Genomic DNA, 117683 nt, shown 5'->3' on the forward strand with positions numbered 1-117683 from the left:
CAAAGAAGTAAAAAGCTAACCTTTTCAAACAATAAGGCTTCTCTCTCACTTACCAACTTCACATTTCCCTGTATGGCCCCGGAAGATGACTGGTTAGCCAGAGACGGGTAAGACTCCTCAAGGGAGGAACAACCTAAGACAGGCACAGTCGCAGGGGGGTCATCAGGTGAGAAATTGGGGATCAACAGAGGTGAGGCTTAGAACGTCACCCCCCGTTTTGAGAGAAATCTTCTGCATCCGTGGATGTTTTATTGCCCTTGTCTAGCTTGGATTAACACATAGTCTACAGGCACACACCTGATCAACTACATTTGCTCTCTTACAACACTAAAACGATGTTTTCTACCTTTATCTTGTATCTACCTACCACTTCAGCATTTTATTAAAAATAATAATAATAAAGAGAGAAATGTGGTATCCACATATAAATCAAGTATAAAAATCAAACGAATATTCATATTTGAACTGATTGTTTATAGTTCATAATGCATGAGCAAAACAGAGTTTCTGTGATGACTGCCCTTGTACTGTTCACCATGTAACTTACTATGTAAGAATTTGTTCTCCATGTAAGAACTTGTTCGTTATGCTTCGGAAGATTGGAGACTGATGAAAATTAGGCTTGGGGTGGATTAATGATTGTGCATTGAGCATTGACTCCCCTATACAGAATTTTATTGTTGTTAACAACCATTTGATCAATAAATATGAGAGATGCCCTCACAAAAAAAAAAATACACACTTCCAATTGTAAAATAAATAAGTAACCGGGATGTAATGTATAGCATAAGGAATATAGTCAAAATATTGTTAACAACTTTGTATGGTGATAGCTGGTAGCTAGAATTATCATGTATATAAATGTTGAATCACTGTTGTACACCTGAAACTAATGTAATACTGTGTCAACTACCCTTCAATAAAAAATAATTATCTACAAAAAAAAAAAAAAAGACTAGTCTCCCATTCAGAACGGGTTTAACAGTACAGTAATAAAGTGTCTGACCTAGATATTTCATACTATCAAATTAATTTTGGTGGAGTTACCAGGCCCCAACTAGATATGGGCTACAGAACAGGGATTTGTTTCTGCGATTTCCTAACTGAAGTCATATACCACACAAGTTTTATGTGTAGAGTTGGACCCACAAGTTTTCCTGAGGTAACAGTTACTAATTTTTAATTTGGTAAATTTTAATGAGTTCTACCAGAATATGATTTTTCAAGTGACTCCCCATCACATCTGCCTTCTCAGAATCCTTATTTAGCATTAGGCACACAAAGCTCATGTTTACCCAAGAATGGTATAACAAGCAACCATCTGTTAAGAACCTGTTCGGAAGTGGCAGCATTTTCGGGAACAGTTTGGGAATAATATACTGAACATAGCCCAATGTAGTTTCAAAACCTGGTTTTGTTTCTTCAACTCCTTTTTTTTGAAGAAATACACAAGAAGGTTTAAGACTTCAAAGTTAGCTCAAGTTGAAATTGTTACATAAGGGACTCCTTTGGACAACTTACTGTTTAACTGTATTTTATCTTGTGACTTGCCAAAAATCAGTATTTATATATGATAGACTATAAATTAGTGTGTATAATTGGTATAATTTATACCAATGAATTGGTATAATAATTTGATAGTTTCATATGTTTTGCAGTTGTGTCATTGCTTTCTGGGGAGTAATTTTGGTCTGTACATCTCCTGAACTACTCAGATTAAGCAGCTGCAAAAATACACACAAATTTTACTTGGTGATCCCAGGCCAGGCTTGACAGAAAGCCTCCAGGGATAAATCTGGTTCCTGCCTTTTGCTTGTAGTTATCACACAGATGCTGCATCTACAGCCTCAGGCAGTTCTCACACATGCACGCCCCGCACACACACTTGTACTCTTCCACCCTACCGGTACCCAGAACAATGTCTGCTACAGGTAAGATTTTATAACCACATCAGCTGGCAAAGATCCTAAGAGGAAAGAAGCAAACTTACAGCCACTTTAAAAAAAGATTTCATTAAACACTGGTGATCTGAATGAGAAAGGAAGTAAATTTCAGTGAGAATTTAAACAAGTATGTAAGTCAACCAATATAGAATGTGGTGTCTGAATCAAGTTTTGACTTGCAAAATTTTCTAACCGTGGGATTTGTTCAGAAATTCTGGCATTCAGACACACAGGTAAAGTCAAATTTTAACAGATCAACATCATTACATGGCATCTAAATTTCACTTTTGTTAAACATTATATAAAGAATAAGGACAATACAACTTTATGTGTGTGCTTAAATGGAATGTTTGTGTTATTTAACTATTGCTTATTTTGCATGAATATTGTCATTTTAAAATCCTTTAACCACCACTTAGCTGTTCAAGGGAATTATGAACACTGAATCTATTAGCAAAAAGGGGACTAGTATTTCTAAGAGAATGCCATTGGCATATTAAGGCTGTTGAGTGTCTTCTCAAGAGTAGCTTTGATTCTGGGGTGGACTCATAGGCAGAAAGGAAGGAGGTGGATTAGGTCAGGGTAGCAAGAACAGAGTAAGCCTTACCACTTTTCTTCTCTAGAACACATTTTTAGTATAAAGATGAGGGAAAAAAAGTCCTTTTGGTTCAAAAGTTACAGTTGCCAAGTAGACAGAGGAATATACCAAAACTTACAAACAAAGATTATTTTCAGTTTCTTGGCTCAATACAATGCAATTTTATATTCATAAGGTATACATCTCTGGCTTTCCCGTAGATGAATTTTTTGAAAGGCACATATATCCTCTGAATAACTCTCATTTCCAATTAGCCACCTTTTAAGCTTTAAAATGTCCCCAAGCAAAATTAAAACAATGAATATTAAAGTTTCAAAATGCAGGGTGGGGGGTGGGAGAGCCATTGAAGTCAATTCTTTCAAGCTAACAGAAATTTAACCAGAATATCCATGTGATACATCACATTTTACTAGTTATCTAGTGTGTTTAATAATTTTAAATGTCATGATATTTGGGTTCAAGATCAATTTGAGTATGGAAAATCATTAAAAATCAGAAGGGAAGAATGATACAAATTAGTGACATGGAAGACCAATATGTATTAGCGACACTAGAATTATAGGATAGTTATCTCTTAAAAAATGAAGTTTTATTTATATCCAGTAGCAGTGTTACCAAGTAAATATTATTTGTCATGAACACATTATATTAACAAGCTTTGTTAAGGGGTTTTTAAGAAAGTAATTTTTTAAACATGATTTTATTCTTTATATTTAGTGACCAATATTAATTTCCTTAATTAGTGAGTTTTTTCATATTCAGTATTGACCTGGATGAATCATTACAAAAACCCAGTAATTAGGATCCAAATTAATGTGTTCTAACATTCAGATTAGTAAGACTGCCCTGTCTTGTCAAAGCCTCATTTTTCTAGACCCGTTTTACTGTTAACTAAGAGTACATCCAAAATTCTTAGAAGTCGCTCAACTTACACTCCAATTAGGATATTTAAATCACATTACAGAAAAGCCTGTTTGACCTAATGTATCATATACAGTATAAACAGCTGCAGAGAAGACTTAAATGTATGTTCAAAGACACTGAAATGTATTTGTGTAAGATGTGTATTTAAATTTCTCATTGTAAAGGAAAAAAAAGAGAAAATAACCAGTCAGGCTTCTTATCAATTAGACAACTTTTACTAAATGAGAAAACTACATTTAAAATGTGCTTTAAAACAAAATGGAATTAGAAAAAAAGACATATGCAAAGAACTCTGCACTGTGCTGAAAAATCAAATCTCTTGCAGGAATACAATATGCCAATTCAGAAAATGTAAGTTAACAGAATTCTCAATTTAACATTTTCAAAGACGATATTAAGGTCAAGAATTTCACATCTATGATAGCACATACAGAAGGGCATTATAAATATGATGTCCATCTCTATGAAGCTTACAAATTTGACAATACTCAATAAAAGCTTTTAGAATCACATCCAAAAATGTCACATCCAAAGAATCACGTATCTGTGTGCTGTTAAGTTCTCCTTCTAAAATCTTTATCTTGACTTTCTACTCCTTGTCATTTATTAATACTAACTCTTTAAAAAAAGACAGGAAAAGAAATGCTGCAATAAACCCTTGATCGTGTACAGAAATTATTGCTACTATAGTTCACTACAAAGCATGTCTATACAATATCATATGAACTTTGATCATGAAAAATCAGAATAAACATCTTTTGTGACATAAGCCTTACAGTCGTATACAACATTCACATGGCAATAGACAGGTAAGCACCCAATAACCATAGTTGACAAAACGTCCCACTGACCAGCATTCATTTAAATACATCCTTCGTACAGAGTGAGGAAAAAAGAAACAGTGTCAGCTTTCCAAGGCTTGTCAAAAATGGATTCTCATGTTCTGTGGACCTAAAAACAAAATACAAGAACAAAAAACCCAAAAAACAAAACCAATGCAGGTGAGGGTGTTACCAGAAAGTTAAGCATGCCAAAACGTGCGAATTAAAACCTAAAGCCAAGGTACCACATAATCACATTACCAACTAGTTGGGTAATACTATATGAGCCTTATCTTAAAGTTAAATGAAATGCTACTGCACAATAGAGCATCAATAAGTTAAAAATTAGAGTGCACAAATCCAAAACAGTGGCAATTTCTGTATAATGCAAAATATTCACTATCAGCTGTAAAGTCTGCCCAAACTGTTTGATTAAATTACTGGATTGGATAGTTTGCGTATTTTAAAAATTAATGAATTTCTAAAATTCCTTTTTACTGTAATGAGGCTTAAGTTTTCTTATTAAGATCAAACAGGTACATATGTATAAATAAGCAAGGGAAAATAAGTTGGTGATGTCTTTAAAGCTCTTCCCACATTTCACTTTAAAAAAATGTTTGGGGAAAAAACTTAAAAATATTTGCCATTATTCTAGCAAAAACAAACAAACAAAACAAGCCCCAAATAATTAAAGAATCAAGCAACACTAAAACCACATTACACAGATGGATCATCATGCTTTCATCTGGTATAACTATCACATCTAATTTAACTGGGATGCTTTTCAACTTTAAAAACTGTGATGTGTGAAGATGTAACTTTAATGGGTAATTTTGAATTTGGATTTAACTTTTTGAGTATTTAACAGAGTATACTTATTACAATACAGTGTAGCACATATTTCTATTAGAAAAAAATTTAAGATCCTTTACCCCGTCTCCTTAAGTTAAAGGTATGACATCATAAAGGGTGTCAAATGGTTGGATGGTTTTACAGTGCACACTTATATATCATGAAGTATGTCCTTAACAAATCTGATGGTTTCTTTTACAGAGTTCCTTTCTTCACCTTTTCTTCGGTGGATTAGCTGTTCGAGGTGGAGTGACAGGACGTCCTGAATTCAGTCCACCATACTGGTACTTAGCTTTCTTTTCAGATGGTTTCAGTATCTTAAAGTAAACAATTTATTAACAATATTATTCTTTCAAATGCAGTAAGTTTAAGAAAGTTATTATAATAGGGAGTTTTTCAATAAATGACATAAATGGTAAAAGTGCAATAAAAATGTAGGGAAAAACAGCAAAGTTCCACAAATATTTCTCATATTTAAAGAGTATGCAAGTGTCTAAATATCTCAATATTGCTCTTATTTTTTCATTCCACTGATAATTTAGTTATAAAAGCTCAAGTATAGGAATCCTGTCAACTACCCAGTCTTAGATTTAAGTAAAATTTTTTTCAAATTAGCTTCTTCACCATGAGGAAGGAACACTAGTTTGTGAGTCAAAAAACTTTAGGTTCTCATCATAATGTTGTCACTGTTTACTTAAAGGGTAATTAGCCACATGACAGAACTTAGTTTTTTATGTCTTTAAGGAAATAACAGATTTTCATATTTTACATTTCATAAAGTTCACCTATTTAAAATATTGAAAGTGGGTGATTTTTAATATATTTATGAGTTGTACAACCACTGCTATAACCTAATTAAAAAATTCTGTCATCCCAAAAAGAAACCCACAGGCAGTCATTTATCATTTCTACTCTCTACTATCCTAAAGCTCTTTCAAGTAAATGAAACCATAAATACATGGTCTTTTGTAACTGGCTTCTTTTACTGAAATAATGTTTTTGAGGTTCATTCATGTTATAGCATGTATCAGTACTTCCTTACTTTAAATTGCCAAACAATATGCCATTTTATGGATATTCCACATTTTGTTTATTCATCACTCTAGTTGGACATCTGCATTGTTTCCACCTTTTGGCTATTACAAATAATGATCCTAGAATATGCACACACATGTATTTGAGTACCTGTTTTCAATTCTTTTGGATATACTTAGGAGGGAACTGCTGGGTGATTTAAAAACTCTATGTTTAACTTTTTGAGGTACTGCCAAACTATTTTCCAAAGTGGCTGCACCATTTCACATTCCACCATCAACATATATTCCCACCAACAGTGTATGAAGATTCCAACTTCACCACATCCTTATCCCTACTTGTTAATGTCTGACTTGCCAATACTTGTCTGACTTTTATTGTATTTATTTTGGTGGGTGTAAATAGAGCTTAGCCTACAGTATAGGTAGAAAATAATTACACAAAAAATGTGTAGAAAAGACTTACGAAGCATTCCTTACAACTATTCAGAGCATCACAGTGCCTCAGTGAAAAGAAATATTCATCTAACTCCACTATGGCAACTGTTGAGGATAAGGCCTGGGTTACTATCCTAGAATTGTAAATGAGAAGTCAAACATTTACCATTTAATTATACTAGTCGATAGAAACAGTGTAATACAAAAGGGAAAAAGGAATAGGAAAGCTCTTCTACATTTAAAAAGAGAACTATATATAGAGTGTGAATATTAGAGATGTAAAGTAACTTTTGCAAAAACAAATGACTGAAATTGCTTTTAATTTTAAATAGCACACTAAACCTAGAGTTGGTCTTTTTAAAACGTAAATGTTTCTCAATTTATAAATTGGTACTTTAAGATTGCTTGGGAAGTTTTTTCTTAAGCATTCTACCTTATTTTCATCTTTATAATTCATTCTCAACATCTTTCACCTTGCAAAAGAAAATCTAAATTACTCACTGAATTCACATACTTTTAGTAGGTAGGCCAGGTAAGCCACTATCTAAGGAGTCACACAGGAATTTAACAATTTAAACACATGCATCAACAATGAACAATATAACTTAAGTTCCCTAAAAGTCTAGTATTTGATAATACCAAAAAGGCTGAAATATTTGTGAATGAAAATAGAAACGTCAAATCCATGAGTGATAATCATTTCTGAATAAAACAATTTTTTATACCTCTTCAAGAATGCAAATCTAAAAGAAAAATCCTTGTTAACAATGGCTTTAGTTAGTTCTAGTTATATATTTACATCATACCTGAAATGAACACATCAAAGTTTCATCCACACTCATCATTCCACCAGCATTATCAAATTCACCACAGTAATTTGGAGCTGAAAATAGGGTTACCAATTGTCGTTTAGCAAAAAATTCATATCCATCTTCCACTACCTGTCAAAAGAAAAAAACACTTATTTACAGATAATTCTTAACTGAGATTAATGTGACAAAAAAAATGAAAACACAAAAGCTTGATTTTTATTCTTAAATTTGCCTTAGAACATTAAAACTGGTGTGCCTTTTCTATAATGCAAAGATTTAACTTAAATAATTTATGATAGCTAAAAAGTTTAAAATATCATACCATTTCCAAGGTTCTCCATATGCAGTTATAGTGTCTACAGGAAGCTGAGACAGGTAGTAGTACTTCTTAGATGATGACATTATTAATCCAACTACAGAATCCTTAATTCAATGAATAACCAGTGGAGGATAGCTTATGCCAAGAATGTTTTTCTTGCTCCACTTTCTATTAGTATAATGTAGCTACAATATTGAAAGCTTTACTAAACTGAGTTTAATTATATTATACAGATCAAGCTCTGAAAAACTAGCTGCCTAAAAATATAATTTGTATGATTCTTTTCCTTAATGATTTAACATTTCTAGAATCTGTTGTCAATTCCTGATTTAAACAATTTGTATTTCTCAGCTCTCCAAACCTGAGAAACATGTAAGTTTTATATTTATTTACAGTAGGCAACAATATTTTTCAGTTTTTTAGGTAAAGCAATATTCTACAATACTTGATAATGTATGAAAGCACCTCCCAAATCAATTTCTTTAATTTTTTATTTCCTATCTTAGTATTAGGTTCATGCTCCTATTATAACTACCTTAAGGCAGAATTTAGAGATTAACCTTTTCTGTTAAGTCACTGGCCACTTTATCTATGCTAGCTCAGGATAGTGTTCGGCATTATGTACTTTCAGTTCTTAGTTTTTCCCATCTTAAGTCCCTTAATTTCAGAGATAACATATTTGAAAATAAGCATAATAGGATTTTGGAGTATCTGGAAAAAGATCGTGCAAACTAAGGTAGTTCAGTACTTTGACTTTAAAACCACCATCAATTTTTTAAATAATGTATCATTGATATACAATTTTATGGTTTCACATGAGCAACATTGTGGTTACTACATTCACTAGTATTATCAAGTCCTCCCCGGCACCCCATTGCAGTCACTGTCCATCAGCATAGTAATACGCTGTAGAGTCAGCACTTGTCTTCTCCATGCTATACTGCCTCCCCGACCTATATTGTGAGTGCTAATTATAATGACTCTTGATCCTTCTCCCTCTCTCCCTCCCCATCCTCCCCATCCTCTTCCCTTTGGTAACCACTAGTCTCTTCTTGGAGTCTGCTGCTGTGTTGTTCCTTCAGTTTTGCTTTGTTGTTATACTCCACAAATGAGGGAAATCATTTGGTACTTGTCTTCCTCCGCCTGGCTTATTTCACTGAACATAATACCCTCTAGCTCCATCCATGTTGTTGCAAATGGTAGGATTTGTTTTCTTCATATGGCTGAGTAATAGTCCATTGTGTAAATGTACCACATCTTCTTTATCTGATGGACATGTAGGTTGCTTCCATATCTTGGCTATTGAAAATAGTGCTTCAATAAACATAGGGGTGCACATGTCTTTTTGAATCTGGGATCTTGCTTTTTTGGGTAAATCCCTAGGAGTGGAATTCCCGGGTCAAATGGTATTTCTATTTTTAGTGTTTTGAGGAACCTCCATATGGCTTTCCACAATGGTTGAACTAATTTACAGTCCCACCAGCAGCATAGGAGGGTTCCCCTTCTCCCCATCCTCACCAGCATTTGTTGTTCCTTGTCTTTTGGATGTGGGCCATCCTAACTGGTGTGAGGTGGTATCTCATTGTGAAAACCACCATCTATTTTTGAAAGTATTTGTGAATGGAAATCTATAGCTGAAAAAAATCATCAGTGGGTATTTTATTAGGAAATTTAGCAACTCTATCCTGTCATCTAGTGGAAGGTTTATTTTAATTATCTAACATAAACAATGTTTAACTGATTAGAAAGGCAAATATTGTGGAATGGCATATACTTAATAAATTTTGCTTTTAACAAAGAAGTAACAAGGAATCTTTAAAAATATATTTAAAACTTTGAATACTTAGTACTTTCAAAAGATCTTAAAAAATGCCTTTCATTCAATGTATTTCATACCAGTTACATTTTAGAGAACATGAGGACTCTAACTGTTAAAATAAGCTTTTGTTAATTCATTTATTTAACAAACACTAAATGCATGCTATGTTGAGTAAATTTACAAGGCAATGGATATTCAAAGGTTAACAAGTCCCAATTCCCTTTTTAAAGAGTATACAATCTAGTGGTGGAGGAAGACAAACAAACAAACCTAAATTGTGTATATGTTTTTATAATGAAAATTCAAATAGACACAAAAGTAGAGAAGAGAGTTCAATTAACTCACACTCACCACCCTGACTTATAATTACCAGGATTTTGCTGCATTTATTTCATTTATTCCTTTTTCCTCTATTTTAAAGCAAAGCCCAGACATGTCATCTTACCTACATATTGGAGTACACATTTCTGAAAAATACGGACATCTTTCTTATGTAATAGTATCATCCCAGCTAAAACCATTAGCAATGACTCCTTAATATGTAATACCCAGTCTATAATAAAAATTTCTCCAACTGTCTCAAAAACCTGTATAGTTTTTTATTAGGATCCATGCAATTCATTTGTTATCTATAATACACAAATGTTATTTAAATAAGATTTGTTATAAGCACTGAAAAATCCTAGTATTGCAGTACACTGCAAAAATATATTCATTTGAAATATGCTTGATAAGCACTGAAAAATCTTTTAGTATTGCAGTACACTACAAAAATATATGCATTTGAAACATTTCCTGTTAGTGAGGAAGGGTTAACAAATCTTTAGATTGTTAATTTCGAGATCAGCGTATAGTCTTCACCTCTCTTACTGCTTTTCTTATGTAAGTAGCTTTCTGGGATCTGTTTCCTCAAAATAAAAGGAGTGGACTTTTGTGAAGTTAATAAATATTAAAATATCAAAGTTTTGTATTTTATACCTGATGAGCTCGACAAATCAAGTCTAAATCATGACGGTTCAGAAATTTACTGACTACATCAGCTCCAAAAGTGAAGGAAACACCACGATCATTTTCTCCCCAGCCTTGCACATCCTTATCTGGGTCAGACCACAGCAAATCACAAAGCAAACCTTTAAAGAATAAAAACATAGCAATGAAAAACTGAAATATTTGTAAAATAAAGTATAAATCACATTTCTTCTTCTGCCCTCTTACTCTTTTAATCAATAGGAAGAACCACTTGCCCCCTATAAAATCCCAGCCTAGTGAACTCAGCCACTTTGTTAAAGCAACAACACAAATATAATCTTCCCTGGCTTCTTAAGGCAGTACTTTCAGAACATTACCATATAGGAAATATGTGTATGGCATATTCTAAGCACTTGATATATAGAAAAGGCTGTTCAGTTTATTTAGGTAATCAATTGACCCAGTAGCCATTTCCTGAATAGTTCATCCTTTCCTTACAAAATTGTAGTCTATTCAGGTAATTTATTTGTATTTATCCCTAAATCCCTAAACCAGTAACACACTACAGCTTTTACATAAATCTTTATTTTTCATAGGGGTGGTATCCTCATTTAATATTTTTCTTCAAGATTGTCTTGGTTCCTTTCAATCCTTTGTTCTTCTACATAAAAGCTCTGTATCAGTTTGTCTAATTCCATGGACCCAACTAAGATTTCACTGGAATTGCATTCGATCTGTAAGTCAAGTTAAGGGAAAAGTATTCCCTACAAAGGCTTGGAAGATTTAAATAAAGTATGGAGGAACAAAATCAGATCAGATCCTTGGCTTTATTGTATTTTGGCCTTAAGAGGTCAGAAGTAAAAATATTTATTTGGGTATTTTCATCATAGTAATAGTGTAAATCTTAGGAGGGATTCAGGGCACCTTGGGAATGTAAAGTGAGAAGACCTTAAAGTCTCACGAATCAAACATTTAATAAGCAGGTAAGAAAAGGGGAATAAACAAAAATATTGAGAAGGAATGGTTGAAACAATAGGAAGAGATTACAACAGTTGACTTCTCCTGTAATGGTTAAGAATTACCAAGAAGTAGGAAATGGTTAAGATTTGAATGCAACAAGAGAAGTAGGACAAAAACCAAAAAATTTGTCACTTACAATTAGGTCATCAGACCTTAATGTAAGCAATTTCTTGATGGTTGAGGGAAAGAGAGTGGATAAAAGTCAAATTGTAGCGAAATTAAGAGGGAGTGGATGTTGAGATGGTGATACTGCTTTGCTTAAGAACTATGATGCTAAGGGAGGAGAAATCAAATGCTAATGAAAGATTTTTCAGAATGAGTCAGTTTTAAGATTTTTTTTGAGAATCCATCAACTTCGTAATATGGCTTATCAAAAAAAGGAGAGAACTTCATTGTGAGTCATAGTACAACTTGCCTTGCTAAGTAATTATCTAAAACACCTTGCAGAACTGGTGGCAATGTACTCTTAATTTATATAATTTCCTAAGCTGCTGCTATGATGTTTTAAGAAATCCACCAGCATACAAAATCTACTGGGATAGTTAGCCTCAATTTATAAGCTTTTCCTGATTTCTAAAGAATCACATGCTAATTCTTTTAAAAAAATACATGCATATACCTAGTGTTCCATAATGCTTATACTTTCCAGTTTGTTTTCAGGGATGAAGCATGGAGTCGAAGACCAAGATAGTAGTCTATAATTTTAATATAACAGTAGAACTAGAATGTATTGGTTGCCTTTAGAATTATTTGGGAAATATGAAAGTCTGGATGCATACAAAATCAAATAATGACAGCAATAGCACCCTGACATTTTTCAACTTTAATGGAATCAAGGTAAGAATCTCAGTTAAAGTTCAATGTTTTATAATTCAATTCCTAATGAACAATTATCACAATCATTAGGCTGTTTCTTTAAAAAAAGTGTTAATTTATGTATTAAATTTCTAAAGATTATAGAAAATATCAAAGCTTAAAATGACCTTTTTAGCATCTCAGAAATGTCCCATTAGAATATGCTGAAAAGAGAAACCTAATGTCACCCTTGAAATTCATTTGTCTGAACTACACTATTAACAGAATCTCTAAGTATGTAATGACTTGAAATATGTTTTAATACTGTCCCTTATTTAGAAATTAGCATTTTAAATGCCCTATTATTTAAATACTGGTTTCTGTTGAGTTTTTTAGATAATTACAGTAAAAATCTGGTAAAACGCATGATTTTCCTTTCATAATTAAAACAAACGAGCCATGTTACACAGTAAATTATGAGGCAACTTCTTATAATACACAGTATGTCATAGGCTTACCAGCAGAAAGATCTATGTAACTGAAATGGTTGATGTTTAGTCATAAATTGCATTCTGAGTGATATTATCAGGCTTTCAGTATGAGCAAAACAATCCAATCACACTTGAAAACAAGCAATCAAACGTATGTTCTTAACAGCCCAATTTACAGGTTTAACTATGTCTTACTCAGGCTCTGGACTGTGAATATTTTTTAATGCTCATCTTTCAAAGAATCTTGGATCTTAAAGAGTGGGAAATGAACTTTGCAACCATCTAGCTAAACCCTGCTTGATGAATTATCAAATTCCCATTACAAAATCACCAATAAACAATACTCTTATTAATCAGTAAGCTAAAAGACTTTGTCTTTATCATATATGTTTATAATATATGACAGGGTTTCTAGACACTGACACTCTAGACTATCCTCATTTTCAAGATAGTAAGCTTGTTGAAAACTGATGAACACACAAAGGGTGGGTCTAATTACACAAATAACAGTGGGACAATTAATCCAATAATGTAAGTTTGTTTAGACAAAGTAGTCTGGTAGGAACTGAAGGAGAGCAGTTTTATGTAAATGTTTTTAATAGTGTGATAAAACTAAAAATATATTTGGGTTTTGTTCATATTCCTGGCACAGAGTTACAATCCTTGGAATTTCCTAAGTGATAGGAGTGTCTTTTGTTATTCCTAAGGAGCCCCTTTACATCATTATGCTAAGGAGGTGACCCAGGGGCCCCTACATAGCTTCAGGATGGGGCCTAAGTCAACAGATCAAACATGTGATTAGAGGGTTAGAACTGTCAGCCCTCCCACCTTGTCCTCCTTAACCTCTGGGGGCTGAAAACTGAATTCTATGCAAACTATTGAACAACCAAATTTGGGAACTTCTGGCTGGTGAACACATTTGATGCCAAAGGGTATGGAAGCTGTTCACCAACCAACATCCCTCTCCCTATTGCTTGTCCTATGCACCTCTTCCATTTGGCTGCTCCTGAATTTTAATCTTTGTAATAAACTGGTGAATGTTAAGTAAAGCATCTGAAGAGGTAGTTGTGAGGAATCTGTGAATTTGTAGTTGCCCAGGTAATAGTGTGGGTGTCTGAGGAACCCCACTTAATGCTGGAAACCTAACTGTGGGCAGTCTTGTGGAATAGAGCCCTTAACCTGTGAGGTCTTGGCTAACTCTGGGAGTTAGTGTCACAATTGAATGGAGTTGCTGGACACCCACTAGGTGCTGGAGAATTAGTTGTCTTATGCAAAAACATTTGGTATCAAAAGTGGTTATCAGAAAATGACACACAGAAAGACATTCATATTTTAAGCAAAAGTTGAACTAAGAAAACAGAACGTAACTGCATTCAATTCATAGGTCTTTGTGGCATTTTATGATATGAATGCTGTGATTAGTACAGGCATATCTTTTTATTGTGCTTCACAGATACTGTTTTTAACAAATTGAAGGTTTATGGCAACTCTGTGTTTAGCAAGTCTATTAGCAATATTTTTCCAGTAATAGCATTTGCTTACTTCATGTCTCTGTGTCATGTTTCGGTAGTTCTAGAAATATGTCCAAGTTTTTCATTACTATTATATTTTGTATGGTTATCTGTGACCTCTGATGTTACAACACAATACTAATTACAGATACTGACAAATATATAATCATATTACAAGTTATTTTGGGGTGTCATAAAAGGTGTCTATATAAGATGGCAAATTTAACTAGAAAATGTTGTGTGTTCTGACTGCTCCATGGACAGGCTATTATCCTATGAGCACTAATCCCCCAATAGCTCTTGGCTATTTACCCAAGAAGGCTCTCCTTGGGTCTCCCTATTCCCCAAGACACAGCAATACTGAAATTAGGCCAATTAATAACCCTATAATGGCCTCTGTTCAAGTAAAAGAAGAGTTGCACATCTCTCACTTAAAATAAAAAGCTAGAAAAGATTCTTAGTGAGAAAGTCGTGTTGAAAGCTGAAGAAAGGCTGAAAGCTAGGCCTCTTGTGCCAAGCAGTCAGCCAAGCTGTGAATGCAAAGGAAAAGTTCTTAAAGGAAATTAAGTGTTGTTCCAGTGAACAGATGATTGAGAGGAAAGTGAAACAGCCTTATTGATGATATGAATAAAGTTTGAGTGGTCTGGTTACAAACCAGCCACAACATTCCCTTAATCCAAAACCTAATTCACAGCAAGGCCCTAACTCTTTTCAATTCTATGAAGGCTAAAAGAGGTGAGGACTGCAAAAGAAAAGATGGAATCTAGCAGAGGGTAGGTAGTTCATGGGGTTTAAGGAAAGATGCCATCTCTAACATAAAAATGTAAGGTGAAGCAGCAAGTGCTGGTGTAGAAACTGCAAAAAATTATCCAGAAGATCTGGCTAAGATAATTCATGAAGGTGGCTACACTAAACAGTAGATTTTTAATGTAGACAAAACAGCCTTCTATTGAAACAAGATGCCATGTAGGACTTTCATAGCTACAGAGAAGTCAGTTCCTGGCTTCAAAGCTTCAAAGGACAGGCTGTCTTTCTTAGGAGCTAATGCAGTTGGTTACTTTAAGATGAAGCCAATGCTCATATACCATTCTGAAAATCCGAGGACCCTTATGAATTATGCTGAATCTACTACTCTGCCTATGCTCTATAAATGGAAAACAAAGCCTGGATGACAGCACATCTGTTAACAGCATGATTTACTGAGTATTTTAAGCCCACTATTCAGACCTACTACTCAGAAAAAAGAATCTTTTCAAAATACTAAATGCTCATTGATAATGTACCCAGTCACCCAAGTGCTGATGGAGATGTACAAAGAGATTATTGTTTTTCTTCATGCCTGCTGCCACATCCATTCTGTAGCCCATGGATCTACTCATCACTTTGACTTTCAAGTCTTATTATTTAAGTATTAACATTTCATAAGGCATAGTGATTCCTCTGATGGATGCAGACAAAGTAAACTGAAAATCTTCTGGAAAGGATTCACCATTCTAGATGCCATTAAGAACATTTATGATTTATGGGATGAGGACAAAATATCAACATTAACTGGTGTTTGGAAGAAAATGATTCCAACTGTCACAGATGACTTTGAGTGGCTCAAGAGTTTAGTGGAGGAAGTAATAGCAGATATCATGGAAACAACAAGAGAACCAGAATTAGAAGTGGAGTCCAAAGATGTGACTGAAATGTTGTAATCTCATGAAAGAATTTCAACAGATGAGGTGTGGTTTCTTATGGATGAGCAAAGAATGTGGTTTCTGGAAATGCAATCTACTGGTGAAGATGCTGTGAAGACTGCTGAAATGACAACAAAGGATTACATAAATTTAGTTGATAAAGCAGCAGCAGGGTTTCAAAGGACTGACTCCAATTTTGAAAGAAATTCTACTGTAGGTAAAATACTACCAAACAGCATCACAGACTATAGAGAAATTGTTCCTGAAGGGCAGAGTCCACTGATGGAGAAAATGTCATTGTCTCATTTTAAGAAATTGCCAGTCACCCCAACTTTCAGCAACCATTACCCTGATGAGTTAGCAACCATCAATATCAGGGCAAAACCCTACAGCACCAAAAAAGTTACTTGCTGAAACTCAGGTGATGGTCACCATTTTTTAGCAATAAAATATTTTTATATTAAGGCATGCACATTGTTTTAAGACACACTGCCACTGTGCACTTAATAACTACATAACTTTTATATATCCACTGTAAAACCAAAAACTCATCTGAGACTCACTTTGTGATGTTCGCTTTAATGCGGTGGTCTGGAATGGAATTCATACTAACTCTAAGATATGGCTGTATAACACTTAGTACATACACTGGTACCCAAATACAAATAATTACCATTTAAAAGCCAGTAGAAAAGTTGGGTAAGTGACAACTGTGCCTAGCATTGATTTATAAAATTACATTCAGCTCATTTGTTAACCAACAGAGTAATTTATCCTCAGCTAGAACTTTATTTGCTTTTGTTTTGATTTGCTTCACTTGCCTGAAAGTTATTCTGAATGTCTGAATTGTCTTCATTTTTTCATACAAAATTTCATACAATTTTTATAGAATTCACATCTCTAGTATATTTCTGGAATATTACCAGAATATACACAGAAAATAACTACTAGGTAATTTTTAAAAAGGTAACTGCATCCTCAGCTAAGAAAGATTATTTTAATTAAAACACTTTTGACTAATTTTAACAGGTCTTTGAAGGATGTATTCAGTATTGATGAGAACGAGGGAATTTACAAAGATAGGAAGGTAAGTGGAATCAACAGCAAGATGTTTTGTTACAACGAAGTTTGACAAAAACAATTATGGTTATAAAGTTTAAAAGTTTTGCATGTTGGGGAATAATTAGTGGAAAGTGTAACATTTTATATTACTGCTGGTAATGTGTAGTTAGCTTATTGAGTATTAAGAAGCTCTTTTATTTACTACATAAACCAATCCTACGATTCCACTAATACAGTGGAATATGCCAATATTTTATGTAAAACAATTAATTAAACCTGTGTATATACTTAACCTGTGTCAGGGACATCAGTGGGTCTCATAATTCTCCGAATCTGCTCCATAGACTGCAGATCTGGTGACAATCCTATAAGTAAAAAGATGAGGCACAGTACTAACATATAAAAAATTTTCACTCAAATAAAAAGCATTTAAAGTAGATTTAAGATGTGAAATTAAAGACACTTAGAGTGTTCCTTTTAATATTAGCTTCAATACATTGCTTTTAAAACAGAATCCCATTTGACACAATAGAACATTATGTTTTTCTCCACTCTTCCTTACCAGGGAAAGGAAGTTCCCTTTTATTTCAAAAGATTTTTCAAGGAAAGAAATCCCACCACTCTTGTTTCTTTCCAACCATTCCCTGCCCTTCATAGGAACATACTCAATTCCAATCCTTCCTACCACTTTTGCCACTTCTTACCACCTAACCCTAAATACGTTTACTTCCAAGTTAGTGTCTCACTCTGTCCCATGAAACTGTCCTATATCCCACTCCAGCAGGCTCATTGTCTTCAAAAAGCGTAACTATTGGTCAGAAGTTAAACAAGAAATATATGAAACCAATATTCATATTTCATTCTGCTCCATTTCTAATTTTAGCTATACTACTCTCCAAGATCTACAATTTCTTAAATGTTTAGTATCTATTGTAAAATATATTTCAATTAATTATGTTCTATCAGATAATAAAACATTTAGTACCTCAGGCCTAGACAAGTACACCTATTTTAGAGTTTTTACACTTTAATTCTTTTCACATACTGTTGAAAAACTGATTTTATTACAGTATTTTCATTAAATTATTTCCCTGTACAAAAAACCAATATGGTTATTAAACCACTCAAACACCTTTGCTCAGTATTCAAATCTCTGTAATCTGAACCCATTATTCTCCAACATGTACTTGACATTCTAGTTGTGCCAGTCCTTACATATTACTTAACAAGACAACAAACAAGACTCTCTCAAGTCCCTTTGACTTCTTCAGTCTATTTATCTTCTAAAAGCCATAAATATTCACACAATTCTTCCTTTCCTAACTTCTCTTAATAATTACTGTTGCTACAAGTCCTTCAACATAATTAAATCCCTTTTATTACTCAATACGTTTTGAAAATAAACATTTTACCCTCAAGATAGCCATATCATACATTATCTATTATTTCTGTGGCATACAGCCAAGTGCTAGATACATGTTAGTTTTTCAAATGAACTTTCATATATTCAAGCTATTTAACAAGGCACAGAACAGACTGACCATTCTACCAAAAAAATTATGTTTAGGACTAAAGCAGACATATTATCTAAATCCTTGGCATGTGGGAGAATATTAAATTCAATTATATCTGAATTCTGACAAAAGGTATTTAATACAGGCAGGAAAATAATCAAGGTTCTCTCATTTTTACTGACAGGGTAATCTTTCTATCACAACTGAGGCAAAGGGAAGACATTTTTTCAAACAAAACTCTGGTTATCCTCATATATTAAATTCTTTAAAGACAAGTACCAGATTTTCATTTTCATTATGTATAAACACAAATTTATTGTAAGTAAAAGAGATACTAGCCATATTTAAAAGTTTTAATCACTTGAGTTTTCACACAAGCACTGATTTGTTTTCCCACAGCACTGTAATTATAGGTTTTTTCTACATAATGAACAATAAGAAAATCCCATAGGCAAATTTACTCGCCTACCTCCATGACAACAGAAGATCTTCTCATCCACAATGGCAGCTATAGGCAGACAGTTAAAACAATCAGTGAAGGTCTTCCACAATTTAATATTAAACCTTCGTTTACCTATTAAAAAAAAAAAAGCAATAAAATAAAAAAAATCTAAAACTGTCATTAGTTTTCTCACAGTCTCAGGACTATAAATGATTTCAATTTTCTTCTTTACGTTTAACACTTCATTTTTTTCTGTAATAAATATGTTACTTGTATACTTTTAAAAAGATAATAAATATAACAAACATCCAGCACCTTCAGTTACAATTATTTCAAAGATAGTGGTGTTTGAAACAAACAGATTAAACATTTTGTCTTTTAAGATCACTGTAACATTTTGAAGTAGTCTAATAGACTATTAGTTAATTTTTTCCATTCAAAATCTACACTAGTTAAATACCTAGCCAAATAAGTAAGCAGAAGTAAAAGGGGTGCCTGGAGACTGTCCATATTAACTCTAATGCATTGAGTAACAGAGCATAAACTTACTGCCAAGAAAGGAGAATTTGCAAGTGCTTAACTGGTATTCAGTTTTGAGTGAATTACAATTTGGCACTATAGCAGTATAAACAGAGACACAAACACTGTAATTTTCCTGCAGTCTAGCTTAAAGAGCTATAACAAAGACAATCTCAAGTGTATATTCACCGTTTTAGAGTTATTTGATTTTTCTGAATTTGGCAGTGAGTCGCCAACAACTAACCCAGGGGAGGGATGAAGACACAAGCACTAATTTCCTATGTTTTTATGTGTAAATAACTCAAACTAGTGTTTAGAGATGCTCTCATACATTACTTCATTTGATGTCATTTCTATCCTTATGGATATTCGGGCCCATATTTTACCCTTGAAGAATATACCTCTATTTCTGATGTAGCTTTAGAAAAGTGGTTAGTCTAACGTACTACAATCCACTTCCTGTCAACTGGTCTGATTTAAATAACTGAAACCATACACTGCACCTCAGAAAAGAAAAATGCAATACACATCAAATATAGAATCATTCCTATTAGAATGTAAGGCCCATGAAAAAAGAGATCATCTGTCTTGTGTATCACTGCATTCTTAATGCCTGGCATTTAAAACCTCCTCAAACATTTGCCAAGTAAGTGATTATATGAATCAAGGAAACTGGAGTTTGAATAGGACTCTATCGTACCTAAGGATGGAAAAAATAAAAAATTGATTTTAATGGGGAATTTAGAACTAAAAAACAGTAAAACCAACTTGAAAATCATCGCAAAATTGTAAACTGTACATTAACCAAACCTGTGTTCACTCCTATACTCTAACAAAAGCAAAAGACCAATTTCAAATGTAGTTAATAATTTAGTAGTAGAGCAGCACTTGGAAAAACTACTACACAACAGCAAACTCATGATTCCTTACTGATGAAAAAGAGTACAGTAAAATACGGACACCCTATTTAGTATCCTTCTCTCACTAGGTTTATAGGCATAGATTAGAATTTTTGTAATAAACTTTAAAATAATTTCATAGAACTTCCCAGTATTTCTTGTAACACAAGGCCAATGAGAGTCTCTGTCACATCATAAGAATGCTGAACTAAAACCTTAACGGACACAAGAAAACCAGAGGCTACTGTCCATAGTGACCTCTATTGCACTTGGATATTTTACTACATAAACTAATTAATTAAAAGAGGGCCTTTCAGCTGAATAAGTTGCAGTCAACCTGAAAAAGCATGACCAAAGAAATGCCAAGGAACCAATTTAATTAGTACATGTTTCCCAGTTTCAGGTTCCTCTTCCATGAGAGGCTCTCTTCTTGGGCCTATGCTTGATAGATCATACTTTAAGAAAAACTGAATCAAAGGAACTCTCTTGAAATGGAAAATTATTAGGGAATTTTTCCATTAATAAGTTTTATTTATTACTTACATTCATCATAGAATCCATAAATGCGATTGATGCTAGCACACTCATGGTTTCCTCTTAAGAGAAAGAAGTTCTCTGGATACTTGATTTTATAAGCCAGTAGCAAACAAATGGTTTCCAAAGACTGTTTTCCTCTGTCTACATAATCTCCTAAGAAAAGATAGTTGGCTTCTGGTGGGAAACCTCCATATTCAAATAATCGCAGTAAATCTGTATACTGTCCATGAATATCTCCTAAAAATAGAAAAAGCCAGTTTTAGAAAATTTGGTTACTATGGTAAAGAGCTTCTATGAAATTATGCCCAGTGTTTACACCCTTGTGGAATCCTCCCCCCTTGAATGTGGGCTCTAGCTAGTGACTTGCTTCTACAGCAAAAGTGAGATGTGATGTCTCTCCTGAGACTAGGTTACAGAAGACAGTGACTTCCATCTTGCTTTTTCTCTCATGCTCAATGATGAAGGCAGCCCTATGGAGCACATAAAGCAAAGAACTGAAGGAAGCCTATGGCCAACAGCTCATTAGGAATGGAGGCCCTCAGCCCATCAGACCATAAGGAACTATAAAATCCTTTTACAGTTGAGCTTTGAGATGACTGTAGCCCCAGAGAACACCCTGATTGCAGCCAGAACCAGAGGACTCAGCTAAGCTGGGTCGGAATTCCTGACCCACAGAAACTGTGAGATGAGAAATTCATGTTGTTTTAAGCCACAAAGTTTGAGGATAATTTGTTATGTGACAATAGATAACTAAAAAAGTAATTCTTACTACCTGGTAATTTAAAAGGTCACTTTGATATACCAGAGAATGAGACAAACAGCAGGAACTTAGAAATATTTAGTATAAATTACTGCTATTATCTTCAAATTATTTCTGTATTAAAACATTTTAAAGAGTACCTTGCTAAGATTTTGAATCATTTTAAGATGACTTGTCAGTAAATACATTTGCTTCACTTAGGTTCATAGAAGGATTGATCATTTCCTACAAAATTCCCAATGACGACTACCTCTTACTTAAAGGTGATACTCCAAGTTAATTAATTTATTCAACATTTACTGAGCTAACATCTTTTATTTGCTAGGCACTGTAAAAAGTAGCACCAAGCACATGACTCAATAAATCACATGAAGAATGAGAAAGTATTAAGAGAACACACAAAGGCACCTGGAGGTTACATGGTGTGAATGTTGATCACTAAGAAACACGCAAGAGAATGAAAACTTTTGCACATAGCAAATAATTCTTAATGGTTAAGTCCATAAAAGTTATAAACATTAATAGCCACTATAAAGAAAAACTATGCTATGAAACCAAAAGCCAGTATAATACGTTACTTATATCACTTCCTGTTGTTATGTGAACTATAGAAAAATATCTTTTCTGCAATGATTTTTTTGGCTATAACAATGCAATCACTCAAAATTTGAAGTCTTAAGTTTTTGCTTTTGGCTAGAAGCTACTATAACACTTAAAAGAATAAATACAAACTGCAAAGTATATAACCTCCAAAATAAATTAAAATGATCACAATAAAATAGGAAGTCCATGGATATTGTCATATTGACCTCCAAAATTCTACACATGTTTTTTCTAACCAGTGTACTGGAATGTCCATTTCTGTACATCCTTGACAATACTGGATGCCAGTTTTTGACATTCTCCCCCAATCTGATTAGTTTAAGATTGTTTTTAAATTGCATTTCACTGATTACTAGTTACATGAGGATCTTATGTTTATTGGTCATTTGAATTTCTAACACCTACCTTTTCATTGTAGTTGCTATTTTTCTATTGCATTGTCATTTTCTTATTTATTTCTAAGAACTCTTTATAGTGTGAATAGCAATACTTTTAACTGTTGCATATAAGTATTTTATTGTCAGTAATTTGTCATTTAATGAAAGTTTCCACTTTTATAAAATTTTATGTGATAAAATCTATCTTCTTTTATACAGAAATTTCAAATATTTTCTCTCAATTATCTTCAATGTAGATAGGAGAGGATAACTAGGATTCAAAAGGGATTATTTCCAACTTTACCCACATTTACATACCACAAATTTTCAGTGGTGCTTCCAATTCCAAAAGAATAGGCTGGCTGAGAAAGATCTCCCGAGACTTGATGCATAGGCCTCGAACTTCTGCTTCAGTCATCTGCACAATCTTTCCTGGACGGCATCCTCGTACTGATAAACAATGAGTAAAATGGTCAGTTTTCTAGAATTTATACAAAAAATAGTAATTCTTAAAAAAAAAGTCATGTCTGTATTATGAAGATCAGAAAAGTCACACAGGCAGCAAACATCACACTGTTCTCTCCTATGGCTAACAGTAAGGTTATTCTATGCTCTTTGGCTTCTATCTCCACTGCTGCTGGTTCCTGACCACACTCCTCAAGGCTACAGCCACAGAAATGCAGTCCTCTTCTTTGCTCTCCAGTGGCCAACTGGAGACCTTGAAGCCCCAGATATCTAAAAGATTTCAGGGACAGCACCTTTGAGTGTCCAGCCTACTCTCTCAGCAAAGTCTTGCATTTAGAAGAAAGCCATAATAGCATCACTAAGAACCAGGCTATGAAGAAAGGGAGATTAAATAAAAAGTAGCTGTCAGTAGGTGATGGAGCTTCACACACTCCCTTGGAATACTATGAGCAGTCCCAACAATTTTAGCAACCACAACCTCAATTTTCTGATCACAGCAAAACAAGTAAAAAAGGTGCCAGATATTTATTACATTATTATGTATTATCATGTTCACAATACAGCATTATATTAAAAACTCTAAGTTATTTAGGTAGAGGAAAACATATTTTACATGAGTAAGTCATAAAATCCATGAACTAATATGGTTCCTAGTAACTCCTCAGATAGAGGGAAGGAATGGTACATGGGGAGTTCCCTATCTGCCCTACTGAATTGAACTTGTAATCACTTCCTCTCAGCATTACTTTCTCTACTGGCTCTTTCTCTTTACTCTTAAAATATACTACTATATTCCATTTAATCTTAACTGAAAAAGGCATTTAAAAAAAAAGAAAACACGATATATATTTCTATATACTTCTACTATTTCCCATTTATAATTAACTCCACACATTTCTGGGTAAAATTATTTCAATTCCTTTGTCAGGTTGAGAGGCTTTAAAAAATAAAGCCCCCGACATGCAAAAAGTCAATCCATGTATACATTCCATTAATATCGTAATATATAAGTAACAAAGAAGAGACAGGAACAATGCTGAAATGTGCTTTAGCAAATTTGACAATTAGTAAGACCATCCATTACGAGAACTTAGCATAGCTTCTACATTAGCAGTAGCTTTTAAACATCAATTACCTACTTCTCATGGACATTTGGATTTTTCCAAGACCAAAACAGACATCTAACTTTGAAATATCTAGAATACTAACTTCAATTCAATTCCCTCTAACAGGAACAGTTCTTAATCTTACCATTAAAAGTTTTAAATGTGAGAAGTGATGGTTACAAAATACAATTCTACCATCAGTACATCAAAAACCTGTTTCAGTTTAAGGAAAAAAAAAAAATTTTCCTTGAAGGTTTAAAGATCTTTGGTTGCTGTCATGTGACACATCTGAAAGTAATTTTAGAGATAATTCCAGTGGACAAAACAGGCAAAATACTTTTGGTTCTTCAAATGAGTCCAATAATTAAGCACTTCTTAAGTTATCAAAATTTAGTTCTAATTTGACAGCAGTTTTAACTTCTTTTTCAATCTTTGTATCCACTATTTTTTAATTCCTTGTTTAATTGCCTAGGACCTCCAGGACAGTGTTGAACATAAGTGGTACTAATGGTCTTCCCTTATCTTGTCCCAAACTCACGGGAAGAAGTACTCGGTATTTCACTGTTAAGTATAATAGCTGTGGTTTTGTACACACTCAGTTTGCTAGAAATTATTACGAAGGATGTTAAAATTTATCAAATACTGTATCTCAACCACTGAGATAATCATATACTCCTCCCCTTATTCTGTTAATTCAACTTACACTGATTGATAAGCCAGCCCTGGATTCCTAGAATAAACCCCATCATATTATGACATGATCTTTCTTAAATGCTGCATGATTCAGTATGCTAATATTCTGTGGCTATATTCATGAGATACTGGCCAGTAATTTCCTTTCCTTGTTACTTGTCATGACTTTCATATCATATCAGGGTTGTGCTGGCTTTAAATTGGTAAGTGTTACCTCTTTTTCTAATTTCTGTAAGAGAGTGTGTAAAATCAGTGTACATTTTTTCTTTAAATGTTTAAGTAACCAGTGAAATCATCTGGGCCTGGAATTTTCTTCTTGAGAAGTGTTTCAAGTACAAATTCATGTTCTTTAACACATAAGACTATTCAGATTTTCCATTTTTTGTGTCAGTTTTGCCAAGATGAGGTTTTCACCTAAATTATAAAATTAGCATTGTTTATAATATCTTACTATCATTAAAAATACATACATAATAAAAACTTTTCTCTGAACCATTTGAGAATAGATTGCATACATCATGCTTCTTTAACTCTTATTACTATATATTCCCTAAGAATATTCTCTTATATAGCCATAGTACAAGCTGTCAGATTCAGATATTTAACATCGATACAAATTTTTAACCTAAAGAATGTATAATTTTATTAACTATCTCAATCACGTCCTTTACAGCACTTTCTTCTACTCTAGTACAGAATTCAATTCAGGATTATATTACTGCACTTACTTGTTCCATATTTCATCTCCCTTAACAGAGGTATCAACTGTATCTTCCCTCGATATTGGCAATTTGTTTTCTATTTTCTACCTTATCAGTCTTTCTAGGGGTTTAATACTTTTACCAGTCTTGAAAATGATTTCATTTAAAAAAAATACCACACGTCTGCTTTTTATTTTTATTGTGTCTTTCCTATCTCTTTTTGGTTGTAATTTGCTTACTCTTCTATTGTGTTGAAATATAGGCTTAAATGATCAGCCTTTCCCACCCCCAAATTATACATTTACAGTTATACATATCCTTCTAAGCACTGCCTTTAGCTGCAGTGCACAAGTTTTGACACATATTTTCATTACTGTTCAGGACAAACTACTTTATAATTTTCATTGCTGTTTCTTCTTTAGCCAGCAAGATATATAAAAGTACAGTGCTTAATTTCTAAATATTGGAGGGTTTTTCACTTACTCGGTATTGATTTCTAGTTTATCATCATTGAAGTCAGAGAACATATCTGAGATCTCATTTCTTTCAATTTTACTGAGATGTGCTGTATGGTACAGCATATGGTGTATTTTAGTAAATGTTCCATACATATTTGAAAAGCAAACATATCCTGTAGTTGAGTAAAGTGTTCTGTGTGTCTCAATTAGGTCAACTTGACTGTATTATTTAAATCTTCTAGATCCTTCCTAATTTTTTGTTTTATTAGTAACTGATAAAGGTATTTATCCTCTCTGGTTCTGATTTCTATTTTAACCTTTTGGTTCTGTCAACTCCTTTTTGTACTTTGGACCTATATTTATTAAATACCTCAAAGATTTAAGATAATTATTACTCCTGCTGAATTTATTCTTTTAACATTATGCAATGTCTTTTACTTTTAGTGATGCTTCTTACCTCACAGGCTACTTTTTCTCACATAAATATATAGTCAACTCAGGTTTCTTTTGTCTAATGTTTACATGATATATTATCTCATTCTTTTACTTACTTTTCTGTACTTAAACTGAAAATATATTCCTTGTAAGCAGTATACAGTTAGGTCTGAGCTTTGAGTGTTTGCCCTTTCTAAAAATTCACTGTAATTACTGACAAAATATAGTTAAGTCTGCCATCCTGATTTGTCTCATCTGTTTATTCCATTATTTCTCTTTCCTTGCACTTACTGGAATAATCAACTACCTTTTATTATTTCATTTTCTCCTCTATTATATTTTCAGTTATATATTCTTTTTATTTTGGGAGTTACTTTAGAGATAAACATACTTCTGACTGACCACTCTCCAGCTTTCTGCTCTACAGTTGTCAATGCTTTTACATATTTTAAACCCCACAAGCCATAATTATTAAACAGTACTAATTTATGTTTACAGACTTTATTCTTATTGTTAATTTCTTTCTGCAGTTCTGTACTTTTATCTGAGATCATTTTCTTTCAACATGGAATTCCTTTAGTATTTTCTAGTTCTGGTCTATTATCAATACATTTTCTCAGCTTTAGTTCTCTTTATTTTGCCTATAATTTTGAAGCATACACTCACTGCACTTAGAATTCTACATTAGAATTCTTTTTTTTTTTTTCTTTCAGCACTTTTAAGAGGTCTCATTCTATTGTTTTCTAGCTTCTGTAGTTTCAGGTGATATACTAATCATAATTATTACTCTTATGAAGGCAATGACTTCTTTCCTCTCGCAGCTTTTTAAGATTTTCTCTTTCTTTGATTTTTAGCAATTAAGTCTCTGATGGGTCTCAGGGTGCTTTTATTTGTATTTTTCCTGCTTGGAATTCAGAGCTTCTTTTGGTTTGGTGTCTCAGTTCTGGAAAATTCTTGGTCAGTACTTCTTCTCTCCCCCTCTCTCTCCTCTCCCAGAACTCCATTATACATGTTAAACCTTTCCACTGTTTTATGCTTTATTTCTCCTCCATTTTTTCTCTCAGCACTACATAATTTCTACTCAACTCTCTTTTGCTTGTTTACTACTCCTTTGTTCTGCTGTTTCTATTTGCTAGTAAACCCAACTGCCAAATTCTTTTTAGTTAATGCCAATTTTTAGTTGTACAGTTTCTAGGTCTCTGCTATAATTTTCCATCTTTTCCTATCTTGAGCATATTAAATCAATTATTTTGAAGTCTGTGTGTGATAACTCTAATACCTGATTGCCTGTGGATTTGTTCCTTCTTTTCCCTTTTGATTTTTGGTCAGTTAATCCTTTTAGCATAATCTGTAGTATTTCACTGGAATGTGGGATTATGGATGAAAAACTGTAGAAGTTCAAGATGACATCTTTGTTTTTTCCATACAGGGTTGTTTCCTTTTAGCAGCAGAGAATCAAGGACTCACCTACATCTTCTAAGGACTGGTCTATTTCAGTTTTGCCCTCAGTCTTAGTCAGTGGCCATGATGAGGTCTCAATGGAAAACTCATATGTAATATGGTCCCTCTAACTTGGCCAAGTTTGAACTTCAACTTTTGCTTCTTTGGCACTAGGGGGTTTGCTGGAATCTCCTCTTGTACATGTTTACATTCTGAAGTCAATCAGTGATACTGAGGGCACCTGATTACAGATTCTAAAGTTAAGAGTCTATGGAGGTTCTCTCCACTTTTGGACTTAAGTCTCAATTACTTCAGGCCCCAAAGTGCTACCTATGCAGAGTGACTGGTAAGCTCACTGTTCTTCCCCTCTCTCAAAGATCAAAACCCTAAGAAATTTCCCATATTGGGTGTTAAAGTAAAAACAGAGAGATACACAAGTGATTTTTATTATTGGGTACATACTAGAACTTCAGATGATCACACAAAGAATTCTGAGGAATACTTGCAAGGCCTAGACTCTACGGGCCCTAACCCCATACTTCACCTGACTGAATCAGTCACACAGCTTTGGAGGGAGCACCAAGGTCTCCTGACTCCTGATAAGGTAATCTTTCTGTACATCTGCACAATTATGTCAACACCAGAAAAGGGGAAACCACTAAGGCCCAAGGGTCAGAATTGGTCCAATGCCTGTTTTAATTTTTACATTTTTTTAAGTGGTTGTGTGGGGGAAGAATAGTACTTTGTGACATGTAAGAATTATATGAAATTCAAATTTCAGTATCCATAGTTTTACTGGAACATAACCACTCTTACTCATTTATGTATCATCTATGGGTGCTTTTTCCATGCAGGCACAGTAGGGTAGCTGCGACAGAGACCACATGGGGCACTCTGATCACTTTGCACTGCTTCTCAGGATACTACAAATTACAGAGATGCAATTGTAACTCAACAGTGTCTTGAGTGTCATGCGTACTGCTGTACTGCAACATTTTATTTTACACTTATTACCAGTGCATACTCATGTTGTCAAAGCAAGAAAAGTGAATGTGATTATTTAAGGCACAATGGCGTGTAGATTATTTTGTTCTCAAATTAGCTGCCTAGGCATTGTACTTACGACATTACAAAATACAATGTATGTTCACATTACCAGTTAAAATACATGTTCACATCACCAGACTAAGCATTCTTCACAGAATTCTCAACTCACAGGAAAGTGACAGAAAAAAATCTAAAATTTTAAGTGAAATCCCATCATAGCAGGATTTTTCACAAAAATAAAAGAGGCTGCAACCAAACTAAGTTTCCAACTGGCTCATGTGTTAGCAAGTGAGAAAAGCCATTTTCTAATGGTGAGTTAATTGAATCATGTTTGATTAATATATCCCAAGACAACAAACCTTTTTAAGATTAGCAGCCTTTCTGTAAGAACAGTTCTTGAAGAGTTGAGGACATTGGGAGCAATATCAATGATCAGTTTAAGAACATAACAAGACTGAGTAGTTTTCCTTGGCTCATGAGTTCAGACACTACCAATACTTAGATGTTGCTTATTTGAGGAGCCAATACTGAATTTGAAGTGACTAAAGAGTTACCTTCTATGAATAGTCTGTGTGGAACAACTTTAGGCAATATTATTTTCAGAGGCTGAGGAAAAAAAAATGTGGGAAAGATATACATGACGCAGAAAAAGACTCAGTTGGACAATTTTACAAAGCTTGGGAAAATTTAAGGTGTTTAATGTCTATGGTGCAATTACTCAGCAGAAAAAGATTCTTTCATGTATGACTGGACCAGTGGTATCAATAAAGAGTTTCATTAGCTCTCATGAACTTAACCATTTTGAGTTTCATGAGTATTTCTTGGAAATAAAAGCTGAGTATCTTGATCTGCCCTACCAAGCAGTAGTTCAATGACTTAGTGGTGATAGTTTATTTTTTTGAGCTCAGGGCCAGTACTGAAATTTTTCTGAATTGGTAGGATTACTCTCAATCGTTATTATCAAACACTTGGTAGTTTTATAAATTAGACTTTGCTGCAAACCTGATGTTTCTTAACGATTCAACCTAAAATTATAAGGCAAAAAAAAAAAAACCCCTTATATATAAAACATATACTGGGGTAAATAATTCTGATGACTAATGCTGCTTGAATCATAAGTAAATGTCAAGTTGCTTTCAGTGCTGTCAAAATAAGTGAGATTTTCATCAGATAAATTTTCTAAGCCCAAACCACGGTTCCAACAGCATTCTTTAGATAAAGCACTAATGCAAAATATATCAAAACCCATTTGTGCAGTTAAGGAGCTTCTACCTATCCCTCTACTGGAACTGAATAATCTGCAATGTAATTACATGTACCAGCCAAATACTGAGAGACTAGTAGAACTATAAATACCTTCCAAATAATGACTAAAATCACTTAACTAAAATCATATGCTTATGGACTGGTATCAGTATTTGGCAGTACCTATATTTGTTAAAAGATATCTTCCAAGATGAAATAGTAAGACATCATTACAGTTCAGTATTAATAAACACTTCTAATCGATATAGAACACTAACTCTGAACCTCAATTACGCAAAATGTTATATGCCCCCAAAGAATTCCCCTCTTCTGACTACAAAAAATTATACTCAATCAGTGTATTTCAAATTTCCTGTTTATATAAAAATTCTTTCAATGCAGGTTTGTCTTTTAAATTATAAATGGTGTGTGATATATGTCTGTATGTGAGTTGTGTGTATATTAAATTTTATCTTTCAATAGACATGTTATTTTCTTGAACAAGTTCTTACTAATAACAGCTTTTTCTAAAAAGGAAAGGATGCCAAGAAAAAGCTAATTTCACTATAACATGTGCCCTGTGAAATCGTAATCTTCATTAACCTGTAATATTTTAATTCTAACTTACTCTACCCTGCCCCCACCTCCAAGAAAGATTCACTTAAGGTTATATACTAACCAATAGCAAAGTTAACTTAAATACAGACTTCCTAAATTTCCTAAATATTTTCTGTATGATGAAATGGCAATTTCTCCATTAATAGCACATAAAAAGGAAAAAAGGAAAATTTTTACAGTTGATTAAAATAAGGAATTCTGGTTTCAAGTGAAAGGATTTGGCAACTGCCATAATTTCAATTTATCTTAGGTTTGCCTGAGGAATATTTAATGTGGTTTCAGGGTCTACAGAAGACCTTCAGGAGCTCTGTATAATACCCCAAACTGTCTGTTAATACTGTGTAGGTACATGAATACTTACGTTTTCTGAGAAGGCCCATGGCTCAAAGGGGGTCTTGTGAATTGTTATTAAGTTAAAAATCATTCCAGATAGACTGGTAAACAAATAATGAGAAAAGAGTAAAGGAAAGTAACAGATACTGGTGCAGCCTAAGGAAAGAGTGCCCTAGCCCTACAGTTCTCAAAATATGATCGCCTTTTCACTGTGTTAACATGTGCATGGTGCAAAAGCAATGGTAGGTAAAACTGCTGGCACCTTAGCACAAACCAAGTCAGTAGAGTCAAACTGTACTAGTAGACACTGGTGTTCACTGCCATGCATTTACAGTGAGCCACACAAAGTCCAGTTTCACTGAAGAACATCCTTGATTAAGCAGTAAAAACAATGACTTTTATTAAATCTTGACCACTATACATCTTGTAAAGCACTCATGTAACTCTTTTAGTTCCAAGCTAATCTAACCAGTTTTTTCACAGAACATCTTTATTATTGGAACACACAAATGGCAAACAATGGTTATTAACACTCATATATTTAAGAGATACTCTTGAAAATGAACAAAGCGAGTCTGTCATTTCAAAGAAAACAACTGACAGCATTTGTTTCTAATGATAAAATTCAAGCCTTCAAATGAAAATGAAAAATTTTGGAAATCTTACATTCAGCATCATGAATTTGACAGCTTCTCCATACTTAAGGACTCTCCTTCTATCTTGTTCTAATATTAACAAATGTGATTTTAAAAAAACACCGTATAAAATGTGTCAACAATTGAACATCTGCATAACTCAGCTTTTACGGTATTTTTCCCAATGACCAATGCATGTTACAAAGTCATGTGTAAGACTCATTTAAAGTGCAAGACAGACAAATGGGTTTTAATGTAAGAAAACAAAAAATTCATTTATTTTTTAGATCCCACATTATAATTAACCTTAAAGAAATTAACAGTTGTTGGGTTTTGGTAATATATATTAAAAATACCCATAATGATCTAAAAAGGCTATTGAAATACTCCTTCCTTTTCCAACTACATGTCTATGTTTTTTCTTCATATACTTTAACAAAACAAACGTATCAAACAGATTGAAGCAAAGCAATGAAGCAAAGCAAAAGAGACTTCTGTCTTCTACAAAACTCGACATTAAAGAGATTTGCTGTTATCACTATTTTTCTTTTGAAAACATTATGCTAAAATGTAATGGGTTATTATTTTAAGTAAATTAAAAACAGGTATTTTAAAATTCTCCGTTTTAATTTCTAACACAGTAATGATAAATAACTCACATAAAAGCTCTTAAAGTGGTCCCAAGACTCAAAAAAAGTTTAAGGTCCATTGCCTCTAGTCCCTAGCCAAAAGAAAGCATACAACAGATTTCCTTACTTAAATTGCCTTTCAACATTTTAGAAACAAAAATGTCTCCCTCCTTCAACACCAACACTGGTATATCAAATCGGATTATAAATCCTAGATAATGGGAATAGTAAAGAAATGTTTTACACACATGTATGACAAGAGTGATTGTATGCAATTAGAACAATGTGGAGGAAACAGTAACTGTTAGATACTCCCAAGAACAGCCTCAAAAATTACTATGGGTAGGGCCCAGGACTCAGTAGCATAAAAAGCTTTTCTTTTACCCATTTCTTAGCTTAGCTTTACCTTAAGCAATAACAAGAGCTAACATTGTCTGAGCTTTTATTAGGTGCCAAGAGTTGGTGGAAGTATTTTACCTGTTTAATCTTTACAAACACATTATGAAAAACAAACTATCATCCCCATCCCCTAGAACAAACTGGAGCAGAGCTGAAATTAATGTACATGCAGAACCTGTATCCTTAACCAGTAAAATAAGCATGGCCTCCCAATACATCAATACTTACTGACGTATCTTGAGTGAACACTTGAAAACTGAGTGAACATCTGATTATCATTAAGGATTCACATTAACTACTGCATTTAAGGTCTGACAGTCACAAAATATATTTCTTTCTGTCATTTAATTTAGATCTTTCATTTTCACTCAGACCAGTCATTTTCTCTCACTACTTTGGTTCAATTATTTGGTAAATACTCAAATAACTTATATTAAGCCTACAATTACCTATGAGGTTTCCTTCTCAACTTACTATTTAAAATAAAGAGCTACTACAACTGCATTTATGTAACATTAGAGAAAACTACGTAATTGTTGTCCTTGAAATTCTTTTTTCATGAAAAGTAAACTTTGATTTCTCTAAATCTTGAAAATATGAGATGGGATTATTGAAAAGTTAAAATGGTATTAGGTACTCAAAACAAGAAAATGTTTTGGTCAACCCTCACTGACTAGATGGGCACTCTGGGATATTAAGAACATTTTAAGGATAAAATCCTTTACAGTGAAATAAACTGAGTTAAAATTTCCAAATTACACAGTGTTGGCACATATTAAGAACCAAAGGCAATAATTCCACTAGATAATGCATATAATGTAAATCCCTCTATCTGTTCTTGCACAGTAGCAGGTAAATTTGAGAAGGGAGAGCACAGAGGCCAGTGATTTTCAGAAAGGTCTGTCGTACACCCTCATAAATCACTTTGCTACACATGTGAACAGTGCACAGGCAGAATGAAGGACAACTTCCACTGTCCTTTTACTACTTTCCTACCTTCTGACAAGTACCCACCTAGACCAGGGACTGAATTCCTTCATTAAACTAGGAAAAGACTGCCTGATGATTACTTACACTTAACTTCAGAATTAGTTTCTGCATCTTTAGTCTTTTACCTCTAATTGTGGGCTAAAGACTTAATTTCCATTAAAGCATTTTCATTTTATATAACAGATGGAAAGTCCCTGTTGTACAGTGTATTTCAGAAAATGAAGTGTAAAAAACAACTACTAATAGCCAAGACTTGGAAGGTAATGCAATTCAATTTTGAGGGAAGGTGGAGGGTATACAAGAAGAGTTACATCTTGATCTCTTTCTTCTTCCCATCACTGATCCTCTTATTTTTCCAGTTAGAATAAGCCATGAAATGGATATGCACAGCTTCAAGAGCAGCACTGATCACTGCCTGAGGGCATAAATTTGTATCCACTCAAAATTAAATCCTAGAAGATTCAACTAGGAATCCCTATCCTCTACCACGAGGACATTGCTAAGCCTACTGATATTTACTAACCATTTCTCTTCTTGCATCCCTATATTCCAAGACTTCCAGGACAATCTTTGTTTCAGAAACAGCTAATGAGATTTTAGTTTTTATTTCTAAATTTCTTTTCTTAAAATTTTGGTATCATTAATGTACAATTACATGAGCCATATTATGGTTACTAGACTCCCTCCATTATCAAGTCCCTACTACATACTCCATTACAGTCACTATCCATCAGCTAGGTAAGATGCTATAGAATCACTACTTGTCTTCTGTGTTACACTGCCTTTCCCGTGCTAATTGTAATGCCCCTTTCCCCTCTTATCCCTCTCTTCCCATCCATCTGTACCCAGTCCCTTTCCCTTTGGTAACTGTTAGTTCATTCTTGGGTTCTGTTGAGTCTGCTGCTGTTTTGTTCCTTCAGTTCTTCTTTGTTCTTATACTCCACAGATGAGTGAAATCACTTGATACTTGTCTTTCTCCGCCTGGCTTATTTCACTGAGCATAATACCCTCTAGTTTCATCCATGTTGTTGCAAACAGTATGATTTGTTTTCCTCTTATGGCTGAATAATATTCCATTGTGTTTATGTACCACATCTTCTTTATCCATTCATCTACTCATCTACTGATGGACACTTAGGTGACTTCCATTTCTTGGCTATTGTAAATAGTACTGCAATAAACATAGGGGTGCATATGTCTTTTCCAAACTGGGCTGCTGCATTCTTAGGGTAAATTCCTAGGAGTGGAATTCCTGGGTCAAATGGTATTTCTATTTTGAATTTTTTGAGGAACCTCCATATTGCTTTCCACAATAGTTGAACTAATTTACATTCCCAACAGCAGTGTAGGAGGGTTCCCCTTTCTCCACACCCTTACCAACATTTGTTGTTGTTTTTACCTAACTGGTGGGAGGTGATATCTCAATGTGGTTTTAATTTGCATTTCCCTGATGATTAGCGATGTGGACTATCTTTTCATGTGCCTGTTGGCCATCTGAATTTCTTCCTTGGAGTTCTGTTCAGATCCTCTGCCCATTTTAATTGATTATTTGCTTTTTGTTTTTTGAGGTGCGTGAGCTCCTCTTTATATAGTTTGGATGTCAAACCTTTATCGGATATGTCATTTATGAATATATTCTCCCATACTGTTGGGTGCCTTTTTGTTCTACTGATGGTGTCCTTTGCTGTACAGAAGCTTTTTAGTTTGATATAGTCCCACTTGTTCATTTTTGCTTTTGTTTCCCTTGCCCAGAGAGATCTGTTCATGAAAAAGTTGCTCATGTTTATGTCCAAGAGATTTTTGCCTATTTTTTTCCTAAGAGTTTTATGGTTTCATGGCTTACATTCAGGTCTTTGAACCATTTTGAGTTTATTTTTCTGTATGGGGTTAGACAATAATCCAGTTTCATTCTCTTACATGTAGCTGTCCAGTTTTGCCAACACCAGTTGTTGAAGAGGCTGTCATTTCCCCATTGTATATCCATGGCTCCTTTATCATATATTAATTGACCATATATGCTTGGGTTAATATCTGGACTCTCTATTCTGTTCCACTGGTCTATGGGTCTGTTCTTGGGCCAGTACCAAACTGTCTTGATTACTGTAGCTTTGTAGTAAGAGCTTGAAGTTGGGAAGTGAGATCCCCCGTTTTATTCTTCCTTCTCAGAATTGCTTTGGCTACTCAGGGTCTTTTGTTGTTCTATATGAATTTTAGAACTATTTGTTACAGTTCGTTGAAGAATGCTGTTGGTATTTTGATAGGGATTGCACTGAATCTGTAGATTGCCTTAGGCAGGATGGCCATTTTGACAATATTAATTCTTTCTACCCAAGAGTATGGGATGAATTTCCATTTAGTAGTGTCCTCTTTAATTTCTCTTGAGTATCTTGTAGTTTTCAGGGTATAGTCTTTCACTTCCTTGGTTAGGTTTATTCCTAGGCATTTTATTCTTTTTGATGCAATTGTGAATGGAATTTTTTCCTGACTTCTCTTTCTGCTAGTTCATCATTAGTGTATAGGAATGCAACAGATTTCTGTGTATTAATTTTGTATCCTGCAACTTTGCTGAATTCAGATATTAGTTCTAATAGTTTCAGAGTGGATTTGTTAGGTTTTTTTATGTACAATATCATGTCATCTGCAAACAGTGACAGTTTGACTTCTTCCTTACCAATCTGGATGCCTTTTATTTCTTTGTGTTGTCTGATTGCTGTGGCTAGGACCTCCAGTACTATGTTGAATAAAAGTGGGGAGAGTCTGCATCCTTGTCTTGTTCTGGATCTTAGGGGAAAAGCTTTCAGCATCTCGCTGTTAAGTATGATGTTGGCTGTGGGTTTGTCATATATAGCCTTTTTGTGTTGAGGTTCTAGCCCTCTATACCCATTTTGTTGAGAGTTTTTATCATGAATGTATGTTGAATTTTGTCGGATGCTTTTTCAGCATCTATGGAGATGATCATGTGGTTTTTGTCTTTCTTTTTGTTGATGTGGTGGATAATGTGATGGATTTTCGAATGTTGCTCTATCCTTGCATCCCTGAGATGAATCCCCCTTGATCATGGTGTATGATCCTCTTGATGTATTTTTGAATTCAGTATGCAAATATTTTGTTGAGTATTTTTGCATCTATGTTCATCATGGATATTGGTCTGTAGTTTTCTTTTTTTAGGTGTCTTTGCCTGGTTTTGGTATTGTAGTGATGCTGGCTTCATAGAATGAGTTTGGAAGTATTTCATCCTCTTCTATTTTTTGGAAGACTTTAAGGAGAATGAGTATTATGTCTTCTCTAAATGTCTGATAAAATTCAGCAGTGAATCCATCTGGTCCAGAGGTTTGGTTCTTGGGTATTTTTTTGATTACGAATTCAATTTCATTGCTCATAATTGGTCTGTTTAGATTTTCTGTTTCTTCCTTGGTCAGTTTTGGAATGTTTTATTTTTCTAGAAAGTTGTCCATTTCTTCTAGGTTATCCAGTTTGTTAGCATATAGATTTTCATAGTATTCTCTAATAATTCTTTGTATTTCTCTAGGATCCATCATGATTTTTCCTTTCTCATTTCTGATTCTGTTGATGTGTGTAGATTCTCTTTTTGTCTTAGTAAGTCTGGCTAGGGGTTAATCTATTTTGTTTACTTTCTCAAAGAACCAGCTCTTCATTCCATTGATTTTTTTCTATTGTTTTATTCTTCTCAATTTTATTTATTTCTTCTCTGATCTTTATTATGTCCCTCCTCCTGACTTTGGGCCTCATTTGTTCTTCTTTTTCCAGTTTCAATAATTGTGAATTTAGACTATTCATTTGGGATTGTTCTTCCTTCTTTAAATAGGCCTGGATTGCTATATACTTTCCTCTTAGAACTGCCTTTGCTATGTCCCGCAGAAGTTGGGGTATTGTGCTGTTGTTTTCATGTGTCTCCAATATATTGCTTGATCTCTGTTTAAATTTGGTCATTGATCCATTGATTATTTAGGAGCATGTTGTTAAGCCTCCATGTGTTTGTGAGCCTTTTTGTTTTCTTTGTACAATTTATTTCTAGTTTTTTACCTTTGTGATCTGAGAAGTTGGCTGGTACAATTTCAATCTTTTTGAATTTACTGAGGCTCTATTTGTGGCCTAGTATGTGGTCTATTCTGGAAAATGTTTCATGTGCACTTGAGAAGAATGTGTATCCTGCTGCTTTTGGTGTAGAGTTCTGTAGATGTCTGTTAGGTCCATCTGTTCTAGTGTGTTGTTCAGTGCCTCTGTGTCCTTACTTATTTTCTGTCTGGTGGATCTGTCCTTTGGAGTGAGTGGTGTGTTCATGTCTCCTAAAATGAATGCATTGCATTCTATTTCCCTCTTTAATTCTTTTAGTAGTTGCTTCACGTATGTAGGTGCTCCTGTGTTGGGTGCATACATATTTTTAATGGTTATATCCTCTTATTGGATTGACCCCTTTATTTTTATGTAATATCCTCTTTGTGTCTTGTTACTTTCTTTGTTTTGAAGTCTATTTTGTCTGATAAAAGTACTGCAACATATGCTTTTTTTCTCCCTATTGTTTGCATGAAATATCTTTTTCCATCCCTTCACTTTTAGTCTGTGTATGTCTTTGGATTTGAGATGAGTCTCTTGTAGGTAGCATATAGATGGGTCTTGCTTTTTTATCCATTCTATTACCCTGTGTCTTTTGATTGGTGCATTCAGTCCATTTACATTTAGGGTGATTATCGATAGATATGTACTTATTGCCATTGCAGGCTTTGCATTTGTGGTTACCAAAGGTTCAAGGGTAGCTTAGTTACTCTCTAACCATCTTAACTCACTTATTATGCTATTATAAACAGAGTCTGATGATTCTTTATTTCTCTGCCTTCTTTTTCTTCCTCCTCCTCTCTTCATATGTTAGGTGTTTTATTATGTACTCTTTTGTGTTTCCCTTGACTGATTTTGTAGATAGCTGATTTTATTTTGCATTTAGTTAGTATTTAGGTGGTCTACTTTCTTTGCTGTGGTTTTATTTTCTCTGGTGACATCTATTTAGCCTTAGGAGCACTTCTATTTAGAGCAGTCCCTTTAAAATATCCTCTAGAGGTGGTTTGTGGGAGGTAAATTCCCTCACCTTTTGCTTATCTAGGAATTGTTTAATCCCTCCTTCAAATTTAAATAATATTCTTGCTGGATACAGTATTCTTGGTTCAAGGCCCTTCTGTTTCATTGCATTAAATATATCATGCCATTCTCTTCTGGCCTATAAGATTTCTGTTGAGAAGTCTGATGATAGCCTGATAGGTTTTCCTTCATAGGTGATCTTTTTTCTCTCTGTGGCTCCTTTTAATACTGTGTCCTTGTCTTTGATCTTTGCCATTTTAATTATTATATGTCTTGGTGTTGTCCTCCTTGGGTCCCTTGTGTTGGTAGATCTGTGAACTTCCATGGTCTGAGAGACTATTTCTTTCCCCAGATTGGAGAAGTTTTCAGCAATTATTTCTTCAACGACACTTTCTATCCCCTTTCTCTCTCTTCTTCTGGTATCCCTATAATGCGATACTGTTCCGTTTGGATTGATCACACAGTTCTCTTAATATTCTTTCATTCCTAGAGATCCTTTTATCTCTCTCTGCCTCAGCTTCTCTGTATTCCTGTTCTCTAATTTCTATTCCATTAACAGTCTCTTCCACCTCATCCAGTCTGCTCTTAAATTCCTCCATTGTTTGTTTCATTTCTGTTATCTCCCTCTGGAATTCATCCCTTAAGTCTTGCATATTTCTCTGTAGATCCATCAGCATGCTTATAACTTTTATTTTGAATTATTTTTCAGAAAAATTGGTGATTTGGGTTTCACCTGGCCCTCTCTGTGGTGTTTGAGGGATTTTGGACTGCACAAGGTTCTTCTGCGTTTTCATGGTGATTCAAGTGATGACCGGTGAGTGGCACGCATGTGTGTCAGCTGGGAGAACAATGTCCCCTCCTGCTTGCTGGTTGCCTTGCCTGTCTCTGCTGCCTGTGCTGGTCAATCGCACACAGGGAGCAACCTCTGGGTTAATCCCCCAAGCTGCCATGGGAGGGGCAGCCCTCAGGATGGCCTAGGGCACTGGCGGTGGTTGCAGGCAAGCAGCGTGTGTTTGTTGTGAGAATCGAGCCCCTATGTGCCTTCTGGACTCTGTGCCAGCTTCCTCTGCCTGTGCCGGTCAACTGGGTGGAGGCGGCAGCCTCTGTGGTAATCTCCTGAGCTGCTGTGGGCAGGGTGGCCCTGGGAATGGCTAGGGCACTGGCCGTGGTTGTAGGCAAGCAGCGTGTTTGCTGCAAGAACAAAGCCCCTACGTGCCTTCCGGACTCTCTGCTGGTTTCCACTGCCTGTGCTGGGCAACCAGGTGCAGGGTGCAGCCTCTGGGTTAATCCCGAGGTGCCTTGGGTGGGGCAGCCTTCGAGATGGCCTAGGGCAATGGCAGGGGTTGCAGGTGAGCAGCGCGTGTTCACCACGAGAATAAAGCCCCTTTGTGCCTTCCGGATTCTGCATCGGTCTCCGCTGTCTGTGATGGGCAGCTGCGTGTGGGAGACAGCCTCTGGGTCTGGCCCAGTTAGCTGCATGCTGGGAGAAGACTGTGTGGTTGCTGTGGGTGTGGCTGCTCCCCGGCTGTTGTGCAGCAATGGTGGGTCAGCCGGTTTGCTTGCAGCGCTGGTGGGTGGGAATGAACAGCAGGTTGCTTATTGCCGTGAGGGGCTTCAGAGCTGCATTGCCACCCAGGGGGGTAGGGTACCTGAAGTCCCTTAGAAGTTCCCAACCTACTGGGCTGAGTGTGCCAGGATGATTTTGTCCGCCTGTTAAACCCTTGTCCCTTTTAAGACTTTTAAAGTGCCTGCTTTTCTTTTGTCCCAGCGCAGCCAGCTGTGGCGACTTGTTTGCAGTCTGAGTCTCGGATTATGCTTTTCCATTCCTCTAATATCTCATACAGTATGCAATGTGTGTCTGTGCTCCCAGTGCACATTGCTAGGGCTGGTTATTTAGCAGTCCTGTGCTTCCACTCCCTCCCCACTCTGATTCTTTTCCACGAGATGTTGAGTTCTTGCAGATGTGGATGTAGCCTGGCTGATATACTGTATCTTCCGGTCTTTTAGGTATACTTGTATTTGCTGTATTTTCAAAATACATATGGTTTTGGGAGGAGACTTCTGCCACCCTACTCATGCCGCCATCTTGAGAATCTCTCCTCTAAATATCTTGACATCTTATATACCTGTATTATTTTATCTTTGTTGGGGTTCTTTGAGACCACATGCCATTGTAATAGATACTGTTAAACAATAAATACGCAAAATAAGATATGAGAGAAAAAAACTATTAGATATAATTTACCATCTTCCTCACTAATCCTAAATATTAATATAATCCCGTCTCTAGATTCAAATGTAAACAGATCTCTAAATCTAAATAAATCCTAATCTTGAATTTAGACATTTACCAGGAAAGCTCCAGCTTCTCATTCAAATAAAAAAATAAAAACACTTTTGAACTACTTCCAATTGTTAAAATTTCCCTTACTGCTAGAGGTAATTAATGGGAAAGCAAACAAATCTAATCTCTGAATCAGTTTAAAAATGTACTTTTACGCCTCTTCTAGCTTTTTCTTCAAGAAAGAAGAGAAAAGTGAAGAGTATCCCTCAGATGACCTCCCCTACTTCCCAACCTGCTCTTTTCTAATAGACCTGGCCTTGGATCTATACACTTTTCCCCATGAAAGGTGAGGCTGCTAGGAGCAACTAGTTCTTCGTTCAAACTGCCTGATCTTTAGACTGCTGGGTCATAATTAAACAATTTAACCAGAAAAGAGGTTTTTTAAAGCCTAGCAGTTCCTCAGAAGTTAAACAGAGTTATCATATGACCCAGCAATTCCAGGACTAGCTATATAACCAAGGAAACTGAAAACATTTTTGCTCACACAAAATCCTGTACATCAATGTTCACACCAGTATTAGTCACAATAGCCAAAAAGGGGAAATAAAATGTCTGTCAAGTGATGAATGGATAAAAAAGTGTATTCATATGATAGATTATTATTCAGCCATACAAAGAATGAAATACTGACACATGCTACAAAATGAACTTTAAAAACATTAAAAGAAGCCAATTAGAGACCACACATCATGATTTCCTTTATATGAAATGTCTGGAATAGGCAAAATCTATAGAGACAGAAAGCAGATTAGTGGTTGCCCAGTGCTGGAAGGAGGTGTGAAGGGAAAAAGGTGTCAGACTAATGGGAACAGGGTTGTGTTTGAGGGTGGTGAAAATGTTTTAAAGCTGACTGTGGTGATGGTTGCACAACTCTGGAATATACTAAAACCATTGAATTATATACTTCAAATAGGTGAACTGTATAGTACATGAATTATATCTCAATAAAACTTATTTTAAAAGGGGGGGGGCTTTCATGTGGTTTCATTAATCCATTTCACTTTTCAAATCCATTCTTTTTTAACTTCAAAAGGACACATGAGAAAAATCTCCTATTTGCTTAGTCTGTCAGTCTAACTAGATTTTAAGAGTATATGACCTACAAGAAAGGAAAGAGTTAAAGTAATCACAGCAGTTCCACAAAATCAGACAACAGGTTGAGATTAAGTGAAGAATGCATTACAAAACAAAACAGAACACACACATCGCAAGATTTCATAAAGCTAGTAGTGGGCCAAAAATGTAAACACGATCATATTTCGCCGTAAGTTTATACACTGCTAACATTCTACAATTCATGTTGTAATATTTAAGCTTAGCTCTGTGGCAATGAAAAAACTTTAGGAAAACTTTTCTATCATACAGCAAAGAGTTTCTGAAGTATTTCTGAAGACATTTCAAAGACAAGGAAAATATCCATGATGTAATACTTTAAATTAACTCATAAAGCTATATAAACAAGAGTCTAAGGATGTAAAGTATGTGAACAAAAATATCAAAATTTCAGTAAGAGTTATCTCTGGACTGTGGAATTATGGGAGACTAGGGCTTTTTTTCATTTATTTCTCTGTTTCACAAGTTTCCTACAAGAATACTTTTATAATCAGGGAAAAAAGCAAATTTCAGACACACACACAGTTTTCCACATATATATGATATACATAATAGGCATTTGTTAATTATCATCAACTAGTAAAGCCCAGGTTTTAAACACTTGGATCAAGTATGGCTGGCAACAGAGCTAGCACTATCTTAGAAGGATGCAATTTTCCACAATTGGCATCCTCTTTCCAAACGCACTAGATTCTACTTATCTAACTCACCTCCTCCAAAATAAACTCAACATTTATAGTTTGAATAAAACTTGCAAGGGATTCTGCTATATTCCCACTACCATCCTAATTCCCTTCGAACTACTGAAAAAAGCTTTTACTGGGTATCTCCATATGAACTGAATACTCATAGGCGCTACCGTCAATCTAAACAATCTGTCAAGAGCACTATAATAAATCACTACAATAGAGTGGCAGACATCTCTGGCTTTCAGTTCCACATAAAACTTAACTCAAGAAAACATACTAGAGAATATGCACTATACAAACAGACTAGTATATTGTTTTACATTAAATAACAAAACTGTTTAAAAGTCCCAGAGGTGCCTTGAAAACACTACACTGATCATATACCTACCTAAAATAGAAAAATACAAAGCAACTCCTAAAATGTAGTTACTAAAAATGTTACAGCTAACTGGCAATTTTACATAGTAAAAAAGAAAAAGATTCAAGACTACCTTGTGGAACTACAATCAACATTTTAAATTGAGATCAAGTCTTGCTGATTTCCCCCCTAATGTATAGACTTCTGGCCAAATTTTAACTTCTATGTTCATTTAATACTAAAAACAAACAAACAAAAACCTAACTGTAGGTATTCTGGCTAGGCAGCTTTACAAAATACCATTAACTAAATTTGAGTTACATTAGGATGTAGTATCACTGAAAAACAAAGCAAAGAAAAGTGAAGACTGAACATGATTTTCAGAAAATCCAAGTCTGTCTTGTATGTCTTTGAACGGCTCTGTATTTTGAAAGGGGGAAGGAAAGGCAGAGCCTGGAGAATTTAAGAATCCCAGGGAGGCACTGTCAAACTAAATATACTTCTCCCGATTAAGCAGCAAGTCATGAAACTTCACTGATGGGAATGTGTTGAACATACGAACAGAGAGGAGGCTGGAAAAGCCTGAAAATTACTTGTTTAAACTGGGAGCTCCTTGAGTGAAGATGCTGTGTCTTACCTTTGGATTCCTAGTGACTGGCACAAAGCAGGTAAAAAAAATGTTTTCTGATTTAAAAGGTGAAAATGTCTGGACTAGAATTCTCACCAAAAAAAAGATATCCTCCAACTCCAGAATCAAACATTTAATTTGAATTCCCAAAAACAGATGGAATCACTCACTTAAGCCTATTTCCCTCACCATCTTTTTTCCAATAACCTTGAACAACTAGTACAGTTTAAGTATCTATAATCACAAAGATGTGTCTGACTTAAAAGGTTCCAGCTCAAACATTTTAAAACACATAAATCTACTGTTCTACGCCTATAAAATATATAAATATGTAACTATGTGGAAAATAAAGGCGTAGAAGTTGAGATACAAGCATCAGACTTTTACAATACTTATTATTTACAAACCAAGTTTAAAATGTCTAAAAACAGTTGGTGGGCCTAAATTTCCCCAAAAGTTAAAGACTATATTAAAAATTTTCAATAGCTATGTTTCGCTCTTAGAACAATTACAATTACAAAATACAACTTTTTTCCAAAGCAAATGTCCCACTGACCCAGCAAGATGTTCACATCTGTTAGAAGTCCACAAAGTCTAAAGTAGCGAACACAGGCTGCAGGCACCAGCAGGCCTCTCAGGAATAACTTGGTAGTAAAGGAAAAGGTAAGTGAGAGTTCCTCGTAAAACTTTGCCTCCTACTCACAGCTAGAAAGGCTTTCACATCTGGAGCAAATATACTGTAGTTTTGTTACACAACGGGTGTACACACAGAACTAATCAGATAACACGTTGATTGAAAAAAGGAACTAGCGCCCTCCCTCATCCATCATACAATCCTGATTATTTTCCAAATGTTAAGTATACTGCTTCACTAAACAATTACCTGCAGGTAATATGAAAGCAAGTTAGTTAGTGCATATGTTTCGACGGTTTCTGAAAGAGTACTCTCTGTAAGAAAATAGTAATTTATCATCCATTTGCCCCATGGTCCCAAGCACATAATCCGGGGAGAATTACACCTGGGACTTGCCTGGGCTTACTCCACCTTCTCTCTAAACATCCCGACCCTCCCCCAAGGCAACAGGCCAAGCGGATCCGCCACAATAAAAAGCACCACGCTGCTGCCCCCCCTCTCTCTGTCTCTGTGTCTGTCTGTCTCTCTGTCCCCCTGCTCTTCCCTCCCTCTCTCTCTTTCTCTCTGTCTCACTGCTCTTTCTCTGCTGCTCCCCTCCCCCCCACTCCCTCTGGAGCAGCCACTCTCTTTTAGATCATAAAATCTCTTGCGTGGGCCCGTGTCTCCTGAGTCGTTCTGGGTAAGGAGGGTCACGGAGAGATACCCTTTCAATGGTGCCGTGACTTCGGATGAGGCTCTCTCATTGACTTTGCTCTTCCTCCGGGAACCTGAGCTGCTTTGGGAACCCTCACTGCCCGATCCTCCTCCACGGACTCACCATCCATTTTCCCGGTCGCTCGTCTTCTCGCCCAACACCGGCCTTCAGTTTGGTGAGTCTCCCCTTCATGGTCGACTTAAATGTCCCTTTGGAACCTGGGAAGTGACCGTTGAGTGTCCAGCACCCCCAAGGGCTCCTCTGGGACAGGGGCACCCCCAACCACGACTTTCAGAGTCACGGTTGATCCCCATAGTCGACCCTTCTCTGCCTCCCCATGGTGAGAACCCTCATCCACTGAGGCCCGGTCTCCCTTTATCTGCGTATCTACTCGACTCAAAAACTCCTGGTACCAGGTACCGAGCCTCCCCAGCGTTTTTGCCTCGACCCCACAGTTAGAGGTGGTGACGACCCTCTAACTGCCTGGTCTTCTCCGCGACCTTCTCAATCGCTCAGGGACGCCTCAGCGACTTCTGAACAGTCTCTTTCTCATCATGGGATCTGGCCCCTCCATTCCCGCAGATTCACCGCTAGGGTGCTTAGTCAATAATCTAAAGCCCCTCCACCTAACTCCAGACCTCAAACCTGTTCGCTACTGTAATGAGATCTGGCCACAATATCCCTTGGACAGTCTAAATGGCCCCCAAATGGCTCTTTACATCCTAAAAATTCTCCGTAACTTATACAACTTCTGTGAGCATACGGGCAAATGGAAAGAGATCCCATATATCCAGGCTTTCTCCTACCTCCGAACCAAGCTTTCTCTCTGTCTCCCCTGCAATCCTAAACACCTATTACTTGCCTTAAAGTCCACACCCCTAAGCTTTTTTCACGTTCCCAAATATCCTCAACTGCCTATAAAACTCCTAGACAATGCACCACCATGGGCTCTCGTCCCCTCCTGGCTCATGCCAGGAGCTCTGTCTGTCCTCTCACTGTATCATTATGTCTCAATCTGTATGTTTGTGTCTAAGTGTGTAAATGAAAAATATTTTTCTACCTCTGGATGGTATTAATAAAAATTGATTTAAAGACAAGCGCTTGTAAAAATTGGGTATTCTAAAATTTCCAGAAAATTCTAATAGAAGATATTAAGCATTAATGATAATTTAAGTTGAACTGAATAGACATGTCCTTATGGTTATCAGCTGCCTAAGTTTACCGAAAGTCATTTAAGTTGATAGTGTCTATTAAATCTTTCAAAGAAAAATGCTTATAGTGAAGTGTAGCTTTGTCTAATGTGAATAACTATTTAAGCAAGTGCCTTAAAACTTTTAACAGCTTCCCAAAATCAAATTCAAAAAAGTGCTTTTTATCTCTAGTTAACTCTGATATTTTCCAGAGGGCCCCTGGAACATGTCAGAGGAATTTTTTCTCATTGGAGAAAGTATTTGGCTAATTTGGCTTATTTACCTGCTTAATTACCTGGAAGGCACCGTCACAGGGAATGATGATACTTTGTTACGGAATGTTTTGTGTTACAGAAATACCCAAATTTCCCTATGACAACTGTGTTACAGTAAGCTCTCATCAGATCTTTAACCATTGTCATTTGTAAGTCTTTTGTCATCTATACTTACTGTTTTATTATTCCTAAACTAGTAAAAAACTAGATTTCAGCAGAACAGGTATTAGTTACATAGGATTAAGTAAACTAAAGATGATGATTTTAGTGGCTTTTTGTTTCAAATGTTGATAGTGTTTTAAGCTTTTTCTCTTAAGCTGACAACAGTTTAGTAAATGACTGCCTTTATACGCAGAATTGAAACTTTATCTTTCTCTCTACCTAATCCCTCCAGAATTTAAAAACTCTCAGTGACTATTTTTATATTTCATGGAAGTATGTTTATTTGCATAAGTTAAATAAGAATCTGCTTTCCTTGTAAGAGGACCAATTAAAAACACTGGTTATATTACCAAGGCTTTGACTGGAACGTCATACCTGAGAGACACGTGTGTAAACTCAGATATGAACAGACAGCTTTAAGGAACTAAGACTGACTTTATAAAGCCAACAAAGCCCCTTAGAAGAACTAACTGGCCTGGTACCTTGCTTACAGAGTTCCCAGCAGCCTTGCAGGTGAGTAAGGAAGGTCACTTCCTGGCAGGTGCAGGAACATCAGGAAGAGAGGAATTCACCCAAATCTACAGGTACTGCAGGCACAAGCTGATGGCAAGTCTGGCTTGGCTTTCTGGCCTCAAGAAGCCCTTAAAAGTCCAATCTGAAATTCCTTCCAAAAAGTTCCAGCAAAGCACATTTAAAAGATCCCATGTAATCAATTACTCTTCTTGCTGCACTTATGCAAATAATCAAGCCAACTGTTAATCATTTTCTTAATCTGGATACTTCTAATAAAAATGAGGGTGATTTTAGAGAAAAGTATTGTTTCAATAATGCTGTCTTATCTATACTAAATCCTAATACTAGTCATTGAGATGTAAACTCGATTCAACATTCTAGTTTCCCCATGATACCTGGGGCTATGATTCTCAATTAGACTCCTCATATTTCTAGTTCTCATATTCAGCCATGCACTCTTAATCTTGTCGTTTGTCCTTCCAGAATGGAAAATCCAACTCCAGATGTTGCTACTTAACCTAATAACAATTTGTTCTATCTTGCCTAAAAGCCACAAAACTGCAAATAATAATAGAAATGAAACCCGGAATAGAAGTGCCAACCTTCTGAGGCCCTCTCAACTGACCAGTGGTGGAGACCTAGCTGCACCCTTTACTGCACCCCCTTTCAGCATGAAGCAGCCAGAGCGGTCATCGCCCCTTTTCCCTAGCAGCAGCTAGAGTCTCCATCTGTAGAGGGGGGAATGAGACAGGGACCACAGGCTTTAGAATAAGGTGAGAGCGTCTGGAGAAAGCAAGGCAGGATATTTGCAGTCAGAGCAATGTAAAACTACATGCTAGGAAACCCCCCCCCTACTAAAACTATGTTGAACATTAAGCTCTAGCATCATTCTTCAGTGAGATCAGTTAATATTCCCCAGATAAAGAAGAGTAGCACATGTTTTATTATGCTAATCATTTGTAATCGTGTATAAGATTACTTTAGCATACTAAAAGGCCCAGGCCTTTGTGCTGTCTTTCCTCCTTCAGATCTGAGGAGGTAATTTTGCAAACAGCAACTAACTGCAGACCCAGCTGTAGACGGCATAGTAAAAGGCAGGATTCTTTAGCAAATAGACAATACCTCAGCCCACCTTGGGAGCTGAGCAGGCAGCCTTTTGATATGCTCGCAGACCAAGACGCCCGTATCCCAGAGAAAAATCAAGGCAGGAAATTCCTTATGTTAATTTTTAATATCCAGAGAACACTTAAGTCCTTCCCCAAGCCTTTAAAGGTAGTTCCCACCTTTTTGGACAGGCTGTAAAACTAGACCTCAAATCCCTTACTCTCTAGAGCTCCACCCTCCTTCAATATGTAGATGATCATCTCCCCTGCAGTCCCTCCCTACAAACTTCTCAACAGGATACTACTTTTATTTTAAACTTTCTCTCAGAACACAGCTATCAAGTTTCACCCTCCAAAGTTCAGCTGTCTGCCGCTCAGGTCACATACCTGAGAGTTCATCTCTCCCCGCGCTACAAGGCCATTACCATAGACAGTAAAAAACTTCTCCAAACCATGCCCACTCCAAACACCAAAACAACACCATTCCTAACTCCCAAATGGTAAAGAATATACACAGTAATCCTTTCCACGCCCACTGCAGTTAAACTCCAGAGTCTTCCCCATTGGATACACAACTCCCACCTTAAGCCATTTGTCTCAACTTATTCCCCTCCCACCAAATCTCCCACAGGTTCCTACTCCGCCACCCTGACGGGATCTCTTACTCTCCGCATTTCGCGCTGCTCATCTCCGCTTCCACCATCCCTGAAGAAGTTTCTGCCCGCACGGAGTCCTAAGACCTCCCTCAACAAGCGTCATGCTTCAGGATTATTAACCCTGGTCTCAACACTTACTCTCTCCATCAGACCTATCTTCCCAATGCCAGCCCTTTTTTCTCTTTCAGACTGTCCAAAAGATTGCACCATCAAGAATTCCCTTTGCCCTACAGGTTGCTTTTCTGTCTACACATATGTCCCAAAAAATGCTACTAATTCAGCCACCCTATATAAACGTAGCAATCAGTCCAAGTGCAAAAAATTTCTAACCAAACCTTTAACCAGCTTATATTACAGGATTACCAACCCCTCTCCAAAGACTATGATCCTTATTCAACCTGGAAAATGCCATCACCACTGCAGACCAAGGGCTCATTTGAGGACCGCCCCCCAGCAATACAAAAATGAACTTCATCGCCCCTAATCAGCAGGAAGCAGTTACTGAAGACTGACCTTCACCCCTTCCCAAATCCTCTACCACTTACAAAACAGAAAAGGGAGGAATGTAAGAAAATAGTAATTTATCCTCAATTTGCCCCATGGTCCCAAGCACATAAGCCGGTGAGAATTACACCTGCGACTTGCCTGGGCTTACCCCGCTTTATCTCTAAACATCTCGACCCTTCCCCAAGGCAAAAGGCCGAGCGGATCCGCCACAATAAAAGGCACCACATTGCTGCCCTCTCTCTCTGTCTCTTGTGTGTCTCTCTGCTGCCCTCTCTCTCTCTCTCTGTCTCTCTGCTGCCCTCTCTTTGTCTCTGTCTCTCTGTCCCCCTGCTCGCTCTCTCTCTCTCTGCGTCCCACTGCTCTCTCTGCTGCTCCCTCTCTCTCCCCCCCCCCCACTCCCTCTGGAGCAGCCACTCTCTTTTAGATCATAAAATCTCTTGCGTGGGCCCGTCTCCTGAGTCGTTCTGGGTAAGGAGGGTCGCGGCGAAATACCCTTTCACTCTCATTTTTTTAAAGGCTTCATTTCTTGTCTACACACTCAGAAGGCTACTGGTGATGACGCAAATTTTGGGGGTAATGGGATTCACTGGCAAAGAACAGCGATTAACTTTTAATAATATCCTAGCCTCTCCATCTGTCCCTTTCCTTCAATCTCCCACCCCGACATAAAACTATTCAATAAAAACAGAAGGGCCAGGAAACTTCAAAAGCTGCAAAAACTTGTAAATACCTTTTAAACACGAGAGGCTTTACAATAGACCTTTTCTCAGTCTATGTTCAAACCTGTTAAATTCTCAAACCTGAAAGCTAATCCCATTAGGAAATGTGTCTAGCTTTCGTTTTTCTTGCGTGCATCTTCAGCTCGGTCAAAGACTTTTCTTTTACTATTTTTTCTAACTAAATAATAAACGGGAGGCACTTAGCTCCTGCTAATATTACCCTCTCCTCAAATAGAGAAAAAAAAAAGTCATATAGTATCATGTAAAAAGCAGAACCGATCAAAAAATGATCTATCTCAAGGAGGTTTTCATAAAATTCACTCCCGGAACGAGAATCGAGGCAACGAAGGGCAATGCACAAAGAGAATAGAAGAATACACGTTCCACGGACACACGATGCACAGGAGGCACGCAGCCTCGCACCTTCCTTGGGAAGGGTCACCCAGCACCCCTGGGCTCCTCGCACCCCCCTTGGCCGGCGCCCCCAAAGGCCCAGGGGCACTGCTTCCCGGGCCTAGCCGGCCGCGCGCGGGGACAGCCCCTCTCGCCCGTCTCCCCCAAACCGAGCCCTTGGGGGCCGCCCAGCCTGTAGGCCCCCTCCTCCGCGGCCGCTTCGGGGCGGAAGGGGCTGTGGGAAGAGGCCCCTCCCCGAGGCCAGCCGGGCCCCGCACTCACCCTCCAGCAGTCGGGTGATGAGACTGTCCACGTTCAGCTCCCCGTCCGCCATTTTGTCGGCACCAAACACTCCTACCCGGCAGCGGGAACAAGGGCTTCTCGGCGGCGGAGGTTGCGGCGACGGCTCGGCGTTCTCTCACCTACAAGTCACGCGGCGTTTCGACCCCGGTCCTAACTCCCCCTTTTCCCCAGGCCCTCCCCCCACCCCCTCCCAACCAAGTAGTGGAGCGCGCGCACACTCGGAGGCACACACGATAAATAAATAAATAAACAAGCGGGGCCCCCACGAACCGGGCCGCGTCAGACCCAGCCGCCGCCACCTCCTCCTCGGCACCGCCCAACTCCGCAAGGCTCACCAGCGCCGCCGACGGCCCCACCCGCAGCGCCGCTCAATGCACACCGCCCTTCCCCGCCACCGCGCCACGCAGCCCCCGGCGCAGGCGCACGACGCACTCCTTCGCGGCCCTCCCTGCGGTCCCAGTCTTCGCGCAGTCGCACTGGGCTGGGTTCGCCCGCCGCCGCCGCCGCCTTCGCGCAGGTGCGTTGCTCTCTCTTGCCCGCCCTCACCCTTCCACTGCGCCGAGTCGCCGGCGGCAGCGCAGGCGCCCGGGAGGGTCCCGGGTTTTGCTGCACCGAGGAAGCTCACGTTACGCAGAGCGTACGTAAGCAGCGCTGACCTTCCCGCTGCCCAGCTGCCAGGGCCGGGGCGCTCCGCAGAGTTTGTGTCTTAACCGCTTCTTTGCTGACTTCATTCCCTGGTTTTGCACGCAATCCGTTATGTTTCCGTCAACCGAGAAGTGCGGATATCGTTACCCATCTTCGAGATGGGCTTGCGCTTTTAGGAAGTATGAAGGGGTCACTTTACTGGAAAAGTTGGACATTGCAAATAAGAGATTTTATGCCCACCGTTCCACACGGCTAGTCGCCCAAATGTCCCTGCATGAAATAAGTTAAAATGGGCTCTGGAAGGGTCAGCGGTATTTTACATGGGTACTACTCTGTTTTCTATGTAGCACTACCACATGTCTTAGAGCTCCATCCACTGTGTGGATAGTATATTTTCATAACGCTTTTTATTCATTCCTCCATTATATTGCTTAATCGTCCTACCTTGTAATTGTTTATGCGTTTGTCCTACACTCTGCAAGCTCTTACAGGGTAAACCCACATTTATCTTCATGCCTGTATCACCCACCACATAGAAGAGGGGAACAAAGAAACAGGGAGGTTCAGAAAGGTCGGATGGCCAGCTTTTAATTCCACCACACAGTTCTGCTTCTAGAAAGGCAGGAGGAAGAAGAGCCATGCAAAGGACCTGTGCAAACCAGAGTTTTCAAAGAAAACTGTAAAATCAAAGGTCTTTATACTCACTCCTCAGGAGTTTGTCCAGAAGCTCAGACAAGATGGCCGTCTATGCTTGTCTTAAGCTCATACCGCTAATAATAGCTAGCTAATGTTTACTGAGATCCTGGTATGTGTTCTGGCACTGTTTTAAATGTTATACACATGTAATCTCATTTAATCCTTACACCAGTACTATGAAGTAGGTACTATTATTATATCTACTTTTTAGACGGCATTAATTGAGGCACAGAATGGTTAAATACCTAGTCCCAAATCACACAAAGACATAAGTGGCAGATCTGGAATTCAAACCCAGGTATCTAGTAATATCCAGTAGGATATGTAAAATACACACCTATTTTATAAAATTGGGATCATGCTTCACTTCCATTTTATCCTACTTGTTAAATGAGTTTTGGTTCTATTTGCATGAAACTCAGTTTTCAAAGTTTACTTGGACTTTAAAATGTGGATAAGAGATTGTGGACAGAGGAAGAGGTAAGAGGTGGAGATCCAAAGGCTGGAGGAGACACTGCTGCAAGCAGCAACAGCAATCGGAACCACCATGAGGTTCATGGGTAGGTGGCTACCAAGGCAAGAGAAGCCCTTGCTTGGCAGATGCTGACATGGAGGAGGCTCCTGAGTGTGAGCAGTGGCCTGTGGGCAGAGTGGAGGTCAGCTGTTAAGGAAGCCAGCAGAGACAGGAGAAGACTCCCAGTGGTGTAGGAGACATCGGTTGGCCCAGGCACTGTGGTGAGCAGCAGTACTGTAGAGCAGGGACTGGACATGTAGCAAGAGTCAGGAAAGAAATTAGGCTAAGGTCCTGCTCCTTGGTAGACCAGGATTGTTAATCTAACAGACTGAAGGCAAACTATTAGGTGGGACTCCCAACCCAGTGGGAATTTAGATAGTGGTGCTGGAACCAGCTTACAGTGGCTCATGAGAGCCAGTTGTTAAACTTTTGGGAATTTTTCACGCCAGTTTTTTAACGAGCCATTATTTTAAAAATTAAATGATAGAGACTTATAATAAATTATCCTAAAAACAAAGATAATAATTACTCAACATTCATCATATCCTATTTATGTTGCTATATTTCACTATTTTGTGTAGTCTAGAGGTTGTTTACATCTATTTTATCTGTGTGGTGGAAATGCTACACAGTTGACCTGCACAGTGGAAAATCCACATATAACTTTTGACTACTACTAATCTACTATTAATAGTCTATTAGTCAACTATTAATAGTCTACTACTATTAGTCTACCATAACTACTAATAGTCTATATTGACCAGAAGTCTTACTAATAAACATGAACAGTTGACATTAACATTAATGAAAAAATTAACACATATTTTGTATGTATATGTATTTTATACTGTATTCTTACAACAAAATAAGCTAAAGAAGAGAAAAATATGGCTGAAATTGTAAATCTTCCAAAAATTATATTTATTGAAAAACCATGTGCAAGTGGACCCACACAGTTTAAACCCATATTGTTAAAAAATCAGCTATTCAGTGATAGGCTTTTATGCATCTCTTTCCAATTCCATGTTCAGTGACATCATGTTGGCCATGATGGGAGTATTTACACCAAGGAAATTAGCATATCTAAAAAATCTATAGCTTTTTCCACCAGAGAGCTGGTTTTGTTAAACACTTACCAGCACACCACTAGGCTTTGGAAGATACTTGGGTCACACATGTCAATATCCTTGGGTAATTCCAGAAATGTCTGTGGAGGGAAATTGGATTTCCTGATTGCAAGGGGCTTAGGGAATCCTGATTTGGGGTCTTAATAACATCATGAACTTATTTGTACTTACTAACAGGAAATGCCTGGGACATGCCCATTTCATAAAGGCAGACCTGTGCTCAGAGGAACCCAGACATCAGTGTGCTGAGACCAGAGACATGTCCCTATGGACTGTCCTCAAGAAAAGGCACTTTGGAACACAGTGAACAGCAGCCTCATGATTCCCTTTAGTAAACATAGCACAGACTTTCACAGGGATGTTTCTTATGTCTCTCAATATTGGCCAATAGCCAATAAGTATGAACGTGTATAGGTTTAGGTAGAAAAATCTGGGGTTGTGATAGTAATTTACAGCTCTTTGCTGTCCCTGACCAATCTGAGATAGTTTATAAATGAAAGAATCAACATTCATTGGGATGTCCTTCCATAAACATGATTCCTCTTAATCAAGTCTCTAAGTCTTAAGTGGCAGTAAGTTCTAAATTTACTTGATATATCTTGATGGCAGCTATTCCGTATATCAAATGTCATAAGCTTTTGTAGTCTGCTCAATTCAAGGATATTGAGAAACCAGACAAGGACACATGCATAAGTAGGAGATCATCCCCTACAATACAGAGCCAGTCCTATGTGGTACACCTGGGCAAGGCCAAGAATTTTCCTTAACATTTAGTTTTGCCACATGATTTCATGTATTTTTAAAATCTAAAAACAAAATAAAATAAACACAAAAGAGCAGTAGACTCAGACACTGCAAAGTGACTGGGAGTTACCATGAGGGAGGGGATTGGGAGGGAGAGGGGATAAAAGGGCACAAAAATTCTCAATTATAATATAAGTTGGTTATAAGGATGGTAGTACAGCATGGAGAATATAGCTAATGATACTGTAACATCTTCCTAAGTTGACAGATAACTGTACTAGTGGCAGTGAAGATTTAATAATATGGGTAACTGTCAAACCACTGTGTTGTGTACTTGAAACCAATATAAGATTGTATATCAATGATACTTCAACTAAAAAAACTTACAAAGCAAATAAAAAAAGATTTAGTTTGGTTTCATTTCAATACACACATAAGAGAATAATCTAGCACCAAAGCTATCAGCTAAATCATAAGGCATGTCCTCAGTAATTTTAGCCCCCAAAATTATAAAACCAGGTTTAACCAAATGCCTCTTCCTCTGCCCTTGGCCAATAATCTCCACTCCCCACTTATGAACACACACACACACACACACACACAAACTTTCAGTGAAACATTGTCTCAAGCTAACTCTGGTATATCCTTTGAGATGAAATCATTGCAAAATAAATAAGTAATTGAAGGCATTAACTGGCCATGTAGAAGAACAGTTAACTATAAAGCAGCTGAAGTTGGATGGGCAGCTATCATAAAGGATAACTATTTAATTTTTGAAGAATTGATCTGTAGTTCTTCTTTCTTTCTTATAATTAGATTACAGGACCAGCTGTCTATTTAGATCATTGCTAGTGTCTTACAATAAAATCATGTCATCTACATGTATGAGATTCTCTTTCAGTGCCCTCCCATCCTGCTCATTCAAACAAGATACCAGGAAATAAGTGAATGCATTTGTTGGTGAAGAAAAGTATATAAAATGTGAAAGTTTGTTTCAAAGAAAACAATGTAATGTTTTTGTTTCTCATGATGGTTGCTCTCCACCTGCAGTACATCCAAATTATGTATGAATCACCTTTTCAGCTGCAGAAGGTTTACTTCTGAATGGTTTCATAAATCTCTTTAAATTGCTTTTGGTAAATAAACAAAGCATTATTAAGTTTTCTAATGTAGTTATGAAATGTGTAGCTCTCTCCTTAAACCACATTAAAAATGAATGGCATGTGTCTCCTAACACTCAAACCAAATGTGTCTGTGAGCTGTGAAAAATATTTATTGGGGTGACATCCAATATCAACAGGTCCTTTTAGGAAAGAAACACTAGTTAAATAGAATATTTATGAATAATTATTTAAGTCTTGCTTTAAACAAAATCCAGTCTATTATAAATACTTAACTGAAATGACCTTATGGTATTTATTATTTAAGGAAATCTTGGTGAATAGACCTCTAAAGCAAAGTGAATCATGAACCAATCAAGTATTTCTGAAGCATTTAGAATGTTTGATTCTATGCTGAAAAAGACATGAACTTTCCATCTTTCCAGTGGCTATAATGACTATGGGGGAAAATGACCACAGAATGATTTGGGTAGTGAGAAAAGCATTGGCTTGGAGGTGAGAGACCGAAGTAGCTGAATAACCTTAGACCAATTTGTCTTTCTGAGCCTTGGCTTCATTACCTACAAATTGAGTCTGTTAACAAATGATCTCCAAAGTTTCTTCCAGCTCTGACAAGTCTTTGATTCTAGGACACACAAATGAAACCCAAAATGTAACATAATATTGTACAGGCCGTCCTGTACAACTTAGGAACTGGATCAACTCCAAAAGGTCAATTGTTTGGAACACATAATGTATTTTCCCACAGAGACTGTGGTACAAATGGTGGTTGAATTCCCAGATCAGTCTGCAAAATCAATCTAATCCTTAATGTAACTGTAAAAGGGTATCCATGGTAATATGGATTCCAACCACCAATTATAACAAAGTTTATGGGCAAAGCCATTGAGGATTCTAATTTAGCATGACAGAAAACATCTCTCAGTATTTTCCACTACCCTGAGCGATAGGCATGGAGACAATTCTAGTTCTAACTCACAGACAGACCTGGGCCTTAGATGTGAAACAAAGGTTGGACAGGCAGCTAGGAGAGGGAGGGAGACTCTGAAACCTCTGATCCCCTAAGAGGGGTGGGCTGAGGACAGTTCATGGCATCTAGGGATTTGGTTGCCAGGGAGCAAACTGGCTCCAAACCAAAGGAAATGTAAGGTCAGAAGGAAAAAAGGGATTTAACATATGTGCTGGGAACTTTTTTAAAAGATACAATTACTTTTGATCTTACTCACTTGGTAGCTTGGGAAATTGAGGTCCATGAAATTTAAATTGTATGATTTAATAGCAAAACTAGGACTTGAACCTGGAACTTAGGATTCTTAGCTCAGATCTCTCTCTCTCTCTCTCTCTCTCTCTCTCTCTCTCTCTCTCTCTCTCACTCTCTTTCTCCTTGCATGCACCCTCCCTCTCATTTTTACTGGAAAGCTATTAAATTGTGCAAGAACCTACTCTTTTCATCCCCTCCCCTCCCTGTGCAAGAATCCCCTAGAGTCCTGCACCTCCATGCCAATTCTCATCCTATTTTTCATCCTCTAGTCTTGCAGGACAGCCTGGTCAACAATCAGCACAGCAGTCTCCTCTTTTGTCCCAATATGTTTTATCAGTGCCACCAGCTCTAAGCACCACTTTCTAGTTGCTAAGAAGAGGTTTCTCTGGCCCCTTGTATTCCAGTCCAAGTTTGAACAAAGCACCCAGAGAATGTGACTGAGTAATCCCCTATCCACATAACATTAGGGTATTTCTGGGTGTGATGCTTCTGTTAAGACAGAGCCCAAACTGGCCAGGACAGCCAGCATCCCAAGGCCCAAATGACAGGCATTGCTCCTTTGTCAGAAAGAAGGCTTCTGGCTGCAGGTTCCTAAGTGTACTGTGTGCTGGGAATTTTTACTGACATTATCACATTTAATCCCCCTGAAAATCCTATGAGTAGATATTTTCCCTTTCATAGATTTAGGGATGAAGGCTCAGAGGCTTTGACTTACCTCTAAGTTACCAGGGCAGTCTGATTCCAAAGCTCTGACTGGAAGAACCAGGTGGTGTGACTTAGAAGTCAGGACCAGTTAGGTAACCAGCCCTGGGACATGATGTAAGAGAGAGTGGGACAGAGTGAGTAGAGGGGTGGGCTGGGTCAGTGGCTGTAACGGCTTTGATGGCAGGGATAGTTAGTAGCTCACATCATGATGGGAGAGCCAGCAGAAAGTAGGTGATTTCACAGTGGGGCGGAGTCTTCAGGAATGAGAGAAAGGAGGGGCCATTCTCAGCTACAGCCAAGGTAAGGGTGGTAACGCCTGTCCCACACATCTGAGAGGGCTCCCAGACGAGTCAGTCACACATAAGCTACCCTGACTTACCCCTATTCTCATGCCAGGTCTGGAGTACTAGTGTCCAGGAATGTGGTTCAACAGGAGAGAGCAATGAGATCAGGTTTGTCCTTAATAAAGCATTGAAAGTGAGGGATGGGAACAGGATTGTGAAAGATTGTGAAGTGCATTTCAATGCTTTTCAAATGGCTGTGTGCTTGCTGTCAGAATCATCTAGGGAGCTTTCTCAAAATACCAATGTTTGATTTCTCCTCCTCCCATCAAAGAAGTTTTAATTCTCCGCTTTGGGAGTGAGTGGATGAGTATGTATTTTGAAACAATGCCCTGGGGAATTCTGCAGGGACTCATGCATCTTTTCTCCACTGGTCACTGTACAGATCTCAAAAAAACAAAACAAAGCTTGTTAAAGGGATTGACTCAGGTAGATGAGCCAGGGAAGGGCTCTTCAGATGAAGGGCTTGTTTCTGGTGAAGTTTGCAAATGTGTTAGGAGGCAGGAATGCCTGGGGGCAAAGGGTGCACAGGAGTGGTAGGAAATAGGGTGAGGTTATTAGGATGGGCAGTCAAGGAGGAACTGGAATGCTGGGCAGAAGGGTTGAAACCTGATGCTGTTTGAAACAGGAAAATATTCCTGTATTCACTTGTTCAATCCAATATAGATTGAGCACCTACTCTATGCCAGCCCCTGTGTTATGTGCTGGAGATACAGCAGAGAAGAATGTCAAGTCCTTTCCTCGTTGAGTTTATTTCTGGAAGGGAGGTATAGGTGATCAGTCCATCCCAGTTTGCCTGGAACTCTCTGGGGTTTAGCACTGAAAGTCCTTTGCTTCAGAACCAAGGGGCAAACCAGGATGGTTAGTTCCTAGGAGGTGGCCTGTGAGTGCATGTGTGTGTGCGTGTGTGTTTGTGTGTGTGTGTTTGGTGTTAAGGGCCTTGAAGAAAGATAAAGCAGGGTAAGAGGCTGGAGATAAAGAAGAATGCTATTTTTAGATAGGGTGGCCAGGGAAGATTTCTCTGAGAACATGACAGATGAGTGGCAATCTGAATAAAATGAGAGTGAGGGCCATGTAGATATCTCAGGGTGGGTTGGACAGGGTTATTTCTAGCAGATGAAAGTACCATTTAAGGGCCCCGAGGTAGAAATATGCTTGGCCTAGATGAAGAACATCATGTTGGCAGAGGGGATGAGAGGAAGAGTCGGAAGCAGAAAAGAGAGACATGTCGAGGACACAGGGTTATATTGTGAGTGTGATGGGAGCTGCTGGCAGGTTGAGAGAAGAAGCATGACGGGTTAGTGGGAAGCTGGGGGAGAACGAGACTGGAAATAGGAAGAATCTTCATTAAGAAGTCTTGAAGGCTTCCATTTCAAAATGTTTGGTCAGAGAAAAGAGCAGACACAATGCCTTTCAAGTAGATTAGCCTGGTATCAGATCAGCTTGGGCAGGATTGGGCTGACCCAGGCTATGCTACAGCCACAGTACTGAGAATGGACAGGAGGAAGCATCTGGAGCTGCCTTGGAGATGGGAGTAATGGAAGATGGTGGTGCAGGATTTACAGGGGATGAAGGAGAGTGATCCATCAAAGATGAAGTCAAGATTATTTTTCCCCTGCTAGTTTTCCAAGTCTGAATTTCTCCTTCAATTGTCATGATTGAAATTTCATGGAAGAAAAGAATGTGTTACACTCATTTCTACTAGAATGAGGAAGGTTGCAGAGCAGGAATGTGGGATCATACAGAGCAAGGCTCACACCCTGGCTCCCCCACAGATAAACCACACCCCCAGTGGCTCACCTAAGCTCTGGGAGTCGCAGTATCCCTGCCAGTAAAATAGCAATAAAGATATCTGCCTGGCAGAGGGGGGAGCACTGAGTGAGGTAACACTCATGAAGAACCTAGTTCAGGACACAGTGTCTCCTCAGTTTGAGTTCATTCTGTCCTCTATTTGCACCAGCGGAGTTCAGTACATATGCCTACACTGTTTGAGAAGTTATCAGTATTTTACATGTCATTTTGTGCTCTTTGCCCTCCTTGCCCTCTCCCCCAGCCTGCTTATGCTTATAAACTCATTGCTGTGATTTGATAGGGCCCATTCTCATCATTTGGTCCCTCTCCTTCACCCTCACTGGTACTACCTCTGTTTAGATCTGTCTTTCCTTTCATCTGGACAGTTGCAGAAACCTCCCAATTGGTCTCCCCACCATCCAACCCATATTCTCACATCCTTCAGGCACTCAGCATCATCTTCAGGATGAAATCTAAACACCGAGCAGGGCTTTCCACAATCCATGCTGCCTTTGACTTTCCATACACTCTCCTCCCTGATTAGCCCATCTTTGGTTTACCCCTGCTCTCCATCCTCTACCCTTACAAGCCTACACTTTTATTCTTAGTGCTCCCATGGTACTTTGTACCTTCTACTGCTTATTTCCCTATTATTTCTATGTTAAATGACCAAGGTATTTGATGCAGGGGTACAGAGCCACCCACTCCCCTTTCCCCTGAGTGTAATGACTAGGGATTAATTAAATAAATGATGATACATCTTAACACTGGAATGTGACGACCTCAAGCAAGGTATCTCACCATTGTGCTTCAGGGATAATAATGATGTCCACCTCATAGGGCTGTTGTATTAAGAGTTAATATATCCAAATCACTTAAATAGTACCTTCTACATAGTAAATCCTCAAGAAACATAGCCTATAATTATAACACCAATCTCCCTGAGTTGGAGTTCCTTGAAGGATGAGACTAGATCTAACTCTTTTTTTTAAAATTAGAAGTCCTATTAATAGACACTCAAACGTTTGTTGAACAAAGATATAAGTAAATCTTCTTTTAAAGACTTCATTCTCCCTTTTACTTAGCTATGTTTTGACTGCAACATTTGGACTCTGTCCAAGTTTTTGTTAACAAAAATACTGTTGTTAATAATTTTGTAAACTTTTGATTTTCATTTCCATTTTTAACTTGGAGTAAATTTCCCAAAGTGGAATTATCAGTTAATGATTAAACATTTTCTAGCTTTTTATACATATTCATAGATTGTTCTTCAGTAAGATTTGTCCAATGACTACTTAAATGCCCAAATATAGGAAACTTGTTAAACAATGGTATTTTTTGTAGCAGAATATTATGCAGCCATTAAATATCATGTTTCTCCATAGTTTAGCCATTATGGGGTTTTTATCATTTCCATTTATTTTTGTTGGGTAGTGATCCATTAATGTCATTTTAATTTGCACTTTTAATGAGTCTCTTTATTTTTCCTGATGGTGAGTTACTATATTTATAATCAAATGTGCTAACTTTTGGCTCATTTTCCTTGATTACTTATGGAATGTAAATGAATACTGACCATATATATTTGGATCTATATATCTGTATCAATTTCTATCAGTATATTTTGGATAGGAAAATTCTATTGTTTGTATTTAGCATAGGTATTTTCTTCCTTGTGTTTTCCTTTAACTATGTTTTATGCTCTGATGTATTTTATTTATTTGAATTCATCTGTTTTGTCTCTACCAATGGCATCTGTTAAGTAAAATAGTAGAATGGCAGGGCTTGGAGGAACTTCGGTGCCATGGCCCTTATTCTCTTGTACATGAGGAACCAGAGGGTCCAAGAATCTGACTTACCTAATGCTACAAAATTGTCATATATTTAGTAGCTAAAAAAATATTTAAATTTTCTAGTTTTAAAAAATACAACCCAGATATTCTGGTATGGAATGGGATTTGCTTGAGCCATGGGACATGTAAATGTAATGTTTAAACTACTCAGAGCATGGGAAGAAACATTTGTTTAATACCTTCTGCTGAATACATATGGTATTATGTGTGTGTGTGTGTGTGTGTGTGTGTCTGAGAGTGGTAAGAAAGCAAGCCAAAGAGAAGGAGACACGCACATACTCACACATACACACAGCAAAAACCCTTGACTATTCTCAAAAGTTTCTTCTACCCAGAAGTCCATTTGTTCTGATTTATGTCTACAACGACTATCACAGGATTTCCCAAAATGGTGAAGAATTAGAAATAATTTAAATGCCTAATAATGAAATTCATTTAACTGTGTTGCTCCCACATAGTGGACTACTCTGAAGCATTTCAAATGATGTTGTAGAAGAATATTTACTGACATAATTAGATAAACATATCTATTGTTAAGTTAAAAAATGGACTATGTTTAAAGAAGGCCTAAATAAGTGGAGCTATGTATCATATTCATGAATTGGAAAGCTCACTATTAAGATATCAGTCTTCTCCAAATTAATCTATGGGTTCAAAGCACTCCTAATAAAAATCTCAACTATTTTTTTCTTGGCAGGGGGTAGGTGGTCAAAATTGATAAGCTGTCTTTAAAACATATATGGAATACAAAGGATCTAAAACAGGCAAGACAAAATTGAAGAAAAAGAATAAAGTTGGTGGCTTATACAATCAGATTAAAATATTTAATATAAAATTACAGTAGTTAAGATACTTTGGTATTGATATAAGAATAGATAAGCCAAGAGAAGAGAGTATAGATCCAGAAACAGACTCACATATATATTGTGGGGGAAAATGGTCCTTTCAAGAAACGATTTTTGGGCAATGGATATTCTTATGGGGAAAAAAAGAAAGAGATTTGATCTCTACTTCATACCATATTTAAAAAGTAAACTTTAAATGGGTCACACCTAAATAACAAAACAATAAAGCTTCTGAAGAAAACATGGGAGACTATCTCCATGACCTTAGGTCAGTTAAAAACTTCCTAAACAGGATACAAAAAAAATGTTAAACATAAAAGGAAAGATTAATCAATTGGACTTCATTAAAATTAAGTTTTGTGAAAGGGCAAGTCACAGACTAAGAATCCAAATCCTATGAAACAATAAGAAAAAGGTGAACAATCCAATTTAAAAATGGGCAGGAGCAAATGTCCAAATGTCCAATAAATGTCTGAAAAAGTGCTCAACATCATTAGTCACCAGGGAAATGCAAATGAAAACCACAATAAGATACCAACCCACAATGGCTAAAATTAAGAAGACAGAAAATATCAAGTGTCGGTAAGGATATGTACTTCACCTCTCACACACTGCTGATGGGAAAGAAAATGGTCAACGAGTTTAGAAAATTGGCACATCTACGAAAGTCAGATCCAAGGTTACCCTATGACTCAGTGATTCCATTCTTAGGTATATACCCAACAGAAATGAGTGTGTATGAACACTAAGAGATACCAACAAACTGTTCATGGCAGCTTTATTTTTAATAACCAGACTTTGTAATAAGCTAAATACCCCTCAAAAGGGGAATCGATATGTAAATTATAGTATATTCACATGGTGGAATTTTACACAGGAGAAACAAAAAGCAATCTATTGCTGCATGTAGCAACATGGATGAATCTCACAAACATTATGAATGAGAAAAAGAAGGCATAAAAAGTATATACTGTGTGATTCCATTTAGATGAAATTCAAAAACACAACACTAATCAAAAGATAAAAATCAGAATAGATTTTACCTCTAGGGCATAGGGATATTGACTGGGAAGGGGCAGGTAAGAACTTTTCCGGAGTGCTAGTGTTCTTTATGTTGATCTATGTGATGGTCAAACAAGTATATACTTACATGAAAGTGTATCAAAATGTATATTTAAGATTAATATGCTATATATATGTGTACCTCAAGTTCGTTACGGGGAATTGAAATTTTCTTTTTGCTATGTGTTCAAAATGTTCTGTCTTTCTCTCTCAGCTATATTTTCCAAAAAAGTCTAAAATGAAGACATGATAAATTGTAATGAGAGCAAAATAGAAGTTAAGCTAGAGCTAAATCTCAGGTACCTATCCAAATTTAGTTCCCTGAGCCCTGGACTTGGCTAAAAATAGTTCAGAGCCTTGCCAGCCGCTGACCCGGGAGCTGGGCAGTGTGCTTCAGAAACCGGCGCACGAGGGAAATGGGGCGGGGCCAAGTGGGGCGCTGCGGGTCTGATGAGTGCAGGCTGTTTAAGGACGCGCTTGTCATCAGTAGCCTGGCTCTTTCTCCCACTGCAGGCCAACAGCAGAGTGTAGGATCACAGTTTATTGAGAAGTGGAAATGAGAGAAAGGAACAAGAATCCATATTGATTAGAAAAGAAGAAGTCCAGCTCTGGGAAGGGCACTGGACGTAAAGGACGTCCGAGTAGCCAAGCCCTGGTTAATCCAAGGGTATACCTTCCTTTTCTCATCACCCAGGTTAGACTTTAATTTTTGTTTTTGCAAAAATGTATTCATTTTTCAACTACTCTGTTTTCAATGTTATGCTTAAGTTTGAAGAAACGAATTGCAGAATGGTTCAGACTGTAGTGAGGAAAAAGTTCCCTGAGTGGTTTTGTTGCTGAATCAGCCAAGAATTAACTTCACTTAACCTCTTCCTCCTTTAATGTGCCCGTCTGAAATGCAGGAATGACTGGTGTAATTGTCAATGTCACAGGGATGTTTTGAGATTTAATTAATGTTTCTAGCCCACTCTGGAATATTCAGATGAAGGGAGAGTTGATAGGAATGGTGCTATTCTATGTTGTACTTACAAATTCTGACAAGTTGCAAAGCATGGTGTGTGGTACTGTACTTCAAACATACCAGCGTGATACCTCCAAGATTCCAGCTGACTTACCTAGAATCACCATCACCATCACTCTGCTGAAACCAACTACGTTTTGTTCATTTTTTGAAGGAAGATGTAAATACAAGGGTAATTAATAACAGTGATGACATTCAGGGAGATGACTTTAAACAAGTTGGTATGTTGCTGTGAGTAGACAGAGCACTTTTAGCCTCAAGGCAAGATGCAGTCCAGCTTCAAGACAGGGTAAGCATGTGCCAAAATCTGAGACCAAATGGAAGCTTCAAGTCAAACATGTGGGCGCCACTAGAAACCTTCCTAAAATCAAATCTATACTTTTGCATGATTTGGAATTGGCTTAGAATACTGTCTTTTCCATCCTGAAGAGACAGAAACCCTGAAATATTGTCAAGGAAAAACAATATGGGAGATGCTACTAAGACTCTGTCACGGGCTCAGGCTCCCTTTCTACACATAGTAACCAACAAACTTGGTTTTGCTTGATTAAAAAAATTGAATCTCGGAGCAAACAGGAATGTGGTGCTGAATGATGACAATGAAGGTGACGACAAGAAGAGTGGTAATGATGATAATAGCAAGCACATATGGAGGGCTTGCTTGGTGCCAGATGCTGTTCTAAGGGCTTTACATGTCTGGACTCATTTGATCTGGGCAAAAACTCTAGAAGATAAGACCTATTATTATTCCTGTTTTACAGACAAATAACTGAGGCTTGGAGACATTAAGTGTAGCTAACTTGTCTAAGGTCATATAGCTTAGCAGCTAGCAGTGGTTTTCAAAACATTAGTGTACTTACAGTCCCCTGGAAAACTAGTTAAAATTAATATTCTCAGCCCAAGACTAGAGATTCTGGTTCAGAAGTATGGGACAGGGGCTAAAAATACACTTTTAAATAAATATCCATTGTAACTTTACTCTAGGTGGTCTTTAAACCATCCTTTGGGAAACAGTGGCCCAGACCTACAAAAATGAGAGGCTGGGAATAAAAATTTGCCAGTGTTTCTTTAGGAATGGCCTTCCCTCTTTAGCTAAATAGTAGACCATTTGCCCACCTGGGGCTGTATGTCCTTGTAGTGAAAAATGACTGTATCAGGCTGCCATTACTTAATGAAAATAGCCCTTCAAAATATCCTGGTTGATTTTGTTAGCTTCCATATTTAACATTTAACCTTCTTTAATTTAATGTTTTAACATCACTTTAATTTAATGTTTTAAATAGATTTTCCTACCAGGAAGAGTATGTGCTGATCAACAGATGTGACTTTCAGCCAGTAGTTTTAACCTGAGAAGTAATGAGTAACTGGCATTGTACTTTTTATTAATCAGTCTATGATAACTCTGATTAATGTGAATCAATTCCACAGAGCCAGCTCTCTCCCTAATGAGCTGAAGACAATGAGTTTATGAACCTGTAAACCTCAGGACCAAAATATATTTTGAGGCCTGATTTATTCTTTCCTTAGTATACATACATCACTGAGCTGGAAGACATATTTTCAGACCCAGAATCCTGATATCTCAATCTGTCCAAATGGGTAAGTTATCATGTCTAATAAAACAGTTCATAAGAAATCCTTCATCTAGGTCCTACTCTTCCACACTTGGCTTTTAAACATCTGTGACCTCTGAGATATTGAGAGACATGCTGATGAGTTTTTAACATCCTTGCCCTTTCGCTCTTCTCAAATACCATTTGTCTGATTTGGAAAATGGTATAACCTGGTAAATCTGGAAAAGACACACAAATGAGCTTGGCCAGAGACATGCTATAGGGACTGAACTAACCCATATTGCACACCCACCTTTCCTTATGATACATTTTTAAAATAAAGCAAAACTGTGAGACCTGGTAAAGCCGGTACAGTTCCCATAGTCCCTCTAAATGAGAAAATTATCAAGGTATTTGCCTCTGTGCACATTCCACATCCTATGCTCTGGATGGAAGACTTAGTTTTAATTTCACTTCCTCCCTCCCAGCCTCTCTATGGCCACATTAGCCCTCTTTCTCTTTCCACACTCACTAAGCCCACTCCTCCTTTTGGGCCTTTGTTCCAGGCCTCCCCTACCTGTAATATTTTTATTCTCATCTTCCTACAATTGGCTTACTATTGTTCAAGTCTCATCTTAAATGCTGCCCTTCAGAGAGGCCTTTGCTGACGACCTCTATCTAAAGTAGTCACAATTACATTTTTCATTTAATTTCTGTATAGCATTTACCAATTGCTGATTTTTTCTTGCTTATTTATTTGTTTTTTTATAGTCTGTCTCTCTCAACTGAAATTTAAGCCTCACTCAGTCAAGAAACTGCTATTATCATATTTCTACTGTTATATCTACAGTGTCAAAAACTATGCCCTACTCAGGAGAGATGTTTGGGGAGGGAAAAAAAAGGAACACAGTGGAGAACATTTCTGATCTGAGGCTGATTCTGATTGTTGAAGACATCCACAAGCTGTTTCTTTGCTCAAGTCAAATATTTTTATCCACTTCCTTTGGAAACAAATCAGAGACCTTAAAGATGTGTTGAGTTTATTGCATAAGACTCACAGTGGTTAAAAAAAACAGATGAGTTATACTGTGAGTCTTTACTGGATATTTGTCATTAGCTCAGTCTCATAAGTTACTACAACAAGGAAAAACTGCTTAAGTGCTTGAATTCAGGTAGTTAAGTTTCAAAGAATAATAAAAACAATTATACAAAAAATTTTCTTTCCAAAGAGCTCAAAAATAGCTTGTTCATAGTAACGTAGTAAGGCATCTTCCACTGAAGTCTGGAACTAGGAGATGAGGTTGCCTTTTAAGCATTAAATCAGTACCACACACACACACACACACACACACACACACTCACACTCACACACCACACACAAGATATGATAAATTCACCAAAGGAATAAACGGATAACTGATAACCAGTGTGTATAACTCAGGACTTTGAAGACACCTGAAGTTCAGCCAAGCTGACCTGGGGGTAATCTCAGGATGGAAAGCCCCAGAATGTGACCATCAATTAACAACCATTAAGATAGTCAATTTTGGAGAAAGCCTAGATGAACAGAGACAATGGGCAGAGGTGCTGTCAGCCTATAGAGTGGAAAACCTAAGCCTAAGAAGTCAGATGTTGGTAACACCTTTCCAAATACTGTTGAGGGGAGAAAGGGGCTTGGTCCAAGGACTTGAGCTCTCAGGTCTCTTGGCAGATGAATCCTTTGATAAATCATCTACCTATCTCTCCTTACTCAGATTTCATGCTCTGAATACAGAATTTAAGTCACTTTGCCCTCTGTCCATAGGGAGCAAATGCTCTGATGTGCTGATGTGAGGATCCATCTGCTAGTTGATTACGTTTATCCTTAAAATGGAATAAATTTGAATTTTGGCTATTCAGCAATGCCTGTGAGTTTGGGTTAGTGTGAATCTATCCCTGAGATACAGTTTTAGAGCATGCAGTATTGACCCTATACTGCATGACATAGACTAGATCAAAACTTACACTGCCTGTGACAGGCTGGCTCTGAGAAGACAAGGACTGACACTGACCTAAGTTCAGGTCCTTCTCTCAAGTTCATCCATCATGTAACACATGACTTCCTGAGGGGAGTGAGGGAAAGACGAGAGGCCAGCAGTGCGTTCTAGCTGGGTCCATGTGCAAGAACCCTTAGGCCCCCCAGAGGAGCAATGGGAACTCTCGTCCACAGCTTGACAAACTTTTTGTAAAGGGCCAGATAAATTCATTAGGCTTGGCTAGCCAAGAAGACAGGTATGCCCAAGAGGGGAACAGGAACCAGAAGGGATGGACAAAAGCTATTGCCTCCCTGAACACTTGGGAGAACAAGGGTTATCAAAATTAAAGTGTGGGGAAGGCAAGATAAGACTTTTTAGAGAAAGCTAAGGAGAAAATGCCCTTGGCCAGGAAAAAGATGAGTTCAAGTAATTGGGGGAAAGTACCAAATCCAAGGTGTCTCTGAGACATTTCATAAGGTTCTCTAAGCTATACACCCACCCTTCTGTGTGTCTGTAACTGCCTGGCTCTCCGGGGGCCCTGGTGGCTCTCTACCATTCAGCTGGGTCAAGGGAGCTGCCCCAGGACTTTGGATAACACTGATAACACATCAGTGAATGAATGGGCATTGTTTTGAAACTGGATACTCCAGTTACAACTAAATATCTGTTTCCTTGAGTGGAGGAACAAGACTTACTGCAAGAACCCAATTTAACAACCAACTTTACTGTTTGCTTTTGGGTTGAGTATAGTACACAGTCAGGATATGCTTTTTTCCATGATAGCTTTTTATTATGCATTTCATTCTTCGGAATTTAAATCACTTTAAATTTTTATTTATTTAAACTCAAAATATGCAGCTGAACAGATTAGTGTAATTGACCAGAAGGTGAGCCGGGATCACACAGCGGTTGGGGATTCGGTGACAGAAATGTAAATGGAGCTTGGGCTCTGGGTTCTAATCTCCTATTACCATTCTACTGCAGTGATTCTCAAATGCTGCAACAGATAAGGTGGCTGTAGTTGGAAAAGCTCTTATTCCTCCATACCCTCACTCTGAATTTACTCCTTCATCTCATCTTGTTTGGGGTCTTCTAGAGAGCCCTTCAAACAAATCAAAACAAAACAAAACAAACATGAGTTTTACTACTCAAGCTGGAGAATGGTTCTGCTCATTTAGAAGTGGTCAGTAGAAGAGAACAGAAAGATCCTGAATCAGCAAATCCCATGAGCTTGGGTGATGCAAACCAGGAGACTGTGGCTGGGATCAGCCTCATTCACTGGCAAGAAGCTGCCCAGTAAATCACAAGATCAAACCATTTTAAGCCCTCTCTTTTCTAAAATAGAAGACAAGAGTGTGTCACACTCATATGCATTTTGAAAGCATCAAAGACCAGTAAATTTTTCTAGAATTTGAATCTGTGGCAAGCAAGTAACTTGAGTAAGATGACAAAACCATCCTCCACCAAATGAGAGTGGATTGTAAGGTTACCACATCCTTAAAACATACCAACATCCCTCTCCCTGAGAGGATAAAATGTAACTGTGGGGCTTAGGTAGGTTAATACCATCAGGCAAACATTAAGAGGAGACTGGAAGAGATTGACTGATCCTGGCATCAATATTATAGAGGTACTGTAGCTCTATCAGTGTAGCTTTTAAACACCTTATCTGATATAACATAAAACCTAGAGCCATCAACTAGAATCATACATTTTTGAGGTTGAATGGACCCTAGAGAAATTAACCAGATGAAGAAACTGAATCCTACCTTTGGACTCAAAATCTGTGGGCTGGCCTGGACCAGGAGCCTCCTGCAGACCTCTAGCATAGTGCATATCATATAGTATTCCCATTGTCTGAATCCTCTGTACTATGCCCCTTGACCACAAGACTGTGTTCTTTATCTTTGAATTGCTAACATCTAGCACAGTGTCTGGCACTTAGTAAGTGTCCAAATAATGCTTGTTAAGCCAATCAAGAGAAGCAAGAGTATGAATCCTAGGGCAACAGGAAGAAAACATTTAGAGGAAAAACCCTTCTCTGATCTCCCAGGGCAACATTACCTTAAAAAAGCAAAAGGGAGCTTAACCTCAGCGTGCCTTTTTTTAAGGGAACACCCCAAATCACAGATAAGCATTTGCTAGACTGCCCAGAGCTATCACTTCCATCATATTAACAGCATGGATTGCTTATTTTGTTTTACTGGAGTATTAGAACGAGCTCACTCACAGTTAAGTCCCTGCTTTAATTAAGCAGAAATAAATATTGGGCAGATAAGTGACTTTCATTCAAGTATTTCAGAAGTGTTTTACTTTTGAAGTCTGAACTATTAAGGATAGATTAAAAACAGCATTGTTTGAAGTTAAAAGTACAGTTTAGTGCTTCATGGAAAATGATTAAATGTAATTCTATCTCCCTAATGATCATAATGGTTCATCAGATTTACTAATTATTTGAAACAATCATATCTTTTCTGTATCTAAATTATTTGGCTCTTTTCTCTGAAAAGACTAAAAATATAGTGAAAAAAGAACTGTGCATTGCATATTTATAAGCCAACACAAGACAAAAGGAAGCAATAAAGAATTAAACATCACATTCTCTTAAGAAATGTTTTCTTTCAGTATTACATAAATTTCTTTGTGCTTTTCCATTTTCTTTTTGAAACCAAGTAACCCTATGACATTTCAAAGTGAAATAACTACACACACAATTTTTATGTAGAGGTTAGGATGACTTTTTTTTTAGAACCAAGTATAATTAACCACACACAGCATATTATTCATTGTCCTATGACCTTTGTTATTTAATTTCATATTCTGAAAATGTTTGTTTCTAAATTTAGCCAGGAAAATGAGGGAATGTCATGGTTGCTTTGCTGGCTGAACATTACAGAGGATTATAACTAGATGAATTTTCAAATGTGGATGTTTGAAAAATATATTATTTGTGTGCTTTGGCAGGTGAAAAGTTTAATAAAACCCAGTAATTTGGATTTACAGAGAGACTCCCCAACCAAAGTTCTGAAAAATTCTAAGTAACTGTAAGCACAGTGCCTGGTGGGGTCAAGGAGAAGAGGACATCTACTGCCAGGGGCTACCAATGTCCTTGAAAACACCCCCTACCCTTGCCGTCTTCTCCTATTGCCTCCAGAGACCATGTGACTGGTCCAGATATGGAGTTCAAAAAAATTTTTTTTTAAGTTGTGCAATCTCTTCGTCCAAACAGAAACAAAAATAACAAAACCTATGCTATCCATCAGGGACACCCATCAGACTTGCTGTGGCTGACCTGTGGTCTGGGGTAGAGGTCAGGGGGACCTCAGTGGAACGTAGGGCTGCGTGGGGTAATGGGGTGGAATTTTGGAATCTCTGCTCCGGTGAGCCACCCCAGAAGTCAGGTCACCCTCCCTGCTCTGACATGGCTGCTGCTGCCCAGGCCAGAGCTACATGCATGCTGGTAAAAGTGCCCGCTGCTTGGTACGCATCTGAGGGGGTCCCTGGGCCCAAAATCCAGCCCTGGATCCCCTTGCCAAAACCAGCTCCCTGGCCCAGGTCTGCTTCTGCAAGGAGGAAAGGGTACCTTTTGGTTACAACTGCCTAAAGAGGATGTGGTTTTCTTATTAGCACAAAAGTCTAAGGTGTAGTGAGGTCCAGGCCTGAGGCTGTGGATGTTCCTGAGAGAGCTTCTGACCCGACTCCAGTCCCAATCTTCCCGGCCTGCAGGTCCTGGGCCTGTAGCTCTCCTGCTGAGGTGAGGAGCCCCAGGATCAGCACCAAAGAGCAATGTCTCCCTTGCAGTCCATTCCTAAGGGAGAGGGTCTCAGCTTGGAAGCTTGGCCTCCGGGGCCTTGGGAAGCGGGGTGGGGTGCTGAGTGGCCTCCTCTGCCTGCACTAGGAAGCCTTTGTGCCCGGGGCCCGTTCCTGCTTTGGTCTGCAGCACTGGGGTGGACAGGCTGTTTACTGCCTCTCCTCCTCCACAACAAAGGAAAAGAGTCATGAAACACCTCTAGCTCTTCGGTTGTAAGAGCTTGATTCATTTTCCCTCTAAGGTGAATTTTAACTGTGCTCATAGATAACCACCCAAAGAAGCTCCTGGAAGTTTTAGTTTTATTTTTGGAGAGAAAGGCAAGGAATTTGGGCCTTCTCCAGAAATGCCCAACTCACCCCTTACATTTGCCTGGGTAACCTGACCCTTCAGGGAGCAGGCCAGACAGGGCACAACGGGAGGCCCACACTCCCTGTGTCCACACGTCTAGAAAGTATAAGGAAAGTTAAAAAAAAGTAAGCAATATGTGTTCCATCCTTCTATCTTGACAAGTAATGACAAAATGCAAACACATTTATAAAGCAATGGTCTTTATATGATGAAAGGTAGCAAAGATCAAAGATGATTAAATTTAATTATTGTATATGCTTGGATGAGCTAGTGTGGTTTTATATGAGTAACAAAAGACATAAATAATTCATAAACCATTAATTTATTCCACAACATTTATTTTATTTTCTTCATTTCAGCAAAATCACTAGTTATGCTATAACAACAAAGATTTTCATATAATTGTGTTTAATTGACAATAATAATAGATTAAAAGTAGAGTGTAACTTATTCAAAAATGTTTAAAATTTGAGCATATTTTTATCAAAAAGGTAAATTAAAGCAAATGAAAATTTTGAAATTATACTTAATTTTTGAAAAGTTATTGTTTAAAAATATTTATATTCTCCATTATAATTAAAAAATGAATATACCCACATTTTAAATAAGAATTATTTAAATATAACCAAACTTTTCAATTTAACTTTGAATATTTGATTAAAACTCATTAAATATATTTGCAAAAATTAAATAATTGCAAACCTAGTGTTTAGCATCCATTTACTTGTCAATATAAAGAATCAGTATTATGTTTCATGTACGCTATAGCTATATCTATGTATTTCCATTTTCAGAGAAATATGAATTGTTTGATATTACAATATCCTCAGTCACTGGGTGCACCTGTTGTGAACACCATCTAATTCTCAGGTGCCTCCAGGACTGTGAGATGGAACAGAAAGAGAAACAAGAAAAAGGATGCTTAGCACTCCCAGGTAACAGTACTTCCTTATGCAAGAATCTGTTGCATTCATACTCTTTGTGAGGAAGGACTTGACAACTTAATTATTTTGTCTTTTCTTACTTAAGAGCTGTCACCACTCAAATCTTTCCAAAGCAGTTTTTATTTCTAATGTAGGCAGCAGCACAGCTTACAAACCTTCTTCTGTTTTGAAGACAGAGGGACAGCTAGGTGCAGGCGTGTTTCTGTGAGTTCGGAGGGTCTTATCTCAGGAGGAAATGTTTGGGGTTATGGGTTGCACTGGGCCAGCAAGGAGTTCTGGATCCTGAGGGCCCCAGGCACCCATATGTCCTTCAATCAATTTAGTGTGTGTGGTAAATGTGGAGTGAAGGTCAGGGGTTTCTGTTTTCTGGGCCTCAGGGTGGTGCTATTTGGAAGTTTAGGAGAAATCATCCTAAAAATACCCTCTGTAGTTAGAATTCAGAAGCAGATATTTACATGGTAGAGATCCTGCTCTGCAGTTATGCTAACATTTTACCTCCCATTTTGCTATGAGAGTAGTTCTTTTTTCTTTTTGTCTTCCTCCTTTCCTTCCCCCAACTCCCAACCAGCTTTCTTTCACCCCTGATCCCCATACATAGCACAAATCTGGACTGATCTGGGATTCATCAGTCAATCTGTTTCTGATCTTGGTGCCATAATTCTTTTTTTTTTTTTGGTTGACAGTTTTACTGAGATATAATTCACATACCCACAATTTATTCATTTCAAGTATACACATTAAATTTTTTTTGTATATTCACAGAATTGTAAAACCGTCACTACAATCATCCTTAGAACATTTCATCAGCCCAGAAGTCCGTATTCATGTTGGAGCATGTATCAGGACTTCATTCCTTTTTTTGTTACTGAATAATATTCCATTGTACGGCTTTATCACATTTTATTTACCCATTCATCAGTTGATGGGCATGTGAACTCTTTTCATTTCTTAGCTAATACAAATAATGCTACTATGAACATCCATGTACAAGTGTTTGTGTTGACACATGTTTTCATTTCTCTTGGATATGTAGCTAGGAGTAGAATTGCTGGGGTACAGCAACTGTTTAACTCTCCAGGAATTACTAGACTGTAATCCAAAGAGGCTGCACCATTTTACATTCCCACCAGTAATATATGAAGGTTCCAATTTCTCCACGTCCTTGTCAACACTTGATATTGTCAATCTTTTTTATTATAGCCATCCTAGCAGGTGTGAGGTGGTATCTCATTGTGAATTTGATTTGTGTTTCTCTAATGGCTTATGATGGTGAAATTCTTTTTAACTGGCTATTCCTGATGAGACAAAGAACAAAAATCTTTGTGTAATACCTGACTCAATTCAGTGTTCATGGTGTTTAGATATGAATCAATTCAGAGAACAAAAGTGTTAGAAGGGAACTTAGACACAGGGCAGGCTCCTGCTTTACAACATAGCTAACCTGCAGGACTGGGGTTCCCTGCCTCCACTGTCAGAAAGTTCTGGCCTTTAGTGAGACTTTTTTTTTTTTTTTTTAATATGGAACTTTTAGTCACTGGGTCTAGTTTTGTTTTCTGAAGCAAGGAAAGCTGGCTCTTCACCCCAGCACCTCTCCTTCCCTTGACTGAATCCATCTACATATTTGTAAAGACAAGCTTTGGCAGTCCACTGAATTGTTGGCTTTTTCCTTTCCAGTTTGAGTTAATGAATGCAGCCTGAGGCTGGTATGCAGGTTTGGCCACACTCTCAGGCTGCAGCAACTCAGTGGGATTCTCATGAAAGTCATAGGTCTGAAGGGTAAAGACCAAAATCTGGGCAGAGGGGGCATAAGTAACTTGAAGAAGCACAAAGCGAAATCACTTTGCTTTGTTTTTAGTTACTATATTTTGAGATGTCAAATAGCTTTTTTTTTTTTTTTTTTTTTGGTAGACAATTATTTTTTTTATTGAAGGGTAGTTGACACACAGTATTACATTAGTTTCAGGTGTACAACACAGTGATTCAACATTTATATACATGATAATTCTAGGTACCAGCTATCACCATACCAAGCTGTTACAATATTTTGACTATATTCCTTATGCTATACATTACATCCCGGTTACTTATTTATTTTACCATTGGAAGTGTGCACTTTTTTTTTTTTTTGTGAGGGCATCTCTCATATTTATTGATCAAATGGTTGTTAACAACAATAAAATTCTGTATAGGGGAGTCAATGCTCAATGCATCAAATAGCTTTAAAAGAGGGTATGTGAATTTTATGTTTACTTTATGTTAAGAAGGTGTTGAGAGGGCAGTCTATAAAAACAGAGGCGTGGCCATCCACCTTCCTGTGCAGAAAAGAACATATTTAGCTCCTTTCCCTCAAGTGGCTTGCTTTGAAAGGGCACCTGCTATTGCTGTGGACATGTGGCAGGGTAAGTGGGTGCACCTGTCTGTGTGCTAGCTCCAGTCCACCCCCTTCTCGAACCTCACCTTCCTTCCCTCTCCAATCCTCCTCCAGTTCTTAGTCCTCCTTCTTCAGATCACTAAGGAAGATTTTCTCCTCGCCTTCTACTTGCATTCTAGAACTCTGTGGGCAAAATGCCCTAAACTAATTTCTTTTATTTCATGTTCCCAATCTGCCATTCTTCCTCATCGAAACTGATGGATTTCTCTTAAACGCACAGTGCTCCATTTCTTCCAGAGATCACATTTTTCTCTGTGCCACCACCCTTGGGGACTCACGGTTGTGCTGGCTTCCTCTCTCTGCTCCTCAGGCTCCAGTCCCTTTCTATTGTGTCACTGCCCACATGGCTGCTACACTGATGGTTCTGAAACCACAGACACCCCTACACCCCATCGCTTGCAATGGAATTAGAGGCCCCTCATAATCTGACCTTCTTGCCTTTGCAGGGGGCACTTCTGGGCACGGCTCCAGTCCAGTGACCCAGCAGCTACAAGTGGCCTTCACACGTGGGTGACTGGAACTCAGCAATAGCACACCAAATTCCTTCCTTTTCCTGGAATGCACAGAGCTACTGCTCCTCTCAAACCTTTGCATTCTGGAACATTCTCCCAGGTGTCCTCTCCAGGCTCACTGCTTTTCATTAGTCAGATCTCAGGTCAGAAAGCACTTCTCTGAGCCGTTCCATGATGACCCTCAAATGTAGCTCAGTGACAGAGGGATTTCTGTCTGCTTTGTTCTCTGCAGTATTGCCAACACCTAGAAGAGTGCTGGCACATGGCAGGCACCTGAGCAATACTTGCTGAATTATTAGAATAAAGCAGCTTCTACAGATAGTACTAGGTTGCCTAGGTTCTGCCATTCTGTGTTGGGCAGAAAGGAACTGAGGAATGAACAAAGGAAGGAGGGGCAAATGAGAAGAGAGGGGAAAAGAGCTCCTGGCAGGACAGAGGACAAACATGCATAGCTAGAGAGAAAATAGGCACAGGGTTTAGGGCCTGTTCTCCACTTTCTTTGATGTGGAAAATGCTTTCTGCTGTGATTAAAGCAAAAACCAAGCAGAAAAGGACACTTTTGAAGAGACCACAAAAAGAGACAATCCCTCCTCCCCAGGCCTCCGGCCTCTCCTCTTAATTTCCAGTTTTCATCAGCAAAATAAAAAATGGGTAGGTAAGTGTCAATTCCACTGCATATTAGGTTATTCCTTAGCCAAAAATATCAGCAAAAAGGGGGTCCAGGTTCAAGAGACACAAATTGTCTAAACTGTCTAAACTTTTAAAAAGTAGTTCCTTCTCAAATGCACATTGTTTCCTAAGACTTCGTGGCTACTCTCAATGGTATTTTGTTCACAACTGAACGACTTACCTGCCATGGTAGAAACTGATGCCACGTAAAGAACGTTCCCAACTCAGAAGCCCATTGTGCAACTATTCTTGATCTTTTTTGTCAAACTGGATCTTCTGCTTTGTTTGCCAAATGAAATCAAATGGATGTGTTATGTCATGGCATTAATTTGAAATTACTTCTACACTTGTATGAAATTACTTGTTTTTCTTTCTCGTTTCTTGCCCCCTTTTTATTACATGTAACAAGTCACATTGTAATTATGAAAGTGTGGAATTAAAGCAGCCTGCTAGTGTGCTGGGGCTGAGTAACGCTGCCAGTCTTGTTCAGATCTCTTGGTGACAGCCAAAGGGTGTAGTCACATGACTGTTCAGGATGGGCAATCCTCTAAGGCTAAAATGACATCACCAGTGAATACTCTGGGAGTTTGCAAATTTGCGATACAGAGGTTTACCAGGGAAAATAAGACCATGAGCCCTTTCTGGTTCTCCCATCCCCCATGTAAGTAGTTTTTTTCTAGTGGCTTTGGTTTTATGCTGAAGAGGAACTTGGTCCAGTTCTTGCTGGTACGTAGGAGTGTCATAGAAACGAAGGCTTCATAGACATGAAATCATCACTACTCCCAGTGTTTTAGTTATTCTTTCTCAGTTTAGTTATCCAATGCCTTAGGCCTCTATACTTGCTTCTTTCTTTCCTCACCTCTCTGGCGTTGGTGCATGATGTTTCCTTTGGCAGGCATGGCCTTTTCCCTGGCCCACTACCCTTGTCTGTCTGGTGAATACTATTCATCCTTCAAGACCATTTCAAATGACTTGTTCCATGTGAATTTTAGGTACATTTATGTTTACAGTTGTTACAGCTCCCTGATGAGTTAAAATTTTTCTCAAAAGGTAGTGATTCACTGTATCCCTAATAATGCTGTCTGACTTAAACTCATTTATCTGATAATAATATAATTTGTTTGATATAATTAATAGTAGACTAAAAGCCATATTAGTTTTTTTGTTTGTATTTTTCTAGCTTTATCTCTTTTTCATGCTTCTATTTTCTGTCCTTCTGCATCTTTACATAAAAAGTCTCTCATAAAAAGTATATCTGGATTTGTAATATTTTTCAGTGCAATATTTTCTGTATTTTTAATAGGCCAATTTAATCCATTTACCTTTGTTGTGATTACTGATATTTGGGTTTATTGCTATAATCTCATTTTGTCCTTCCAATTTGTGATGCTTTTTCTCTGCTTTCTTCTCACCCACTTTTTCTAATGTTGTAATAAATTCAAACTTTGTGGTTCTTCCTTTTTCATAAACCAGTTTGATGTGCTATTCATACGCAACACGTGAACTAGCAAGTTTCTGTCTGCTTGTTTCTTAGGGTTTCTTGTTTTAGTGAGGCAAATGAGAACATTCTAGAAGAGATTTAAAACTACTCATTGCATCACCAAGAATGAAGAATAGCTAAGAGGAGACTTGGAGAAAAACGATTTCTTAACAATTCTCATTGGGGACTATAGCAGTTAACAGCCAAGTAGCTAGTTCTCAAATGATGAGTCAACATGGTGTGCAAGACTGGACACAGAAAGATGGAATCTGTGTAATATAACTGCATCCAGTGTGAGGATGATACCTGTGGGGAAATTCCTTGAGAACTTGGCATGTCTGTACTACTACGTGCTATGTGGCTGCATGAGGAAGCAATTCTCCCATGATTTGCTTCTGTTCAGTCTGCTGTAAAACACTCATTCATTCAGTGTGCCATAATGATATTTGGCCTCCTCTTGTCTAGAGATCAGTTGTAAATGAAAAAGGGAGCCATTAGCTGTGATAGGATGCAGTATAATTAAACTGCCTGATAATCCAGAATATGCTTGTATCAATTTTTAAGATTATCATTTAAGTAAAAATACGTATTTTTAACATACTATGGCAAGCTTTGCTTTGTGGTATCTCTTTTTGGATTTTTTTTTCCCTAGAAAACAAGTACAGCATAGCTGTTAATAGCCTGGAACCTGGGGTTTGAGACAGATTGGGATTTATGTCCTGATTCTTCCATGCACTAGCCAGTTGATCTAAGGCAAGTTACGTGATCAGGCCAAACTCAGTTTCCCATATTCTATGTGAGGCTAATGATAAGTCTACTCATAGTGTTGTTGTGAGAATTTAATGAATTAAAGTATAATACATTTAAGGACTTTGGCATAAAGTTAATACTAAAAAAAAAGAAGTAGTAGCTATTATGAGGATTTTTGATAAATAAGGAGCTTCTTGGAGTCACTTTTTTTCAGATCTCTGTCCCTTAGCATGGAATGAGTCCTGGGACAGACCTGGCACTGTGTGAATATCGCTTTCTTTGCTTTGGGGATTTAATAGGCTGAGTGTGGTGGAAATCCCCTTGAACTTTAAGATGCCCCAAAGGAGGTCAGGAGTGTGACTTATACCCTCATGTGTGCCACCCTGAGCCAACAGAAATCAGGGGTGCTGGTAAACTCTTTGTTGGAGCAGATGTGGCCCCTTGATAAGGCTACCATGATCTTATACAATAACTTCCTCTTATCCACAAAGGATATGTTCCAAGACCCCCAGCAGGTGCTTGAAACCATGGATAGTAGTACCAAACCTTATATATATTATGATTTTTCCTATACATACATACATATGATAAAGTTTAATTTATAAATTAAGCACAGTAAGAGGTTAACAACAACCAATAATAAAATAAATAATTATAACAATATACTCTAGTAAAAGTTGTATGAATGTGGTCTCTCTCTCTCTAATTATCTTATTGTTCTGTACTCATCCTTCTTCTTGTGATGATGTGAGGTGACAAAATGCCTATGTGATTAGAAGAAGTGAGGTGAATGAAGTGATGATGTAGCATTAGGCTACTGCTGATGATATGTCAGAAGGAGGAGCATCTGCTCTGGACTGCAAGTGAATGTGGGTAATTGAAACTGTGAAAAGTAAAATTGCAGATAAGGGGGATGACTGTACCTCAAATCCTGATTTCCTTTCTAAACCCAGTTAGAAAGCAATCAGGTACCACAGTACAGCCAACCTTCTTACTCTGAGGAATCCTTACTTCTAGGACTAGGGAGAATCTTGTCTTAACTTGCTGAGTTAGAATTGGGAATGCATTTTCTTACACAAACACATGATTATTTGTAGGTGATAGGTACCAGCAGATTAAGTACTGTTAATAGTGGGTAAAATAAGGCCTTTAGGACCTACTTGAGACTCTAACCTCTTTAAGTAACATGTTTAACTATGGGAAGTACATTTTCAGTTCCAGATAACTAACAAACAAAATATTGAAACATAAGCTATTAGGAAAATGGGGCTGCATTCCTTCATATCTTTAATGCAGGAAAAGGAAGGAAAATTCTGTAGACCCCCAAAGTGAAGGAACAATTGGGCACTAGTGCATTTTTCTAAACTGGAGTTTAGCCAGGACAGCAGATGAACAGTTTCTTGCAAAGAGCAACATTGACTCCTTAGTGACCACCAGTGATGGGGACACTGATTGGTCCCATAGCCATGCAGTGCCCTTGCTATTTCTGAATGCCTCATTATTCCTTGGAGGATAGAAGGCCACCTTCTTTCCCAAGGCTTCTGGAAATTTCTGAGTATTGCCTTGAGGGGCCCTCTCTGTCTACTCTTTCACCCTAAAGCAGCAAGGCTCTAAGCACCTCTCCAAACTGTCTTTGCAAGATCACTCTCTATCCTTCTGTCACTCTGATTTCTGGTGTCTGACTGCTCTGGGCTGGGATCTCTCATCAGTCACTTAATTAACAGATAAATGCCAAGAGTCTACTATTGCTCAGGATTCCTCTAGGCTCTGGGAGAGTACAGAAGGGAAAAAGACAGAATCTCTGCTCTCAAGGAATTCACAAACTATATCCTAGACTGTAAAATACCTGTGTGTTCAAGCCAGCTAGCCTTGATCTGTATGTACCCCAGGTCTATCATTTCTTAGCCATGTACTTTGGGTCTCAGTTTTTCATCTATAAAGTGGGGATGGTAAAATCAGCTATCTCATAGGTTTGTCATAAGGATTATGTTACAAGATAAAACTCTTAGCAATGTCTGCACATAGTAAGTACTCAAAAATTAGCTATTGTTATTGTTATCATTATTCAGAAAGTCCAAGATGGGATATAGACTAGTCTAGGCTATGTAGGAAACTAATAACTTTCCTCAGTGCTCTTCTTAGTCTTCCCAGAACTGGGGGAGGAAGTACTGCTTTGTGGGTCACAGAAATGGGGATGGACTGGTGGGACAGGGGCCTTTGGGCCATGGAAGGGCTGCTATTGACTCCCTGCCAAAGGAAGGCTGCCTGTCTTGGCCCAGTTCTGCACTGAGCCCACAACTTGTTGGACTTGAAACTTCCTCTGTCTTTTTAAGAACACGCCAGGTGGGTGGAGATTCAAGACAAACACACAAGATGATGCAACCTTAACATAATAATGAAGCGGCATCTTAATTAACAAGAACAAAATGATATGGTAAAAACTTGATATACCTATGATAAATGCTTAAGGCAAGAAATACTTATTTATAAGTCTTGGTTCTGGACTTCTGGGTAATATTTTCTGAATGTGTTAATACCACCCACAGCTCTGTGGCAGTCACAGCAGGGAGGCCCTTTACTTACTGCCCTCCACCCTCAGAACCCTGCCACTCTGCTCCTATGTCTTTTCTTTCCCCAAACTGTGGTCTGCATCAGGCGGGAACTGCGTTTTAAACCCTGTCCACAGGCTTTGATGATTTTGGATGAAAGGCTAGGGTGATTTCTTAGGGGAGCCCCATGCTCGTTGCCATGTTTTAAAGCAGGGGCTGGTGGAGTAATGAATGGCAAAGCTCTCCCTTTCAAAAAGCGTGGTTGACTTCAGGTGACTCCAGCTTTTGCCGAGGACGATGTTTACTTTGCAGGCTTAACGACAGGGCTGACGTTCTGGGAGTGTAGCAATGATAGAGATTCAGACAAGAGGTCTCCACGGACCTCCTCCCTAGCAAGGCTGCTCCAGAGGGCATCGGGAGGGCAGATCCATTGAGCTTGGGACTTGGGCTTGAGACACAGCTCTTGTCAGAAGATTTTTAACCATGTGTCTGTGCGATTTTGCCCTCTGGAGAAATGTGTGTGCTCAGCAGCAACCTGGCCTTGTTCTCTTAGTTGATTATGCAACTGTGAGAAGAAAAACAAAAACAAAACAAAACACACATGGTTGTGATTCTATATTAGTTAAAAATATCCCTGTGGAATTTAAGGGCACCGCAGAAATCATCTGCAGATGGGAAAAAGTGAGTCCAGAGAAGGGAAGTGCCTTCTGGCCAATGGGTGGAAGAGCTAGGACAGAGCCAGGTTTGCCGTCCCTGGTCCTGTTCTCTTTTCATTATCCTACTTCTGTTGACAACCACGGAGGGTTCTTTCTCCCTTTGGCTGAACTCATCTTCCTTTCCAAACCCAAAAGGAGCCAAATTAATCCAGGAAATCCTAATTCACTTCCCAAGGCAGTGTGTTGTCCGTTGGCCATGCTGGATGGCTCGCTACTTCAGTTAAGTTTTTCAACATCTCGTATGAAAGCATGCCAATTACCACTAATTCTAAATAAATCAGTGTAGGTATTCAAAGTTTATAAATATAGACAATCTTGCTCTCCCTCTCATTCTCTTTCTTCCCTGGCTTTCTTCCCTTCACCCGCCTCCATCAATACACATTTTTTTTAAAGACTTTACTTGGGATCTGTATTTTGATGAAATCCTTAGCACTTGTTTTTTTTTTCAATCTTTATATTACCATCATTAATAATGAACATCATTAAAAATAGTGTTATAATAACTTATATTTTGCAGATTTTTTCCAGTATATTAATTTTGCAGTGTAGCTTTCAACTTTTCTCATGAGGGGGATGAGGAGGGTGCAGCCATGACTAGGTAGAGAGACTTCTGAAACTGTGGGCAGGGTGTTTGTGAATGTCTGGGCAGTGGAATATTTTTGCAGCATGGTGGGTGTTTTGAACTCTCTGGAAACTAAAAAGCAAGCTCCGCACATATACTTGATGGAGGTCCTCCCAATTTTGGATAACACAGAAGCTTTTCAGAAGCTTGAACCAAGTCCAAGTCAAATCTCAGCCCAGTGTAAGTGTGCAAATGCAAGGCAGAGTGGATCAGAGAAACGACACTGATCTGGGACCTCCGGGAGACCCAGGGCCTGGTGCTGGTTCTACCACTAGTAGTAATTTCCTAGCCTATAAAAAGGGACACTAATAGCTCCTATCTCATGGAATTGCTTTCACAATAAAAATAAAATAATGTACGTAGATTGCTGAGTGCAATGCCTGGCAGGCAAAAAGTGCTTGCTGTCTGTATGAGGTTCTAGTAGGCTTCTGGAGAACTGATAGCCAGTCAAGTGGAGAAGTCCCCCACTGGGGCAGTGAGACACCAGAGCTACGGCCAAAGGCTTGATTCCAAAGGTTAGATCTCAGATCCAGCATTTTCTAGCTGTGTGATCCTGGGGAAGTTACCTGACTTCTTTGAGCCTTAACATCCTTCTCTAGGGTTATTGCATGGATTAGTGAGGTAGAGCATGTGAGGCCCATGGCTTAATGCCTTGCATATAATAGGGGCTCAATAAAGAGTGGTTATCATTGCAGGTCCTTAGAGAAAGGAACCATAAGAAAACGGAGAAGTGTTAGGCTGGGGCGGGGTGGGAGCATTTGAAAAAACTAGGGGAGCAATGCAATGCCTTTGGGGCCTATATTAGTTTCCTGTGGCTGCTGTAACAATTTACCACAAACTTGGTGGCTTAAAAAAACAGAAATGTGTTCTTTCATAGCTTTGGAGGCCAGAAGTTTAAAGCCTGGGCTTCCATTAAGGTGTGGGCAGGGTCAGAGGTCCCCTGGAGGCTCTAGGGGAGAATCCTACCTTGCGTCTTCCAGCTTCTGGGGTAGAATCCTTCCTTGCCTCTTCCAGCTTCTGGGGGCTGCCGACATTCTTTGGTTTGTGGCTGTGTCACTCCAGTCTCTGCTTCTAGCTTCACGTGGACTGTCCTCTGTGTGTGTGTACATGTGAGTGTGTGTGCACAAGTGCATGTGTCTGTGAAATCTCCCCTTGCTTCTCTCTTAGAAAAACACTTGCAGAGGCATTTAGGGTTTACCTGGGCAATCCAGGATAAGCTCTCCATCTCTAAGTCCTCAATTTAATCATATCTACAAGGTCCCCTTTTCCTTATAAGGTCACATTAAGGGTCTAGGGATTAGGACCTAGTACCTTTGGGGAGCCACTCTTCTGCCTGCACAGGGCCCAATGCACCAGGCTTGGGAGAGGATTCCAGCTGGCCTTTCCACGCAGTGCTAAGGCAGCACAGGAGTGTGACGAGGAGGGGAGGAGAGCTGTCACCAGGGCAGAGGCAAGACAAAGCAGGGCAGAGCAGGGATGTGGAGGAGGCTGTGGGGATCACATGGCAGCAGGCAGGGTGACATCAGTGAAGCTGTGGGGCAGAGTGGAGCTCAGCACCAGCATCTGGCAGGGGCATGTTGATGGCCTCCAGGAGAAGTGTGAGTCACTTGGACACCCAGCCAGGGGAAGGAAGAGACCAAGGCCTGGCAGACTGCACCGGAGCCTCAGCCCTCGCCTAACCTCCCTAAGCTGGGCCCAGCTGGGCCACAGTGATTAGGACACAGTCCCTGTTGTTGATGAGTTCACAGCCTAGTGGGGAGGCCAGGCCTATCTCCTCCTTTATAGGCTGTCTTCCCTGTGTCTTCTCTTTCCGTTCTCCTCTGTGTCTCTTATAAGGACTCTTGTCATTGGATTTAGGTTCCACTCAAATAACCCAGGATGATCTCATCTCTAGGTCCTTCACTTGATTACATTTTCAGGGACTTTTTCCAAATAAAGTCACATTCACAGATCCCAGATGTGGGCATGTCTTTTAGAGGCCCTCATTCAACCCATTACACCTCCCTGTCGAAATTTACTTGTCCTATGCTTCATGCTCTCAGCAAAAAAAGTAATGATTTAATGTGTTACCTCTGTGCTTTATCAGAGAACTAGAGACTATGACTTGTCAAGAGGATGGCTTTTAGAGCTGGAATTTTGGGTACTACTTGGGCCTCTGAAAAAAGACAGCTTTGGGAAAAGGCTCTTTTATCATTAGCCCTCTCATTAGATCACAACCTGCTGTGGATTTGCCCCTGTGAGCCAGTCACAGGAAATCACGGGAGGACTGGAGGTGCTGCTCCACTATTGCATCTCCTCCTGGCTTTTTTAGTAACTTCTGCAGCTTTCTATTCTCAATTTCCCTTTTAACCAGTCATTAGTAGCAGTGCATAGGGCTAAGTGATTTACAAGCATCTTATTTAATCCTTAGAACATTGCGATGAGGGGGGTACTATCAATATCACACTTTGCAGGGGACTTCAAAGCTAGAGGTTAAATGACAGAGCCAGAACTTGAACCCAGAACCCAAGCTGTCTCCAGAGGAAGCTCCCACAGACCTTTGAACAGCATTGCTCTCAGAACTGTGCTGTCAAAAGTGTGATGGGAATGGCCAAGGGAGCAACGGTGGAACATGTGAAGTCACAGGCAGTTTCCTCAACCGCACATGTCCCCTTATCTCCCAGCAGGACTTGGTCAACCTCTGCCTAGAAGACTCCTTTTCAAATTTTAAGAGCAATAGCAAACATCTGACCCCTTTGAAGCTTTCTAGATCTGCCACACTCTAGCCAAGTGGAATTCTGTATATTCCTTCAGACCCATATAGATGCACACATTATTAATAGAGTGCTTTTAATATGCCTGGCCTCCCCACTAGGCTGTGAACTCATCAACAACAGGGACTGTGTCCTAGTCACTGTGGCCCAGCTGGGCCCAGCTTAGGGAGGTTAGGCGAGGGCTGAGGCTCCGGTGCAGTCTGCCAGGCCTTGGTCTCTCCCTTCCCCTGGCCGGGTGTCCAAGTGACTCACACTTCTCCTGGAGGCCATCAACATGCCCCTGCCAGATGCTGGTGCTGAGCTCCACTCTGCCCCACAGCTTCACTGATGTCACCCTGCCTGCTGCCATGTGATCCCCACAGCCTCCTCCACATCCCTGCTCTGCCCTGCTTTGTCTTGCCTCTGCCCTGGTGACAGCTCTCCTCCCCTCCTCGTCACACTCCTGTGCTGCCTTAGCACTGCGTGGAAAGGCCAGCTGGAATCCTCTCCCAAGCCTGGTGCATTGGGCCCTGTGCAGGCAGAAGAGTGGCTCCCCAAAGGTACTAGGTCCTAATCCCTAGACCCTTAATGTGACCTTATAAGGAAAAAGGAGACCTTGTAGGTATGATTAAATCAAGGATCTAGAGATGAGAGATTATCCTGGATTATCCAGGTAAGCCCTAAATGCTTCCAAGAGAGAAGCAGGGGGAGATTTCACACACACGTGTGCTTGTGCACACACACACATGCACGCATGCACACACAGAGGACAGGCCACGTGAAGCCAGAGGCAGAGACTGGAGTGACACAGCAACAAACCAAGGAATGTTGGCAGCCCCCAGAAACTGGAAGAGGCAAGGAAGGATTCTACCCCAGAGCCTCTGGGGAGCCCCTGACCCTGCGCACACCTTAATAGAAGCCCAGAGATACTGGTTCTGGAGTCCTGGCCTCCAGAGCTGTGAGAAAATGCATCTCCCATTTTAAGCCACCAAGTAGGTTGTAATTCCCTAAGGCAACCCAGGAAACTAAGTTAGGATGTGGGAAGGAGAAAGGGAAGGTGTGAGATGGTCCAACTATGGGCATTGAATACGAGCACTTAGAGGTAGGGAGACATGCTCACTGAGAAAGGTGCCCTTTCTGATGCTGTGTCCTTGATTTCGTCCACGCAGGTTTCCCTCACCTTACTCATTCATCCCTTCTGCCAATTTCAGCAATGTCATAGTGTGGCTAGCATTTCTGTAGTTCTTATTGTGGGCCTGCCAAACTCTGCTCTACACTCTGAGTGCAAGGCAGTGAGTGAGGCAGGCAAGACCCAGCTTGTTGGGCATTCCCAGTCTGCTGGAACTGCGGCAGCCCTCAGCCTATGTCTTGGACTCTGTTCCCCCTGTCACTCACATGTGGGTTTGGCAGTGGGGTTGCAGACATTGAGTTCTGACCTTTACCTGTTCTTGTTCCACTTGTTTTTAGCTTTGGCTATTTCCTGGTCCCTGCTTCTCTTCCATCTGCTCCTTTCCCATTCCAGCGTTGGCACTTGGCTCCTGCTATAAGCCTGGCCCAGCCTGGTGCTTTGGGATCAGCTGACACTGAGGGCTCCAGCCAGCCAGCACCACACTGTGGACTCATCCACAATTTGTGATTCTGTTTTCTGGCCTGGTCTCCTAACATCCTGCTTCACCTCCTGAATGTAGTTTCACATTCGTTCTTTGGATTTAACTCACTCTTCTGCTCTCCTGGTTCTGATGTTGAATCCAAAAAGGTATTAGAAAATTGCAGTTACTGACCTGCCCCACCTGATATAGGAGGGTAGGGGCACCCAGAGCAGGTGACGAAGGCCATAGAAATGGGTAAGATGTCTATGGTATTGTGATCTTGAGCTGAATGCCAGCCACACCAATGGACAGAAAATTGTCAAGGTGCTTCTGAAGGAGGAAACACTTGCCTGGTTTCTTATACAATGCAGCTTGTGCCAGGTCGATAATTCCGCTTCTAGACTGTGAATACTCTCTTTGTTCAAAACCATCTGTTTATTTTGGTGTGTTTTACACTGTGGCCAGCACACACAGCTCTACAACTTTCTCTTCAGCTCATCTTTTACTTCTTCCTCTCTTTCCTAGCAAGGGTAGGAAAGGGTAAAAGTGGACATCTGAAGTCTTTAAACAAAAGGAATGTATATCCGAGATTTTTAATAATCAAATGTATCTCCTTTTAGAACACAGGGTACTGGAGAGCCTTGGATGTATCTCTCTGTTCCTTTCTCTGCAGCACTATGTGGCAATGGGGGGTAGGAAGGAGAAGAGAACTGATTTAAGGGAGGGCCTCTAAGTGCCAGGCAATGAGGAGGGTACCTGGAGATAGTATCTTATTTAAGACTCACAACAATCCCCAGAATTAGGTACTATTACCTCATTTTATAGAGGAGGGAATGGACAGAAAACTTATAGGACTTGCCCAAGGTCGTGCAGGTGGGACTGGGAGGTGGAACTTGAACCCATATACTGCTATATGTGCCTAACACAAGTGGAACAATGAAATGCTTGTTAGAAATCAGCTAACTAAAACTGTGGTCCAGAGCATTCCAGGCCTGTTACCTCTTTGCTAGGACAAGGGCTGACATGGGCTTCAGAAACCCTGAGTTTGTTTCTTAATTAAGTCTTATAAGTTTAAAAGGAACTGCAGTTGTAGCTGGAGGTTGCCGCCTGCAAATCTGCTTTTTTAGACTGTGTCTTGCATTAATTAACATTCTCAGAGCTCTTTAAGATCTAAGATAAGAGATGTCATAGATGTGACAAGTGTGACTGTAACACCACCCAAAAAGCAAGGGAACATTCTAGAGACAGTATTGGGTCCTGGATTATGCATAGGTGGGCCCCACTGGCCTGCAAGGTATTCGGAATGCCCTGCGCTTGGAGTCAAGTCTCTTCCCTTTGGAGATGCACCAAAGTGAAATTCTACAGGGAGATTTCCGTGCTTGGGCAGAAGGTTCTGACCCTCACTAAAATATAAATGCCTCTGGGAGGTATTAATGGTTACTTTTACTTTTACCTGCGTGCAAAGGAATTTCATATTCTGTCCAGAAATGAAGTTTGGTTAGAGGGAGAGAAAAGCCAAGGACGTCAGGTGCCAGGGGATGGGAGGAGGAAGGCTGCACTGCCTGGAGGACAGAAACAGACAAATCCAAGACCAACTCTACCCAATCCAGAATTTTGCTTGAGGTTGTTCCTTAGAATAAGACAGTATTTTAATTCTAAGGTTAAAGGCCCAGATACAGGCACAGATTTAGACTCTAACTGCAAACAGGTATTAGAGACTTGGAAGTAGATGGAAACTTCTAGGGAAAGAAAATATGAGCATAATGAATGAGCAAAGGGCGGAAAGGTATTTCAGAAATGAGGTTGAAATGACTTCCCAAGGCAGGGAGTAAAGACAGAGAGCCAGAAAAAAGCAACAAGAGATCCACATAGGGTGGGAAGAAGATTTGGAAGCATCTTATGTTTCTCAATTATCTGACAAGACACAGAAAATGCTCTGTGTTGGCATTTTCACCCTGATGGCTTTACCCTTCTCACAACACCCCTAAGAGGTAGTTGTTATCTGTTTTACATGGAGAAGCTGAGGTTCACAGAGGGAAGTGACATATCCCACCAGTTAGCAGGTGGAACCTGGGATCCGGGTGTTCTGACTCCATGACTGTGCTCTTCCCTTCAGCCCATGGATGTTTCCCACATACATCATTATCAAGGACGCAAGAAACCAAGAGAGATGAAGGAACACAGTGGAAAGAACCTGAGCTGTAGAGCCAGCAGGTCTGAGTTTGCAGTTTGGCGCCAACATTCATTAGTTGTGTGGCCTTAGCAATTGCTTGCCCTCTTTTTCCTCCTCGTTTTCTTAGTTGCAGAATAAAGTGAGAGTTCCTGCCTCTTACACTTTTTAGAAGCCTTACTCATTTCACACTTGCAATGCAGATGATGATGAAAATCATAGTCACACATATTGAATAATTACTATGTAACAGACGCTGTTTTAAGCATGTCCCACATATAAACATATTTAATCCTTACAACTCTGTTAGATGATCATGATCCCTGTTTTACAGATGAGGAAACCTGCACAGAGAAGTTCAGTGAGTTGCCCAAGTTTCCATAGGTAGGAAGTGGGAAAGTCACATTTAGTAAGAGGCACAGATGAACCCCTGGGATCTGCAAGGATTGGGGAAGTGGTGCCCTTTTGCCATCACACTCAACTGCACAGTCTTTGCTCAGGTGGGAGCTCAGCAGGTAATGTTGACAATGATCAGTTTCTTCTTCTTGGTCCTCCTTGCCTTGATCATTGCCCACCGAGGAGGCTTCTCTTTCTCCCTCCGGCCCTGATTTCCCCTCGCTGCTTTTCCGCTGCATCGCTTGTGACTCAGTTCAGCACTCCTGTCAGGCTTCCTCTTACTAATCAGGTCTTGACTCCATCATTCCTCACCAATCCCCAATCCCCATGGGACTCCCAGCTTGGTTTCTCTATTTCTGGGCACCCCCTCGCTTCCCTAAACTCGCTTCTCAAAGTCCGATTCTGGGAGGCAACTTCTATTGGTTTCAGCTCCCTTAACTTCTCCCTCCTGGAGCACTTGGCCCAGTGGGACGTGGCAAGAGCTCTAGGCATGTCTGCATGTCAGACTATGAGGGGTGCTGGACGTGACCTTTAAGACTGCTCTGTCTCCAAGCAACTACTATTATCAAGCAAACAGAGCTGGCAGTGTGCTGGGCCTGGTACAGGGAACCAGGGTCAGAGGAATGTGCATCTGGAGCTTTTGGTCACTTGCAGTCTCCAGACCCAATATGGCCAGGTGGCTTCAAGTTTGAATTCCAGGGGCAAACCTTGTCAATCCAAGGTCTTGGAAAGTAAACTGAGCCTCCACAGCTGGTCTTCTTGCTGCAAGAAGCCCACTAAAAAGAGCTTTGGAGGAACTTCCTCCTCCCCAATTGAAGAAGCTACAGGTGGTGGCAGTCAAATGACTGGATGAAAAACAAGCCACTTTGGTTAGGGCAAGCCTGGAAGAGTAGAGATCCAGAAAAACCCACACCTCTATGGCCTAAAAGCGGGTTAAAGAGTGTCTGGAACTTGTGACACTACATGGCAAACACTTGGGAGCCGGTGCACAGCAGCCTAGCCAGCAGCCGAGAGTAACCGAGTAGGTAAACACCCAGCTCCTCTCTGCCCGGAAGCTCGTCCGTGCTGCTGCTGCCCTTTGAACCCCAGGGCCCTTCCGGAGGTGGAGCCGTCGCGCCCCCTCCCCTCTCTTGCAGGGCGGCGGGCGGGGCCGGCGCTCTGGGCCTGGAGGAGGGAGCGCCCTGCCTACTTACACCCACCTCCCCAAAGCTCCATTTAGCGCGGGCCGTTCCACTTACCCTGTAGCTTAGCAACCTGAGCCCCTGACAACAGATGCACTGGCAAAGCTTTACTCTCTCCACGCAGGTTTTGTCTTTTCTTCTTCCTTCCTCCTCTCTTTCCTACCCGCATTATCCTTTCCTTCCTCCCTCCCTTCCTTTCTTCCTTCTTTTCAAATAGTCAAACCTTTGATTATAACAAGGTCTTTGTGAATCCCTTCCAATGCTGACTTCACCTTCTCTAGCTTGCATGGACTCCTGCATGGACACCTGCTTTCTCTGTGGTCTTCCAACCTCAGGTCTCATACTAGTCCCACCTCCATACTGTAGACAGCTTGATCTTTCTAAAGCACAGTTCTGGTAAGCTTCCTCCCTTACTTTAAACCCTCCGACAGCTCCCAAGAGATGTTTTTGCACGACCCTCCAGCAGCCAGCCCTATCTATTTGATATCACTCCATCCTTCATCACACTGTCACACACTCTCCCCTACCAGATTATAATTCTCTGTCTTGCTTCCACGTCTTTGCATACGCTGTTCACTCTTCCTGGAAAGCCTTACTTCTGTTGTGAAATGTTCTTCCAAGATCCAGCTTAAAGGCAGGTTCCTCTGCAAAACCTTCCTGACTATGCTCCAGGCAGAATTGACCATCCCTTCTTCTACTTCTGTGGGTTACATATAGACCTGTACTGCAAATGTCTGTTTATGTGGTATTGTCACTAGACTGAACTCTTGGAGGGCAGGGAGTATTTCTCATCCTCCAACATGTCCCAGTGCCAATCACAGTGCCTGAAATATAGAGGGTGGTCCACACATGATCCAATGTAGAGTAAGGGAAGGAAGGAAAGAAGGAAGGAAGGAAAGAAGGATGGATTATGTGATGGAAACAAGTGAATCTGAACATCTAGGAGCCAAAATTGAAGGAGATGAGGGAATGGAGCCCAGAGTGACATCTGACTACCAGGATGAAAATGACTTCTCTTTGATTCCCATGCAGCAAACTTGTGGATCAAAGGCAAAGCAAGGTGAGCTTCTGGAGGCCTGGCACAGAACATGGTAAGAGAAGATTGAAAGCCAAACCAGCCCATTTGTTCCTGGATCTATTGCTTGCCTGTCTCTTGCTTTGTTCTGAACCACAGGGCTGCTGACCGCTGGAGGCTTGGTGTCAGTGGCTTCCAGCTGGGTGTGACCAATGGAAGGGGTCTCATGAGGCCCGCTGCTGAGCTGTGTGTGCTAGAGCAGATGGGGGACTCATGCTGGGTGAGTGAGGAGAAGACAAATGAGCATGTCAGATTGCACTTCCAAACAGCCATGTGGAATAGCTCATGATTGCACAGGAAGCCAGGCTGGGACTGGATTCTTTTGCTGTCTCTGCCAGTAGAACTAGAAGATACCTAGTTCAACTGCATCACTCAAATTCAAGCCAGTTAAAGTTTGCAAGTACATGTAGTGTGACAGGGTGATTGTTCTTTGCACAGACCTGGGTGTGTATCCACTCTGCTACTAGCTTTGCAGACAAATTACTTACTGCCTCATTTTTCTCATCTGTAAAATGGAATGATAAATACCCACCTTATAGAGTTCCAAGTATTTTGCATCTGATATGGCTTCAATAAAAGGAAACTATTATAACAACTGCTATTTATTAATTTATTAACTTTTTGAGGCCTCTCGAGCCTAAACTCTGAGCTTGGCCTCAAGGCTACAAGTGAAGGCACAAAGATGAATAAAAGCTTGTCAGTCAGTACTTTAGGGAGCTAACATCTAGAGCAGGGGTGGGCAAACTATGGTCTGTGGGTCAATTTTGGTTTTGTGCCTTTTTTAAAAATAAAGTTTTATTAGAATGCAACCATGTCCTTTCATTTACATATGGTCTGTGGCTGCATGCTCTAATAGTGGAATCAAGTTTTTTGCAACTGAGACCATATGACTCATAAAGTCCAAAATGTTATCTAGACCTTTATAAAAAAAGTTTGCTGATCCTTGGTCTAGATGAGTAGATACATATATAATCAGCAGGAAGCCAGCTGCAGAAGTGTAAATCATCTAAACTGATGGCCCAGAAAAAGAGAGAATTGATTCTGACTTGAGTAGGCATCAGGAGTTTTAAGCCAGGCCTTGAAGGCTGAGCAGGAAATGGATTCTCAGAGCCTGGGCGTGGGGAGTTATGGGAATGGGCATGTCAAGATAGATCACAAGCGTTTGAAAGGGATATTGTGTGTATGAAGATAGAAGAAAGTAGAGATCAAGTGGCTAGTCCAAAGTCACACAACTTTGGAGTTAGAATTTGAACCTTAGGTCAATGCCTTGTAGAGTTTACAGCACCTTATATTTAGATAAGATTTCATAAAGTACAAAATACATTAACATATACTGTCTTATTTAATTCTCACAACACATTAGGAGGTAGGTATTACTAGTCTGATTTTACAGATGAGGGACACTTATTTATTAAGCACCTATGGTGTGAAAAGTCCTTTATGTGCCACTAGGGACACAAGATTCGTGAGCCCCATCTCCAGCCTTACAGTGTGATGGGGGAGACAGGCTCATAGCCAAGTGCTCAGCACCAGAATGGAAGGGAGACCACAGCTCAGGGAGCCCGTGGAGGGAGGGAGTCAGTGGTTTGGGGTGAATGTTTGACAGTGATGCCAAATAAGCATGATGGAACTGGAGAGGGCGATCCCAGGGTCACTATGCAGGAGAGGGGAGGGATCTGGGCCTTGAAGGACAGGAAAGAATTAAAGCTGGTTCTGGGCTTTCCCACCCGGAAAACTGATGGCATCTGTCCGACATGAACCTGAGCCTGGTCAGAGGAACCTGAGCAGGGAACTGTATGAGGACGCAGGACTCGGCTGAAGGGGGGTCTGCTCCTCCATCTTCGTCCTGCAGATATACTTGGTAAAGGAGGAAACCCATGTCTAAGGCTGGAAAATAGCATGAAGACTGATAGCCAGGGAAGAGGGTCCAGCTCTGCCAGAGGAGGTGGCCCAAAATAGAGGGCTGGCAGTAGCAGCAGGGCCAGAGGGGAGATAGGCCTGGTTAGGGTGGGAGGGTGCCTCAGGAATGAATTCTAAGAGTGACATTTGGGAGAGTGACTCTGAGCATTTGGGGGCCAGGGCTGGGTTTCCAAGGCCCCATTCGCACTGGGTAGTTTTGTTGGTGGAAACAGGGAAGTCTAGGAGAAGGAGATGGGTTCCAGTCTTGGATTTAAGTTTGCAAAGGGACTTGGGGTATTTTGAGGGCAACAGTGCGCTGACTCTGAGGTGATAACTACACGTACAAGCCCCAGTACCCAGAGGACTGTTGCGAGATAGGAACTTGAGTTTTGGAGGTTTTTGGGTCAAGAACTTTAAAGAGATGGCTGAAGCTGTCGCAGTGAGTCCATCATCCGAGGACTGTCAAGGCTGAGGACCAAAGGCCGGGGGCTGGAGGAGGAGGCGCCGCAGAGAAGTCAGAGGAGGTATAATCAGAGGCAGGATGAGATTCGGAGGAGGCACCTTGAAAGAAAACCTGGGGTGAGACAAAGTTTCCTTGATTCAGGAGAGGCCCAGTTTCCTGGGGAAAGTTCTGAATAAAAAGTCAGTTTTGGAGGAAAGCCCATGCAGGCTCCCCAGTCAGCTTACTTTATACCAAATGACGAACCAAGCTTTTCAGGGTAAGGAGCAGGGAGAGGAGTCTGTGAGGACCTCGTGGCAATTTAATCCTGTGTGAATGTTGACGCTTGATGCCAACACTGGCACTCACGGCAACAGGGAGTCTCCCCGGCGCTTCAAGCAGCCCCAACCACTTGAGCAGGTGTGGATCGCAGAGGGGAACAGCAGCAGCAAGAGGCACAGAGGGCAGAAAACCTTAGGGAGCACCTTTAATGTGTGGGACTCTGGGGATGGGAGAGAGACAGGACAGAAACGACCCGAGGGAGCTCCTGAGGTAATAGAGTAAGGGGGGCCCAGCCCTGGCTGGGGTGTGACGAGTGGCACCAGGTAGGTGTAGAATGTGCAGTAGTCTCAGGGAGGGCAGGAAGGGGGAGGCTGTGCGTGGATCAGGGACGCCTCTGTGAGGGGAAGGGCTTGAGAGAGAGAGGGCAGGATTTCCACAGGTGGAGCCGGGGAGGGTGACCCAGGTGAGGAAGCAGCCTGAGCCCTGGGGTGAAGCTGGAAGGGTAAACTGTAGTCAGATGGTGAAGGGCACTGGACGCTGGGTTGAGGAGTGTACATAGGAGCTTGGCAGTGGGAAGCCCCCCCTGAAGGTTTAGGGCAGGGGACAGACTGACACTGATATGATTCAAAGCGGCTTTTGGAGAGTTCGTAATGGAAGTGTTCCCTAGCATGGATTGAAGTAGGAAGTGCCTGGCACCAGAGAGACCTCCTAGAAGGCCATGGCTACAGTCTAGTGGTAGCCTGAACTTTATCATTTCCTGAGGAGAACCTGGAATCCCTGGCCACCTCCTTGCTGTGCTGACCCTTACTCACTGTGCCAGACAGGGTTCCTGATAAGGCAGCTGGGTTACGTAGGCCAGTTGGGCAGCCATGGCAGCTTGGTGGGTGTGTCACAGACAAGCAGGATCCTCTCTGCTGCCCTGACCATATCCAGCCACTCTGAGCGGAGTGGCAGAGGCTCAAATAGCTGCACTGGCTTTCCCTTTCCAGGCAGATAGCTGCTTCAAAGCTCAGGCTTTTGATGAGCACTTGCTCATCTAGGGGGTCACCCTCCTTTCAGACTATTCATTTCTTTTTTATTTGTAAAGCCCATGATGTTTATGAGGTGACTTTTTTTGTTGACCACTATTTATTTACTTTCTTTATTAGGGGCTACCTTGAAATCAAGAGTTTCATCTTTTCCAACTTTGTATACCTCATACCAGGCATGTGACATTCATGCCAACCACGAATTCAACTAGAGAAACTCACCCTTCCTCTAAGAATTATTGTTTTGCCCCTGAGGCAGATCCCCCTTGGTTAACTGGCACTACACAATCTGAAGAAGAGACAGGGTAATAACCAAATAAAAACATTCTCTTGGCATCGGCACTTCCCTCAGTAGAGAAGGAATTGTTCTCCTGTGTGGGGTTCTGTAAAGGTGTATAAAGAGTTACTTAAATCCCTGCCCACAGGACTTGGCCATATAAAGGCATTCCACCCAGAAGGAATGTGGGAGTCGCGCTGGGAAAGGGGTTTTTCTGTAGGCTCTGGGGGCCTGGAATACTTGAGCCAAGGCTAATGTCTGGGGCTACAGACACAGGGAGACGTCAGTGCCTGCAGCCACTGAGCCTGTTCTAGGGTCCCTGGCTTCCTCTGCCTGGCCTGGGCCTATAGTGCAGGTGACTCCAGATACTGATGTGGCTCCTGAGTGGGGAAGACTCCAAATAGTGATGATCATTACAGCAGCTGCTGTTTGCTGAGTGCCCGCTGCCAAGAGCTGTGTGTGTGTGAGACCTCATAGCCACCCCATCTCCCCAGCCCAGCCGCTGGCTCTTGGGGACACGTGGCCGTGGCATCCTCCTGGAGTGCTGGACCTCTCGGCTCTCAGTGGTCTGGACCTGCTGCGCATCTTCTGTTTTGTCCTCTCCTGAGACCCCTGCAGCAGCTCACAGAAGGTGCTTGAGGATGACTGAAGTTAGTTGTCTCATTTTTGCCCCAATTTGAGCATGAAGGACATAGCTCACGATCTTCTCCCCTCAATTTCTCTGGCTCTGTAAGGGGTGGCATTATCATCCCTTGGCTTGCCAAGTAGAACTATTTATCTTTCCTCTCCTCTGGGTTGACCAATGTTTGCTTGCTCTAAGACCTCCCTCCAAAACATTTACCCTGTGAAGCCGCTACGTTCCTGCTAAGGTCTCCCTCAGTATGTACGTGTGTATATGCAGCTAGTTACCTGCTTTTCTGTGTTAAACAAGTGGGTGTTTTCCTTCTCCAGCTGTTTCACTCTCCTGCCAAAAACTCACCCCTCCTTCGAACATTAGTTCTCATCTCCTCTTCCCTTCTTGGGAAGTTGAGCTAGTAGGAAAAATCTAAAAGCAGGTAGCTGGGGCTTTCTCATGCCATGAAATGTTGGCATGCCTGATGTTTGCCCCTGACGACTTACTAGATATGCAGCTGCTTAAGGGATGTGAAAAGCCCTCACCCTTCTCTGGGGTCAGAGAAGGGCAGGCTTGTGTTTGAGCAGCAGCGTGTTGTGTTCGGAGACATTATACACTGCATCAATATTTGATGAGGCTCCAGCGGGTACGCTGCGCTTGGCTGGCTGGCTGCTGTGTGACTACAAGCTGTCCTGTGCCTGATGTCACATGCCAAAGACCTATGGCCTCAGGGAAGGAGTGGCGCGTTTGTCCTTTAGAGAAGACAGCAGGTTGATCGGGCAGCAAACTGGCCATTCTTTTTTCTTGCTCTCCCATTTGTGAGGAAATCATTTTATTACCTGCCAATTCCTGATGGCTTATTCTGTGACAGGCATGTAACAGGTGTTATCTCATTTAGTCCTCAGAAAGCTCATTTTATAGTTGAGAAAACGGAGGCCTGGAGAATTAGAAACTTGCTCAAGGTCAAATAGTAAGTGGTGATCTTAGGAGGGCAGCTAACAAAGGAGAAGTAGGATAGGAGTCAACTTGACCTTAAAAACAGGGGCCTTCAGGAGAGATGTTTTCACAAATCATGGACTCTGAAGCTCAAGAGAATCTTAGGGAAACAGGAAAAGGGTCAAGAGGCTTGTTCCTAGACACCTGCAGGCCTGCCTCAGTCTTAACACAAGAATCATGGCCTTGACCTTTTATGCCTCCTTCAATTTTACTGTCTCTTCCCCTCTACTGTTCTGTTTGTCAGGGCTGGTCCTCTCCCTTTAAGAGCAAATATAATGATCCCAAGGGGCTTTCAATTCTTTTTATTGTTGTTTATTGAAATAGTGTCTGAACTATAGCTCTAAATAGCTGTCTCTCACCCCTAGAGGAGGCTGAGGCACCCTCTCTCCCTGGGTCTGTTACAAAGTGCCAATGTCTTTGCCCAGCCCCTCAGCACTGCTGCTGCAGGTGGACTGTGGGTTTGTTTGAATCTTGGGTGCTCCCTCTCAAATGCCTGTGAACTTAGCATTGCATCATTTTTAGTGTCCATCCCTACATGTCTTGGGACATCCAGCCTGGGCACAGCACCCTAAGCTTGTCTGGCTGGGAAGGGGGTGTGGAGTGAGGGAATCATGGATAAAACAAGGTCGTGTATGCAAAAGGACTCACTACAGTGCCTGGCCCATGGTAGGTATTCCACACATGTTACTGGAATTTAGAGTGGAAGAATAGGGTTTTAATTTTGAAAAGGAACTTAAAAACTCTTGGCTCAAAGCTAGATCTTCTGCCCATATTTCACTTGGATTGTTTGTCTTTTTGCTATTGAGTTGCATAGGTTCTTTATATATTTTGGATATTAACCCTTTATCAGATGTATGATTTGTAAATATTTTCTTCCATTCAGTAGTTTGCCATTTATTTTGTTGATGGTTTCCTTTGCTGTGAAGAAGCTTTTCAGTTTGATATAGTCCCATTTGTTGATTTTGCTTTTGGTGTCAAATCCAAAAAATCATTGCTAAGACCAGTGTCAAGGAGCTTACTGCCTGTGTTTTCTTCTAGGATTTTTATGGCTTCAGGTCTTACATTTAAGTCTTTAATCCATTTTGGGTTAATTGTTGTGTATGGCATAACAGGGTGGTCCAGTTTCATTGTTTTGCATGTGCTGTCCAGTTTCCCAGCACCATTTATTGAAGTCCTTTCCCCATTGCATATTCTTGGCTCCTTTACTGAAAATTAATTGGCCATATATGCATGGGTTATTTCGGGGCTCATTATTCTGTTCCATTGATCTATATGGCTCTTTTTATGCCAATACCTTACTGTTTTCTAATATAGCTTGGAATCAGGAAGTGTGATACCTCCAGCTTTGTTCTTCTTCAAGATTGTTTTGGCTAATTGGAGGCTTTTGTGGTTCCACACAAATTTTAGACATTTTTGTATTTTTGTGAAAAACACCATCAGAATTTTGATAGAGATTATAATGACGTTGTAGATTGCTTAGAGTAGCATGGACATTTAACAACACAATAATGCCCTTAGATGCCCTGGGCTCTGTACTTTAGAGGACCTCCACGATAACCCTCTTTCAACCATGCCTCTCTCTGTGCTAAGGAATCTGCAGGGTCAAGGACATGTGACTACCTGTAGTCTATGACCCTCTTCTAGAACATTCTTTGGGCACCTAGGGAATTTCTAGGTTCCTAGAATTCCCTGTCTGAATGGCCCAAGCCTGCCCAAGCCTTTTTCCCAGGTCCATCCTACCAGAGGCAGAGATCACAGAGAGTATGGCTCAAAGGGTGCCAAACAGGAGGCTGGTAGTGCTGTATATGGTTGGAGCCTGGACATGTGGGCTGGGACAAGGGCAAATGGAGTGGAGGATAGGAAGAGAAGTCCATGGATCCAGGGCCGAGCATTTGGGGGGCAGGCTCTTTGTGTAGCAGAATTCCAAGGAGGGTGAGACCTCTAAACTTGAACCTGGCCTTCTAAGTCACTGTGAATATGTATTTGTCATGATAGGGTTGATAACACATTTTGTTTGTTAGCTTGATCTATAACTTTTAAACATTAGGCCTTTGTATATGGGCCTCTTGTACTGTGGTGTTGGGCCCCATGAATGTTAGGGGTGGCCTGTATTATGGTGATATCTTATGAGAGCCTCAAGAGGAACCCTAATTAAAAAGACAGAGAATCACTCACTAAGGTGACTGGGAGAGCATGGCTGCGTGTTTTTCTGGTAATGCCTTGTGGACGTTCAAACGTATCAAAAACAGAGATAATAGTATGAGAATTGTGAATGGGCTATGAGACCAGCTGCACAATTGTGTTAACATAATACCCATTCTTGAAAAGAGGTGACTCTTTGGCCTTCAAATCAATTTTGCTTTAAAACTGAAAAACTTTGAAAATGCTTTGAAGGGTCCACTTCTAAGCCTTCATCCAGACCAATGGCCTTTCATAATAAGTAGCCCTCTTTTCCTCATTCCTTAAAACTGGAGGTCAGGGAGGGTATACCATTTCTCAATATATGTCTTCTTCCTTTTGCTTCTTTCCATGGATAAGTTTCTCAGACTCCAAAGGTGAGGGGATGGACTCCTTGGGGAAGGGCCAGGTTAGAGGCTTCATTCCACCGAAAGGAAAGCCCTTCTCTGTGGCCCTTCTGCTTATCTCAACGCCTAGAGGAACAGCCAGGCTATAGCCTCCCTCTGCAGCTGTGAGATGGCCATGCCCTTGGCTGTGAGGCTCCAGTACCAAGGTTTATAGGAAGCTGCACCCTGGGCTATTGTGCTGCCCTCCCTGAGGGAAAGCCTCCTTCCCTCCCACAATGGCACATTAGGCTGTCTCTGTTTATTATCTTGCCTGTGTCCAGTTCCCAGAACTCCCTGGAAGATTCACAAGCCTCAGACAATGAGGTGTCTCATCTGGAGAAAAAGGAGGGGCAGGAGAGTCACCCAAGTGCACAAGGACGCAGTGACCTTGGAGTCACTGCGGCTCCTAATTGCTGTCGACAGAAGTCACCCAGCAGCGCTCAGGGTCTGACTGTGTTGCCAAAACTAGGTGGGAATAGGAAGTGCTCTAGCAAGCATATTGGGGGAAGGCTCGGGCCTCATCTTGGTGGTCAGAGGGTGGAACTGGTAACCCCTCATATAATATCACACTGTAGTTATTGCCTGTAGTTATTACCCTATAGCCTAGGCTGGAAGGACTGACCTTCAACAAGAATATGAGGTCAGGCAAGTTTATGTTGGCCAAGCTACCCTGCATTACCTCTATCCCCCAGACCCCAGATGGACATCATGCTTCCCTGTCTCTTACCCAGGATTCACCCATGTCTCCCAGCTTCCAAGGCCAACACTGGGCTTCCTGGGAGGGTCCCATCACAGTGCCCTCTTCTGCCACACCCTCAAGGACTAAGGTTTACACACACACACACACACATGAAATTCACTGGTTGGCATTTTGTTTCGCCAGAATTCTGTTTACTAATGGGAGGCAGAGGAAGGGTGACTCTCCCATTCCAGAGAACATTTCTTCATTTAAACCCTTGTCACTTGTTTTCTAACCTTCAGGTGAGGGCTGTGTTGATCCTCTGTGTGAATGAGAGAAAAGAGCCCCTCCCTCTGGCAGACACAGGCCGTGCTTCATGGAGCTGAGGTTGGCTTCCAGCCCCTACTTGCCCCTTGCCCAGACACCCTTGTGCTCTGGGTTCTCTCTCAACTGCACGTGCCCCACAGGAGTGATTCTAATGGGAAAGATTCTAATGCTGGGGAGGAGGAGGAAGTTCTGGGGGCAAATGAAGCCTTATAGTTGCTCATAAATCACCTTATGTAGGTGTCTGACTACCCTGTCGACGTGATGCTGTTAGGCTGGTGCCATAGGCTGGATGCGCCGCCCTGGCTCAGCGGGGTTATTAATGACTAGGAGCCCCTGCTAAGCGCCCCGCAGGAGCGACGCCCAGTGTGTGGGAGACTTTACAGTGGGCCACGTTTTTCAGAATGATCTTATTTGATCCAGTGGCAACTTTGGGAAGTAGGCAGGGCAAGAAGATTATACCCATTTTATAGATGAGACACCTGAGACTCAGGGGAGATGAAGTGACGTGCACATAGTCACCCAGCTCATAAATGGCCAAGCTGGAACTGTTATCCTCCAGTTTTACTGGCTCAGCAGCTATACCACATTGCCTATTACCAGACTGACTCACAAAGTCCAGCTTTCATCTTAATTTTCTAGAATGCACAAATATTTAAGAAGTGCTTTGTGTATCCAAACTGTGGACTGTTTGCCCCACACATTCTTTCATGTCCTACCAGCCATTTTGACCAGGTTCTCCTAACAGTATTTTACATCTGTTCAGCACTGTTGTGGAGAAGCCTTTTTCCAATAGGCTTGTGAGGGTGGCAGGGCAGGTGTTCACTGCATTTCAGTTGAACAGATGGAGCTCCAAAGAGGACGGGTGGACTGCCCAGCTCACACGGCTTTTCATTTGTAAGCCCAGGGAGCTTTCAGCTTCGTCATGCTGCCTCTTCTCCAGAGGGCCTGGGAAACATAAGTAACTGCCTACAGGAAATATGCTTCACCTTCCTCCACAGACACAGTGTTCCAGGAGAGCCAGACTCCCTGGAGACAGAACGGAGAGGGTGTGTGTATATGGTGTTTCTTCCAGGCTCCAGTTCACATTAGAAGCAGATGAGCCACTGAGTATTTCACGGTGGGTCAATCCTAATCTGTATCCTCTTTAAAACAGACCAGAACAACTGAATCACAGGATATCAGAAAAGAAGGGGAACCACAGAATCTTTCTTCTAGTCTACTGCCTTCCTTCTACAGATGAAGAAATAGTTTTGTTTTGTTTTTATAGCTTTATTGAGGTATAATTGACAAAATGTAAGATATTTGAAGTTACACCCTGATGATTTGCTAGCAGACACATTGTGGAAAATTCCCCCTACCTAGTCAATTAACACATCCATCACCTCACATATTTACCTTTTTTGGTTTATTTTTGGTGAGAACATTTAAGTTCTACTCTCAGCAAATTTCAATTGTAAAATACAGTGTTAGCAAGTAGAGTCACCATTGTTACACATAAGATCATCAGACCATATTCATCTTATAAGTGAAAGTTTGTACCCTTTTACCAACCTCTCCTTATTTTTCTAGAATGCACACATATTTAACCCTTGCAATCACTTTTCTATTCTGTTTCTGAGAGTCTGACATTTAAAATAATTTAATGATACATATAAATGATGCCCTGCAGGATCTGTCTTTCTCTGTTTGGCATATTTCACTTAGGTTCATCCATGATCCATGTTGCTGCAAATGAAAGGATTTCCTTCTTTTCCAAAGGCTGAATAATATATATATATGTATATATATATATGTGTGTGTGTGTGTGTGTGTGTGTGTGTGTATGTATGTATTTATTATTATGTATAATATATATTATATATGAATGGATCACATTTTCCTGATCCATTCATCTGTCAGTGGACACTTAGATTGTTTCTCTACTTGGCTATTGTGAATAATACTGCAGTGAACATGGGAATACAATATTGCTTTGAGATAATGGTTTCATTTCTTTTGGATATATACTGAGAAGTGGGATTGCTGCATCATATGGTAATTCTATTTTTAATTTCTTGAGGAACCTCCATACTATTCTCATAGTGGCTGTACCAGTTTACATTCCCACTAGTGGTGTCTATGGGTTCCCTTTTCTCTACATCCTCACTAGTGTTTTTCTCTTGTGTTTTTGATAATAGCCATCCTAACAGGTATGAGGTGATATCTCATTGTGGTTTTGATTAACATTTCCCTGATTGTTGGTTATGTTGAGCATCTTTTCCTGTACCTGTTGACCATTTGTGTATATTCATTGGAAAATGTCTAATTAGATCCTTGGCCCAATTTTTAATTGGGTTATTTGGGTTTTTGCTATTGAGTTGTGCAAGTTCCTTACATATTTTAGATACTAACTACTTATTAGATATTTGGTTTGCAAATATTTTTTCCCATTCTTAGGTTGCCTTTTCATTATGTTGGTGGTTTCCTTTAGATATTCCATGTTCATGGATTGGGAGAATTAATATTGTTAAAATGTTCATACCTTCAAGGCAGTCTACAGATTCAATGCAATCTCTATCAAAATTCCAATGGCATTTTTCGCAGAAATAGTAAAAACATCAAAAATTTATATGAAACCACAAAACTCTCAAATAGCCAAAACAATCTTGAGCAAGAACAAAGCTGGAGCATCATGCTTCCTGATTTCAAACTATATTACAGGGTGATAGTAATCAAACAGTATGACACTGGCATAAAAACAGGCACATACAACTGTGGAACAGAATAGAGAGCCCAGAAATAAACCCATGCATATATGTCAACTAATTTGCAACAAAGGAGCCAAGAATATACAATGGGGAGAGGACAATCTCTTCAATAAATGGTGTTGGTAAAACTGGACAGCCACATGCAAAAGAGTAAAAACTGGACCACTGCTCTCTTACACCACATACAAAAATTAACCCAAAATGGATTAAAAACTTGATTGTAAAATCTAAAACTGTAACACTCCTAGAAGAAATCATAGGGAATAAATGCCTTGACATTGGCCTTGGCAATGATTTTTTGGATTTGACGCCAAAAGCAAAGGCAATAAAAGCTAAAGGAAATAAGGGAGACAACATCAAAACATAAAGCTTCTGGAACAGTACAGATGAAGAAATAGTTTGAGGCTAAAATAGAGACAGGTTAAGTGAGTTGCTCAACTGCCCACCTAGTTATGGGTAGAGGAAATATTTCACAGTGTCATGTTGAAGTTTGTTAGCTTGGTTTCTGCCTGCACATATTCACAATCTGGAGATTAGGCCCTGGGACAGGTGAATGGCTTAGTGTCATTTGAAGGAGATCCAGGAAAGTGAGGGTAAGGAATGTGGAATAGAAGGTTGGCATTTTATTGCTTGTTCTCAATCTGAAGTCTGGGCTCTGTTAGTTCCTCCCAATTCACTATCACCTGGAAAGAAAAAAATATCTCCTTCTGTATTGACCTGTGCTCTCTGGGTTCTAGACCTATGCTCCACCCTCTGCAGAGTCTCATTTTTCTCTGGGAGAAGTTGTTTCCTTAACACATATTTACTGAGCACAGGGCCCTGTCCTAGGCCCCGGGATACCCAATAAGCAAGACAGACATGTTTCCAGTTATCATTCTAGCAGAAGCAGAAAGGCTGCTTAAAATGATTAATTCTAGAATTAATTAATTTTACAGTTAATCCTGAGAAAACCCTGGAATCAGTATTCATAATTTGGTTGGGCTTTTAGCTGGCCCCACCTACCTGTTCTGGATCCTGAGATTTCGTTCTCAGCCTCTGGGTCTGAACACTATTGTCTGCTAGTTTCCGGAGGCCCACTGTGGACCACAAACCTTGATTTATGAGTGTCACATAAATGACTACATCCTTGTGTTCTCCTGGTTGACCTGAGCACCTTAATTTGTCACTGTGCTGGATACTGGGAAAAGGATGCTGAACAAGTCAGAGATGGCCCCTGTTTGCAGGGACAGGTGCTGGGCTTCCTGACCTCTTACTCTCTTGCTAGGGCTACCCATGTTTTCCCTGTTCACTTGGAACTGCTGAGTATTAGCCTCGGCTCTTCCACATAGATTCTGTCTTATATGTATCTTCTCTTTGATCTCATGTCAGTCTCTGCACTTGTTTAGGATGTTTGGATTCATGGTAACTGTCCTTTCCTGATGAACTGACCCTAGCTGTAATCTCTGGCATGACAGCTCCTGCCACCATGCCCACCAGCTTGGCCCTCTTCCCAGTTCTGTCTCTTCCTGGCTCACTTCATCTGAGCAACCTATGGCCTAGAGCTGACTCACCATCATAACAGGCCCTTGATAAGTATTTATGAATTGAATCAATTCAGAGTGATTCAGAAATTCCAGGAGCCTTTAAAAGAATCCAGAAGAGTTGGCTATAGTCTAATAGTATATTCCAAATTGAGAGTACCTCTTTTGTTCCTGTGCTTCTCTGTGGTCCAGAAGTTTAAAAGAAAGCTTAAAGAGTCTCATGGTGGGTGTGAGTCAAGGTGAGGCCAGGGGCAAGTCTCCACATAAGGCTTGTATGTGTAGGAATGGGTGGCAGCCTCAAGCCCAGCCATCTAGGGACCAGCACACCTCCAGAACTGGAGGTGCTAGAAACAGGTGGTGCCTGTTATGGGCTGATCTGGTGAGTGAGTATTTTCTTCCCTCCACACTTCTGCATAAACAGGTCAGCCCACACAGAAAGCAGAAACAAGGCTGGTCTGTGAGGCGCTTTGCTTTCCTTGAATGCCTCTTTATATTTTTGCATGGGCTGTTCCTCTGGATTAGAAACCTTTGTTGGCAGTCATGAACTTTTTTCATACCCACATAAGGTAGAGGCAGACAACTTACTTGTGCACCAAAGCTGATGCCCTGTGAAGCAGATGACCAGGCCCCTGCTGAGGAGCTGCCAATGGCAATTGTTTCAGCACCTTGCTCAACTTAGCCACTGTGTCACTAATTGGAATGCACTCCGGTCCCTGCTTAAAGTGAGCTTAGACCTTTTCCCAAATTCTTTTTGTCTCTTAGTGATTTTACCCCCAGGGTAAGAGAAAGATTTGCTTTCTCTCTGAAAGAGTGGTTGAACCTTTATATCTTGAGAGGCAGCATCTAAGATGGCCCCCAATGATCCCCATCTCCCATTATTCATACTCTTGTGTAATCCCCTCCCTTTGAATGAGGCTGGACTTAGTGACCTGTTCTAAGAGTAGAATACAGCAAAAGGGATGGGACGTCCCTTCCAAGATCAGGTTATAAAAAGACTGGCTTCAGGCAGAGAAAGACAAGTACCAAATGATTTCACTTATCTGTGGAGTATAAGAACAAAGGAAAAACTAAAGGAACAAAACAGCAGCAGAATCACAGAACCCAAGAATGGACTAACAGTTACCAAAGGGAAAGGGACTGGGGAGGATGGGTGGGAAGGGAGGGAGAAGGGGGGGAAGAAGAAAGGGAGCATTACGATTAGCATGTATAATGTGTGTGGGAGCACAGGGAGGGCTGTGCAGCACAGAGAAGACAAGTAGTGATTCTACAGCATCTTACTACGCTGATGGACAGTGACTAATGGGGTATGTGGGGGGGACTTGGTGAAGGGGGGAGTCTAGTAAACATAATGTTCCTCATGTAATTGTAGATTAATGATACCAAAAAAAAAAAAATCTGGGAAAGGGTGGTTCCCAGCTGGAGATGTGATTTGTAGGTGTGTGTCTTGATCTGAAATATTTCTTGGAGCCTCAGTTTTTCTCACTGTGCTTTCAATAAACTATTTCACTGCAAACTATCACTCAGTGTCAAAAAAAAAAAAAAAGACTGGCTTCTGAACTGGACATCTGCATTTCCCTCTCCTCTTTCCTCCTCTTCTCTCTCCTGCCTCCTCCCCTCCTCTTCCCTTCCCAACCTCTTTCTCTCTCTCTCTCTCAGATCATTCACACTGGGGCAAGCAAACCGCCATGTTGCCAGCAGCTCTATAGAAAGGCCCACGTGGCGTGGCGAGGAATTGAGACCCTCAGCCCAAGAGCCTATGAGGAACTGAGGCTTGCCAGCTTCCCCATGACTAAGCTTAGGAGGGGATCCTTCACTCCAGCTGAGTCCTGAAATGCCTGCATCCCCAGCAGACAGCTTTATTGCAGCATTACGAGAGACCCTGAGCAGGCATCTCTCAGCTCAGCTGCACCTGGATCCCTGGCTCACAGAACTGTGAGATAATAAAGGTTTGTTGTTTTAAGCTGCTAAATTTTGGAGTCATTTTGTATGCAGCAATAAATAAATAATATAAATCCCCATATAGGAACTCCAGATACATGGCCTTCATCTCTTCACTAGCTAGTCATTCATAACCTTCCTGCCATCTGCCTTTTGTCCCCAAAACTGCAGCTGGGCAGGCTTTGTGCAGTGCACAAATGGCTCAATTACATGGGGTGACCCTGGCCCCACTCCTGCTGAAAACTCCTCGTCCGGTGTCACTGGTGACTTGCTCTTGTGTAAGTCTGATGACCTTCCCTTAATTCTTTTTTTTCATTTCTCAGTTTTTACGTGACACTGTGAACCACCCCCTCATCCTTGCAACTTGTTAGGTAGGATTGAAGGAGACAGGACTGAGACAGAATAAGGACACAGGTGGTACAGTGCTAAAAACAATCACAACAACGGCAAACCCCAGTGCAGCTGTTCCTGAAGCCGGCCCTTTATCGTAATCTCCTGCACATGTTGCCTGGGGTTCCTGATCTCATTCGCCTGGGCTCCTCTCCTTCCAACTTCCTGTCTCCAGTGAGTTCTTGTTCTCTGCTCTGGCCTTGGGCCTCTTCCTTTATTGTTACCCTGGTGTCCTGCCAAAATGGAATTCATCCTTTGTTCCTTACTGTTTACCCAAATCTCCCTACTCTAATAAAGTTTGAGGAGGCAGAGGAGAGGTGTTTTCAATACAGAGTTGCAAACAGTGGACCATGACAACCCTCTGTTCTTAGAAGTTCTTTGGTGACTGCAGACCTCCTAGACCTCCCCCTCCATTCTCTCACCCCTACGCCATGCAGCTCTGTTTAATTTTCTTTTGTTGGCTTGTCTCCTGCTAACCTATGCCTCCAGTCATACCTGCCACCTGAAGGTTTAGAGAGGCTTTTTTCCTATGGGAAAAGAGTTTCCTCCTTAAGAGGAATTCTGTTCCCAGGCAATACGCTAAGGTTTTTTTTTCACATGCCTCAGTTCTTAAAGTGACCGCAGATGGAGGAAGTGTTAAAGGTCACCTCCCCGAACTGGCTCACAGTGTTAGTGAGCAGTTTGAGACAGTGAAGATTCTTTTCTAGAATTCTCTTTTTTCCGGGGCCGTTGATCTTGCTCTTCCTTGGCACTTACCCTGGTATGCTGCAAGCACTTTTACCACGGGTTTCCGAGTTTTTATCGTAGTTCGGACACTGACTTCTGATTTGATGCGTTCTCCATTCTACTCATGTCGGCAGCCTTTTACTTTGAGAATGGTTACAGTGGAACGGGTGCCTGTACTCCTCATGCCAGCCCTGTGTTGCTTGTAGATGATGTTTTCTTTGACCAGCTTTGAAAAATCCAATTTAGATGGCCACCACCTGCAGTTTTAGTCTTGTACTCAGTGCTAACTCAGAGACTCCTTTGTTATCAAAACAATTGGGCTAGACTTTGTTGAACAATCTCTCTCTTTCTCTGGCACTGTTATTTTCTAAAAGTTTCCCAATCATGTCACAAATTTTCTCCCTCTCTGGCTTTCGTGACATGAAGTCTTTCCTTCCTCTCTTCCCACCTCTCAGACCAATCGTCTTTCTTTACACCACCTCCTTTTTTCTGTTTCTCAAAGGTGAGCCCCTCTGGCTCACTTTTCCCTCTTTCCCAGGAAACCTCTTCTACTCTCAGGCTTTCAGTTATGACATCTAAAACTTACTAGATTATTTATTTATTTACTCATTCATGTCTTTATGTATGTACGTATTTTTTACCATCCTAACCATTTTAAAGTGTACACTTTAGCCGTATTAAGTACATTGATGTCGTGCAACATCGCCCCCGCCCTTCTCCAGAACTCTCTTCATCTTGCAAAACAAACTCTGTCCCCATTAAATACAAACTCCCCATTCTCCCCTCCCCCAGCCCCTGGCAACCACTTTCTACTTTCTGTCTCTGTGAATTTGGCCACTGTACGTACCTCATTTAAGTGGAATTATACAGTATTTGTCCTTTTGTGACTAGCTTATCTCACTTAGCTTAATGTCATCCATATTGTAGCATGTCAGCTATTACTTTTGCATGAGTGATTCCAAATCTATGGCTCTAGTCCTTACCTCCCTCTCAAAATTTGCTTCTACACTTCCAGCTCCCTTTTGGATTCTTTAACACGGAGTCATTGAGTCACCTCAAAGTGCACAAGTCTACAACCATGCACCTCTATCTGCTTTCCCTCCAAATCAGTTCTTCATTTCAATCAACAGAAATAAGCTTTCAGATCCTTTACATCTTGGGTCATTTCTATTCCTTCGGCATTTACCTATCCATATCAAGTTACTCTGCAGCATATAAACTGTCTATAGCTCCTTATTTGCTTATATAATAAGGTCCAGCATCCTCAGGCCACTCATAATCTGGCCTTGATTTTTAGTTGGGATTAAACTCAGTTGCACATGTCAGAAAACATCAAATACTAGCATCTTAAAAATAAGATAGAAGTTTATCTTCTCTCATGTGCATGAATTCTGGAGACAGGCAGCTCAGGACTGGTACACAAAGCTGTTAGGGATACAGACCTCTTCCCCTTCACTACCCTATCATCTTAACATCCCTGTCCTCATGGTTTAAGATGCAGCTGGATCTCTGACCTTCACATCTGTATTTCTGGCAAGAAGATGGAGAAAGGAGTAAGGGGAGAGGGTACATGCCAATTGTTATTTTAAAAGATTTCCTAGCAGCATTACATTTTATTAGCTAGAACTTAGTCACATGGTATATCTAGCTACCTGGGAGGCTGGAAAATGTAGTCTTTTTTCCTGGGTGTTCTGTTCCTTAGGAAGAAGGAAGACTAAATATTGGGTAGGAACTAGCCTTCTCTTCCACAGGCCTCACGTCTGCTTCAGAGTGCCCTCTGCGCACCCTTGAATCAACACATTTACTGGAACAGGATTATTTGACAGTCCTATTCCTCCCACTAGACTGAGGGCTCTTTAAGGATGAGAATCTTATCCACTTCATTCTCGGGCTACGGTATTTGGTGCAAGACTTGGCAAAGAGAAGGAGCTCAATAAACAGCTACTATTGAAAAACAATGTCAGGGGAAAAAGGGGTTCAGGAAAGTATCTCAGAACAGTGAGGAAGCTGCTTTTGGGTAGATAATCCTGTCCTAGAAAAATAACAGTAATACTAATGAAAATAAATAATGTCATACAGCATCATTATGCCATTTGTGATAACCCAGTGAATTAGGACAGATTATTTTCTCTTAACAGAAGAAGTGACATTGTGGGGAAAATTGAAGTTTCTATGGCCAGGATCCTTAAACCAACCCCAAACCACTTGATGATGTAATTGGCCTGCAACTAGGCTACTGCTTCCACACCAGTAGGCAATAAGCTATTATTGACTGACTCACTAAAGAGCTTTGCCCAGTGCTCTGGGCAGAGGCAGGGATGAAGGATGATTATAGACTTGTGGACTGTTGGATGCAGATGTAATTCTAGTGCTCAACCTATCACTGGGAGAACGAGCTGGGTAATAAACCCAGGAATGTTCCATTGTCGTTCCTTGGTCTCACTGAAACCATAGTGAACTTGCCCGAGGCTGAAACACATTTGCAAGACAGACATATTCAGGGATGTTGAGACCCTGCTTGAGGTCACATATTCAGTTAGTGCTCAACAGGCCTGGAGCCTATATTCCTTCACTACAAGCTCTGTTTTCTCTTCGCTGGAATGTGGGAGGCCAGAGTAAACTACTGCATCGCACTCCTACCAGGGCATAAAGCTCCATATTCTCTTTGCTTTATAAATGAAAGAAGTCCTTCGGGTAGAAGCAGCAACCCTGAGGGAGGCCCCAGGAGGACCTACCAAGAATGCCTTCCCCAGGTGGGGCTGCCCACATCAGGCTGTTGGGCCCCTGTCAGTTGCCAGCCTTGCAAATGCATGAAAGGCTCAGAACCTGGCATCTGCAGCTGACTGGGTTTCAGTAAGAAGTTTGTCTTGGGTCCCATACCACATGGTGTGTTATGAAAGTACCGTGAAAGTCTTATTTAATTGCTGATGGTCCCATAACAGGAACTCACAAACAATATTAGAGCCAGGTCTCTGCTCAGGTGGACGAGGTCTTACATTGGATGAGAAAGTTGGGCTGTTCTTGTGTTTTCCTATCTGCTTCCAACTTGGGCTCAGGACAGGCATGTTTTATAGACTGGTGAACTGCTGGCTGTGCCTGCCACTGATTCAAAGCCCTCTCAGGTGTTCACAAGCCCAGTGGTTCTCCAAAGGTGCTCCTAGGACCAGGAAAATCAGCATCACCTGGGAATTGTTAGCAAGCAGATTCTTGGACTCTCTCTAGTCCTACTAAATTAGGAGGATCCTAGCAATCTGTGTTTTAGCAAGCTCTTCAGGTGATTCTGAGAAGCACTGCTCTTGGAGGGCAGAGGTGAAATTCAAAAGGCAGCTTTCCGAGCTGCAGTGAGAGGCGTGGGGAGGCTGTAAGATGTGGGCTTTGAAGAGGCCCTAAGACATCTTCCCACTGTGCACTGCTTCTAGAAGGAGGAGTTCTGACCAGCAAGGGACAACAGGTGAGGACACTGGTGGGGCCCACTGAGGAGGAGGGTGGGGAAGCTGGCTGGGATGGGCAGGCTGGGGTAGGTGCACCGGTGCCTAATGTGCAGGCCACAGCAGATGCTGGGCTCTGGGCCAGCTTTCTCTGGTGCTCTTGGGTACAAGCTGAGATTTTAGGCTGCCTGGCTGTCAGTGTTACTGATTTCTGCCCTGTTACTTGGTAATGACCTCTGTAGCTGCTTTGCATGAGCAAACACTGTCAGTGAGCAATTCAATTTCTCCCTATGACTGTGTGTCCAGCACCTCGTATGCTTCTAATTGTGCAATTTTCACCAGCTCCTTGCCACAGAGATGTGGGTCATTGCCTCCTGCAGAGTGGGCGTGGTTTGATGTTACACCACATGCACCATTGACTTGCTGGGCTTTTAGGCTTTCACTTTATCTCCACCTCCCGGTGTCTGCAGTTGCAGTGATGGGGAGGTGAATGGGATGTCTATATTGCATGTGGTCAGAGACCAGAGTGCGCCAGTTAGATGTGTCATGTTAAAATCAATAAATCACTTTACAAACAGTTATGGGTGAAAACTCCTTACTTGTCACAGTGCTGTGATTCAATCCTGTAACTCAGTTTACTGTCAGGCAGTGAAGTTCTGTTCTACATGTTTTACACACTGATGCTAAATAACTCATGTCACAGCTGTGTCACCAGCAGTGTCTGCACCTGTGAGCAGTCATGGCTCAGATGGGCTGGGCTGGAATGTGTGCCAGGATCTTAGCAGTGGAGGTGGAGAAGAGGTAGGCACTGGGCAGGTGGAGAGGTGACTCATTTGTGGAATTGGATTCTGAGGCAGGTGGTATGGGGAAAATGGAAGTTCCTATGGCCAGGATCCTCACCCGACCCTAAACTGCTTGATGATGTTAATTGGCCTACTGCTAGGCTAATGCTTCCACACCCATAGGCAATAAGGTATTATTGACTGAGTCACCATATAAAGATCTCTGCTTGGGAGATGGAGGATTGCAGACCTGTGACTTCTGGATGCAGACGTGATTCTAGTGCTCAACCCACCGCCTGGAGAATAAAGCTGTTTTACCCCAAGAATGTTCTGTTGTCATTCCTGGGTCTCACTGAATCCATAGTGAACTTGCCCAGGGCTGAAACCCTGAGGTGAGATGTGTGGCCAAAAGATTCCACATCAGTAATTGGATTTGACAAACAATGAGGGTTTGTTACGGTCCAAGTGTGGGATTCAGAAAGGGGAGTGTCCTGGCCTTGGTGAGAATAAGGTTTGGAGCTATCAGGTTAGGAGCTGAGTGAGACAAGGGCAAGATTTCCTACTGGGGGCCAGCCACATAGGGAATCCAGGCCTAGAGACAGGAGCTGCCTGAGAACTAGGGTGGTGACTGGTTGACTTAAAGAAGGCCGGTGGGCATGTGGGTGTCTGTTGCAGCAATGTGTGGCTGGAAGGGCAACTCTGGCACCATGGCTGGTGGGTGAGAGGCTGCACATCTGTGAGGATTGGCTCTGGACGATGGAAGGTGTCAGGGCTATCAGTGTCTGAACCCCAATCCCACTGCTGGCCAGCAACGTGGGAGGAGTTATCACTTACATCGTTTCCAAGGATGTTGTGGATTTTCCAAGCTTTATTTGCTAGCCTGCCTGCCACTATGTGTATGGCCCTGCCCCTGCCCTCCCTGGGAGAAGTTTCTGGAGTTTTGTTGGCTTCCTGCACACAGCAGGTTGTAGCCAAAAGCACTTAGGAATCAGTCCAGGCAGGCTCTGAAACCTGGTTTTACTATGTGAATCTGGATATTTCAAAGTCATTGCTCTTTATCTTGCTGAGCTTTGGTGTCCTTTGGTCTACAGTGGGATCTCTCATGTGCTCCTCACAAATGTTACACTTTTGTGAGCACCTCATCACAGAGAATCGGATCAATGTTGTTCTCCCTCCTTCCTCCCACTCCCAGCCTGCATCCATCACAGGGGACTCGAGGCCCTCTATTGTGAATACCCAAGTGCCATGGGTGAACACATTACCTCATTTATATCAGCTGTATTGTAAACAGGCATTGGGGAGAGGGAGTCTGTCTATATTTCTCTTACTTGGAGAGCCAGAGGCAATTTTCTTTCCTTTCCTTTTAGTAAGAGAGAATCTATGCCAGATACTCTATCCTTGAGATCAAGTTCGGTTCTCTGGGGATGGAGTCACACATGAGCCATCACAATCACATCACAGGGAGGCTGGCGTTGGGGCCTTGTCCGCAGCATTGACCATGGACGCAGAATCCTGCTCTGGTTGCCTGCTGGGGAGAACCAGGGTGGGCTGAGGGCTCAGGCAGTCAGGCCATGTGCTCTGTGCCTCTGTGGAACAACCCTGTGCTTTATTCTCCTCTGTAGGAATGAATTTCTAAAATTCCTGTATTTCATGGCCAGGATGTGAATTTGGATTATACTGCTTCAAACAGCCCTGCTTGATCTGTGTTCTCCCCTCTCCCAGAGAAGTTTGAACTATGTTTGCTACTCTTCACAGATGAGGGGAGATCCTCTGGCCCTTCAAAATGTCATCCAGCTGCAGGGCTGCCTGGCACGTCAGAGCCTTACGGCTGCATTTAATTTTCTCGGAGCAGCAAGGCTGGAGGCGTCCCAGCATCCTGGCGCCTGTGGGTGGATGATTGGCTTGCCCCAACTATGCATTTGAGCTAAAGAATGTTCGAAAGGAATACTCACATTACAAAGCCATAGGTGTTCCTGAGTGCTGTGTGCCAGGGGTAGGTGACATCATCCTGGGGTAAAACAGAAACTCGCAAACTGTTGGATCCCAGTTGTTTTCACTATAAACTGGTAAAATGCACATGGAGAGTTTTGGAAGACATGGGGAAAGAAAATGGCAGGAAAGGATAAAGGAGGCCTCTTCAAGGTAGGACAATTCTGGAAGAGGAGAAAGAAGAAGAGTGGAAGGCAAGAAGGCAAGGGGAGGAAGAGGGGGCAGGCGGAGAGGTAGTCAGCTACAATCGAGCAATTCAGGTCTCTGTACCTACAGTGTGTCCTGACAGTATGCCAGGTAGTGATCCCAGCACCTGTGGTGATGCCACTCCTCACGCTCTGCTGTCAGCAGCAAGGTGAGGCATCTGCAGGGGGAAGTGTCACAGTGAATGCCCAGCACTCTGGGCACCTCTCCGAGGCAGCCAGGGAAGCCTGTGCCTCAGAAGACTGGCTCTGACCTTGGCCCTGGTTTCCATGCCTTCAGAAGGCATCACCACAAGCTCTTCAGGAGTTGGGCTGTGCCAGTGTTGTTTGCTGCCTTATTTCTGGGGTCGAATGCAGTGGCTGGCACAGGCAGGTGCATAGGACATACCTACTGAGTGAATAGGAATGAGTATTTAATTTAATCCTGTGAAAAACATCACCAGGGATGATGGAGGACTGAAGTCCAGACACATCTCACTGCCTCTTTAAATTTTTTGGAGTGTTCTGCTCTCTTTGAAGGCAGAGCAAGGGGTCAACAACCAAGGAGTGCAGGTGGCCTCTACAAGCTGGAAAAGGCAAGGAAATGGATCTTCCCCCTAAAGCCTCCAGAAGGAATTCAGCCCTGCTGCCCCCACCCCCACCTCACCCCCTACACAAATAAGCAGGCATATTAATCTCCCAAGAATCTTGTTTAAATGCTGACTCTGATCCAGTAGGTCTGGGGGGGGGACCTGAGACTCTGCATCCCCAAAAAGTGCCCAGGTGATGCTGATGCTCCTGGCCCTCGGGCCACACTTGGAGCTGCAGAGCTCTTCACCTTTCCTGACTGCCGGCCAGTCATCATCTACGGGTTTGTCTGGGCATCCCTCCAAGGTCAGAAGTAATGCATCCCACATGGGCTTCCCAGAGTGGTTGTTAGAAAGGCTGAAGGCTGCTTCACCAGAAAGTGGAAGATTGTAGGGTGGAGCTCAACAAGAATTTAGTTCCCAGCTTTGCAGCCTGCTGAGCTCTGTGGTCCAGTGGCCCAGGGCTGGACAGAAAGAGAAAGCAAGCATTTCTGCTTCTTCCCCTGCTGGCATCCTAGAACACCTAGAACATTCCTGCAGCAGAGAGGTTTGTGCCCTGCAGCTTCTGCTGAGCAGCCCTTGTGACCAAAGTCTTCCTAGGTTTCAGCAAGGTGGTCATGAGGATCCCATGGGCATGTGAGATCAAGAGCCATTTTTGCAAGGGGTCTTTGCTGTGGCTTGGGCCCTTGGAGGCTCAAGGTTCTCTTTCTAGCTGGGACCTTACTTGTGATTTTGAACAGACCCAGTTATGCTCTGGAATCCTATTCAGATATACACAACTACCACCCCCTCTGCATCTACCAGCATTGTACTGCCGCCTCTCTGCCATCAGCACCATGGAACCTCTATCGCTCTGCCTTGCACTCCACTCCTCTGGTGCTTCGGTCATTACTACGGGGCTGTCATATCAGCCTGCAGAGTAGGCACCTTTAGCTCCATTTAGAAGTAGGAAGGCCAGAGGAACTAAGTTCTATGTCAGGTCTCACAGCTGGTCAGTGGCAAGGCCAGGACTCAGTGCCATGTGATACCAGAGCAAGTGTCTCCCTCTGAGGGCCCTACATCCCTCTTCTACTCAGTCTCATCAGCAGGCCCACCGTTCTTGCCCTGGCAGGGAAGGCCTGCCCTGTGGGGAAGTGCACATTCATCCTACCTGGGCACAGGGCTTACCCAGCTGGAGAGGGAGCCCTGTTCTCCCTAGGTCCTGCGGCCAACCCCATTGGGTTTATGGCTGTGCTTCTGTGCCCAAGTGGCAGGCTGAGTGGGTCACTTCACTTAGACTCTTAATTCAGTGGCATGAATGGGGGAAGTGGGAAGCAATGTCACTGTCACTTTATAACTTAATTTCGTAGAGTCAACCTTTGAAAGACATTTATTTGTGTTAAAAAAAAAGAAACAACAACCACCTCCTCTGCCCACCTCAGTCCTGAGCCTGTGATGTGGGCGAAAGATGCTAAGTCATAAAATACTGATAGTAAATGTGATACCTTGTTATGAAACATATACTTTCAAAGAGCCCACAGTACTTTATTTCATCTTAATCCTCCTAACACCTCTTTTTAAGGTAGGCGGGACAAGTGTGTATTCTCATTGTGTAGATGGGAAAACTGAGGCTCAGAGAGGTCATGGATTTGCTCAGGGTTATAGATCTGGGGCCAGAATGCAAATCACCACCATTTCCAGAGCTCTTTCAGTCACATGCACATACTGTGCTGAT

The 117683-nt window shown here is 40.3% G+C and overlaps 1 protein-coding gene and 1 long non-coding RNA gene across 4 annotated transcripts; one reads left to right on the top strand and one right to left on the bottom strand.

The window, feature by feature from the left end:
- Nucleotides 1-3658: 3658 nt before the first annotated feature.
- On the bottom strand, nt 3659-51794 carry PPP1CB (protein phosphatase 1 catalytic subunit beta). 3 transcript variants are annotated; one of them, XM_036903587.2, is made up of 9 exons: nt 51643-51794; nt 51287-51426; nt 23060-23191; nt 21008-21238; nt 19074-19178; nt 17384-17455; nt 10539-10690; nt 7417-7551; nt 3659-5455 (listed from the first exon to the last, which is right to left on the bottom strand). In XM_036903587.2, exons 2-9 carry the CDS (start codon nt 51336-51338, stop codon nt 5351-5353), a joined length of 984 nt encoding a protein of 327 aa, XP_036759482.1. In that variant the 5' UTR covers nt 51339-51426; nt 51643-51794; the 3' UTR covers nt 3659-5350. The 3 variants fall into 3 exon arrangements, with proteins under 3 accessions (XP_036759482.1, XP_036759483.1, XP_057353296.1); XM_036903588.2 differs by having other exon boundaries at nt 51578-51647; XM_057497313.1 differs by lacking the exon at nt 51643-51794 and having other exon boundaries at nt 51287-51478.
- Nucleotides 51795-64461: 12667 nt separating this feature from the next.
- Nucleotides 64462-107916, top strand: LOC118921637 (uncharacterized). The gene is made up of 2 exons (XR_005028436.2): nt 64462-64706; nt 107604-107916. It is a non-coding gene; the product is annotated as an uncharacterized LOC118921637 (long non-coding RNA).
- The last annotated feature ends 9767 nt before the right edge of the window (nt 107917-117683 follow it).

This window comes from Manis pentadactyla, chromosome 2 (genome assembly GCF_030020395.1).
Source record: "Manis pentadactyla isolate mManPen7 chromosome 2, mManPen7.hap1, whole genome shotgun sequence".
NCBI classification, from domain to species: domain Eukaryota; kingdom Metazoa; phylum Chordata; class Mammalia; order Pholidota; family Manidae; genus Manis; species Manis pentadactyla.

Coding starts and splice junctions, on each gene's coding strand:
- PPP1CB (XM_036903587.2), bottom strand. CDS start 51,338: ATGGCGGACGGGGAGCTGAACGTGGACAGTCTCATCACCCGACTGCTG. Junction 21,239..23,059: donor AGCACCACTGAAAATTTGTG/GTATGTAAATGT, acceptor TTCTATTTTTAG/GAGATATTCATGGACAGTAT. Junction 7,552..10,538: donor TGATTTGTCGAGCTCATCAG/GTATAAAATACA, acceptor TTCTTTTGACAG/GTAGTGGAAGATGGATATGA.